This window comes from Euprymna scolopes, chromosome 10 (genome assembly GCF_053919585.1).
Source record: "Euprymna scolopes isolate OS-2025 chromosome 10, ASM5391958v1, whole genome shotgun sequence".
NCBI classification, from domain to species: Eukaryota; Metazoa; Mollusca; class Cephalopoda; order Sepiida; family Sepiolidae; genus Euprymna; species Euprymna scolopes.
The window spans coordinates 143585324-143729502 of record NC_136491.1 but is presented as its reverse complement, the minus strand read 5'-3'; positions in this window follow the sequence as shown (position 1 = coordinate 143729502).

The window sequence follows — 144179 nt, the reverse complement described above, 5'->3', positions numbered from 1 at the left end:
ATAAATATTACTAAATGTTAATTTCAAACCAAACTTCTATTGTTTTGAATGCGTGCGTTGCTTTTTAGAAAATTTTCCTTACGTATTTACTGAAATGTAACATTTTCTTTCAAAATTATGACAACACAAAAAAGAGGTTTATTTTAATACAAAATAGAACTTTTCGTACCTAATAACATATAATTAAGCATTATATTAAAAACAAATATTAATTTCAATGACACTTTTTAAATAATTGGTCTCTCTGACTAAACTACAAATTTTTCGGTATTTTTTAAACATTAACTACAACACCGTTCACATTCGAAATATCGACTTTATACGTTTTCGGGTATGATAACGACGAATATTACAGTTAAATTTAGGGATGATAAGTAGTTTATCAGAAAACATTTGTTATCCAACATAAAATCTAATGGAATCCATTGCAACCCTTTCTTTTTCAACCGAGGAATTAGTAACTGCTTTCGGAATAATCACCCACGATGTCCCCATGTTAAGAACGGTCTACAAAATAAACGCCGCCAATCTTTCCATGTTAAGAACGTCTTTCGGAATAAACACCCCCAACCTCCTCATGTCAAAAATGTCTTTCGGGATAAACACCCCCATCTCCCCATGTTAAAAACAGCTTTCGGAATAAACACCCCCAACCTCTATAGTTTAAAACAGCTTGGAGATTAAACCCCCCGAATAATCCCATGTTAAGAACAGCTTTCATAATAAACACCTTACTTTTAAGTGGCGGGTTAAAACATATTTGCCTTGTTTCTGTTACACGCATGCACATTACTAAATACTCGGTTGTGAAAACAAAATGGTTGCTAAGGATTACATTAGCTTTTACGTTGGATATCATATTTTTTTATATCTAGTAAATGATTTATCAAACCCACATTTTACTGTGATATTCGTTGAAATGTTGTTAGGAAAACAATCATTCAAACATTCAAACAGAATCAATAAATTTTATAAAGTTTATGCTCATCCACCCCGTGCCGGTAGAAGTGCCAAGTGGCAGTTGCCAAGTCATTACAATATTGTAAGTATACTTCTATTTTTTTTTACATAGTGTTCCGAAATTATCCTATAACTACATTATTAATATTTAATTATAGTATTACCATAAGTTATCCCTAGAATGGTAAAAAAGAGAGATAGGTATAACAGAACATTATATTCTGCAATAAGTGGTTTATCTATCAAGCAAAATGCTGCTATCCTTTCTAACCGAACGTTTGATTCGATCCCGAATTCTTGCTTTCCATTTAAAATGAGAGATGAAAATCCTACACTTCTGCAATACTTCGTGGAAACTACGTTTTTGCATTTCAGTTAAGAGTATATTATTATGAGGACACATTTATTTGATGATCACCCTGTAGCACTTTTCTCAAATCATCTCCATTTCATTGGCACTGGTTCAATAACAGTGGATAGAGATCTACAATTGCACAAATTACCTTGTGGCCGGACGGTAAATTCAATTTGTTACTTGATGAGTAAGGTTTTTCCAGATATTGCTCAAAATTTCAATAATGTTGGATGTCTTCGTGAAATAGCAATCTTGGTCCTTAAAAGTTATGTTGGGCATATGACTAATTATAATCTTTTGCAAGAGTTATCAATTCATCGATTGTGCTCTTAATGAAGATCAGGAAATAACATTTCCTGTAGAATTCATTATAACGTCCTAGAATGCCATATCATAACCTGATATTGAAAGAAAGAAGCTCTTGTTAGATTATTAAGAAATCTTTATCCACCTAAACTGCGTAATGTCAAACGGTTAGCAATAAAATCTTTGAAAACTAATGTTCTGAAAGCCATTATAATAACTGGAATTTTTAAGGGTGAAGTTGTGCTAATTCCTCAGATTCCTCTTACTCCTTCTTACTTGCCATTATAGTTCAAACGTTTGCAATTCCCAATAAAATTAGTTTGTCATGTCTATAAATAAAGCTCCGTGTTAAATAAAGTAGTTGGATTTAATCTTCAGGCACCTTGCTTTTCTTATGGCCAATTGTATCTAGATTGCTCACGCATTGAAAGTCCTCAAAACCTCTACATTTACATATCTGTTAAATGTCACACAGAAAATGTTATTTATGTAGAGGCTCTTAAAAATAATGCTGCAGGTACATTTACTAGTGTTTAGATATGCACTGCTGGAAAACTGAATTTTAATTATTTTATTAACAAAAATATTACTTGTGTTATCTTATATATATATTGTACATAAAATAGTAAAAACAAAAGGAGATTTAACAGTTTTCAAATATGCACTATGATATCAGATATTAATTGCAACTAACGAAACCTGTGAAAATTCCACAGCTGACTGTTTCATACCTAATGTATTGATGTTGGCATTCTGTTGATGTTCAATGTCAATAGAGAGACCCTGATATTATTGTAGCATTTTGTTAAAACTGCAAATGTATTTAAAGCTACCGAGGGCGCTCGGCGTAGCTCAGGTCGTAAAATACGCTAAAATATATTCCTATATATTATCATAGAGTCAATTCGATTATTTTATATTATCAAATTGTGATTTCAAAAATAAAAAAAAACATTTATCTATATGGCTTGGGTGTATCAGCTTGAATCGAAACCGTAGCCAAAACTTATGAAGAGAAAGTGTATATATATATATATATATATATATATATATATATATATATATATATATGTATATATATATATGTTTTTATTTGTTTTTGTTAGCGATACTCATTGAAAATAATATATATATATATATATATATATATATATATATATATATAACTTGAGTACCATCAGCTACAATCGAAACCAAAACTAATGAATAATTTTGGTAAAATGATTTATTACAAGAAATGGAAGGCCATAACATTAAAGGACAGCTACTTTGAAAGAAAAATGACGTAAGCGTGACACACAAAATAACGATCACGCTATCGTATTAATATATACATTTTTACATCATATTGTGAAAGAGGAAGGGCTAAAAGATAAAATGTTACATGATAAGGGATGTCCCCTTTTCATGTAAGTATAAAAAAAGAGAGATTTAGTTAAAATGAAAATGAAATAGAATAGACGAAATTCGAACCTCATAATTTGGGTTTAGAAATAGATTACGAGAGAGAATTAGCAAATGGGATGTAAAAAACAAACCATTGTTATGCTTAGAGATAAAATAGTTTTAAGAAAAGAATGTGCATTGTCAATTCTGTTATGAAAATTCAATTGAAGAATGCAACTATAAGATAATTTAATAAACATGTTTTTAACATATTGGAAATATAGGTTACTGGGAATATAGGTTAAAATTCCTTTTGTAAACAAAGGAAAAAGTTTTGGACACGCATTTACAGAAAACGTGAAAGAAGACACATGTTTTTACATGTGTATGACGTCATGGAAAATGGGAAGTTCTCGATATAGTTAGAAACTTTAGAGTTAAGCAGAGAGAAACTGAGAGGGAGTGTGAGAGAGAGCCTGAGGACGAGAGACATCAGTCTGGGTTCGAGAGATGGGAGTCGAACGTCTAGAAGCGAGACAGTCACCTTTGAAACATAGAATGTGAAGCTTTGAATTCTTGAATTGTCATTATATGTCTTGTATATCATGTGTTTTAAAATGTCTTTACATACACAATGTGAACACTAAGACTGTCTGAACACTACCTCCTCACTAACACTTCTAAGTATGAACATTTTATATATATAAATCTCTTCATAACACGAACACAGAACGCAACAACATTCCTCTTAATAAGACTCTAAGACCACTTTTCATGAGTCCTAACAACGAACAATAAATATAACAAATAATAATAATAATAATAATAATAATAATAATAATAATAATAATGAAACCTATAAATAACAAAAAGATTAAACTAGAAAAGAGAATTAGGGCTAGTAGCGAGACCTCTGTAAAATAAACCGCACATACTGCTCCTCCCTCATGGGGAATATAGAAGTTATTATGAATTAATGTTTCTTTTAATCAATAAGATAATTTTGCATGAGGATGGAATATTTAAATATATCAAATACAACCTGGCAACGGCGGGTACTTCAGGTAGTATATATATATATATATATATATATATATATATATATATATATATATATATATGCTTATATATATTTATACATATGATATTTACTTAGTATGCATATAATTTCATTAAATCCCAAAGTAGCGGAGTTATATTTTGGCTGCGAGATTTCAATTCCGCTGGCAAGAACTAACAAGAGTCCCTACCTACAAAAAGGGAGAGACACAACTCACTAGAGACTCGTTTGCCGCAAAGACTAGTAAACTTACTCTTTACGCTACAACCCGCAAGCACACAGTCGAAACGACACACTTAACTCGACGGCTCGCAACGAAACACAATGAACAGCTACAAACTTATTACACCAAAAAATTTTTTTTGTATTTCGCCTGACTTCAGATGCGTCTTTCTCATCAATCTATTGGTATTCTCTTATTTTCTCAACATTTTGATGATTTGCTTATTTATTGATAAATCGAAGACATTCTGGATACACATGGAACATAGGATATTTATTTTATTTAAAAATAATATAATTTTTAGAAAATAAACAAATACCAAAGGAAAGTATTATAAAGGTTAGAATTCTGTGAGTTTGTACATTGCCATCTCTTAAAATATTAATTACTACTCTGAAACTTTGCCATTTGAAAATAATTTGCGAATCTTAACATGCACTTAGATAAGTGTTTCATGAATAGAATAAAAAATTTACAACACACACACATACATACACACACACACACGCACACACACACACACACACGAACACACATATATTATATATGTTATGGATTTTTTAATTATATTTATGAAACAATTATCTGTTATATATACTAGCATGGGTACCCAGCGTTTCCCAGGTGTTTGGAGGTGTGTGTTGAGCAAAAAAAAAAAAAAAAAAAAAAGTGGTAGTAGCATGGCAGGCTCGAACCCGTACTGCGAATGAGGAAATGAACGTAAAAAACGTGACGTCTTTGCTGTTAATACCACCGCCAAACCGAAAGTGACGTAGGTTTAAATTTAGACTAGACAATCGAAAAGAGGGGATAACTTTCGAAAATATCGGCGAAAAAAACGACCGCTCCCTGTTTAAAAGTACCCTGTCGAGGGTGAAGAAATTAATGTTTTAGTCAATAATTCGGTATTTTTCGTTTGAAGGGTCGAGCTTCAAAACAATACTGGTCTTGTGAAAATCCGTCGCTTCTGTCGAAAGTTTTAGAGAGACATGCAAACATACATGCATAGATTAATATATTTTTAGCTCAAATTTTCGACCCAAACCAATTAAAAAGCTTGCCCTATCTCTAAATACCCTTTATGTAAAATTTCAAATGTTTAGACCAGAAATTGTCTGACTAATTTGGTAGAGATCGCAGAGGTAATTTTTTTTTAAACTTTGACCCCTGTTAACGATCCCTTAACATTGATTGTTTTGGAGTCACATCAAGTTATTAAGTTAGATCCATGTCCAAGGAATCTATATCTAAACTATCAAGTGTTTAGACAGAAAACTGTCGGAGGAGTTTGATAGAGTTCTCAAAGGTCAAATCGTTAAACTTTGACCCTTTAACAGCAAAATTTCTGGCCGAAAATCGATTACAAATATTTTTCCAAATCTCAGTATCCTGTATATCAAATTCGAGTCTGTAGACTAAAAATTGACAGAGTTATTGCGTAGGGAAATGTATACAGACACACAGACATACAGACAGACACTTTCACACACACACACACACACACACACACACACACACACACACACATATATATATATATGTACTATCATCTGGATCAAAAGAAAGACTACTTCCTGGAAGTCATAGGCGGAGACGATCTATACTAAATTTAATTATGGTTACAAATAGTCAACAAAAATCAACATTACTTTAAAAAACAGTCTAGATGTTTATGTATAACAAAGTGTAAGTCCCAAGGGCAAAGGTCCATGTTCTGCTAAAGCAGTTAACCTCAAAACGTTTGGGGATTTCCCATCTGGTGTGAATCCAACTGAGATTATTCCGTTACACAAAAACAAGGGACTCCCTTGATCCTATCTTTGTTAGTGCATTTAACATGTGTAGCTTTTAAAATTGTATGGGGGAGTGCTTAACCTCGATTAAACAAGCATACAAGCGTATAGATTTCAATGATAAACACTGAGTTGTGGGTTGGATACTTAAAAAAGTTTTTTGTTATTAGTTTTGACTTGTAGTCAAACATGTGTTTGATAATTGTATATAGTATGAGGGGTTTCTATGTAAATGAGTATTCCAAAAAGAAACAATTTACAATATGGTGAGGTTATATACATAATATATAAAATAAAATAAGTTAGAACTCTCGAAGTCTTGCATACTGTTTCATTTGATAATCCGATATCAGATTTTGTCTAGCCTCTGATTTCCATATATTGTCAATATTTATCTACCAAGAAAAGGAAATTTAAATCGATATTATCGACTACATATTCTATCAGCTGAACTTACAAAGATCCACCAATTATTTTCATTAGATCAAAGATATAAATCATTTTTCAATGAAAACGATGTTTGTGGCAAATAGACTTTTCAACGTATCTTTTTTTATTCATATCACGAATAAGTTTTTCATTTACACACTTAATTTACCGTTTATTGGGAAATGCAACAACCCGTTTATTCATTAGTGTTCCAAATTTGGCCGGCATTGTCAGTCTAAAGTTTAAATATTCTTGATTAGTATATCCAAGTATTAATTTAAAGTTGCCAGACTGTATTTAAGTATTATTGAATTGTATATTTAAGACTATATATAGAAGTTAGCATAAATTGAAAAAGACATAACAAGCAGTATCATAAAACTGATTTGACAATCACTTACGATTGGATCAAAATCGCTGCATTATGAAAATCAGCACAATTACGCTTAATTACGGTTAAAATTACATTGAAATTAGGATGACAAAATCAAGATAAAATATATTTTCAGTGGTGTATTATACTTTTTATTTGCAAGAAAAGCTTAGAGCCAGTCATGCGCAGTTCGCTCTTCATCTGCGTGATTTAGTCCTGGCTGGCTATGGTTAGGATAAAAAAAGAACATATACACGTAAATAAAAAAACAAACAAACAATGAAACAAAAGTAATCAACGAAATTTTTAATAATAGATTTAAGCGAACATTTTTTATTACAGAGAATTTGAATGCCTAGTGAAGAGAACTGAAATACCTACTGGACACAGTTTTCGAGTGTCGAAAGGTTTGTCAGCGCAACCTGACATAAAGACAATTACCCTACAAATAAACTCTTACTAAATATTCAAAATCACATAATATTCGAACTTAAATATAATCCTCTCGATGTGGCTTCCCTACACTGGCCTATAGAAGAATTGGTGAACTTTCCGTAAATGATGTTGCTTATAGTTACAGCACTGATAGATACGCCACCAGACTTGATCAATTCTTGTAATGGAATCACAAGACCCAATAAGACTAAGAGACTATTGTGACCCAACCAGCCCCGGCAAGAAGATATTAACCTAAGAAAGGTGTTGCAGAGAGCTAAATTGGAGCTATGATTGAAAATTACCCCAAAACGGGAGTAAGCGAAAGAGGAATTAGAGCGCTTTTTATTCCAATGGCAGTCAGAAAACAGAGGGGACCCTGCCAGGTGGAAGGGAAGATGGCGGGGCTGCTGAAGTAAGTGCATTTCCTTTGTCAAGGAAAAAGACAAAGTCGAAAATTTGAAACAATATTTTTATGCAAAATGATTATTAGAAGTAGCTAGTTGTTTTGTCTAGCGCAATTTTTGAAACTGGCCCGGCGGGGGGGGGAGTCAAGAACTAAATTCGCCTGGTGCGTGAAACGATATCGATGAGAAGCCATTTGTTACAATATTTTCATAATAGGGTAGTTATTTAATTGCTGTCCACCTCAGTAATATTTGGCACAAGGCCGGAATGTGGGGAGCTAAGCAGGCTCCCTAAAGGAGGTGCACTCCTGCAATTGCAAAAATTGCCAGAGTAACACCATCGGTATTCCCCGTTAGGGGTGCCTCAGGCAACAAGCAATACACTTGCCCCACCAGAAAGCCCGGTGGCAAGGCATGGGAGGGTGGACCTCCTGAGTATTACCCACGCGGTGTACCTCAGTCCGACAGATGCTGGGCCGGTTCTCGGCCCCTCACCTCTTGGGCTGAGTGTCAAGAACGGATCCTCGACGTGTACTACTACCCTATCTCCCTGCAGCCGAAGCCGCCAAGAGACACATCCTATCATGAGACGGTTAATAATGGGATATGATCCCGCACAGTCGGGAAATTCTATTTATAAACGATGCTGCTAGGAACTGACGAATGGAATTAATTCAGAATAAATTCACGTCTGCTACCAACCAATAAGAAAGCAGAATTGCTCCATAAATATTAAACCTTTTTGTAGCTACTTCGCTTATGTTTTCGTCGTGTCAACACGAAAATAATATTCTGCTATGTTGATTCCAACTCGAGAACTGTCTACTGAAAACCAGTTACCTTCAGGACCTGTGTAGAGCAACGAACCATCGGAAACTGTTCTGAAACTAAACATGGTTTACACTTCTAGACCATTGTCAGTGGAAATTTACTGATGTTGGGGAGAGATAGCTAATTATCCAATCAAAACGAAACAGGGTGTGTCGAATTAGGCGATGATTAGCTGATTGGGATGCCCCAACCATCCACATATAATATGTGTTTGCTTTCATTTTATATATATTTGCCTGATTGCTTCTTTGCTATTTCTTATAATATATTTCCCAATAAAAGGGTATAAATGTCCACATCTAAAAAACATATAAATTTACATATCAAAATAAATATTAAAATTTACCAATTCAAAACGATAAAAGTTTACATGTTAAAAAAGATGTACATATCTGTAATGGCTTGCAATAAGCCGCAAAGAAAACAGAACAACGGAATAGATTTTAAACGATGTATTACTGAAACAACAACGTAAAAAGGTTACAAGTGAAAAGAGTAGTAAACGTCACTGAGTAGGCGAGGGTCGCTCTGGTGTTTAAGCCACACCTGGGATCAAACGGACTATGGTTTATATAATGGATAGAACAGTCCATTTGGAGGGCGATTCCCCCACAACACCCCCTCCCAAGCTGATTTCCGCGGTTGTGAAAATCAGTATTTCGTCCTTTGGGGACAGACCACCAAGGGGTCTGTGTGCTTCCTCTTTCTGCCGGAGCGTCTCGGTTCTGACATCCCTTTTGGAGGATCTATGTCAAAACAGTCATACAGTTTCAATCGCCTCACTGCCGTCCTGTGGTGGTTCTTCTTGATCCTCGTAGAAGAGTTTCCTGATTTGATTCAGGTGCCTCTTATGTTGTAACTTTGGGCCCTGAATATTGTATGTAACATGGCCGATTCTTCGTAAGATCGTGCCCTGTTCCCAAAAAGAAACGTTATTTCTAAAATATCTAAAATACACGTTATCTCCGCTGCTAAACCGTTTCGCTGGCATTGTAGAGATTCTGTTGTGTACTATGTGTTTGGGTAGCAGTTTATCAAATACGGATTTTATTTTCCGTCCAAACATGATTTCTGCTGGGGATCCCGCATCTGGTTTGTTCGAATTTCTCCTGATTCTGTAAACCTGCAGAAATTGCTGAAGGGCCTTTTCTGTTGGTGTACCGGACGCCTTTTTCAATGCCCTTTTAAGCGTATCGACGAAGCGTTCGGCCTGGCCGTTGCTTCTGGAGTGGTACTGGGGTATCGTAACACGCTTGACTTGATACGTCTCGCAGAATTCTCTGAACTCTGTCGAGGTGAACTGTGTAGCGTTGTCCCTAACCTAACAGTCTACAACCCCAAACCGAGCAAACAATTCCAATAAAAATTTGTGGTTGTTGCCGTGGTCGTTTTTTTTTTACATCTTAGTACCTTTGGCCATTTAGAGTAAGAGTCAACTACTATCAGGTAGTAAAAGTCCTCCACAGGTCCCGCATAATCGATGTGGATCCTCGACCATGGTTGTTCAGCCTTAGGCCAAGGTTTACATGTTATCAGTGCTGCTTTTGCAGCCAAAGCACAGCCCTTACATCTGTTCACCATGTCGGTAATATCTTGGTCCATAACTGGCCAATAAAAAAAACTTCTCATTAGGCTTTTCTTTTTATTTATTCCTGGATGCCCCATGTGAAAATCCCCGAGAATTCTTTTTTGAAGGGTTTAGGGGATGACAACTCTTTCATCGTATACCAGTATTTCGTCGCAACCAGAAAAAAATGTCTGAACTGGTGTCAGCCAGTGCTAATTTCTGCTTCGTGGTTTGAATAGAATTGTCATTTAGGCATTCCGACTTAATTTCCTGAAGTGTGACCGGCAGTTCGCGGATAATATTGTTTATCATAGTTTTTACATTACTATTAATACGTAATGCCGCGATTACTGAATCTTCAAGAGGTTCGATTTTGGCAGGAATCAGTCTCGATAGACATTCTGCATGGGCTAGTTGTTTTGAGGGGAGAAATTAAATTGTAAAATTATAATTCAGCAGAATAGTTCCAATTCTTAATAGTCGGTTCGCAGTGAATGTTAGAAGTCCTTTTTTCTTTTTATCCAAAAATGGATATCAACGGCTTATGGTCGGTTTGTAGAAAAAAATGTCTTCCGTACAAGAACCGGTGGAATTTTGAAATTACAAATATAATTCCTATGGCCTCTTTCTCGATCTGAGAATTATTTTTTTCCGCTGGCAAGAGAGTCCATGATGCGAAAGCAATAGGCTGTTTCGAGTCATCCGGCATTTGATGTAGCATGCACGCCCCGACGCCATATTGACTAGCGTCGCTAGCTACTATTATGTCCAACTGCGAGTTACAATGCGCTAGGAATAGTTTTGAAGTCAGGATTCTTTTTATTTCTTGGAATGATGTCTGGCAATCTTCTGTCCACTCCCAAGCCATATCCTTTTTCAAAAATTCATTAAGTGGTGCGCACAATTTGTGCATATTAAGGATGAATCCCTGGTAATAATTTGCCAAACCTAAAAAAACTCTGCAATTGAGTTATGTTTGTTGGTGCCGGCATTTCTTTAATAGCGGTCTCTCTATTTGGGTCTGGGCGTGTGCCATCTTTATCGATTATTTGACCCAGGTATTTAATTGTTTGTAAAAAAGCTCGCATTTATCTGCTTTGATCTAACATCCATAATCATGTATTTCACTGAAGACGTTATTCATGTTCCTCCATGCTTTTGCTTGCTATGATAATGTCATCAAGATATGCGATTGCGGTGTCCAAGCCGGACAGCATAGTATCCATTACTTGCCGGAATATTGCGGGTGCCACCTTGCTACCAAACGCGAGTCTTTCGTATCTGTACAACCCCCGATGAGTGTTAATACAGAGGAGGTTAGCGCTTTTGTCGTTTACTGGAATCTGTAGGTAAGCGTCGCTTATGTCGATCTTAGAAAAAATCTTGCCGCTATTTAATTTCGTGAACACTTCTTCTGGCCTAGGTAATGGATAGTGAAAATCTTCTAAGGACCCGTTGAGTCCGGTCGTGAAGTCGGCGCAAACGCGAATTTCCCCGGACCTTTTCTTTACGTAAACTGCCGGGGCAGCCTACTCACTATATTCAATTTTAGCCAGTGTACAAATGCTTTCTAATCTGTCTAGTTCCTGATTTATCTTGTTCAGGGAAGCGAACGAGACATTACGTTTCTTTTTAAACACCGATTGTGTGCCAGGTTTCAACTTCAAATCTGCGGCCATTTTTGTACATCTCCCCAGGCCAGGAGTAAATACGTGTGTGAATTCTTTTTTAAAACAAGTTACAAGTTTCCCCGTTTCTGCTGTGCGTGTATCTATTTTCTTGCAGAATGTGGATATACGAAGATCCCAGAGACGAAACTCCTCTATGCTGTCAGAACCGAACAGGTTCTCACTATCTTTTAGCACATACAATCTTAGTTTTTTTTTGTTTTCCCCCGTAAAGTGATGTTTGTAATTAATTCATCTTCAAAATGAATTTTTGTACCATTAACGGCCGTCGCCGTTCTGTTAGTTTTTAACATAATCTGCTTTCGTAATATTTCCCACATTTTGCGATTTATTATTGAAAGATCCGATCCACTGTCTAATTGGAATTTAATAGCCGTGCCGAAAATGTTAACCGTTGCATATTCGCGTAGATTTTCATCTACGACGTCCTTAGTTCTGGTTTGATGTACACGGCTTCTATTCTGAGCTTTCCTAAAGGGCGAACTTTTATGACCGATCTTATTGCATGATTGATATCTTTTTGTTAAAAATGGGCAATCCCTTACCCAATGTAGTCCACCACATCTTAAACAAGCGCTCGGTGCTTTTAGTTTTTCTGAGTTTCGGTGGTTAGTGTCTGTGTGCCATTTCGACGGTTTTTTTCTTGGTTACTTTTTTATATTCGCGATGCCTGCTTCGATATTTATTACATCTGTTTTTATAATTTCTACTTTTTGACAATCCTCAGTCAATTTTTGAAGTGTTAAGTTCGGCTCATTTTCTAATTTTGTTTTGCCTGATTTCCGCATCTTTTCCCGAGGTTAACCCTTGCGCTAACACAAGACATGTAAAATTGTCTGCTGTTAGTTCAGACAACTTAAAATCATCACAGTGTTTTTCACTACAGCTGCGTAGGTGACAAAATCGTCATTATCGTCTTTTATCACATTCAAACATCTCCAACGCTTATGGAAAAAAGACGTTTTCCGCGAGAAAAGTTCTGTTAACAAATTTACCGTCTCATTGAATGATAAATCTGCTGTTTACCGAGGCAAGATGTAATCCACGAATTTATCATGCTCAGCCGTTTCCAATTTTTGTAGTAGAAGTCTGGTTTTCTTTTGATCAGACCAGTTGCTGTAGTCAATATTAAAAAAAAATCTTCATAACGCCGAAAATACGCTGCGAATGATTTTTCCTCTTCCTCGTATTTAAAATTGTCATTCGCGGTCCATATTGTATTCTGAGAAAATGCTGAATTGCTTTCCGCGTTCGCATTATTCTTAACAATTTCTGTACGCAATTCGTCTGTTCGTAATTGACGTTCGGCTAACTGTTTTTTAACTTCCTTTTGCTGTTCCTCGGTTCGTATTTGACATTCTGCTGACTGTTTTTGAAATTCCTTTTGCTGTTCTCTCGAATCGTGCCTGACGCTTTGCGGCATCGGTGTGCAACTTGGTCAAATGTTCCCACGCCACTTTCAATTCGTCCATTTTGCTTTGTCAGCATTAGCAATTTCAAAACGTTTGCTGAATTTTACAAAACCGTTTTATTCTTTCTTATTTCTTCCTCCAGACAATAAAACGAAGAGAAAAAAACATAAATATATAAAAAGTTCATTGAATAAAGAAAAAAAATCAAGTGTATATTTTTCTTCAGAAAAAAAACAACGCCCGATTTTAGCAGCGAAAACAACAAGTGACGAATTATTTTTTCTAAAAGTATGAAAATTTACCTTTTTAAGTCGCGACGTACCTTTTTCTTTTTTCAAAAGTACAGCGCTATCTTTCAAAGTCGTGACGAACTTTTTTCTTTTCAACTCTTTTTTTCCGTAATGATCTGCGTTTTTTTTTAGTTACCGTGAAACTTTCAGTTGCAAGTGTTAGGTTAGACACTTCCTTAGGCTTGATAACATTTGAGTCCGACTTCGTTAGTATTTTTAGAATACTATTTCAACGCGAGTATTTTGTTCAATGTCGTTACTGATTTCGATTTTAGTATGCTCCTTGAATCCAATACCGTCAGTGTTTAGTTTTTTAGAATACTGTTTTTAAACGTGAGTACGTTCTCCGAATCCAATGGAGCTCTGTTCCGTCTGCCTGCTTCCCTCCGGACTACAACTTGGATGTCTTCAAGTCTAATGTTAACAAATTCCTAATGAACCGCCCCCTTAAGTAAACACTCCATCAAATCTCCACACTAACGTAATGTACTTGCAATAACCCTTATCCCTGAGTGGCTTCCGGGCCTTGATAAGTGGTGATCTCTGTGTAAAAAAAAAAAAAATGTCGCCAATGTACGTTCTCCGAATCCAATGTTGGCTTGCAATATACCATAAAGAACACAGAACAACGGAATAGCGTTTAAACAATGTATTACTGTACCAACAACGTAAAAAGGTTACCACTGAAAAGAGTAGTAAACGTCACCGAGCAGGCGAGGGTCGCTCTGGTGTTTAATCCACACCTGGGATCAAAAGGTCTATGGTTCATATAATGGATAGAACAGTTCATTTGGAGGGCGATTCCCCCACAACAATATCTTAACATGCTAGAAATGTACGCATTTAAAGAAAATAAAAAATACATATTAAAAAAAAGAAATCCAAAAATTAAAAAAAAATATATTCAAATATCTAAAGAAAAAACAAATTTAAATATCTAAGGAAAATACAAATTCACATATCTATGAAATACAAATTTACATATTTAAAGAAAATAGAAATTAAAATATTTAAATAAAATATGAATTTACTTATCCAAAGAAAATATAAATTTAAATATCTAATGAAAATATAAGTTTAAATATCTAAATAAAATAGAAATTTACATATTTAAAGAAAACAGAAATTAAAATATCTAAATAAAATATAAATTTAGATATCTAAATAAAATATAAAATTACATATCTAAATAAAAAAATTAAATATCTAAATAACATATAAATTTAGATATCTAATGGCAATATAAATTCACATATCTAAAGAAGATATAAATTTACATATCTAAATAAATTATGAATTTTCATATATAAAGAAAATGGAAATTCACATGTCTTAAGAATTTATGAATTTAACCTAAATGGCAAATAAACTTTATGAAGAAAACCAAATATTGTCTTAATTTGTCTAGTATCAAAGTAAAGTGACGTTTTTATTTGACCCATTTAAAAGCGATAAAATTATATCAAAACAGAGGGAAATGAATAACGAAAATAAATGTAATAAAATGTAAACTTTGATCGTACTCAACAGGTTAGCTATAAAAATATACCATAAAATCTTAATACCTGCCTTATAATTTCCTGCGGGAATGAAACAGGTGCATCTTAAGTGCGATAAATTCACTTATAATAATACTTTATATATATATATATATATATATATATATATATATATATATGTACACTCTCTTACTTTCTCTCATTCTCTCTCTCTCTCTCTCTCTCTCTCTATATATATATATATATATATATATTTATCATACCATTTAGATAAGTATTAACATTAATATACCTACATTCTACTGTTTTATGCTGATGCAATGATCAGTGTAGAGGCCAAATTACACTGTGCAACAACAAAAAAGTATAGGAAATCGATGACCATTTCCATATTCACAATGACATTGAAAGTCAACTTCTGTCCTTGATTTTGTCAAATTAGGTACAGTTCTGTTTTTAAATATCACTTTTGAGAATGTTGAGAGAATTTTAGTGATGTGAGGGAAGAACCTAGCTACAGATTCCATCATGATATTTAAATGATGGAGAAAGGTTTTACAGGAAAATGGTACCCTGGCATGTTGGCAGATTACTGAGTGAATATAAAACGGAGGATAACACCCAACACCATAGGTTAGAGGACATATCGGACAGATGTAGTTTAAGCTGGTAATTTTGTTTATTTTCCATTCATAACTAAGAATGATGAAATATGGTTTATAGTACATGAAAACGGTGACTAATTTAGAGAAATGAAGGTCAGAGTTACTATCAGATTACTTTTCTTACACCGAAACAAGTCTTATGTGGCATGCACAATTTTTAGCCTGAAACTTGTTAGATAGTTTTATTGTTATTTGTCAGGCAATTCAAACCCAGTCACAAAGCAACCCTGGGTTTCGTAGGCTAGCGTCTTTTCATCAGGCCTACAGAACCTACCACATAAATAGAAGAACATAATGCTTTCATATTGATATTTTCTTTTATAATCTTTATTAATAAGGCTCTCTTCTACAAATCTGACACATATATATGAACGCACATACATACATACATACATACATACATACATACCCACAGACATATATATATATATCCTTATTAGAATTCACCATGCTATTACCATATACATTTTTAAAACATATTACTTAGCTCTAATAAAGTATTGGACACTGTTTAAGTAAATACGGAAACTAAATACATGACATGTTATATCGATACATGAATTGTATATATATATATGTATGTGTATGTGTGTAAATGTGTGTAAATGTGTGTTTATATATATATACATAAGCACACTGTTAAAACAACTAGAAGAACACTTCGAAAAAAACATCCAAACTACACTGAGGAGTATTTTCCTGATAATAAATAGGTAAAAACTAGTCTATCTTGCTCTCCTGGAGTACCTACATGTCTTCTCAAATCTCCTTACATATTTTGAATCTTTGCTGAAAGACTAGGTAAACATTATTGAAACGGTACGTATTAACGTATCATCCTGAAGAGTTGAAATACTTCTGCAACCTCGGAACGTTGAAGTACTGCTTCATGCTATGTACAGAGATGTTAATTAAAGCCAAATAAACAAAAAGAATTTATAGCAGTAGAAATGCAGTCAGTAAAATTAGCCAAAATATATAAGGAGGTAAAATAAGTGTCGGTGTGTTCAACCATTTCTGTTTGGGGAGGGGGCTGTCTCATTAATGAAGCACCTGTTGCTGATTTTAATAACAGCAATACAGAAATAAAACTGATAACTGATGTTGGAAAATGAAACAATAAAAAAATTTTATTGTTGGAATGAAAAAAAAAAAATGTTGTTGGAAAAAAAAACTTTACCGGATATATATAAACAAATATTTGCCGAATTTCTCATTCAACCAGCGGTGTAACGAAGACACAAATATAACATATGATTTTTACCTAGTACTTTGGAAGGATTACAATACACGTTGGATTTCTTTGCTTTCTTCTTACTACAAGGATTTTTCATTTAATGATTTAGCATTCATTCTGGATTTAAATTACAATTTTCTTTTTCTGCCTCAGTGTCCATTTCTCTTATTCTATGTATCTTTAATGCTTTTTTAAAAAATAACTTAAATTTTCTTTAAGGTTCATTGCTTTTAGCAAATAAGGTGCAAACCAATAAAAATATTTGCTAATACATTTGTTTTTTAAAATGTTTTTTTTTTTTAAATAATTATTAGAGCAGGGTTAAGGTTTCGAATGAAGCAGATTTCATTTTTTTCCACCATTTTTTCCGTTTTGGAAATGGCTTCAACCATTTGTTTGATTAAAAATTCGATAATATGCGTAAACGCTTACCTTTTTCTTAAGTGGTCTTATGATTTTGACCAGGACTATATATATATATATATATATATATATATATATATATATATATATATATATATATATGTATATATATATATATACATATATATATATATATATATATATATATATATATATATATATATATATATATATAGAGAGAGAGAGAGAGAGAGAGAGAGAGAGAAGGAGAGAGAAAGATAAAGAGAAAGGAACAAACCGTTATATGTGTTCATCAACGTTTCGTCTTTATTTCGATACTTTCTTCTCGAAATAAAGACGAAACATTGATGAACACATAAAATGATTTGTTCCTCTCTCTCTCTCTCTCTCTATTTTGTCGGAATACTATTTCCATTATTTTCATCATATATATATATATACATATATATATTACATGTGAAATAAATTACATATATATATAAATTATAAATTATATATATTATATATAAATTATTAGAGTGTTGAGCAACATAACGAAACATGAGAAATTCCATCATCATATTCTGATTGTATAATGACAATCACTGAAACTTAGACATACATTCTTATGAAACTGAGTGATGGAGCATTTAAGCGATGGTGATGAGAGACCAGTTGCGCTCGAAAGGCCATGTTGTTCGGTGGATGATATGAGGCTGCCTAAGCATTTGTTTTATTGCGATCTAAAGTTAAGGAAACGTACTTAACATGCCCAAAAGAGGTGCTTCAAGGATTGCATAAAAGGTGATGTTAAAGACTTCAAAATTTTTGTTCAGAACTGGGAAAGTATAGCGAAATGCTAGCCTGAATGAAAAACGGTAGTTAGAGGTGTATGTAAAGCTTTTGAAAGAGAACAAATCGATCATGCTTATTTCAAGAGAAACCTTAGGAAATGCAATGTGTCAATTTTAGTTAGTGTGTTGAACAGTTGGAAACGTGAGGCTTGTGGTCGGATACTCTTCTTATCCACCAAAAAAAAAAAAACTACAAAAAAAACATGCTTTTGTCAGAGAAAGTAGAAAGACGAAGGCAGAAGGGAAACAAGTTTCAACTCTCATCTCATATATGTGGCAGATGGTGTAAATCAACTGCTGACCGGAAATCTTCACGCCACGGACGAGGTTTGGGGGTAACTGCTGATTAACCCAGCAACTGCGGTGAAGATATTTATAAGCATTGAGATGGGTAGCGGCTTTTAAAACGGAACAATTGTCATAGTTTATGTATTGCATATTGCCACTTTAATGTAGGGTGCTATTATCTGGGACACAAATTGCAGGCATATTATGTAGGGAGTTGAGCAGCAATATGCCTGTTTAATTACACTTGAACTTCTTCATAATTATGCATTCAATGGAAGCAGGAATCTGGAAGGAAATACTAATCTATAGCAATTCTAGGGAAGAAACTATTAGAGCAAAAGGCTTTCTGACATCTGGGGATCTCTACTGTGTATCGGTGGTATTTTGCTGCTTGTCGGATTTGTCGGATATATTTGCGCAGAGGAGGTGCAAAAGCTTGTATTTCGTCGGACCACTTACTATTAAAATACTTGTAAAACAGACAAAGGGATGCAACATTTTATCGATGGGATAGAGGTTGAAACCTAGCTGACAGTTCGAGACCTATCTTATTGATGATTTCTTTTAAACCCTGTCTAAGGGTGAGAGACTAGTAGCAGATGTACTAGCTGAAATGTGAAAACAATACTCATATATGCGCGAATGGCGGCCTTATAGAAGTACAGGATACTCCCAGGCGTAAGTAACTGTCAAGCACGGTAGAGTGAGTTCACCTTCTTTCCAGCAATCTTAGCATTACCTTCAGTGTATCTGCTCTAACTAATGTTCCCGGTGAACGTTAGTGTCGAGGAGTTTGAACGAAGTGCTTTCAGATTATGTATTAGCGCTATTAATAGTTGAGAAAGTAATTACTAAAGAAAAAAAGCCTAGGCTTGGCAGCATTGAATATTACCATCCATTTTTGTTAGTATTATGAAAATTAACGTATTGCACGTAAGATACTCATGTTTCATTCCCGCGGGAATTTATCGAGTATAGACTGACATTTTATAGTTCATTTTTTTATGGCTAACCTTTGGATAAGCAATCAGACTTTATATATTATTACGTTTATTTCCTTTACTCAGTGAGTACCATTCACTCTGTTTGAAAAAGATTTTGGCGCTCCCCACTTTTAAATGCGTTAAATAAATAAGATATAACCTTTCTTGGATGTTAAATCAATTCCAACATTTTTGGCGCATATTTAAGACATAAAAATGTTATTTTTTATTCAGTTCATTTTACGTTTTGATTAAATTTATACTTTCTTCAAATATGTAAACGTTAACAGAATATATGTAAAACATGAATACAATTAAATCCAAAGAAAGACATGAAACGCAAATAAATAAACGGATAATTTTCAAAAACGGATTTCTGAAATTTTTTAATCTAAACATCATCATATCGTATATATTTTCAGTTACTATATCTACTAACACACACACACACACACACACACACACACACACACACATATATATATATATTTATAGCTATATATATATATATATTTGTAGTCATGTACATACAGTTCTATTTCGTTGTATCACAACTCATCAGTGCCGCTAGACTAGCACCTCTCCCAGAACCATCGCTTTGACAGTCAGCAGTACTACCGAGCGACCCACAGGAGCGACACCCGTAAATAATCTCACCAAATGTCTATTTTAAACAAACATTTGTCAATCACTTTTAGAGCGATATATATATATATATATATATATATATATATATAAAGTGAACGTGTCTGTCTGTCTGTCTATCTGTCTGTGTGTCTGTGTACATTTCCCTACGCAATAACTCTGTCAACTTTTAGTCTACAGACTCGAAATTACAGGTCGAAAATCAGGGTACTGAGATTTTGGAAAATCGATGTGATCGGTTTTCGACCAGAAATTTTGCTGTTATGGGGTCAAAGTTTAACGATTTTACCTTTGAGAACTCTACCAAAATCCTCCGATAATTTGGGGTTTAAACACTCGAAATTTTATATATATGTTCCTTGGACATGGATCTAACTTAATAACTCGATTTGAACCCAAACCAATAAATTTTAAGCGGTCATAATAGGGGTCGAAGTTAAAAAAATTACCATTATTTTATTTATTATTTTTTATTTTTTGCTCAGCATACACCTCCAAACACCCGGGCAACGCCGGGCACCCATGCTAGTATATATATTTATATATAATGTATATATACAGAGAGAGAGAGAGAGAGAGAGAGAGAGAGAGAAAGAGAGAGAGACAGACAGACAGACAGACAGAGACAGAGACAGACAGAAAGACAGACAGACAGACAAACAGAGAGAAGTCTTTATCGTTTAACTGATTATATAGAAATGTTAACTAATTTATAATCAGAGAAAACAAATGCATTCTATTCTACATGATAAAATCCGTTTACATTATTGTTTAAGGAAAAGATATGACAAAATGCTATCTGTTGTATTGTATTATTTCTTTATTATTTTTAAATTAAACAATCTTTCAATTCGTCACGGACAATCACATAGATTATGAAAAACAGATATAATATTAAATACATTCAATGGCATTTTATAATATGTGTAATTTTATACCAAATTCACTGCTGATCAAGACTAGAAATCTACTGAAGAATAGGCTTAGGTGTTGTTATATGAAACAGCACACCGATGATCGATGATGGTTAAAATTGGATAGGAGTCTATCTCTTTTAAACAACGGCTCATCAGGAACTTGTTTACATTGGACTTGAAAACGACTATGGTATGGTAAACTCGGAAGCATCTATATGGTATTATGTTCCACAGACAAACAGTCATAGTAAACATTTTGCTCATAGACTTTTCGTTTAGTTTTAGGGAAATTTCTGATAATGCTTATAGTTAGGCGAGTTTTTCCATAAATGCCTTATAGAAGGAATATAATTGTTTACATAAAAAATGAGTTATTGATAAACAATTAAATTCAATATTCATAATGAATGTCAAACTAATATCGTTTTATTTTACTTCAGTCGAAATTCTAAGAAGTAAAGTTTTAACACCTTGCTGTAGCTAAAACTTGATCTCTATATTAGTTGCTTCTATTCGAATATTCCGTTAAAGTTCCTTTTCATTTCTTAAACGTTAAGTGAGTAAAAAAGTTAGAAATATTCACACCTATTGTCTAGTTCACTACGTTAAAGTGTATCGTTTTATAGTCTCTTGGTTTTACTTGATTTCATCACAAGAATTCATCTAGTCTGGTGTAGTATCCAGCATAGTGTTGTTTTTGTAAAAATAAATGCCACTGAGATAAGCTGAATCAATCCTCATATATGTAGCCATACCGAGGAGATATTATTTGAGCTTCGACTATAAAGTTAGTTTGAAGATTTAAACAGTTTATTTGTTGAAGGAAAATATCTTCATGCCAGGTTCTCTTCTATAAATACTTGTACCAAGGACAGTATCTTGTAAGCATTCAAGTTCTCTCCAATAGACATTCATGTTCTCTATATCAAAGTACACAAAATGTTCAATAAAATCTATTACTAAACATTTTGTAATAACTTTGTTTTATATCGTTTTAAACAACATTTATACGTTCTTCATTTAATCCTAATCCTTGCCTAACATTAGACTAGACAAAACTAAAAATACACTCGTGAGCAAAAAAAAAAAAAAAAAAAAAAAAAAAAAAAAATGGGCCAAACAAATGTTATACATTTTATTGCACTAAAAGCTATATTGAACAAAGAATAATTGAACACGGAAACTTAAAGCAGACTAATAACGCAGAACAAGACATTTACTTTAATAATTGCTTAGGATGGAATCGCATTCCCTTTTGATTTCTTCATAAGATCAATCCTTTTAGACATGTTCTCAAATTAACTTCTCACATCTAATAAGTTCCCCAACTCCTGCTCCAGTAAAAGTTCCTCATACCATTATCCCTCCATTCCGGTGTTTAACTGTCGTTTTTATGCAACCTGGCGAAAAGCATGCTCCAGTTCCTCGATTGCACCGTTCAGGAGCATCAGGAACATAACTAACAAGAGAAAATCTTCATTCTATCTAACCGGAAAACATTCCTGAACCAGTCTGTATCTTTCTTGCCATAACACGAGAAAAATCTCCTTTTATCATTGATGTTCTTTCTAGATAAAAATGACTTCCTTGCATGCCTTTTAGGGGAAGATCATATTTCTCTCATTCGTCTAGATATTGTATATCAAGAAAGAGAATTTCCAGCCCCTGCTTTAATTCTTTGCTGTGGTCAACATAAGTTTACTTTCGATCCTTCAAAACAGTTAATTTAAGACTGTGGTCGTCCTTCAAAGTGGATGCTCTAGGGCGACCAGATCCATATTTCCCTTTTACCAAGCGTTCGACTTCGAACCTTTGACCAATTCGCTTCACTACAGAAAGAACTGTTTTCACATTTTCTTTTTTTTTATATCAAAAATCTGCTTGTAAGTCATTTTGGACTGCTATAATCCTGCAACTCGGTTTTTTTATATCATCGCCAAGATGCGGTCTTACCATTTTAAAGATTAATTTTTCACTTATTATATACTATAATAATAATGATCTACAAAATAGAAATTTTCAGTAAAAATTAACAAAAATTCAAGGAAAAATATTAAAAAAAATCGATTTCTTCCTTCTCTCACTCTTGGCCCATTTTTTTGCACATGAGTGTAGATCAAAAACAACTGCGCATGACTAGTTCTAATCTTTTCTTATAGATTGGAAGCATAATCTACCACTGAAAATATATTTCATCCTAATTTTAATGTAATTTAAACCGTAATCAATTCACACATAACAGTCTTGAGTTTAAAAACGCAGTAATTTTTCGACTAACGAAATTTCATGAGAGTGCTTTTTATGTAATTTTTTGTTTACGCTGACTTCTATATATCGTCTTGGATATACAATTAAATAATACTTAAAATATAGACTTACAACACAGAAAAAGGTTTGGCCATTAATGAATAAACGGGTTGTTTCACATCCCACAACAAGAAGGCAGAAACCAAAATGAAACAGGAAATGTACAACCATATTTCCGATATTTGATTTCTATCGTAAATCTTTATAAACAGAAATGTACATGGTGTGTTCAAAACCCATCGAAACTAACTGCAGTTATGAAAACATTAATGAGTTTTTCAAGCAAATTTTATTTTAATACAAAAAAGAGCAAACTAAAGAAAGCAACAGCTTGCTCTTCCCACCTAAATAACACACCTTATACTTCCAATCAGAATAAAGGAGGGAAACGCCCAAAAGCATAATTTACAAAAAAAAAAAATACGTATGGTAAAATCACTTGCACTAATAGAACGGTTTTGTGTCTTACTCTATCTTTCTTTAAAAGGTTGATATCAATAATTACACTGAACTTTATGTCTTGAATCTTTATTCTAATTTTGATGAATATCTATTATTCTATATCTATTCCTTTTCACTAATGGTTCGCCATTTATCAAATCCCATAGATCACTCGCGGATAAGTTATTATATGAGTGATTGGGTGACGGTGAGACAACACTATAATGACAGTAGTGATTGGGTAGAATCATTTTTTAAACAATAGCAAGAATTTATTTACAGTGGACTTAAAGACGATCGTGTAGTAGTTAGTTAGGAAGCAGCCTAGCTGTATTGAGTTCCATATTATGTTCACAGAAAGCAATTCTAGGAAAAGAAATTGATTATGGAAATTTAGATTCAGGTAGACACAGGGAAACAGTGATCGTAGTTAAAAGTGCTTTTTCTGTTTACATGGTAGTCACCCTAATTCAGACCCGAATGCCACTCAAGGATAAGGGTTAATGAAAGTACGTACTAACTGAGATAACAGGTTGGTGATCGTTAGTAGTGGAAATTAAGTAAAATTTGATTATTTAAGTGGTGGATCGAAACAATTTGCTTACATTAGACTTGAAGACGATCACGATGTAGTTAGCTGGAAAGCAGCAAGGCCAGCAGAAACAGAGTTCCAAAGATTAGTAGCTCTAGAAAAGAAGCTTTGAGTATGGAATTTGCGTTTAGATTAAGGCACATATAGAGAGTGGGGGAAGTTGGTGATCATGATTGTAATTAGAGAAGTACTTATGAATGTTTTGATGGCTACAATTAAAGTTTTAGCTTAAAAGGTTTTAAGAATCTTGCTTAATTCATGGAATCAAATTCAAATTTTGTTTGTTATATATATTTTACGGTCTTAAGATAAGATATATGCTTATACAATCGCCCGAGTTTTATCCAATCAAATATCTTTCTTCGGTTTTCTTGAGGCTCTTATTCTCAACGATCATTTCGTCTCTCAAATCTTTTGTCGCTACCAACGTAGATTTTGTCACCTTGTTCATTTCACTCATCATGCTTTTGTTTACGATATAACAATTATCAGTTGTTTAGATCTTTGTTAAAACGCTGGCAAGGATTTTTTGACGCAAACTATAATTTAAATACGAGCCCTTTGTGCACGTCTGTATCATACGATGTCTACTGGTAAATGAGGATGATCATTTTTACTTATCATGCGTTCAAATACGATATAACAAGAATTATCAATTTATATCTCTGGTAAAACGTCGACGAGGATATTCTAAGACACAGACTTAAGTTATATGCATTAACGTTTTCTATAATCCAGTTTCTTAATTGCAATTTCGTTTGATGAATCTCCAGACAACTTAATATCAATCTCCTTAGTGTTAGTTTTAGCGATACTTTCATCGGAATACATTAATTGCAATAAAGTGTTCCCCCCATTTACAGATGCATTATCATCCCATATAATGGGAATGGGACGTAGGATGCGGCAGAAATATCTCCCACATTTTGACATGCAATGCCCCCAGTCATGCCCGTAAATTAATTTGTATTGATGGAACTGCATATCAGTGTGTAGAAATATTCTAACTGTTCGAACAGACAATCCCCAAAGATAAAACATGTTTGCGAGCTGAACCTGTAGGTGTCTTAGGAACAAAAGACGCATAGCTTGAATACTGTCTGGCGTTCGAGCGCTTCCGGACCTTCTAGGCGGCTTTCTTTTAAATACCCAACCTGTAGTTTTGAAATTTGCAACTCATAGCTGCATTGATTTTCTTACTGGAACAGCATCATGCCATGCTAACCTGTAATGTACTCGGAAAGCTCTCCATGTTGTAGTTACAGATTTACTATTCTTCAAAAACATTTATACAGTAAAAGCACGACGTGCATTAGTCCAAATCATATTGTTTGATGAAAGTACACAAAAAAAGTGGCAAATTATTAGCTAAATGAAAACATAAATGACACTTGGATAAGTTCATTAGCGACATCATATAGTAAAAATAATAAATAACTGCTAGAATAAAGATTCGAGTGAGTATGTTTTATATTTTTTAGTGGATAATTTCATTATATATTTTTTCGTTTCTGAATGCTTACTATGCGCGTGACTGTGTGTGTGTGTCGTTGTGTGTGTGTGTGTTTCGTTGTGCGTGTGTTTCGTTGTGTGTGTGTGTGTGTTTCGTTGTGCGTGTGTTTCGTTGTGTGTGTGTGTGTGTGTGTGTTGAAATAATATCTCTCTCTATTCTCTGTTGATGTCGATATGTTTGGCTCTGGCTGTTTCAATCAAGCCGTGACTATCTGTTAAACCAAGCTGATTTTTCAGACTGGTTAGTGCTAAGGAAACAGCAAGGCAAACTGCCAATAGGAGATGGCGGGAGGGAGTAATGATGGTAAAAATGATGTTCAGATTGCCAAGTGGTCTCGAGTCAAGTTGGGCGGAAGACCCTCTTTGCTGGATGGCTTTGTTCATTAAGAAGCAAGGGAAATTCGCTCGCAACAATTATTTGACCCGGGCCCAAGAGCTATGGAGAAGAATTTCCGATTCTGCTTACCACAAATTAACTATAAACTTTGCGATAATAAATAATGCATAAGCACGCACACATAAAATACTGGTACAATATTTAAAAAAAATACTTGGGTTTATTTGTATTATTCGAATTCATCGGACTACTGTTCTCATCTTGAATGTTACTTTTACAAGGTTTCGGTCGATGTTACCTCCACCCGTCTTCAGGTGTATCTTGTCAAACTTGGGAATGTTTCTTTCGAGCTCAGGACACATGGTGCAGCGGTTAGAGTTTTTCCCGAGTTCGACAAAGTCGGATATTACATCGACCGAAACGTTGTGAAAGTGACACTCAAGATGAGAACAGTAGTCCGATGAATCCAAATAATACGAATAACCAATCCTCATCTCAAAAATTAAAAAAAACGTAATATTTGTGTTAAATATTTTAAAATTTTGTACTGCTATTTTATTGCTTCAAACCGATCAGGAGGTATTAAAATAAAGACGAAACGTTGATGAACATATACTTTTGGTTTGTTCTATTTTCGTCTCTCTATCATATTGGAATATTATTTCTATAAATTTCATCATGCATATATATATATATATATATATATATATATATATATATATATATATATATATAGTCTAAAGAAGCTTTGAAAAAAAAATTGCAAAAATAAAAATACAAAATGCAGTGTAGATTCCCGGAAGGGAAAAAAAAACTATCTCAGACTAAGCACCTACATAATGCGATTTCTAAAAAGTTTATAATGACCAAAGAGAATTCATTTATATATGGACATAAAAAAAAATAAAGGCCTTAACTAAAATTGTTAAATAAAAATAAACTTAGCATTTGCATAAAACGATTTCGCAAAAGTCTTCAATTTTAAAACAAAATTTAACTATATAAGGATGAAAAAAGAAAAAACCTTAACTAAAATTTTGTAAATAGAAAACAGGGATCATCAGCTGCTTTCCAAGTTTAGTTTTTATTTGCACTCATATTTATATTAAAAGCCTTCCTTTTCTATAAAAAATATTAAAAAAACTTCTTAATATATTCAGTCGTGTTTATGCGAACAACTTCATACACGTAAACATTTGAATATTCCTTTAAAAAAACGAAAGTTCATACTTTATTTATTAATTTCCTGTATTGTGTTATTTGATGATTGGATTCATATAACTATTACGCTCAGTTCTATTCATGAATATGTTTCTACATTGTGCATAATTCCACAGCATTAAGGATGAATAACTTCTAGGATACTTACATGTATTTAGATATATATATATATCTCTATAAAAACGATCTTGCGTGTATGTTTACCGAAATGATCTCTACTTACCTTTAGAAAATTTGATCTACCGACTTTATACTTGATGTATAGCCATAATGCATTGCTCAAAATATACTACATAGAGCAGGTTGTAACCCAAAGGTTGTAGCAATTTAATTAATAAGTCTCTGAAGAAAGCCAGAATCGACATTGGTCAGTTTCTTGATCGGGAGGCGCTTAAAATTTTGAAAAATGCTCAATATCCGTGACAGAGCAGATGCGTATCAACGCAATGTTCTGTCTTTCTGTAAAACTTTGCTAGACGGAAACCATAATTTAAAAGGCTTAATATCCTGGATAGAGAGTGTATTTTTAAAAGCCACGTTGTCTGGGAAAACCAGCATCATTACCTTTTATTGTACTATTTTATACAATAAGAATTACTCGGTGTTAACCAATATGGGAGTGGCATATAGTAATCAAAAGTTCTCACTATCCCACGTATAACATATGTAATCAGACGCAACTACAATTCTTCAATTTGCTTTTGTTTGTGTCAATCGCGCAACACCGGGCATCCCTGCTAGTAATTGATGAATAAACAAATAAACTAAATTAATATTAACTAAAATATAAACAATAACCATCCAGATTTAAAGTGCGCCACATTCGAACACAAGATAAAAGGAACCTATTCCCTCAAAAACGAATAAAGTAAAGGGTGAATAAGCGGTAAAGTTAATCTAAGCCTGATAAACGCGCAGCTATTGGCTTCGATAAATTGGTGCACGAATAACAAAGAATCTGAGCACCACAATTATATATAGAAAACACGACATAACATCGATTCCATGCATTAGCTAAACGAATCCTCATGGAGATAAATCGTGTAAAACCTTGTGTAGTTTATTACTATGTATGTTGTTTTCAAAATTTACTACTTAATTTTCATCTGCGTATTGAGCATGAATTAAGTCAATACTGAGAATAGAGATATAAAAATTGTCCCATCGACGAAATGTTGCATCCCTCTGCCTATTCTACAAGTACTGTAACGGTGAATGCTCCGACGAACTGCAAGCACTTGAACCCCTTCGACGTAAATACCCCCGACAAACCCGACAAGCAGTAAAATTCCACACCTTCACAGTTGAGCTACCTTGATGTAAGAGAGCCTTCTACTCCAGTAGTTTATTTCCCATAACTGATAGACTTTGAAATTCCCTTCCTGGTTCCTGCTTCCCCAACTGACATGCAGAAGTTCAAGTGTAACGTGAACCGACATTTTGCTGCACAATTCCCCACATAGCACCACTGTAGCTTATGTCATTATAGTAGCCCCCTGCAGCAAAGTGGCAATGTGCCTTGTTTGGGAGGAAAATGTAATAGAAAAATTAAAAAAGTAAATACACGAAATAAAATGCTTAGCTCCTCATGCAATACTCTTAATATATCGATTTTTTCATTTGATAAAATACAGAGGATAAAAGTAAAATTAAGGGCATCGATTGACAATATACCAAGACCTAGTAACTATGGATACATTAATAAAGTAATAATAAAAGGCAGAACAACTAATACGGTGAATGCGATTGCGAGTACAAATTCTCCTTAATCAACATGAATAATTAGATACAAAAGAACCTTTCGAATTCAAAAGGCAAAAATGTGCAAAACGAACAGATTAACTTTGAAAATAACATCTTAAATGTAATTAATGATGTAGAGTTCAAACAAAACGAAACCAATGTCTATAAGCAATTACACAATATCGTAATAAACATAAACAACTCGGACAAAATCTTTGAAAAAAATTGATAAACTATAGTTTTTCTATAAGATAAGAAACAAAAATTCTGACAATATCTTTGAAAAATTTGATGAAACTATAGTCTTTTTTTAGTTTTCCATCTTTTGTATGGTCGTTCTTATATCTCGACCGAATTACTGTAAGAATGTTATATAGTCATTTTCGTCCATCTGTTTTTTTGCAAGTACTTTCAACTGATTGATTTCAATCGTAAATTTCAGGGAGACGTAGATGGATTTTGTTATATTGGTTGATAGTGACACTTTGTTTTTATTTATATTTTAGTTCCTGTATTTTAGAATGTGGTATTCAATAACCTCTTGGGAAATGGTACTTTGTTATAATATAAAACACATAAAAACCTCTGACAAAATCTTTGACAAATTTAATAAACAATAGTTTTTTTATAAAATAAGAAACATAGACAACTCTGACAAAATCGTTAACAATTGTAAAACTATAGATTTTATATAAAATAGGAAACATAAAATCCACTGACAAAATCTTTGAAAAAGACGGTAAAACTATTTTTTTATAAAAGAAAAACCTAAACAAAGCAAAAACACTCCGTGCAGTTAAACAATGTTTATCTATCTGAAAAAATGCTGCCTAAATACACAATATTCAAATTGCACAATGAAGTCGCAAAAAAGGAAACATATACTCAGACCTTCAGAGTCTCTCTCGTTAAGCGACAAAGTACCATTTCCCAAGAGGTTATTGAATACCACATTCTAAAATACAGGAACTAAAATATAAATAAAAACAAAGTGTCACTATCAACCAATGTAACAAAATCCATCACCGTCTCCCTGTAATTTACGATTGAAATCAATCAGTTGAAAGTACTTGCAAAAAACAGATGGACGAAAATGACTATATAACATTCTTACGGTAATTCGATCGAGATATTAGAACGACCATACAAAAGATGCAAAATTAAAAAAAGACGATTAATTCAACAATGTCTGTCTAAATGGTACATGCTTTCTAAAAGGACAATATATATATATATATATATATATATTGATTGATTGAGATTGTCGGACTGACTTCCTCATCTTGGTTGTTATTGTCACAACGTTTCGGCCGTTTTGCCCTCCGGCCTTCGTCAGGTATTTTGTATCGAACTGGGGAACTGTTGGTTAGGAGTCTCGAACCCAACCTTTTATTATTATTAGTCACTAGGACAATTCTTAGTTGGTTTTTGTTAATGTTAAACCTATGTTGTTATTCAAGGTGTTCTCTCTCTATCAGAGGTGTCCAAATTGCATTCAGCTCTATGCTTGGTTTGCTCAGTAGGTTGTTATGTCCGAGCATGTGAGCTGTTTCTTTAAGTTTTCTCACTTTCCTGATATGGCCTTAGGTTCAGCTCCCTTAAAGCCCACAATGTGGCTAAGATACGTTGATGACACCTTCATACGCTAAGAATTGTCCTAGTGACATATGGCCGAGTGGTCCTAGACGTTGTATCAAAGTTTACAGTTACCTAAAAGGTGCTGAGTTCAATCCTGAACTAAGGCAGTGAAAAAGTAACATTAAAAACAGAGAATCAGCAACTATGTCCCAAAGCCTAGCTGGAGTCCGAACACGGTACCCTCGTAATAATAATAATAATAATAAAGGGTTGGGTTCGAGACTCCTAACAAACGGTTCCCCAGTTCGATACAAAATACCTGACGAAGGCCGGAGGGCAAAATGGCCGAAACGTTGTGACAATAACAACCAAGATGAGGAATATATATATATATATATATATTGTGTATATATGCAGCATGTTTTCATTCAGACAGATATTTTAAAATAGTGCAGAGTTTTTAAATTGCCTGAGTACGTAACCCTCCAATATATATATATATATATATATATATATATATATATATATATATATATATATATATATATATATATATGCACGTTACATATGTATATCTATATATGTTTTGTAATTTAAATTTATAAATAAAAAAAAACTATAAAGTCTGTACTATTTTATAAGTCACACATTAAAACAACTGTACATTTATTTTAGCCACATTCTTGACACGTAAAAACGTGTTTTTTACACTAGACACACTTCACTATTTCAAGTAATTAAATTTAATTTGAACAGAAGCATATAAAAGCATACAGATGTTAAACGAAACAGCAGTCAAAAACTGCCTAAAACGACTGAGGCAAATCAGTTGAAAGTACTTGCAAGAAAAAGTGACAAATAGACGAAAACGACTGCGAAACTCTCTAATATAAATTCGACTGCGACTAAAGAATGACCACTTAAAAACTGGAAAATTAAAAAACAGATCATTAAGCAAAAACATTTCGTGTTATTTAACATATATATTTCTGAATACACACACACACACACACACACACACATATATATATATATATATATATATATATATATATATATATATAAAGTCACAAAATCTATATATTAGTGGATATAGAATGGTACATTTATTAAATAAGGGTATAAAAACATTTAGTTGGATGATAGAGAGGACTCTTTTTACCAAGGTATTTCCAAGCCTAATGCTTCTCATCAGAAGAGTAGAGAAGATGCTAGATTGCATTATGGGGATGCGGCATCTAGCGAGGGATTCATCAGTAACAAAATAAATCAATAAAATGATATATATTTTTAAGGGGAATTATATCGAAATCTTAGATAAAGAAGAACCGTATTATATAAAGTGTAATTCAAAAAGATGTATAGGGTTTCTATTACAATTTTAAATAATTAGGTAGTTTATGTTTTAAGACTCAAGAGGAGGTGTAGGGGTGGATGGGTGGTAGCTCTATTTTATAGGTATGTAAGATGTCTAGTATCTATGTAGGTTTTTTTTAAAATCGCAGATGCAATTGAGATGACAACAACACTTTGAGACGGTGTATAATTTCAGGAGAAATATTATGATGATGAATTAAGGCGAAAGGGTGTATTCGAAGTAGGATTAAACAAAAGTAACAGTCATTCCAACATTACTTATAATATAACGTGGGATTCATCAGGAATGAAATCAACCAATAAAATTATAGATGATGTTAGGTGGAGTTATATCGAGTTCTTAGATAAAGGAGGAGCTTATTATATAAAGTGTAATACTAAAAGTATTATAGGTTTTCTATAATAATCTTAAATGTAGGTAGTTTATATCTTAAGGCTCAGTTGAAGGTATAAGGTGGATGGGTTTTAGTTCTAGTTTATCGGCAAGATGTATATTATCTATGCGGGGGTATTTTATGGACATATGCAACCGAGACAACAACAGCACTTTGAGACGGTGTATAATTTCAGGAGAAATATTATGATGATGACTTAAGGCGAAAGGTGTATTCTAAGCAGAATTGAACAAAAGTAACGGTTATCACAACATTACTTATAAGAAGACTATAGCGTAGTGTTATAAGGATTTATGAAGGTTGTGGAGTGGATTACACAGAGCGTCGTAAACGAGGGGTTTTATTTAGTGAGGCTTGGGAACGTTCGGAGGTAAGTTATGAGGTGCGTACGGGTGGGTACTTGTAAGGCTATAATAATAAATTTCAAAAGATAACATATATTAAATAATATGCAGTAATAATCCTAGGGTTGTCCTGTTATTAGGTGTAAACGGAGGAGGCTTGAGGTATAAGGCGGAGGAATAAAGATAACGAATCAAAGTTGATAAAGGTGGATAAGAAGACAAAAATAATTAGGATGTCGATAAATGATGTGGTGTGATAACAGAGGAAGTATATACTAATAATATTAAATAGGTAATTAACATTAAGGGATAGAAAAATAAAACCATAAAAAACTATATAAAAATATAAAGATATATATTAAAGGAAACTATATAAAAATATATAAAATACATAAAAAATATTTAAAAAAAAAAAAAAGAAAAGCAAAATAAAATTTAAAAAATAGATAACTAAACCGAAATTTAGTTAATTTGGGGCAAAATTGAAAAACTAGGGTACATGTATACAAAAGTGAGGCACAAAGGTATAATATATATATGGGTTTAGCCAGGAGAGCAGAGAGTTCGGTAAACAATATCTCGGAGGTTAGGAGAATGTCTGCAAATGTCAATATTATAGTCGTAAATTTCCTGGATGCATGGACCACTGACATAAGTTATTTATGAGCAAGCAATATAGAAGCAACACATTACATTTATGCTCGTTTTTGTTTTACGAGAAATGAGTTTTCCCTGTGTGGGGGTTGACTGAAGAGTTATATTAATGGTAGTGAGAAAGATTTGCAAATTCAAAGTGAGAGCTCGTCTTATCAAGAGATATTACGAAGGGAACATTATCTCTGTCCTAAAAAAGATGATGAAAATATTGAGGTTCTGTTAGTTCCAATGTTGGAGTTCATGTTTCTGTGATTTTTATGTATTTTCCTTTAAGCTCCAATGAAATTTGTTTAGCTTTATATTATCCCGCTAAGTCTCTTCTTATAGAATTGAATTTACTCTCTTTTCTTACTCACTAAGCTATATATATATATATATATATATATATATATATATATATATAGCTGTATGTATGTCTGAATCAATATATGCATGTAGGCCCATGTATACGACTGCATGGGTGTATAGGTGTCGAGGTATATGTGTCTGTGTATGTGCGCACCCATGCTTACGCGCACGTACTCAATTTAACACCTTAAGGAAAATTTGGGGTCAGAGGGAGAAACGCGGGTGTATATGCATGCATGTACGCATGTGCGCACGTGCTTACATGCTAATGCGGAGATGTATGTGTACATGTGAGCGTCTTCTTTAAGTTTTGTGTGTGCATATGTACGCATGTGTGTGCTTGCGCGCACGGCCGCAGGCTAACCCTCTCCAAGCACTTAACAACAAATAAAAATCAAATAGATAAGCCGAATCATAGCCCCCCCCGCCTCCCAGCCTAAGCGAATACCCAACAGGTCAAGACATACTTATCAAGAAATCATCTCAGCAACGAGACGCCAACAACCTAAATCTTAGGACTCGAAATTTAATACCCCCTCCTCCTACCCCCACATATCTCCCTCCTCCATCCATGCACCCCTATACCCTCAGCCACACCAGAGATTAACTTCCCAGACCCCCCACAACCACCTAGTCCTTAAACTCCAAAACTAAAACATTACCAACACACCAAGCATCCCCTCCGACCTTTCCCCCTTGTTGCCTTCTTCTCTTTCGGCTTTTCTCGCACCCCTCCTCTGACATCATTCACTCTTTCATTCCACCATAAATGAACATTTCTGTACAAGTCTGAGGAAGCTATCTGACGGTCAAAAAACGGTCGTGTAGCTTAAACAATAATGTAACTAAACAGAAAAATACGGTAATAAAAAATAAAACGTATATATATATATATATATATATATATATATATATATATACACCACCTTTTTGTCAAGTTTATAAGATCCAAATCCTAGCGACTCTTGATCAGAATTTTATAAATAAGAGAATATTCTATAATCCAGTTCATTTTGGAACTTTTTACTGCAATAAAATATTTCGATAAAGATGCAGTCTTTTTCCACTCTCAAGAAATCTTTTTAAATTACAACTATTATAGGTTTCCGAAGACGCTGAAAACTAAAACAATGGTTAAAATTCCAGGATACAGGAAGTTTCCAAGATATGAAAAAAATAGTTTCAGAAAGTTGGGGATCACATTTCAATATAAATTTAACGTAACATGAGCACCCCCTTAATAGTCACCTTTTCTGGGAGATTTGTTATTTTTCAGGGGTGGTGTTTATTGTGTCGTGGTAAACCAACACAAAACTTACGTTAAAAAACTTATTGACTATAGGTTTTGGGTGTACTGAAAACGAATATAGCATTGAAATTTTCGGCAAATAAATATTTTTCAAAAAAATATCCGTGCTTGCGCGTACAACTATGACCACCACGTAACATAAAATACATTGCTTAATACTTGAAAAATACTTATTTGCGTTAAATTTAAATGCGATATACGATTTTAGCATATCTACAGAAAACAATTTTTTAAGGAAGGTTTTGTGTTGGTCTAGCAGAACACAATTACCAAATAAACACTACCCTTAAAAAATAGCAAACGCCACTTCAAAAAGGTGGCTATAAATTGGGTGTTCAATGAAACAAGGTGAAAGCTGAAAGAATACAACGTGGTTCCAGTACATCACAGATCAATTATTATATTTACTAAAAATATCTAGTTAAAAAGTATACCTACCAAAAACATCGAAGTATAGGCTGGCATAAATAACTTAGCTAAATAAAGGAAGCCCTCTCTTTATTTACACTCCATTTTATCCGCTACTTCAGACACCACGTTAGAGTGAAAAATTGTAACTCTCATGGCACCATCTTTATTTAAATCATATAAATAAGCTTGCAAATTTGTTACCAGACTATGTGTACGTATATCTTATTTTTAAATAAATAAAAAAAATAAATAAAAAAACGGAAATAAATGAATAATGAATAAAAGCAAAGAATGAAACGAATGAATAAATACATGGAGCTTATGAATAAAATAGATGGATAAGGGTTAAGGTTTCGAATGAAGCAGATGTCATTTTTTCCGTCATATTTTTCCTTTTGGCAATGGTTTCAACCATTTGTTTGATTAAAAATTCGATAATATGCGTAAACGCTTACTTTCTTAAGTGGTCTTAAGTTATATGTTTTAGATATATCTTTTATATATATATATATATATATATATATATATATATATATATATATATATAAAAGATATATCTAAAACATATAACTTTCATGGGTGTAGGAGATTTATAGATGACCTTATATGTATAAATGATAATGATGAATTCGAAAAAAATAAACATCTTATATATCCAAACGAATTAAAATTGAATTGTGAACATAGAGGACAACAGGCTACATTTCTGGATTTAGATATAAAAATTGAGGATGGGATTTTTCTTTATAAAATATTTGATAAAAGAAACGCTTTCCCCTTTAAAATAGTACGTATGCCTCATAAAGATAGCACCTGCCCTGTTTTATGTTTTATGGAACCATTATGTCAGAGTTTTTGAGAATAGCTCGCGTTACTTTAAAACTAACAGACTTTATACAACCAGTTTCTAGTTTAGTAATAAGGATGATAAAACAAGGTGGGGATAAAAATAAAATATTAAAACAGTTAAATAAAGCATTTGTTTGTTATCCTGATGCTTTTGAATCATTTAAGATAAACCAGACTATATTAATAAAGGAAATCCAAAACTATATTAGCAATGTATAAAATGTATTTATAATTACATATAATAAATTTATATTAATATAAAAAAATGTATATATGTAAAAATATTTTTAACCTTTATATATCTAATTTTGAATGAGAATGTGAATATACTAAATACTTATCATAGTGGGGGTTATAAGTAGTTAAATGGATTACTCCTAATCTTATAAATACAAGACTGATAAATTAAAAAAATTAAAAAAATGTATCCATTTTAAATGTGGAAATTGATGAATCGCACAGATAAGAAATTCATTTTTATAGTATGAAAAGGTTAGTAATTGCAATTAAGAATAGGAAATTGGATCAAATGTTTGAAACATGTCTTCTTCCTAAGATTAAGGGTGGTGGTGTTTGATCAACACTGCTGGGGAGCCATGATGTAATATACTGTTTTGTTTTTAAATCTCCCGAAACAGTGTTTCATGGTAAACAACTGATGATCCCTTGAAAAATAAATTATTGGTATTATAGTAAATTTGAGAGCGAGTTGATGCAGTGATTGCAGGTGATTAAATGACTTACTGACTAGATGGTTTTCTAACGAATGATAAAAAATATTTTTTGTATAGTTTTAAAGGTTAAAAACTTCCAAGACCATATATATATTAAAGCTCAATAAATGCCCTTTCAGAGCATCTATAGTGTAATATAATAGCTTTCAAAATCAGTTCTCATTAGTTGGTATTTTCTTACATTCCAAGAGGAAAATAATTTCAATATTGTTTCGTTTGCAAATAACAAGTCAAGCAAATTATGTTTTCGTTGCACTTTTAGTGGCTTTCTGATCAGATGAATTCCTTAAAAAGCATCTTTATACAAAAAAAAGGACAGAATACATTTTTTGACAACTTAAATGGTTCAAATAATATGCAGACAGATTTTGGTAGTTACTTTTTGCACTCACCCTGACAAGATCACTGTCCTTGTGTGTAATGGTACAATATCGCCGCTAAGTTGTCGACTCTGCCGTAAATTTATTTAACTAAAACTTTGAAAAAATCAACGATTATTTTGTATATCAAAATTATCTAACTGTATTTAAATAACTTAAAATTGAAAACAAAAAACGATTATTTTCTATATTAAAGTTTTGCATCTAACTGTATTTCTATAAATTAAACTTTGGGAAAAAGTGATTTCATCTATATTAAAGTATTGTATATAAATAATTAAAAAGTAAACAAAAATATTTTAGAGCATGCAAATTTCAGTCACTAAATTGTAACACTTAAAAGAAATACACATTTACTCATTATATTGCCGAGACTAAACATTCCAAACCTACTTTTTTATATGAGAGTTTACCGTATACAACGATCTCCGTATCGCTCGAATCCGTACCGCGAAGAAATTATCTGAGTAATTTAGTAGAGACAGCATAGGTCAATTTTTTTTACCCCTTTTATTACCCCTTTACATTTATTGTTCTCGCCGAAAACGGATTACAAAGATTTTCCACAATCCGCATACCCTGTATATCAAATTTCGAATCTGTAGACTTAAAATTGACAGAGTTATTATGTAGGAAAATGTACACAGACAGACAGACACACACACACACACACGCACACACACACACACACACACACGAACACACACTCAAACAGGCAGAAATACACTTTCACTTTTCTATATATCTATAAAAATGAAAGTGTCTTTCTGTGTGTGTGTCTGTGTGTGTACATTTCCCTACGCAATAACTCTGTCAATTCGAAATTTGATATACAGGGTACTGAGATTTAGAAAAATCGATGTGATCGGTTTTCGGCCAGAAGTTTGGCGATTAAGGGCTCAAAGTTCAACGATTTGGCCTTTGAGAACTCTACCAAACTCCTCCAACAATTTGGGTCTAAACACTTGAAATTTTAGATATAGGTTCCATGGACATGGATCTAACTTAATAACTTGATTTGAGCCCAAAACAATAAATTTTAAGGGGTCATAATAGGAGTCAAAGTTAATAAAATTGACCGCTTTTTTTTGCTCAACATACACCTCCAAATACCCGGGTAACGCCAGGCTGCAATGCTAGTATATCTATATATCTATAAAAGTGAAAGTGTATGTCTGTCTGTGTATGTGCATGTCTTTGCACATTTCCCTACATAATAACTCTGTCAATTTTCAGTCACAGACTCGAAATTTGATATATAGGGTACTGAGATTTGTGAAATCATTGTAATCCGTTCTGGTGCAGAAATTTGGCTGTTAAGGGGTCAACGTTCAAGAATTGTACCTTAGAGAAATCTACCAAACTTAACCGCCAATTTGGGGTCTAAACACTTGAAATTTTAGATATAGGTTCCTTGGACATGGATATTACTTAATAACTTGATTTGAGCCCAAAACAATAATTGTTAAGGGGTCGTAATGGGGGTCAAAGTTAAAATAAATTGACCTATACGGTCTCTACCAAATAACTCAGAAATTTCTGGTCTAAACATTTGAAATTTTACATAAAGGGCATTCAGAGATAGGGCAAGCGTTTTAATCAATTTGTGTCGAACATTTGAGCTACCAATGTATAAATTTATGTATGTACGTTTGCATGTCTGCCTAAAACTTTCGACAGTGACGACGAATTTTTACAAGATCAGTATTGTTTTGAAGCTCGACCCTTCAAACGGCAAATATGGAATAATTGGCTAAAAGCTTTCTTCACCCTCAACTAGACACTTTTCATTAGGGAGGGGTCGCTTTTTTCACCGATATTTTCGAAAGTCATCCCTTCTTTTCGATTGTCTAGCCTTAATTTAAACATACGTCACTTCCGGTTTGGCGGTGGTTGTAACAGCAAAGGCGCACCGTTTTTTCCCCATTATTTTCCTTCTTCGCGATACGGGTTCGAACCTGTCATCTTACTACCACATTTTTTGCTCAACCCACACCTCCAAACACCCGGGCAACGTCGCGTACCAATGCTTGTATATATATATATATATATATATATATATATATATATATATATATATATATATATATATATAATCTTTGTTACTGTCTGCCTAGAAGTATATTTAGATATTCGTAATGACCCGTTCATAAGTTTAGGAGACAATCTTGATATAAAAAGGGCTTCTGACACTTTATAAACACATACATATGTGTGTATGCACAAATACATGTGTAGGCATACATACCAATATATATATATATATATATGTAGATATGCATATATATACACAAACATACATGTATACATATGTATGTGTGTGTAGATATGAAATGTCTGTTAGAGAGGGTGTGTTAGTGTGTTTTAATTTAGAAGCAAATGCTTAGGTTATTTCAGAATAACAGAAAAATGCCGTCTTTCATCAATTGTTCAGGCAGACATTTAGGACGTACATATATATATATATATATATATATATATATATATATATATATATATATGTGTGTGTGTGTGTGTGTGTGCATGTGTGTATGCATGTGCACTCTCGTAATGATTATATATATACAGAGAGAGAGAGAGAGAGAGAAAGAGAGAGAAAAAGAGAGAGATTACAATTCAACGTTTCTATATATAGTTCCTATTCGGTAGTTTATATAATTCATGAAAAAAAAGCAGCTCTTCCCTTTATTGGCATTAGATCTATCGCAGAAAAAATATATGATAGTATGTAATACAATGAACACGCATTCATAAACTTTCGCATTTTTCCTTCAAATTGCTGCGAATATACATCTATTTCCGTCAGATTTTATCAAAAACGTCTTACTATTTCCGACTGTGAGTGACAGGGGTTTTGACAATGTCCGGCTATTTCCGTTTTTGGATTCCGGAAATGTCCGACTATTTCCGTGCGTAAAAGGCGGAAATGTCTTATTATTTCATTTCGCTAGCTCGAAGTTATATTCACTTGTTTTTTTTGTCTAATGAATTTTCTTTACTTAAAAATTTTGATTTCTCTTTTGCTCCAAGTTACGCGTAATTGACCCGCAAAATACTGAATTTTTGGATAATCTGAACCACATTTGAAGCTGAATTAATTTATTACTTTATGCACACTCAGATAATATTTAGTGGTTCAACTGAAATAAAATGTGTGATATAGATGCATAGTTAATAAGTTAATGGTAAAATACTAATTTGACTCGTATAGATTTAAAGGATATTATTGCACATAATCTAATCTAATTTTAGAAATGAACATCATCCCGTTGGCGTAATTCGCACTACCTTTGAACTTCACTCTGTACTCTTGGCTTAAAACAACACATCATGTTTCAATATAGCATATGTGCAGAGATCAACGTCTTCAAAAAACGAAAATTCCTGTACTTCAAAGTTCTGTAATACGCATACGATCGGCGAGAACTCAACGACAACTCGGCACTATTTCGGCAGAATTTCGTGGGACCAATTCAGACACAATCATCGCACTTTTTATTTCTTCCAACATTCAGCAACTGAGCTTAGATGTTTGCTCGTTTTTTAAAACATGCAAACACGTAAACGTTTTCAAAACAAGTAATATTCGCACTTATTACAATTTGGCTCTACAGAAACTCAATTTATATGTAATTTAATGGAGTTCGAATATAAATATTAAATTATAAAATATACTGAAGCCCTTCTGATTAATAAAGTTTCGTAAATGCGGCATACTTGTTGGTACACGTTTTAGGTGAAAACAATTACTGTGGGCCCTTTTAGGTGAAAACAATTACTGTGGGCCGTTCCTCTAAAAAAATAATCGTATCATGTCCTATTGATTTTAATGAACACAAACATATATTATATTATAAATAAGTATTACTTTATGAGTTCTAAAATAAGAGCAATAAATATGAAGTTTTCATAAATGATGATAGAAAAGAAATTAAGCTTATTTCGACAGGTCGAATACACGTGTTAAATAGGAAAAAAGTGGGTGTTTACTACTAAGCTCATTCTAAGCTAATTAGTTCGCTATAGAATACTGGCGAATGATCACACATTTTCTGTTTAGCCCCATGTGTTCCAGCATTTTTATGAAACCTAAAGTATCGATGGATGATAAAACTGATAATAGCTAAGACTTTTTCGAAAATAAATAAAAATATACGAAGCTCTCGTAACCATTGCGAAATTTCTTGAACCACCGCTGTGCCACACATCTGTTAGTGTTTCCTGGGCCAAACGCATCATTCATACCACGAGCTCTCTCGGCAGCTTTTCGACCTAGTTTGAACAGGAACAAGAAAATCGTGCGGATTTGAATTTGACCATATTGTCAGAAAAGCCTGCAACAATGAATGAAGAGATCGAGAACGGTAACGAATAATAGGATTTGAGAGGGCGAAAAATGCTCTCGAAATGATATATACCAAAGAATAATTTCAGAAATCATATTTAAAAGTATCATATGTGAGAAAACAATATTGTTTTTGCACCAACGTAATGCACTCTTTATATATATATATATATATATATATATATATATATATGGTAAGTTATCGAAACTATATATGGCAATTAAGCTACACAGAATATTCCGCGTTTCGTTCTCATGAGAATTCGTCAGGCTTATGACAAATTCTCACGAGAATGAAACACGGAATAATCTGTATAGCTTAATTGCCATAAATATTTTATAACTTACTACCTAGCTCTACCTAGCTGTTGAGCACTGTTAAAGTAAATACTGAAAAATTTACGAAAAAAGTATATCTTCGTATATTAATTTATGTGATTAAATAAAGTTATCATATATATATATATATATACATATATATATATATATATATATATATACATATACGAGTGAGTGTTTCTTTTAAGTATGTGTATCAGTAACAAGTTCACCATCAGCCCATTCGACGATCTCGAGACGGGATAATCTAAGCTAATTTGAACGCTACATGGACAAAAACAACGTCTGCAATTAACACCTAATTGTTGGTCTTAATTATTATACTATTATTATCTTTCTAATTACTTGCTAATTCTTCTTTTCTGTTGAAGCGAAAATCTTAGTGGGAAGCTAATATGATTTTGTAGAATGGAGCTTTCTTTTAACGCAGTTTTAAATAGAAAATAAATGTATCCGGACAAGGCTATTTAATTGTTTCATAAATACACGTTATTATTTATAGCCAATCTTTTCGATAATATTTAGTAATGAACTCGTCATATGAACGCAAAAAGAAAAACGAGATTTTGTTTAATAGGCGAATATATATAAACAGTCTGAAAATATTCGTAAAAAGCAATTAAAAACAAATCCTTTATAAATTATCACTAAACGCGTATACACTTCTGGCCCAGTTATTGGGGAAAAGGAATGATAACACATTGTAAGATAACACATTGTCACATAACACATTGTAACATAACAAATTGTAACATGAAATTTTGTTACATAACATGTTGTAACATGCCAAATTGTACCATAATAAAAGGTAAAATAATAAATCGTAACATACCAACTTGTAACATAACAAATCGTAACATAATACAGTGTAACATAATAAATTGTAGTATAACAAATCGTAAAATAATACATTGTTACATAACAAATTGTAACATAACAAATCGTAACACAACACATTGTAACATAACAAATTGTAATATAACAAATCGTAACATAATACATTGTAACATAACAAATCGTTACACAACACATTGTAACATAACAAATTGTAACATAAGAAATTGTAATATAATCCATTGTAACATAACAAATCGTAATATAACAAATTGTAACATACCAACTTGTAGCATAAACAAATTGTAACATAACCCATTGTAACATAACAAATTGTAACATACCAACTTGTAACATAAACAAATTGTAACATAACCCATTATAACATAACAAATTGTAACAGAACGCATCGTTACATAACATATTGTATCATAACACAATGTAACATAACAATTTATAACATAACAAATTGTAACATACAATTGCATACAAAATGACGTCATGGCACAGCCAGATATAGGCTTTAAAAAGGCTCACATTAGCAACGAAAATAAAGTTCAAGATTGTATGAGAGGCGTGGATCTTGCTCGAGAAGACGATCACGTAAGGTAACGAGAGCATAAAGAAATAGACATCAATGTACAACAAAAATGAGTTAAAATATTTCTATCCTCTGTGTACTTTGCGACTGAGGCTACAGCGTGATGGTTCTCGGACAACTTCACAAAATTTCATTTTACGATTTTTTTAAGGGAGTGCAGAAGTTGTGTGAGATGAAGGGATGTGTGGGTTAATTAAGTTATTCTATTGGTGGCTGATCGAGTTGATTTTTCTTGTGATTCAATGTATTATTAAATTGTTTTCTCCTTTAAAATTATTTCTATATAAAATATAGATAAGTCAGTTTTTACAAAGTTTGTTATTGTCAATGTATAATTCATGGTAATGTTTTCCTTCTTTTACTATAGATTAATGAAAGAATATTCTGAGTTGTAGTAGTGCTATTACTATATTTTTTCTTTCAAGTTAATAAAACGATTTGTGAGTGCTGCAGTACAAGGCATGGCCCGTAGAGGCTGTGTGCTAAGGAGATAGCGTTTATGAACTTAGAACGTTCGTCATTTTTTTAAATGTATAAACCAGTGCGCATAGGTTCATTTGAGCATCTTTTACGACAGTGCTTGGAGTTGATAGAAAAGGCATGATCAGAAAGCGGGAAGACAAAAACATGGCAAGAGCGAAAACATCCATGAAAAAAATCACAAAAAAGGAACAAAAAAAAAAACCTGAAAAAGAATTGGAAGTGGGAACATTCTGTAAAAGGTTTTTAGCATTACAAAAACTGAGTGCAACTTTCTATGGTTAGAAAAATAGTTGTCTTTAAAATAGCAGTGTTGATTTTTTAAATAGTAATAAATAAGTAAAATTTGTCGTGTGCCAAAGTGTAACCACGCCATTTTATTTGTATCGATTGTCTATAAGCTCGATAAAAAGTGATGTTGCTAGTCTCAGTCTTTTCTACAAATGTCATGTATTCTTTAGAATTGTCCGATCTATTTCCTGCTAACTTTCATCGGGCTCGTTTAACTCTTTTGTCTATAAATCCCAATTAGTTTGCTATTATAATGCTTCAGTGTAATATGGCTTCCTATTCCAGTAGCTTCTTTCCAATGATTGAAAACTTATGGTACTATTTCCTTCTCACTCTTTTCCTTCTACATACAGCCTTAGTCTATTTGAAATTATGAATAATAGGGTTTTCTTATATATATATATATATATATATATATATATATATATATATATATATATATATATAGTCAGGTATTTACATTTCAGAAGCGCTGGCAATGCTGAGCTGCGCGTACTGTAAAATTTTCGTACTGTTCTGCGCAATGTAAACAACTTGCCATCGTAATTGCGGAATCCACGGTATTTGAGGCGTGTCAAATTATTAACAAGGAAGTTTGTTTCGTCAATAAAATGGGTTGTAAAGGTGGTTTATAGTAGTTCTGAAAAGAGTACTATTACAGAACAGCAAGCAACAGGTAAAACTACCCTCGAAATATCGAAAATGATAGGAAGGTACCAGCAAACTCTGAAGAACTTTGTCAAGGACCCTACAAAGGACCGTAAGAGAGCTAATAAAGGCAAATCTAGAGTTCTTTCATTCCGTTCTCAACTCCAAATTAAACGTGAAGTTGTTAAGAACCCTACGCAGACAAGTCGAGAAGAGGCAAAGTCTGTTATATCTGTGACAAAACCTCCATTAAAGCAACATCGCATACAAAACCGATCGAAATGGCTAGATGACAACATGAAAACGGATTTTTAAGTTTTGTTCACGGATGAAGTGCACATCACACTTGATAGCCCAGAGGTTGTGAAAAAGATGGGTCCTACGTGGATGACATCGTCATCAGCGTTTAAGGCGCCTACAAGGAGGTAGTGGGATAATGATTTTGGCTGAGATTATCGAAGGTACTTTAGTTGGCCCATGGAGAGTCCCAGAAGGCATAAAAAAAGAAGTACTCGTAAAAATGACGTCAAATGCTTACATAGCTTTTCTGAAGGAGCACTTCGAACCATGGCTGAATAAACAAAGGTTGACGTCTGAAGAACCATTATTCTTATGCACGATAATGTTCCCTCGCATGCAGCAAACAAAAGCAAAGAGTATTTGCAACAACTGGGGTTCTCTGGGCTTCGGAAGATAGAGTGGCCTGCGAATTGACCAGATTTGAACTCAATTGAGAACCTTTGGAGTATCATGAAGCAACGCCTCTATGCAAGTGGACACCAATTTAAGAGCAAAGATCAGTTGTGAGATGCTCTCCAAGAGATATAGCGAGGAATAACTGTTGACGAAATCACAATTTTGACAAATTCTGTGGATCATCGTATTTTACAACTTATTCATAAAAAAGAATCACATATCCCGTACTAATTATGTCAATGTAGAAATTGTTATGTAGTTATTGTATTCTAAACATTTTTCGTAGTTCATTTAATGTTTGAAAATTATTTCAATAAACAAGTTATGGGTGTATTGCGTTTTTTCTAAATCTCGTTAATAACTTGGCACACTGAAATCAACAGATATTCCTATCTTCTGCCATAATTTCACTAATACTACTTAAATACTTTTATTTTATGACTAGAGTACTTGAATAATATTGTAAGCACTTTCTCAAAGTTTCATGGATTTTTATTCATTCGTTCCTTAAATATTAAAAAAATCGTTAATAATTTGATACACAGTATATATATATATATATATATATATGTATATGTGTGTATGTATGTATGTATGTATGTTTTTGAAATAGTGATGATAAGTAAAATTTGTCACCTGTCGAAATGTAACCACGCATTTTTTGGAGAGTCAGTAAAAGTCAGTACTACTTTGATTTTCTCTGCTCGTAGTCAGAACAACTTACACAACGGCTGACTATCTATGTGTGCCTAATAAGAATCAGCAGTCAAATTATATATATTTCCATACTTTTGTTATAGAAAAATATGCCCTCTAAATTATCCTATTATATTTTTAATCAGAAAAAAATTTAGTCAGCCCATATATCACACGAAATCTGATTTTACCCCAAAAAGTTGAAAAAAATAGTTATCTATCCTTTTTGACCGCTTACATGACCGGAAGTGGCTGCTCCTTTTACGTTAAATTAATATAAGAAAGTGACACCAACATTATAATACCGAACATTATTTTTAAAAAATATTATTATTTGCGGTTACTTTCTGTGACTGCTTATATGTAATCGCCTAAAAATGTAGAATTTTATTTGTAAGGATTTCATAAATACGATGAAGTATGCCAGTAATTTCTAAATGTTAAACCGAGGCTTATCAAGGCAAACTGCTCCTCGAGGGTAAAAAGTATTAGATCTCAATTTCGACTGTGAGAGGATTCCAGCCACACTCAAAAGAACATTTTAGGTTGACTAAAACAAAAAAATATTTTCTGTCTGAAAAGATGTCCCCTTCTCTGAGAAAGATATAAAAAAATGAAATGTAATATCAGAACTTTGCTCCTCGTCAAAATACGATGCATTTTACGTTGATTCATGAAAAATATAATGGAAGGATTGAAAATGAGAAATGGAATTAGAAAATGCATGGAACTCACACAGCTTATACGCTTTGTCATTGCTTAAAGGAATATATATCTTACAGTTTGGAACTATTTATCTCTTCGTTAATCCGCCATATTATTGATGTTTCCCCCAAATGTTAGATAATTTATAAAAAGATACAAGATTATAACAAACAAAGAAAACAAGTTTATCGGCAAACAAATAGATATTTATAGTAAGTTTATAAGCGGTTTTGTGAATGGCTATCAGTTTTGCGACAGTTTACAACAGTAAAGGACAGTTTACGGACCGTCTTTTGTTTGCGACTGTTGAGAATTATTTACAGTTTAGCACAGTTGCGAGCTTGATTTAGTAAAATGCAGCTTGTGGCTTACAGCAGATAGAGATGAGTATACGTCAACTGGCGAGAAGCCAGATTGCAACTGATATTTGAATAATAGAGTTTGTGTCTTCTTTTTGTGTGTTTTTTTAAATTTATTATACTTGTGAACTCGTGCGCCCCCATCCGTCTCTCGGCAACCGCCAATGAGAGAGATGACGACACAGCAGAATTGAAGACGAAGGAGAAGGAGATTACGGGAAAAATTACGCCAAGTAGGGATTGGACATATGGTTGCACAGATATTTCATAGGCTCCAAAATTTCTCAAAAGTATTGCACTATATTTTATACGGATTATCTTTAAGATAATAAGCATGCTATAGGGGCACACTTGTCAATTCTTCAACGATAATTTATATTTTCTTCCGTTCTACACTAGTGAGCAATTATTCCCATCACCACAAACGTAAAATGTAACCTGGCGTAGCCGTTACTCTTACACTGCGGCGTTCAAACCTAACTAGGGCTCCCACGCCGTCCGTCACCGTCGCAAAGGAACAAACAAATAATAATAAATAATTACAGTTCTGATTTTTTTAGATGAGTGTTGATTGTTTGTATTACTTGTTTTTATCGAACTATTGTCCTTATCTTGACTGTTATTTGTGCAACGTTTCGGTCGATGTAGCCTTCGACCTTTGCCAGGCATGTTACTCGCCAGCTTGGTACTGGTTCCGTTAATGATTTCGTTTTCTTAGAGTTGTTTTTGTTTTTTGTTCACTGGTTTCGTATGTGTGAAAATAATTTGGTTGAAAAAGTGGGGCAACACAAATAAATAAATCCGACATAGCAATTTTAAAGTGAAAATGTAATGCATTTAATCGTGCTTCTTCACAAACCAACACACTTCGTTATATTTCCAAAATTCTTTCGCACACACACACGTGCTTTTTAAAACCTTTCCTCGCCATTTCATGCGGCTCCAGCCAGCGCTTTTTCGCTACTGACTTTCACACGACCATCTTGCCCGAGACACATTTTGTTTCTCTGCGGACCATGTGGAGTATTTTTCTCTCCTTTTCCTGTGATGCAAGCTCGCGCACACTTGCTAATTTACATGCGTGCTTAAACGGCTGCTAATATTTTCGCTAGCTAGCTATTCTTTGGCTGCTGGAGCAGATTTTTTTACACGCGCCTACACGTGCTTTTTTACAAGAGTACTCATAATGAGTTCGTGTTTATTCACATTACTGGTTACCGTGAGAATTCTATTCAAATTACGAAGAGTAAAAGAGGAACCTGCCACTTCTTCTACTAGAGAAACTAATCTACTAATGCTAATCATGGTAGCAGAAGAAATTGGGCTGACGTGGCAAACTCGATGCTTAGAAAAAAACACACATTTTAAGTTGGTCTAATCATAGCCAAATTTTCTATAGCAATCAAACAAGCAATCTATGTGTCGGTCATGACTGCTGAGTCGGAAAGATTTCGCTCTTCGTCCACCAGATCGATACGAAATTATCCCATCTGCAAGGAACACGGCGTTTATCATGTTGCTATTTACGCAACAATATTTACCCTGTAAACTTAGTGAATCCCATCTGCCGAAATCAACTGTTACGCGGATTGCTACTCGTGGCTCTAAAATAGAAGTTACAGATATAGCGGTAAACCTTTTATATTTGAACTGGTCTCTTTGATTAGCTCGTTAATTCTGTTAGCTTCGGCTACAACACTTGAAGCAAATGGTAACATCAATCGTCGCTCTGCGCATGGCTTTCCATTTATAGCCGATTTGGCGTACGCGTGTTTATGGCGCTGTGCGTTTTAATGTCATTTTCAGCCATTTTACGTCAAGAGCGTTTACGCTTTAAGTTTAAAAGAAACAACGAAAAAAGAAAAAGAATTACATCTTCGTATCTTTGTCTTGAAGGCTTTTATTGTATACATTTGCGGAACAGTTTGTGTTTAGATTCCAGTACAAGAGAGGTTCTGTTCTTTTTTTATTTTGTTGGTTAGTTTATGGTTGCGGTGTATATAAGCTTCCAATGTTTACGATTCAGCGTCTGGAGTTTGTATTTATAGAAAGAACTTTTGAGGATGCAATGCGATTAGAAGCGTGCCGCAAATAGATTACAATTGCACCATTGCTTTTTTTAAATAGACTAAGTAACCTCCCTAGGTTTGCCCGTATACTAAACATGTTATACGTTCCCTTTATTATTTTTAAGGCAGCTCTAATATAAAGATAGATTTAAAAAATATTTATTTTATATAAATATATTTTTGTCCATTAGTCACATTTATTAAACTCAGTAAGTGATCTTCTGTACTTTTTCAAATGGCAAATATTATATTAATACTAAATGATAAATTTCCAGCAGATCCATAATCGGCAATCGTAGTTGATGTTCTGGCAGCTGAGCTATTTGGTCTTTCTTATAAACTTTTTACTATTAGGAAAATAAACAAATATTTTACTTGCTTGAAATTTATCACAAATACAGGGTGACCGAAAAGTCCCAGGACACTATACATGTATTTTTAATAAAACACAGTATTTTTAATTAGAATATTTATTCATATTTAACAGCATTAAAATATTAAAAATAGAGTGTCCTGGGACTTTTCGGCCACCCTGTATATTTCAAAGGTGTGTTGTTTTGTTTCTTTTTTTCTTTTCTTCTACCTTGCAATGTTGTAAATTTGAAGAAATAAGTCTATTTGTAAAGAACTGAGCGTTGTTTCTAGCGGCTCTTTACAAACAGAATTCTTTCTCAAAATTTACAACATGGCAAGGAAAAAGAAAAAGGAAAAAACACACTGAAGATGGAGTATATTTCTGAAATATATTTGTTATAAATTTCCAACAATTAAAATATTTGTTTATTTTCCTAATATTACGTTGTGATTTGGCTTTCAAGCGCACTTGATGCGTATTTTATTTTATTCAAATTAAAACAACGTTTCTATATGAACTCTCATTCTTGACGTAATAATCTTATTTTTGTTGTGACGTCAGAAATGTATGATTTAAGTTGTGTTTAAAAGCATAGATTGAAACAGAAGTGATAACTGAAATAAGTAAATGAATTACTTTGATTAAACATTACCAATAAATCTTAAAATTATTTTTAAAGTAAAAAAAAATTATTTTGTGTTTACTACGTATTAGCGTTAAGTCTAATATTTAATATAAACTATAATTTGAATTCGTAGAGTGAATTATTTTTTTTATTTAAATTCCGGATTTGTAAAATCCTGCCTTTGTAAGGCTTCAATGTTTATCGTACCCTCAGGGTATTATCTGTTTATGAGAGTTGTTAATTTGTCTGGAACATAGGTATGATAAGTCATATTTCGCCATTGAAATGGAACAAGTAAAACAATTTACATAACCTAAAATTCATATTTGTTCTTTATTTGTACTTATTTAGTCATTCAAGCTGGAGCTGTTGAATCGATATCATCCTGGGAATTGCCACGCCCTGAACGAATGCTGACCGGGTCGAGTGTCCACCACAGCGGCAGGGAGATAACGGTTGGTCAATGGTTAAGGGTACGGACTGATATCTTTGGTGTCCCAACTTCGAATCCAGTTCGTTCCACAATACCCACTTTTACTTAGGAGGTTTGTAACCTTCACCTGGCGCCTCTCGTAAGTATCAGATATCCTTGTAGAGAGAATTATAAACAGAAAGATATCGGAGAAACGAACGCCAACAAAATCATCATCAAGTATGATGCTGAACAACAACAACCAATGAAGCAGTAGACACAAGGCATAGTCAATCGCGGTTCGAGCGGTGAACTGCATAGAGGCGAAGGCTCATGGGCAGCTTGGTATCATTTTGGACTATACCGATGAACCAGGTTTTCAGCTGACTTCTAAATACTTTTTCTTACACTTAAAAGAGTCTGGTCCAATAACTTTGTCGATTAAATAATCTGAGTGACAATAGAGACCGTGAGCGAACCAGCAAAGATTCTCTGGCGGAGAGATTGCTACAAACGGTTTTGAAGATTAAATCAGGAAGAACAGCAACATAATTATCAGGAGCAAATCTGGCAGTAAGATACAAACAAAAAAGGTCAACGTTATCCTTAGTAGATGGAATAACATGAACACTATTAAAAAAAGAGAATAGTAGATTGGTCACTATTAAGAACACTATTGTACATTCGCAAAAAATAACGCAATTCAAACTCTTGAGATGGGATGGACTCACGAATCCTTTGCGAATAACTGGACGTAACCTGAGAGATCGCCCCTTTGCAGGTATTACCTGATCTTCTGTAAGATTGTCTAGACGCCTCAAAATCATCCCGACGATACTGACTAAAATAATAATTTCAACGGACAATAGAAGAAACACAACTAGATGAAAAGCAGGGTTGGTTAGAAACTCTCGATGAGGAATGAATCTGTCAGTTCCAACAAGGATCACTCAGTAACTCTCTTAGCAGCATTTGGAAACATAACACAACTAGGACTCTATGAAGAGTCGAATAGAACAGCTGCGATATCCATCACAATTATCTTTCCAGTAGTTAAACGTCTTCTTATATAGGAACGATTAAGAGAAGAAAAATCAACCTCAAACAACAGTGTGATCAGAAAAGAACCCAGTAAATGTGAATAAGAACTAGAACATCAGTTAAAAACAGAAGTGAAAAAAAGATTACGTAAGGAAGCTTGATGAAAAGTCATTATCAGAAATTCGCATGGCCAACTCGACATTCCTTATTCATAAGAACATTTTATTTATAATAATAATTTCTAGATTAAATAACTAACAACTTCTAAAATAAATATATATCTTTTATTAGTAGTCACGAAAACTGTTGGGACAATTTATCAGAATTGGAATCAGGAAGCGGAAACATCGGAACTTTTTGGGAATGTTTGAATCGGAAAAAATGAGCTAAATTCTCGATTTCAAAAACGATTCATTCAATAAAAAAAAGTATTATTATATCGATTTTACTAATGATAGAATGATTAATTTTTTATTTTAAATTATCATCAACACTAAACTGTAATTATGATAATAGCGAATTTAGGTGAAATAGCTCTTGGAAATACTTTGCACAGGTAAAAATTGTACGAGTGAATAAATATGACACAATAGCACAAGTAAAAATACGGATAAAAATATCAGAATGGGTTTATCAAAATATTGCATAAAATACACAAAGTAAACTATTACGAAGTGAGCCCTCTACGAGTGGCGAACGGATGTTTATTTAAATAGACATTCGGACAGTTTAATTGCGGCCACCGATTCCGTAGTCAAGTGGTAGAACTGCCGACTGTCATCACGACGGTTCTAGGTTCGATCCTCGGCTTGGGATAGGTGTTAGTCTAGCGGCACTGATGAGTTGTGAAACAACGAAACAGGTCTGTATGTCGATGACTAAAATATATTTTATATTATATATATATATGATTGAAACGTCTTGTCAGACGAGTACCACTCCCTCAGAAACTTAAAGTCCATGAACCCAAAAATGACTTTTTTTAGTCCTACTAATGAATTTACACGTTCAAGCAAGCATGATACTGAAGACGGTCATTGAGATCAATTATTACATGCTTTCAGCATTTCAAGCCTCCACGCGTCACAACTTTCACATCGCCACAGGATCATTTTTATAGACAAATGCCTGAGGGAGTATCTATACACAGATGATGTTACAGAGTCTTTGCTTTGTATGACAGCTAAGTCTCTCTCTCGGTCCAAAATGTTGAGATCCAGCAACAAGCAAGAGCAAGATAGCTAACAACAAGTTAAACTGCAGGCCAGCTTAATGCGGGTACTGGTCTCCCGCTTTATGGTTTTGTAAATCAGAGATTTGCTTCTAGAAATGTTTCCTTTACCACGGCTTACGAGATGCCTCTCTACCCCAACACACACATACATACACTCAAACACACACGGTTCTAGTTGGTCATTGACCCCGAAAAAGGGTTCATTCGCCCTTTGGAAGGTCTTGTTTTTAATCCTTCAGGGAGACTAGCCACCCTCCTCACCAAACAAGTCTGCTGGGGGAACCAGTTTAGTTGCCGGTGATCCGACCATGAGGCAGGTATTACTGGGTTACATGGTACCAGTAGCATATGACATGACCTGACACTATATATATATATATATATATATATATATATATATATATATATATATATATATATATCATATCTACATTTAAAAGTAGACGAGAACTCCTCCCCCACAGATACAAAACAATGGATTTCTACATTTAGAAATTATGCGAAGTTATAATCAGAATCGGAATCGGGAATTGTATCGGAATCGGAGAATATATTGGGATCGTCTCATTGCTTTTATATTATCTAAGATTATTTACAGCTACAAACGCTTCGATTTCAATGTGGCCAGAAAAAAAATCATTGAAACGAATGATTCAAGCGAGAACATTCCTTATCAATTTGTTATTCCTATCACCAACATTCAACAAGGTCAGATCATAGCTTTTTTCTTACTTTTTAAAAAATCTTCCTGAGTTGTTTGTATGGTCTGGGGACATCTGGTTTTAATTGAATGAAATAAACAACGGAGTGAGATTTACTTATCTTTTCTCTGTAGACAAACCTCTCACAAAATTTAAATATACAATTGAAAATTCCCTTCGATTCTAATCTATGATCACAATTAAGCCAACAAATAACTCTACCACATAGGAGCATACTGAAATGAAAGTAATTTTTAAGGCTAGATTTCTTTATATTTCATAAAAATAAGATTAATAAATTATTGAGGAAGACATGTAAACAATATTAGTAATGGTATTTTGCAGTTGTAAAATAATGGAAAACGAATTTTTCTTTATTAGCATCATGTTCCTTTTTATTATCTTTTTTGTTCTTTGTTTTCCTCTTTAGCATAACTTTCTTCATCATTTTTAACTACCAAAGTGTCATCATCATCATCATCATCATCATCATCATCATCATCATCATCATCATCTTTTTCTTAATTACATTCAGTCTTTTTCGCCATCTTCTTTAGCATCTTGTTCATCATTATCTTCTACAGTATCTTCTCATGATTTTATTATACTCTAATATATAAACGGCTATATGTCTGTCTGTCCGTATCTATATTATATCAAACTCTATCTCCCCCGAAATTAAAAGTCGCAGAGTTGCGCTAGGGTTTTTTACGGGCCGTAATTTTGTGGGTCTTTAGCCGGTTAAAATAGTTTTTAAAGAGTCACAAATGGGTCAAAATTTTTAAAACGTCATGAAGATAATGAGCATAATGATCGGCCATCGGATGTTGACAACGATTAATTAAAAGTCTTACTCTTCGAGAACTTCCTTCAGAATTAGATGCAACATATACAACAATTTCCAACTACTTAAGAGAGATTGGAAAGATAAAACCTTGATAAATGGGTACCCCATGAATTTACATACAGGCTAAAGAAACGCCATTATGAAGTGTGATCTACCCTGCTTTTACGCAACAGGAACGGTTCGTTTCTCAACTGGATTGTTACTAATAATGAAAATTGTTCTTGTTTAAGACAACCGGCGACGCTCAGCTCAGTGGTTAGACGCCGACAGAGTTCCTCGAAACTTCCTGAAGCCAGAATTGCACAAAATGGTCATTCTAACTGTCTCATCATTACAGTTTTTTTTTAATTCACGCGAAACCATTACGGCGAAGAAGTACTGTGACTAATAGATGAAATGCATCAGAAACTTCGACACAGTATTAGTCAACAGAAAAAGCCCAATTCTGTTCAACGACAATGCATGCTAAACCGATCCTGCAGAATTTGAACGGATTGTGTTAGGAAACTCTTCATCATTCACCTTACTCTCCAAATATTTTACTCACAGACTACAACTGTTTCAAGCATCTCGACAACTTTCTGTGTTAGAAATGCTTCAAAAACCCAAGCGATATAAAAAAACGCCTTTAGCGACTCCATCTTCACCAGAACTAAAGATGGTTATGTTACTGGCATAAATACACTTATTTTGCGTTGGTAAAAATGTGTTCATTCTGATGGTGTTTATTTCGATCAATAAATGTTTTCTTGGGGCAGAGATATGTTAATCTGAATTTAAAAGTTAAAACTCGTAAGAACTTTCTTGTCAAATTGATAGAATGCAGTAAAAAAAATTTTTAAACAATTTTAATTCGCACATGTGTTAGTCGGACTAATATCTAATTTCCGTCAGATTTTTACAATTTTGAACAATATTATAACATTGAATTTGAAAAATATATTTCTTAAGAAACAAGTAAGTTGTTGAGAAAATGCTACAAATTCCAATAAAATGGATGCTTTTCCGATTTAAGGAAATTCCACAAGTACATTGGCATGTTAACAAGAATTAGTTTACTAATCAGCCCCTAATATTATATTCGGGATCATTGATAAAGATTGCCGCTATTTTGTTCAATAATTTTTCTCTTTCTCCGTTCTTCAATTCTATATCTATTTGTGCATATATCACTCGTTCTGTCTTCAAGGTTTGTTAATACTTTATATGCTGCCCCAGAATATACGTCATGATGGAAATGATACAACTTTGGGATCACTTCTGGTAATCTTATTTTCCTATGTATAATATCGAGAAAGTAGTTAGCATACAACAGATATATCTTGCCCCATCTCTCTACCTCTCTCCCAACTGTGTCTTCTTGCTTGTATATAATGTTAGATATTTACCGAGAAACATCGAAAGTTGACGACTATTATGATTATTGAAGTAACAAATTGTGTCCGCTAAAATATGCGGAATAATACAAATATTTAGAATAAATATTTATTAACATTAATTAAGCAATGTTATGGCATGTAAAAACATCAGGTAATTATCTTAGCGGCATATACTAATTAGGTCAATATGAGTGGGAGATGTTCTTTTAGAGATACGTGGAAATTAGAGAAAATAGTCAATCGGAGTCGTATGACAGAGAGAGGTATATATATATATATAAAGAGAGAGAGAGAGAGAGACAAAGAGAGAGATAATTGACAGATCGTGATGACCTCAAGTAGAGGGTGTCAGAAATGACGATAATCAGAATCAGCGTGCAACTTTCGAAGAGAGGGAAACACTGTGGAATAAAAATTTGCCGAAAATAAAATTCGAGGATCTGCCGTCCTTGTGGAGAATTTCCATTGCGGATTTCCATCAGGATAGACTAGATATTTTTCCTGATTAGCAGCTGTTGAAACCCCAAATAAACATTATTCCTCCTTTGTGTTGTAATGGTATTCATGCATATCCTTATCCCATTATGAGTTGTAATTAAATGTAGATACACAGAGAGCGAACTTTAGAAAGATTATCACACGTATATACACTCGCATGTAATCATACACCAGACAGTTATAGATACACTAGACGATAATCGAAACACATACATAAATACACGATTCACATCCCTTATGTTATAGAAATCCTCTGATACTACTACTACTACTACTGCTACTACTACTACTACTGTTATACTACTAAGGTTAATAATAAAATTACCATGTCCACACCAAAAATATTTGCAATTCCACTCAAATTAGACATCAGTCTCGGCTGATATCACACAAAATAGTTATGAAGGGTAAAGCAGGTATGAAACGGAAGAGTTCGGAGACGACTGTGACCTAAGAAGGCCTTTGTTATCAACTCTGGTACATTTCATTTTCATGTGTATAATATCGACAAATAATTTGTATAGATCTTATTACTATTGTCCTCGCTATCTACCTCTGAAATTTGTCTTTGTTCTGGCCTCTATCCTTCCTCCGACTCTCTTTTCTTGCAAGTATATACTACTACTACTACTACTACTACTACTACTACTACTACTACTACTACTACTAAAACTGCGCGCCCTCTTCCCAAATTGTCTCCTCCCCAAAACCGAGATACATCTCTGCTGATGAAGCGTAAAGGAGTTGTGAAAGATCGTGGAGGAGGAGGAGGAGGAGATGAGGCCTTCCATGCAAGTGTGAAGAGAGAAATGGCGCATTAGTAAGGCTTATTGCCACCCGAGTACCAAAGAATAATAATGGTCTTTGCCATCGAGAAGCCAATAGCAACAGTTGTTTCGATAACGCAAAATCTTATTCAACGGTGACTAAAATAGACGGAGATTACTGTACATCTGGGGGGACATATTGACACTCAGGTTCCAGGAAACATCGCTGGTTATTATCATAGAGTAATATCTGATAATGACCTGTGTGAGAACTCCTAGTGAATATAACGATAATAGAGAAAGCGCTGAAATCTTTGGGAGGCATATTGCCACTTAATCCCTAAATACATCTAACGGTGGTTATTAGCAAGACATCAATAGTAAACGGTTGTGATTTGCAACTGTTACCGGAAAAAGTGAAATAATTTTGGAAATTTCTGGAAACTTGCCACTGGAACTCCATGGAAGACTGCTTGTTATTACCAGGGAGTAATCACTGATGATGAGCTATGTGATAACTACTTGAAAATCAATGATGATAAAATATATACTAGTGGGATATCTATGTCATATATTTCAGTACGGACTATTAAATCTCTGTTTAACAATATCTGTTAAAAATTAGTCATTCCCAGCCTGCATGTATTTTCTCTCTCGTTCTTTACTTGGTGTCTGTAAATCCTTTCCATGCATCCTTGGCGTCCCATTTTTTGTAGAAAACGATAAATATGATCTCCATAAGATAGTTTTGAAAGATTACCTGAGATCATTTCATATCCCTATGTATAATAGCTACAGATGAGCTTATTATTACTTCATGAGAGTATTGTTAAACATAGAGGGTTGCCTTTTTACTGTTGTTCTTGGCCTTCTGGACGGGATCAAAAGGGTAACCATGATAAAAGATGCTGGCCGAGAAAGAAATCTTTAAAAATTTCCAATAGAGACGAGATGGATCAATCAACTTTCGCCCTTCTTTTTAAGTTGGCTCTGGGCCTAAATTTTTTGTTCATTTCCGAATTGTATTATTTTTTTCCTGTGAATAAAAAAATAATATCTCAATATTAGGATCAAAGTGTAGTATCTGTTCTGCAGATGCTGCACATAAGTTAATTGGTCCTTGGTCAATGTAGGGAAACCCTTCATACTGAGACAATTACTATTTTTTGGATACTGCCAGAGTTCCTCCTTTTTACTCTTGTTTTAGGGGAGCTGGTTTAACTCCACATTAAAAACGACCTTGTGTCACATTTGCTTTCGTGGGGAAGCAAATAAATACATAAACATTCGAACTTTAATGGGGAAAAATCTAGATAGTCCTGAATGAGGCGCGCTGCATTAGAGAAAAAAAATTCTAGGACTGCGAGGAAAAAAAGATACTATATTTTGATAACAGTATGGCTTTACGTAGACCTAGGTTATAAACCCTCATGGTTTACCTTCTCTCTTTAAGAATAGGATAGTTTATTGCTTGTCATATGAGGGACTTTTATCGTGGAAGGCAAACAAGAGTTGCTCTAACATTTTCATAGGCAAGTTTGCATTTCTTCTTGTACGCTAGATTTTTAATTTGTATTTTCTGATTTCGTGTTACATCATCCGCAGTGGATGGAAGGGGAGGCTAGCACAAAACATTAACAGACAGACGAGCACAGCTCTCTTTTATTACTATGGATCGGTTTTATGTTACGTTTGATAGTATTTCCGTACGTAGGTGTATGTTGTTTTTCTTGCCCGAGAAATGTGTTCAAGTGTGTTTGTATCGGTAATCTGTGCGTGTTTTTTAACGGTTTCTGAAAGAAGATCGGTGTGCATATTGAAGCGTTTATGTTTATACACGTCTAAGCAAACTTTGACTTTACGTTACTCTTTATTGTTGCAATTGGTTTTCAATTTAAACTTGGGAACGTGCCTCTTCTTTAGCTATTAAAGAGTTCTGCCGTGCTTAACGCTTGTAACTCCTCCCTCGTCGTTATAAACCCGTGCGTTCGGCTATGAAAGTATTCCGGTTCACTCACGATGTCTAGACACAACTAATGTATGTTGTTCAAATTAATTTTTTTTTAATCCAGGATTCGCTATGCGTACATCTTCAAGGCAGTTAACTACTTCCCTCCATTTTGAGAACTGGCGTTATATGATCTTCTTGCCAACCAGCTTAATTAATTCGCCCACGCCGGGAGCCATCTTTGAGTTTTTTTTTTCTGTAAACATTTATGTTTGACTATATACTCTACCAAAAGCAGAGAAAAAATAAATAAATAAAAAAAGAAACCGGAACATTTGCTCACACACGAATAAAAACATCTGTTTCAAAAGCGCGTTACACAAACTAATCATAGAATTTCTATTCTAGGTCTCAGCCTCTCTTTATGGATTTGGCTCCCTTCCTCGCTCTCACCTCTGTGGCCTGTGCCTGTCTGCTTTTTTCTGTTTACCAGTATAATAATATCAATAATATTAATAATATTAATAATATTAATAATAATAATAATAATATTAATAATAATAATAATATTAATAATAATATTAATAATATTAATAATAATATTAATAATAATAATAATAATAATAATAATATTAATAATATAATTAATAATAATAATAATAATAATAATATTAATAATAATAATAATATTAATAATATTAATAATAATAATAATAATAATAATATTAATAATATTAATAATAATAATATTAATAATAATAATAATAATAATATTAATAATAATATTAATAATAATAATAATAATATTAATAATAATAATAATATTAATAATAATATTAATAATATTAATAATAATATTAATAATAATAATAATAATATTAATAATAATATTAATAATAATAATAATAATAATATTAATAATAATATTAATAATAATATTAATAATATTAATAATAATATTAATAATAATAATAACAACAACAACAACAACAGCAACAATAATAATAATAATAATAATAATAATAATAATAATACTAATAATAATAAATGTCCTGTCAAATTGTTAATTTTGCCGTCCCATCAGTCCGCAGAGTGACGATCAAGAACACCGAGAAACGGAGCAAATACAGGGAACTTACCAGAGAGCTCAAATGGTTTTGGAAAATAAAGAAAGTCAAAATAACACGGCTAATAGTAGGAGCACTAGGAACAATACCGAAAAACTTTGAAAAAAAGAATGGAAGATATTGGAATAAGATGGCTGGCCGAGAAGATACAACGGATAACAATAATGAGAACTACATGAATATTAAGGAAAACCTTTGAGACTAACAACGTGAACCACAGGCACAAACTGGTCTTACAGAAACGGTTACAGAGATAACATAACATGGAATCATGAAAACTGAAACAGTATATTTGTAATTTTGTCTGTGTGTGTGTGTGTGTGTTTGTCACCATAAACTGGCACTACACCAAATAAGTGAGGAAAATAAAAGAGAATTGAAAGACAGAGAAGATAAAGCACTATCCAGACCTCCGCTGATTGAGTGCAAAGAGGATTGGAAACTTGGGCAGACGGATTGACACCCAAATTTCAGTGTAAATCCATGGTTGCTGCAAACGAGAAATCAATGGTAAGCGTTGTCTCTCAGCTTCCAGGGAACATCACAGGTTTTTTTTAAAGGAGAACTCTTTGATTACCTCTGTTAAAGCTCCTTGTGAGCCAATAATAATAATAATAATAATAATAATAATAATAATAATAATAATAAGAAGAAGAAGAAGAAGAAGAAGAAGAAATCGTAGATTTCTTTGTTCCACAAGACTACAGGGTTAGTACCAAGGAAATTATGGAACAGAATAAATTAATAAAGCTGAAAGATACATGGATGGTGAAGAAAGTCAAGGTAAAATTAATAAGCATTAGGAAAATATTCGCAAAACTTTGACGCAAGAATACGAGAAATTGGAATCAGAAAAATAAAAATAATGAAAACGACTGAAATGTTAACGAAACGAATGTGTACATTTATACACATGATAAATTGGTAAAGAGATAAAACAGAAAGAAACTTACTAACGAAGAATCAATGATAAACTGCTGTTGCTATAACCAAATTAATTTGCAAATGTTATCAAAAGAGGTGAAGAGTACTGTAAATCTAGGGAGACTTGTCGCCACTCAGATTCCAGGGAAAACCACAGATTGTTGTCAAAGAGGATTTTTTTATGATGACCTGTGTGAAATCTCCTAGTTAGATAATAAAAATAATGACAATAATATTAATAAAAACAATGAGTAGGAGTAAGAAATGTGTAATAGTTGTGGAAGGAATATCGAACATGAAGACAGTTGATATCATACCAATAATTGTAAGAACACTAGAAAATGTCCCCCAAAATCAGGGAAAAGATCTAGGCGAAATTGAAACGAAAGAGAGATAAATAACAAGTGAAATATTAAAGAAAATCCTTGAATGCAGAAACAAACATGTATACTCAACAAACGCTTATCAACTACTGTAAAATTATATATAGGGCTAATCTCAGAGTACCTGCCAATACGAAGAATTCCAAATCTGGCACTCACTCACCGCTGCGAAGTAAAAAAAAAATATATGCATAAAATAACATAGGTGGTGGCAACAACCTCAGCTATAACTACAGAAAACGATTGTGATGACGCAAGGAGGATGAAAAAAAAGCAGTAGCGATATTATTAACTGGACTTGCATTGAATATAATGCAGAGAATACTGGAATATCTGTGAGAAGTTTATTGACACTTAAGTTCCAATGACAACCAATCGTCGTTGCTAGTAATAAATTAATACTAAACGGCTGTTGCGATAAAGCAACATAATTTGCAACTCTTATCAGTAGACACGGAGATTATATGAAATCTGCTGATATTTTATGCCAGTAAAACACCAGAAAACAACATTGGTTATTGTTATTAGGCAATCACTGACGATGGCTTATATGAAAACTTTTAGCACTTAATGATGATGATGATGATGATGATGATGATGATGATTAATAAACACTCAAATTCCCGTAACACTATTTGTTATTACTCGTGTGCAAACCCCTACTAAAACAACGAGAAATTTTTTTTTTATGAAAATAATGTTAAAATTTAAAGTTCAACACTTTTAACACAAGTTGAATTTAAAACTGAATAATTTAGTTTGAGATATCATTTTCCTTTATTTACTATTTGTTAAATAAATTATTGAAATGAATAAAGTAAGAGATGGTTAAAAAGGGATAGGAAAATCGAAAGGAAATGATTAAAAACGTATTTGTTTCTGTAGTATTTTATATATACGCACGACGCTATAGCTGACTTTTACTGTTATTCGTTTCTTTTTTGTCCTTAACTATCCATCCCTAATTATATGTATATAATTTATATTAGCAGAGCAATGTCGAAAGTGTGCTGGTCGACGATTGTCATGATAGTTATTAATATTTTAAAAATAGAATGTCAGAAAGAAGGTTATCATAGCGAAATAAATTTATTTATGTTAAAATGTTTTAATATAAAAAAATGTAAGTAGAACATGAACAAAATACATGACGAAGATAGATAATTCGATTTATGTTTGCAGTTACGTAGAGTTAATGATATAACACGAGCGCTTGAAAGACACGTATCAGTTAGTGAAAAGTTATGAGTCAGAGGAAGTGGACTCAGTCTGAGCCGGAGGAGAAAGACCGCCGGAGAGAGCAATAGCTTTGAGTTAAGGAAACTGTCGATAGTAAAAGTCTAAGACCAGCGTTGCAGCTTTCCAACTGGGGAAATATCTAAAGCTACTATAAATACCACCAAGACTACTAGTCGTACAACTCTTCGTTTCCAGCTTTTCCGAGTATTCATCAAATAAAGATCAACTCAAGATGAACCAGGTTTGTTTTCCCATTGGCCAATGTAAAACTCCAGAGACAATTATTTGTCATTTTATTTTATAATTTTCATTTGTTATATTAAACAATGATTAGATGATAAATAGTCACATTCGTATGTTGACGATCAGATATATCGAACTATACGTAAAAAAAAAAAAAGATTTATATACACGTCTATGAATTACTGTGTCAAATATATACAATCTCATACAATCTTACCACTGGAAGACCCACGTATATATATATATATATATATATATATATATATATATATATATATATATATAGACAAACCCAGCACTACGTAACAATAGTTCACGTTGAATCCCAGCGCTATGAATTTTATTAAAACTGCGTCTGGGTTGTTTAATGTAACAACACAGGAAACATATCGCATTAGAATAATTAAAGCGTTGGGACTAGGAAGAAAGATTCAAGTGTCATAATTAGCACGTATATCCTCTCCGGCCTATATTGAAGTGCTGTCAACATATTGGGAATAGTCGCATATGTTAAGATACGAAAATGTCACAGATAATATGCAGGTAAGTAAATCACCAAATTCCAATTAGAAAAATAACATGGACTGAATATATATACAAGGGTCGTTCCAAAAGTAAAGTCTCTTTTTGATGACTAAAGAAACTAAAACGTTGAAAAGCTATCAAGACGGAAATTATACCATTAAAAGTGATGAACAATGCCTCAGTTCTAGAAGTACGGAGTATCTTTGTCACTCACACTTCTGTCGGCAATTTGAAATCGACAAACTTATCCAATAACTGTGCTGACATCAACTGCATCGTCTTCGTTAACGTTCAACAGACGCCGGAGAATGTTGTTAGGTTCAATATTTTCTGCAAGGAGGATTTCAATGCCACGAAAAAAATCCTCTCCTTTTCTCTCTTACTTTCCCTCTCTATCCTGCTCTAACCAAGACTGCCGTCCTGTTCTACAAATCCCAAATCCTCAACATGAAATATCTCCAGAACAAAAATCGAATAAACCTAGAACCCCATCTTCCAACGTATACCGCTACTACCATGTATCCTATCCCAACATCATGGGTCTTCTAGAGGTTGAAACCCAGTTACAAGAGAGGAAACCGGACATATTCTTTCTAAGCAAAAATGGAATAGGGCCGACTATTTCTCTAGATGCGATCATAATTAACGGATACTCACACTTAACATCTAAAATCTAACCCCCAAGATCGCCATGGGTATGGAATATGTGCCTACATTAAAGATGTGACCGGGATATCTTACTAGAAGATCCTAATTCACCTTATATGTGCATCAGGGTTGCACTTGCTACACTACTGCATTTATATTTGCCCTCTATCGCCCCCGCAAAAGCGGAGTTACTATCTTTAAGAGTATATCTGAGAAAATAGACCACATCCTGTCTGCACAGCCCTCGGCAAACAGTCACATCTGTGCTGACTTCAATGTCCATAACGTGGAATGGCAAATAAGACAGATGATGAAGGGATGGTCTGTCATGATTTGTGCCATTGCCTATGACCTCACTCAGATTGTTCGCGAACCCACCCGTGTGCCCGATACTACGGGTAAGTATGGAAGCCTTCTTGACCGTTTTCACTAAACTTCCCCTCAGCTATGTTCATGTTCCGTTCTATCCTCTCTAGGGTCCTCCGACGTTCACAGGAAACATTAGTTGGAACAATTACATCGAGGGCATTGCCAGGGCCGCTGCAAGGAAGGTGGGCTCTCTCTACCGTGCTAGAAAACTTCTAACACCCGAAAGTATCCTGTACTTCTATAAGGCCACTATTCAGCCCTGTATGGAATATTTGCTGTCATTTTGGGCCGGTGCATCGGCTACTAGTCTCTCGCTCCTTGACAGGGTTCAAAAGAGAGTCGCAAATCTGATAGGCCCTAATCTGGCATCTAAACTTCAGCCTCTGTCCCATCGTCGAAACGTTGCATCCCTCTGCCTGTTCTACAAGTATTATAATGGTGAATGCTCTGAAGAACTGCAAGCACTTGTGCCGCCCCCACGACGTGAACACCCTCGACAGACCCGACAAGCTGCAAAATCCCACCCCACACTGTAGAGATCCCTAGATGTAAAAGATCTTTCTACTCCAGTAGTTTCTTCCCCAGAACAGCTAGACTTTGGAATTCCCATTCCAGGTCACTGCCTTCCCCAACTGTACTGACATGCAAAAGATTCAAGTGCAACGTGAACCAACATCTCGCTGCCCTAATCCCTTACATAGTACCCCAGTAGATGTTTCCCCTGATAGTAGCCCCCTACACCAAAGTGGCAATGTGCCTTGTTTGGGGTGAAAATGTAATAAAAAAAATTCTGTTGTATCAGTTAAGTATAAAATAAACTGTAATAAGTCCCCAAACTGTACCCTCCACCGTAATGTATACCGATGCTCCATGGCTGACTGGGATAGCTTCCGTACATTCATATCTGATCTACCTCTGAATGTGTCCTCTATAGTATCAAACCTGACCGAATGGGTTAATTGTAGGCATAGATTGATCATACACTCCAAAAAATTCCAACAAAAACCTAACAGCCAGCCATGGTTCACCCCAGAATGTGCTGCTGCAATCGCGCACAGAAAATCACTTTTTCCATAGCTACCAAACGTAATAGATGCATCGAGACTAAATCTGCTTTCAGGAACGCCAGCAACCACTGTAAAAGAGTAATAAAAAAATGTAAGAGAGCTATATGCTCAGTCCGTTAAATCCAAAGTTGTTGAGCAGCGGCTTGGTTCCCACCAGTTTTGGCAAATAACAAATAGGATCCTGAACAGAAGTGTGCGTTCTATCCCAACCATTATCAATGGACCTGAGGTCATCTCGTCAGCATCAGATAAGACCAAACTATTTGCCAAGAGCTTTCCAGCAAATCCTACCCTCTGCGACGAAGACCATCAATTCCCCGTATTTCCTCCTATAACACACAACACGCTAGTTCACATACAAATATCTGTGCGTGAGGTCGCTAAGCTAATCAGGAACCTTGATTCCAGTAAAGCAACTGGCGCTGACGACATCCCAATTATAGTGTAAAAAAAGCTTCAACCAGAACTTGCTCCCATACTTACGAACTGTTTAAGCGTTGCCTTAAGGAGAAGTGCTTTCTAACACTCTGGAAAAACTCATCAGTATGCCATGTATTTAAGAATTCAGGTGATAAGTTATGCCCTTCTTAGCACAGACCAATAAACTCCTGTGTGTCATGAGTAAGTTGCTGGAATCCATATTAAATAGAGAAGTAGTCAACCACCCTAGCAGAAATAACCTTCTTAGTGACACGCAATATGGTTTCCGTTCTGCAATATTTACCGCAGATGGGCTAACGGTTATATCTCATAGGATTAGCGAATCTCTTGAAAAAGGCTTCCTTTCTAGGGCAATTGCTCTTAGCATATCAAAGGCATTCGACAAGGAAGGGCATAAAGGCCTACTTCACAAGATTTCCAGCTACGGTATAACAAATGTTTTCTCAATCATTAAATCATTTCTCTCTGATAAGCTCATAAGAGTAGTGGTCGATGGGCAAACATCAGAGGCCCACAGTATTAATGCTGGATTCCTCAGGGGTCATTCACACTCTCTTCTTGATCTTCATCAATGATCTCCCAAAACACATACTTAAATCATTCATTGACCTCTATGCTGATGATACCATCATCTATGGCAACACACCAAAGGCTGTAAATAACAAAGTTCTCTCTGATTCTCTTTTCTCTGATCTCAAGCGCGTGGTACAGTGGGGGAAGATGTGGCTGGTTACCTTTAGTGCATCTAAAACCAAACTCCTATCTTCATCATCATCAACGCTCTGATCTCTATTTGGCATCAGTTGAAATGGATGGCTCTCATCTAGGGGAGGCTCCATGTTCTGACAAGCTTCTGGGCTTGACTTTTACTCCTGATCTTAAATGGAACACGAACATCAAGTCTGTTGCCAAGGTCGCTGGAAAGATGGTGGGATCCTTCTACCGCTCCAGAAGATATCTCATTTCTGATGCAATTCTCTATCTATATAAAAGCCAAGTACGTCCAAGGATGGTATACTGCTGTCACATCTGGGCAGGGCTTCTAAAAACAGCCTATCCTGCCTTGACAGAGTACAAAATAGCCTTCGTGGCTTAGTGGGGGATGCCCTTTTCTCTTCCCTGCAGCCTCTCTCTCACAGAAGAGACTTTGCGAGCCTATCTTTGTTTTATCGTTATTTCCATGGCAGGTGCTCGTCTGAGCTCCAATACCTCGTCCCCCCTCGCCAATCTTTCACAATAAACACCCGTCTAGCTTAAACCACTGTCAATAATTTTCCCCACTCTTTATCTGTGCCTAAATCAAAACGTAGATTCCATGAACAAAGCTTATTTCTTAAAACTGCACGCCTGTGGAACTTTCTACTGCTTGCCTGTTTCCCTCCTGACTTCAACATGAATGTCTTCAAGTCCAACATAAACAAATTCCTGATGACCCCCCTTAGTAATGACACTTTATCAAATCTCCAATACCAATGAATACCGCAACACTATCCCATTGATTACTGTATACAAAATAACCCTTATCCCCGAGTGGCTTCTGGGCCTTGATAAGTGGTGACCCCATGTAAAAAAAAACCCGCTTCTGACGCCCTACTATTACAAGGATTGTTTTATTAGAGTCACACGCCCTCAATATCTGAAACAAAGAGTGTTTTTGCTCTCTCCCACTCCAAAAACAGACACTAGGGTCGGAAAGTGATTGAGCAGTCGGTGCCTCATGGAAGGAGCACTCTGACCTGCAAAAAGTGCCTAAGCAGATTCGTCAGTATTCCCCGATAAGGACGGCTTAGGCGATTAGCAATAAATTACCTTTTCTCAAAGGGAAAAGACTAGGTCTAGCAGGATAGACTCCCCCCCAAGAATTGTACAGAACTAAACTCTCGCCACACAACCAACAGGGACAGGATCATTTCAGGAATGGTCCAATCTTTGTTCAGTTTTGGGACCGAAAATAAGAATCCCAAGCTGAAACAAATAGATGTACATTTCATGTCATGAATGATAAGTTTAGTTATTATAAACATACAATTGTCAATCACTTCTCAATTATTCAGGCGTTATAACAAAACAGAAGGCATAAATTCTGGAAAGTCCCTTGTAAGTAGAGAACAAAAGCTATTTAGAACTAATTGACGCATTTGAGTTGGTGATTGAATACTATTACACACACAAAACAAGAAAAAATAACTGTTTATATCAGATAAAATGCTTACAGGAAAACTTTATCGTAACCGGAAAAATTAAATCAAGAAGTGCAACTGAAGACACGTTATAAAGTTTACAATACATAAATTAATAGAAATAGAATACACGTGATTTAACAGAACATAAGTAAAAATCATCACTAACATAACACCAGAAAATGCGTAAACAAAGACTATGAGGCAATTCGGGTGTATAGAGGAAGACGCAACTGACCAAATAGGTTATGAACGAAGACAAATGGAACTTGTAACCATATGACCAATCAAATTGTGCCACGTTCTGCTAGTAACCAATTAGAAACTGGAATTGCCCATAAATATACTAGATATTTTAAAATTTCTGTATATGTACATGAGAACGACATTTGCTCTTTGTCTGCAAACTTTTAAAGTTCAAGACTCATACAGATCAATTACTCGCCAAATACTATTTTTGGTGACCAACACTTATGCACATTAGCAACCCATCGGAAACCTTCTGAAATTTAATATGGCTTTTAATTCCAAAACAGACTTCGCTATATTTTTCAGCAGATAATATTGCAGCACAAAAAACGGCTTATTTTATTCAGCGTCAAATGAATAATTAAAGATTCAATACAAAGCAACAACTAACAAAGATTGAATGAGAAGCCAGATTGGAAATCAAGATCAACAAATTCAAGAAAGAAGCTATAACTGAGAATAAAGTCAAATCGACAAAAAAGTTCCTGCATATAACAAAAAAGTAAATGAATAAAAAATCATGTGAACTAAACAAATATCTACTAGCATATGATGGAAAACTGAGAAAGCACAAGTAAAAATACGAATATTACAAACAAAATAGAATATTTGAAAACGATGAATAAGTTTAACTAAGTAAACCAACACATTTGTCACCGATTTTACAACCGTAGACTACCACGCAACTGACAGAAAATATTGGTAAAAGACAAATGTGTGTATACGGCTCGCTATAGATAGCCCCAAGAATATGGAAATTGTATAATGCTACGAAAATATCGAGGGCAGAATTCGCCAAGCCAGTATTATTAAATGCTTCACTGTGTATATATATATATTAGAGAAATTATCAGTTATGTGAGGAAAGCAATGGAAATATGGAAGCGCGTCTTGTCTGCGGAAGCATAATGCCTTAAAGAAATGATTAAAAAATATTTTCTACTGTCTGAAAGTTTCGGTATCAGCTAAAAATTCAACAGCAAATCATGTTATTGCTTTTTCTCTTTCTCTTTGTAAACTCAATTATCTGCAAATACAAAAATACAATTTTCCGTATAAAAAGAAATCAAAGCAAAGACAATGAAATAATATTTAAGGATATAAAAAGCTTGAAACATAAAAAGGTTTATCCCAAACTACCCCAAAACCAGTATATATCCCACACTACCAGACTCTGCATTAAATAATCCAAAAATCCTGTATATATCGTAAAACGAAAGAATCAAATGTAAAATAGCAGACACATGTCTTAAAACTGCATAAAAATATGCAGAAGCAACCTCATATATATGGATGACTCGAGGCTATTAGCCAGAAACATAAACGAATAATACGAGAATCTCCAGACGAAAATTCAAATAGAAATGAGTACTGTAAAAAAAGGCGAAACAGCAGAGGTAATCGAACTGTCAGGAAATGCGAGCAATTGACAGATATTATGTTTATAAAACATCTAGTAATTCTGAAAACAGACGCTGCTTAATGAGAAAAATTACTAAGATCTGAATAAAATATTTCAGCAAACAGGAAAACTCTTAAAAACCTAATTACACAGTAGAAACAATTAACTAGGAACCGATTACAATCATCAATGCATTACATACGACGATTTCTTATGTAAAAAGGATGAAAAGAGAGTAAATGGCTTACAAATATAAAAAAACATGTAAATATGACGCGATAAATACACTAAAATAATGCACAACACAAATTATAGAAAGACTGATCATTGCCGAAAAAACACTGAAATGAAACAAAAGGAACAACATAATTGTATAAAAACAATTGAAACTGTAATAAAAAATGCAATAAAAGAGTAAATTGGTAAGAAACGTAGAGAATTCATAGAACTAACGAAACAAACATCGAACGAAAGACAATTTAATAATAAAACGGAATACTTACTCTAAGCTGTACAAAGAAAACGGAAGAGAGAACTAACTATATAAAAGCCAAAATAGACAAAACTCTTAAAAACAGTAAATACAAAATTTGTGGACCAACGTACTAAACAATTAATCACACCATTAACGAATACAGCAAACTGTAACTACACCAACATCGAAAATTCAAAACATGTATGCATATGACATAACACACACAAAAACCAAAGGCAGCATTTGAAAACAACTCACATAAAACAACTCTGGGATAATGAAAAGAAAATAAATAAAGCAGCCGTTTAAAAGTCAGAAATACTGAGTATGAAAATAGTTACAATAAAATAAAATAGCTCTGAAATAATAGAATCTGCTATCTCAGCATCTCAAAGAGTGTAAATAAAAAAAAAACCAAATACATGGACTTTTTTTTTAGATAATATTAAGCACTAATGATGTTACTGATTTAATAATAATTGTATAAATTATACTGCTCATTATGGGTACCGTTATTAGCATCTGATTTGTACATTACATTAGACGCGAAAAACTATTTATCAATGACTATTTTTAATTTCCGTATTATATGAATTGGTATTATTATCATCATTATTATTTTAGCCGAACTTTCACAACTACTATTATTGTTATAATAACATAACTTATTATTATTGGCTCACATGGAGCTTTCACACAAGTCAACAAACGATCTGATTGGAGACCTGTGGTGTTCTCTGGAAGCTTAGTGATAACAAGTCTCCCTAGACGTCCAGCTCTCTCCTCCTCCTTCGATAACATTTGCAAATAAATTTGCATCATCGCAATAGCTTTTACCATTGATTTCTCGCTCCCTAAGACCCCAGTTCTCTTCGCACTTGTCCAGCGGAGGTCTGGCCAATGCTCTCTTCTCGGTCTCTCCATCCTCCTTGACCCTTCTCGGCTCTTTGGTATCATTTTTCTATTGGGGGAACGGTGGTGAAACAATGGAGGGGATGCATGATGGGGGTGTAGAACATGTAGATATGCAGCTTCGGTGTTCTTCATCCCCTGTCACGCTTATTCGTTATATTGTCTTGTGGTATTCTCATATTTTAGCCGTTTTCATTATCGTTAGGCGTTGTATTTTTGCAGCTATTCCTCTGACTCCATTTTCTGCCATTCTTTTTTTCTAGGTTTTTCGGAATTGTTCCTAGTGCTCCTACTATTATCGGTACCATTTTGATTTTCTTCATCATCCAAATCCCTTTTAACTCTTTGGATATTTCTGTGTATTTGCTCCGTTTCTCCTTTTCTTTCATACTCACCCTGTGGTCAGCTAGGAAACGAAGTCTACGATTTGACAGGATTTCTCTTTATCGTTATTTATTACGAAATCTGGTCTTCTTGCTTGGATGGGTTTGTCCGTCTGTATGTCCATGCCCCATAGGATTTTGTGGTTCTCGTTTTCGAGTGCTATTGATTATTATTATTATTATTATTATTATTATTATTATTATTATTATTATTATTATTATTATTATTATTTTAATATTTATATAATTCATTTGTTCAGCGTTGCTTGCATATTTTAATCTGTTGATATGTTATATGTTAAAGCTAAGCACCTTTTAATATTATTCATTATTGAACTAACCAAAAAGAAACTGAAGGTTTTTTTTGTTTCAAATCTGCTATAAAAATAAGGGCTTGTTTGGATTTTGAGAAGTGTGTTTCATTTTGAATTCACATAGACTTGCTGTATTTTCAAATCAGGCATCTAACAGAGGTTGAAGTTTGATACGATCAAGTTAAACTTGATATTTTCAAAACGACGGATAACTCGATATACGAAAGCTCACAACAAATGTTCCTGTTTGTTTTAGAATCGAGCACGTTTTGTTTTTGCTAATAAGAGATAATGCATTATATATATATATATATATATTTGTACACATGCACACACACATATATATATAATTTAATTAATTTATTTATCAATACATATAATATTATAATGTTATATAATAATAAACTCTTCATATATTTTAGTATTTATTTTAGCATTGCTTAACACGTAATAGTAGTAGTAATATTTGTGGTAATATAAAAATATGTCTATCGCAAGTACATATTTCATTCCACAGGAAAAATGTATTTAGCCTGATGAATAATTGCGGAAGTAAAATATGGACGCCTCCATATATATATATATATATATATATATATATATATATATATATATATATATATATATACGAGAAGCGGGTCCTTATGTTGTCCGGGATTGAATGAAATTCAACAAATGCTCCATATTTCCAATACTTTTATTGTCATCGATATAAGTAAAATAGATAATTTTTTTAGCAGATTGATTGCCTGCTCTAGTCAGAGTTCCAGTACAATGACACGTATTGAAACTTGACATGATTCTCTGCAGTGATTTAGTCCACAATACACTGTAGTTTAGATTCAAATGTATAGAAACTACTGTTGATTTTATATATTTTTTTCATTAAAGTTTAAAATACAAAGATCAAGCATCATGGTTCAATTATGCTCTAAACAGAGAAATTCATCTTTAAGGCGGCCCTTTGTTATCAAAGAACTTACTGTTGATTTAATATATCGCGCCTTTCTGTTTGTGCGGTGATAAAACTTCTCAAACGCACCTGTGATGTTAAGCTGTATACGGTTGTTAAATTTAGTAAAACTGGGACAGCTTCTTCTTTAAGACTTTACTTTATTATACGGTTTTTACTCTTTCGATTTTGCTTATAGTATTTTTTAGCCTATCCTTCGACAGAAAACATCATCTATAAGAATGAGACATGTCGCGCACTTAAAAGTAAAAGAAAATCGGAAAGTCATAAAAATACAGATATATAAAAATGAGGTATGGCTAACCATATATGGAGGAAAAAGAACAGAAATTCCCTTAAGCTTGATTCTGGAATATTATCTTCTCTTTATACATAAGCTAAACTAATACGACCTTATGAAAAACCTTCATAGAAACATGATTAATCTTGCATGATTTCGAATCACAGGATTATGTTGATTTTAAAATTTAGAGCAACCCTTCATTAATTTTTAATGCCTTTTAAATGGTGTGTAGTTCAATTAAATGAACATCCTTTTACATAAATAACTTAAATCTTGGAAACAGGATATTTATAAAATGTTAAGTTGTTAGGCGTCAAATGTCTAAGAATTTACAAAACGTTTCCCGCTAAACATATTTAACTTGTGATATTAATTATTTAAATGTAAGCTATTGTCAAAGTACACTAAGTTATACTACACACGTCCACCATTTCAAGGTAAGAGGAATCAATGTTTATTGAAACACAGTCGTGTAATCTTAACAGTCTTGCATTCTTTAAAAATTAACGATGTTAGTATTAATAAAACTAGTTATGCTATTTTGAGAACCGACCACTTTCTGATCTACAGGATGACCCAAAACAAACGGGCCCCAACTATAATTAGACCCCCGTTTCTTAGTGTTTTGTTCGAATGAAATGAAACTTTGGTCATAACTAGTTTATTATATTCAAAACATCACATCAAAGCACAAGGGCATTTGGCCTTTTTTTCTCTGTTCTGCAGCATATGTTCTAGATGGCCTCCATTTAGCTTTTGCTATTTTCGGGGTCACCCTGTATTTCCTGCTACCGTTTTAACAGTTCGTTTCACTCGTTGGTCAAGCAATCTGCGTTGGTTTGCTGTTTTGATACCTCGTTTTAATATTGCTTCCTATTCAAGTAGTTTCCTTCCAAGAGTTGAATTATTTTTGAGCTCTTTTTGTGCTGATTGTTTTCCTCTACCTATGATGATGTTATTTTCCAGATGAGTGTAAGTGAGCACTTACTGCCTTAGCGATAATCATATTTTAGATCCTTACATAAAATGGCTTCATAAAAATCTTCAAGATTTTGAGCCCCTGCTTATGCGGGTGTCGTCAGTTATGGTTATAACAAAAAGTAAAAAGACTTAAAGAAAGAAATCATTGAAAAATGTTACCAAATGAAGAAGAAAACGCTATAGAAAAACTGTTTAAATATAACTTACAAAGTATGCGATTATTTCGCTTCTAAGTTCATAATTTGCAGAGGTCCCGAATACGCATGCGTCAAAATATCTATTTTATGACTCATTTCCCTGAGAAGATAAGCAAGCGTATGAAGGCTAAATGGGGTGAATGAGGACGGCATTTTTCCCTCTAAATTTTGGTAAAAGCAAACGGCAACATTTCGGTAAAGACATTTACTTAATTCTAACAAGAGAGTCGATTTGTACAAATGATTAAGTATGTCAAATTTCGTTTCAACAAAAATATGTATTACTGGTAGGGCGCCCGACTTTGCCCAACCTTAAAATACGCTAAAATATGATATTTTAATTCATATAGATTTCATCTTTATTATTATAAAGCCAAATTCCCTATTCATTATTATATTGTACCCAATATACAGTAGTGATTTCAAAAGTAGAAAATTATGGCTTGGGTTCTATCAGCAAGAATCGAAAGCTCTAGCCTTAAGTGTTACTGTTTGAACTACGGTCAGACCGATAAGAAATAATAAAAAATGAACCGTCTGTAAGGTATGAGTATATATTTGCGTATGTGTACAACACAATTTCACGTTCCAATTTTGCCACTTTAGCAGCTATATTTCCGGTTAAAGCCCATAAAAAACAATCAACATATAATATAATCATTTGATTTGCTTCGCATCGTTCTGCTACCTTGCGTCCCGGCTGAGATGCACTTTGAGAAAATTGGGGACAGAAAGACAGACAAACATACTGAGTTTTACAAACTAGATTTTCTATTTGGTTTAAATGTTTTATATTTTTTCTTTCATCTCGTCGTTCTAACTTTACGAAAAACTTCCAGCCGCAATCCCCAGTTTCAGCCAAACAAAGTACAATACAAATGTATTGAACTTGCGTTTATTTATCCGCTATGAGAAAGCGTATTCCTGTAGAGAGAACTAAACAAAATAGCAGATTTCCGGAAAATCAGTTATGCAAATATAGTGCCAAAAACAACGCTAGATATAAAATATTTTGGAAAGTTCCGAATTTGTTAAGAAGCTTTAAAGTTTTTGAATAAGAAGTTAACAAAAGCGTAGAAAGTTCATTTCAAAGTTCCGCTGTTGGTATGTCTTGTGATGTGTGTGTGTGCGTGAGTTGATCTTTTAGATGGGTGATTTCACTAAATGTATAAAAGAAGGCTTAAAGATATTTCAACGAAAGGCATTTAATCTTCTATGATTGGCTTTGGATAGTCGAGGCGCGTCGTAGATGTCACCTGGTAGAATTCTAAATTTAAGTTCACCATTTTGAGTTTTCTTTTGAATTACGTAATTTCGCATATGATTATTACCGTGTAAACTTGACAAGATTTTTATTGGTTGAAAAATACTTTGATTCTACACGTTTCTGTGAAAACTAACTTTTGAGGTGATAAAAAGGTGGAACAATAAAGGATAGCAATTGCAGCAATTTGATTTTTAGCGTTCGACCGAATGGTATCTGGATGTAAAAACCCGTCACATTCAGCCATGAAATAAGTAAAAGACAAAAAGGAAATGAGTAACCGAACGAACAAAGAAAGAATAGGCGAGGCCTGTATGAATTCGCTAATTTTCTATGTGTTTTCGTCATGCATATCAATTTCTCATCTATCTTTATATATATATATATATATGTATATATATATATATATATATATATATATATATATATATATATATATAGTGCTTATGTACGTTTCTGAAATTTTGAGATCATGTTTGGTTATTTGTATTATTTTAATTCTTAGGACTGTTGTTTTCATTTTCACAACGTTTCAGTTGATGTACTTTCCAATCTTCTTCAGGTATTATCGAACTCGGGAATCTGCACGGCCAATTTAGTGTAGATTTGATTGAAATGTATCTTTCGGTGTGTATACAAATGACATAAACCGAAGCGGATTATCAGCACATCTAAGAACGATAATTTCTTATTATGTTCTTTTCGATTGTGAACTGTATAGATGGAGGGATTGAGTTCACATTGTATAGTAATATTCGAACATCTTCATTAGAAAACCTGACTTCAAGTTCATCTCAGACCCCTGTGAGGTAATCAATGCACAATGGATGCAACAATTCAAAGTGAATTTTGACAAATGCTTGGCTACTGTGTACTTTTTATGTAAATTTCTACATTTCTTTCTCTACGTGGGAATTGAAGCAGGCTTTTTTCTTGCTAAAAAGTTCTATTGAATTGAAAAATGAAATTGCTATTTCATTGCATAAATATGAAGTCAGTATAAGAGAGAAAATAAAATAAAAATAAAAGGATGCAAATAGGCGCGAAGGACAGCATTTTGATGATAAAAAAATTGCGAACGAAAATCAATATGGAATAAAATAAAAAACAAACACATAAATCAACAAAAATAAACATTGCTAACAGGTCGATGACGACAGCCATCTTATTAGAGCTAATTAGTGCTGGACATTGTAGATTATTTTTTATTGTTTCAATGTTGTTATTTTTGTTTCCAAACTGTTTTTTTTTTATCGATGATCTGTGTTGTCCTCATGATTATTTGACGTGTGTCACGTGATGTAGCCCTTAGTTTTGGAATTGTTTGACACGAATTTTTAAGGATGAGATTAGATTGGGTGAAACGAAAATAATTTCGTGAAATATAGGATTCAGGCAGGTTATTTTTTAAATAAAAAACAGAAACAAAGAATTAGTTTACGCTTATGTTATGTAATACCGAAAAACATGGGTTTTTGGCGAGTTGGGCATAACTACCTCTCCTCATTTTTCTTCTTCTTTTCCAACTCCTTCTTCTTTTTCCTCATATTGGTTCCCTGACAAAAGGGAGTGGGACTGTTAATTCTCCCTTTTCCGTTCTCTCCGGTCGTTCGTTCGTTCGTCCGTCCGTACTTATTTCAATAACTAAGCCTTGGAATGTTTTTGAAATTGTGCACAAACATTAAACATGATATGAGTAAAATAGTAACAGAACGGATTTTCTGGGAAAAATCTGGTTGCCCCCCTAGGTGTGCCTTTCGGATTAAAATGGTTAAAATTGAAACTTTTGTGCTTATTAAAAAAATTGATGCTTTAGATTTTATAAAAGTTTCTGAAAAGTTGTAACTGACCGATTTCTATATGATTTTGTTTATCTATACTTCGCGATAACTGTTGAGTATGCTCCAGGGGCTTTTTAGGGCTAATAAAACACTCCATTTTTGGGACTATTTTACCATATTTGTCCAAAATTTTCTGTGTATGTCCATTTAGAAGTTTTGTATGATACTGAACTCAAATTTAAATATGGTATTGTTGGGGCTAAAGGGGGGCAAATTATGGGCTTAATCATTTATTTTCTTGCATGGCGCAGAACTAAAATTTACATATGTTAAGGCCTAAAACTGCACCGTTTGTTCATTTTTACCAGGATTAGACGTGCCCTGGGAACTTTGGGGGCTAAATAGAAGGGGAAAATGCTGAACCTAGTCATTTTTGTGCCTCGTTTACTGTGCATGATTCACTTTTTTATTATTACAATTGCTATCTATTCACTAAAAGTGCTCACTCAGGTTATTATCAGTGATTACTTACTAATAATAATCAGTTATGTTCTTTAAAATTTGAAGGCTAAAAGGTCTCTATATACACTAACGTCCAAAACTAAGGGACAACACTTTAAAACATAATATTTGTTAGAAATAATAACTGTGAAAAGCTGAAATTTTGACAACTGTTAGTCGTTATCATCCATAATAACATACTAAAAGTTGAATCATTTGTGAAGAAGAGCAGAAGAATTATAACAATTATTTATTTATTTTCAAAAAGTAAGGGACAAAATTGAGAAAAACGTTTTGGACGCTACTGTACTTAAAGTACTGTTCAGCTCTTTCGATCAGTATTATAAATAAGTTTGCCTTATTGCAAAAGCCGCTTATCATTGATTGTTTTTCTGACAATGATCACTGGTCTGTTCTGAGATCTGGTTTGTCTATATGCCCTTCTAAGTCCCATGTTCTCTCCCCACTCTTCCATTAGAGGTCTGGTTTGTACCCTCAATCTTTCCTTTTCCATTACAGTTTACTCCCCTCAGTGATTACTTTCTGTTCTATCAGCCGATTCTGATGTATAAAACTCAGAGTTTTTATAAAGATTAGTAGAAGCTATTACGAGTAAATGCGTAAGTTCCCATAACACCATTCCACGTCTTCACTGTATAGTTCAGTCCAACCATGGCTATGATAAACAGCAGTATTAGTAAAAAAAAATGACTCCTTGTATTTTCATCTCATTCAGACGTTGTCATCAAGCTGCCAGTTCTATGTCATGTGCTCAGCGTTTTCTTTATATGAGTAATTATCTTTTCGGCTATCTTGGGCCTTCAGTTATCCATTTTTTAGGAAGTCTGTGTGTAACATAGCGCGTATAGCGTGCGTGTGAGAAGATCAGCTGCAGCCTAGGATAGCTGACTACCGAAAATATTTACAGCATCGTCTTCGCATACATGCAAATTAAGCAAGCGTGCACACGCCGTCGTCACAAGAAGAAGGGGGAAATATTTTTGTTTAATTAGCGAGTTTTTTAAAAGCGTATCTGTGCTTTCGTTTATCGGTATTTTGTAATTTGGATTCAGAAAAATGCCGAATATGGAAATATAGAAAATTGAAGTCCTTTTAATTTTTAAATACATACAAAATAAAACTGTGTGGTAGTCGAATAAAATACTTGACGTGAAGGAAATTCTTCATTTACTCATTATGAGAGAAGGGTGTAGCGGTTGAGTTGACGCTGTGGTAGATGATGAATGCCAACAGAAATTTCAAATTTTTAATTCTTGTAAAACAAATACCGCATTTCCCTCCTTTCAACAGGCTTATTTTCGAAGAAATATGTGCTAATAAGGCTTCTATTGCTAATATTTGCACTATCCAGCTATCCGACGGCTGCTCCTGATTTTCTCACAAGCGCCCATGGGTTCTATGTTATATTAAAATTGAGTCTTAAATCGTACACATCCTCTAGTATTAATATTATGCAATCTGTTTTGATGAAAATTGGAAAAAGTATTCTAGATATAAGATTTAGGATCGTTGTAACTTTATTAAAATTATCATAACAGAGAATACAAAGTTGGGGCTCACTCTGTTATATTTTTAAGCAATATTGTTGCGAATTAATGGATATAAAAGCCACAATAGAAACAAAGAAATATGTAAAAATTGTTAAAAAGAAGAAAGATGGCTTCATATGCATAGTATTTGCTAAGATGTGCCTATTTGTGTGCATGCGTATGTATGCGAGAGATAAATGGAAAGAGATAAAGGGAGAGAGATAAATGGAGAAAGAGATAAATGGAGATAGAGAGAGATGAGGTGATGATGTGAATATAATAAAGAAGTAGAGGAGAGGGAAAACAATAGGACGTGGGGAAGGCGACACAAGAGTTAAACAAATTTCGAAAGATTAAAGACGAAAATGCCAACCGAAGGAGATATCAGCTAAAGTTTAAGGCATTTTGAGGGTTAGGGTTGTTAAAGGGATAAAGAAAATAAACAGAACCTTCTCAAATAGATAAATTTGTTCAAAAACAAAACCACATACAAAATACACACCAAAAAAACGAAAACACACACAAAAAACACATACGCAAAAAACATAGAAAACGTAAAATCCCATAACAAAAAAACAACAACAAAAAAAACAAATAAAAAAACGAAAGAAAACAATTAAGCGAGATGCCTTGCCATCATTTTTGACAGAAGAAAATAAAGTCAAGCTGAAAATCGGGGAAGGAATTCGATTTAATAAACCTGTGCGGCAATTTAATCGACTGCATGGAAGTCCTTTTCAAGTTCATCAAGCAAGCGTCACTGCTCTTTAAACAAGATAACCTTATCAAATATCACTAGCAGGAGGTAAGACATAGTTGCAGAAGAAGATTCACATGTAAATATACTTATGACAAGTAAGCTACAAAAATGTTCATACTTCATTAAAAAAGTAAGCGATAAATTAAAATGAACTTAACTCAATATGTACTTCTCTATAATAAAACTTGAATGTAATTGTATGTAACTGTATGTGCATATGTATAACCATAAAAAGAAAAAAAATCTATTTTTTAACAGAAACAGTTGAAAGGCTACAGAGTTAGGAGTTGTACCATATAAACAAGTGACTTTTTCTACATTGTCACCACGATTATCTATGCACTTTTGCCAGGAATTCAATAATGCATTTCTGCTTCTGACGCATGTCCATGACAGAGATTCCTATCGCAGAGGCCTACACCGTCAAGATTTATAAGAGAGATGAAGAATTCGGATAATGAAGCATAAGTTGATTCATCATAACAAATTAATTTGCCATTCCTTCGTATCCATTCCACCGAAATATGAAAATAGGAGGAATTACTTTTAGAACGGCTCTCGTATATACAAGTAATATATTACTTTTAAAGTGTCCATAAATAAAATAGCAATTACATTCGCGCATTATTCTTTGTTTTATGGACTAAACGTATATATATATATATATATATATATATATATATATATATATATATATATATATATATATATATATATATATAGTAATTTATAAAATATATATGGCGATTAAGCTACATTGAATATTACGCGTTTCATCCACTCTAGGACTCTTCAGGCTTATATTAATTTTATGTGGGTAAATTAAGTAGTTATATATATATATATATATATATATATATATATATATATATATATATATATATATATATATATATATAACACCATATATATTTTTGTTCATGGAGATTTATGAACGTTTTATTCTACATATAAAAAAAACAATCAGTAATAATCAATAATCAGTAATAATTTTATTTCGCTCCAAAAAAAAGTAAACCACTTCGTACCGAAACATTTAAAGGAATGTCGGTCACATATATAAAACTAAACAAAAGCAACTGATCTATTTAGGCATAAAAAGTGAGTTTGATCTGAATATTTCTTCTAATATCAACAATCAATCAATTTTATTGGCAAATATATCGTAATGCGAACAGCCGCATGAAAAATATTGCACCTATATACAATCTGGATTCTTTTTTTTAATTTTTAAAATTTTTTTAAAATTATATTTCCACCCCAAACAAGGCACAGTGCCACTTTGAAGCAGGGGGCTACTATCAGGGACTTTATTAGCGGGGTCATTATGAAGGGAGATGAGTAGAAAGATGTTTGTTAACATTACACTTGAACTTCTGCATATCATTGCAGTTGGGAAAGCAGAACCCCAGAAGGGAGTTCCAAAGACCCGCAGTTCTGGGGAAGAAACTATTGGAGTAAAAGGCTTTCTTGCACCTAGGGATCTCTACTGTAAAGGGATGAGACTTAGTAGCTTGTCGGGTTTGTCGGGGTAGTTACGTCGGGGAGGTACAAGTGTTTGCAGTTCGTCAGAGCATTCACCATTAAAGTATTTGTAGAACAGGCAGAGGGATGCAACATCTCGTCGATAGGACAGAGGCTGAAGCCTAGATGACAGTTCAGGACCTATCAGGTTGGCGACTCTCTTTTGAACCCTGTCCAGGAACGAGAGACAAGCAGCAGATGCACCAGCCCAGATGTGACAACAGTACTCCATACATGGGCAAATGGTTACCTTATAGAGGTATAGGATACTGTCAGGCGTAAGTAGTTTTCTAGCACGGTAGAGGGAGCCAACCTTCCTTGGCAATGCTCTCAATGTATCTATTCCAGTTCATATTCCCTGTAAACGTTAGGCCGAGGAGTTTAAAAGAAGTACTTTCAGGTAATGTGTTCTTGGCCATTGCTATTGGTGGTAGAGAAGGTTTCTTGTAGTTATTGAAGAAAACAAGCTTAGTCTTAGCAGTATTGAATGTGACCAATCATTTTTGTCCCCATTCCACTACGGATTGGAGGTCAGCCTCTAGTGTTTCTGCCATTTCCTTGGATATATGTTCATTTGTTTTCCCCTCATATCTGTTATAGAGAGTGGTGCCATCGGCAAATATACCCATCTCCAAAAACAATTTTATCAGGGAGGTCGTTTATGAATATCAGGAATAATAGAGGTCGAAAGATAGACCCCTGAGGTACCCCCGCATTTATGTCATATTGTTTGGATGTACGACCGTCGAGGACAACTTTGATTTTTCTCTTACTTAAGAAGGATTTAATTACATTATGAATTCTACCAGTGATTCCATATGATCTAATTTTCCTTAGAAGACCATCGTGCCATACCCTGTCAAAGGCCCTAGATATATCAAGGGCCACCGCTCTACCCTCCCCTGTTTTATCCAATGAACGGTATATACGTTCAGAAACTACAGTTAAGATACAGTGCCAACGAACAGAAATGTAGAATCATTTTGTACTTTATGTAATGTTTATTAAAAATCAATATATTGTTTTTAATTACGAGAGTAATTAAAAACAATATATTGATTTTTAATAAACATACTTAAAAAAAGTTGGACACGAAATCAATGTTTATGTGATGATTAGACGATTAGATAACAGACATGAAAATAATCTTAGAAACACATCAGCTTTTGGTACCATACTAATCATTCAATCTAAAATCTGAGCAGGTAACTGGATTCAAAAAAAGTTCAAAGTAGATTGTGCTGTCATATATATTCAATGATCATCTAACTATGCTTTAAAATAAATCGTTGTGTTGTATCAGACAAACGAGACACATGCACCGTTATTTACTGCTAAATTCAATAACTCATATTTAATTGATATTAAAGAAGAACTGCAATTAATAGAATGTATTGTTAATATAGAACTCGCTCCAGACAAAGCATAACGCCACTTGATGTAAAGAGCTAAATAATACTACTCTAAGATCAAAAACTTATTAACTATGATTGTAAAATGGAATAGATTCTGACAGAGAAAACTGTAATCATTTTCTCTTCATCAGAATCATCGTCCATGGAGTATGAGAATTAATGAACAAAATAAGGAAAGCGAACTTTACTTTCTCTTCTCCAAAAATTATAGCGTGGAATCGAATTAGTAAAAAAAATGTAGACTCGAACCAGAAATAAATATTCGACTATAGTTTCTTCTTCTTCTTTACATGTTCATCCTATCTCCATTTTTGTTGTAACTGAAAAATCAATGCATTTAATGATTATATAAAACGTAACTTTATTTAATCTGAAAAAAAAATGCCATTTCAGAGTTTGTCTACGAGATGCTATCAATAAATTTCTAGACTTTTAAGTATATCCAATTTTATTGATAGTACACACATAAACCTCTAGTCTCTTTGTAGTATTATAATTCTAGGTCATCTTACACAAATAATATTAAAGTTACACTCCCAAAATTACCAATACTAATACTTCACTCTAAAATTGGCAAAATGGTTAAAGGTTCGGACTGAAAACATAGCCATACATCAAAACTTGAACCTGAGTTTGTGTGCAACTATTTGGAAAAATAATACAAATTAAACGCAGGTTTAAAAATATTCTAAAAATAGTTAATTTAAAACACTATCAAAATAGCACAGAAACAACCAGTATAGCAGATATAAAAAAGATAAATAATAAAATTTATCAATTCGAAATATTATTACCACATTATGGTGCAATAGATTGAATAAGGTAACTCAACTAGTTTGTAATAGTTGGCAGCTTAGGAGTTCGCATGCACTAAGATGTCAAGGACATAAATTATTTAGATATAAAGAAAGTCAAGCAATTTAAAAAGTGTGAGAAGAGTACGTAAATATGAAAACTGATAATGGCATAATAGAAAGGAAGTAAGCTTTAGGAAAATTAACAAACAGGTCACAAAAAGATATGTGAGGCGATTAAGATGCGTTAACCGATGGAATTAAAGAGATCCATTTCTCTATATCTCCATTTCGGAATGAAGTGTTATTTGCTTATGGAACTACATGTATTCTGTATAAAAGGAAACTGGTGTTCTGTTGTCCATTCAAATCGAAGGGAGGAAATGGCTCTTAAAAGCTTCAGTTTAGATTCATGACTGACAATTTTTTTGAATTAGCAATGAAAACCGCAATGGCGATAAACAATACTAAATATTAATTCAGATATTGAATCTAATGACCAATTAAAGACGAACTAAAATAGTCTTGCGAATGAGCGCCGTGATGCCATGAGAATTGCATAAAAATTCAAGAAAATAAAAATGCAAACAAAAAAGGAAACCTTAGTTCCACGAAAAAAAAAACATGAAATATATAGTTAAAGAGGAAAAAATAAAATGAGTGACTGATTATGAAGGAGGATAAGAAAAAAGAGAAGCTGACAAATGGAATTGTAATTAAAAACAATACATGAATAATATTATCAATCTTGGTTATTTTGAAGATATAAAAGTTAAAAAAAAACTAGATATTAGCGAAAGAAACAAATGAAAAAATGTGTAAACTAAAAACTATATGGAAAGGAATCTATAAATATGCATTTCAACACATGCGTCTGTTATACGCTGTTGCTTAGAGCGTGAATGGAGAGACAGAAAAGTTGATTAGGGCGATGGACGAATACAACGTTTTTATAAAGCATTAGAAGACAAAAGAATGAGAAAGAAAGTAGGAAGTAAGTTGCCAGGGACAACGAGGTACATTAAACCAAAACATAAAATAAAAAAAAAAATGAAGAAAAGGAAAGAATTGGCTGAACAGGTGGACGTTAAAGAAAGAAAGAATGAAAACTAGCGAATAAATCTGAACAAAAACGCACGAATAATTGGAAATGAACTGGGACCAGTACAGAAACTTTAAGAGGAAGGAGATTATCCTATAAACTGTGTATTGTTCATATAATATTAGATTTTAGCAGGATTATGTCTGGTGCTAAAGCAACATTAATTTGCATATTATTCTTATTCACCACTAACAAAACATACTTCAACTTAGATGTAAAGGGGTAATATTTGAGATCCTGTCTACAAATGACTATATGGGAAGTTAAGAAGCAAAATCTCTTCTGCATGTCAGTACAGTTAGGAAAGTAGGGAACAGTGAAGGATTTCCCAAATCTAGAAAGAATCTATTAGAGCAGGAAGCTCTCCAGCATCAAGTTCCCTCAATAGAAAATGAGTTCGATTTTGGTGCTTCACGGATTAATCAGTGCTGTGTACGTCCAGAGGATCACAGATGCTACACGTTCATTGGAGTACGTCTCATTAAAGTACTTGTAAATCAGACACAAGATTTAACATTGCGGAAGTCGGAGCTTAGTTAATAGAAGACCATTGTACAAAAGGAAATAAGCATAGGTAGATGCATGACACTATTGCTTTTCAAGAGACAATAAGTGTTAATTTTCTTAAATTCATCTTATTCCTAACAAATGGTAACGTGCTGACTCGTTTATTTATTTTATTTTCTTCTCTTGTTTTATTTATTTATATATATTTATTGTGTCTTTATTTTTCTTGTTTTGCGAACTTTCTCTTTTCCTAAGATGAAAGTCGTCACCCTCCCCTCAAACGGGCAAAAGGTTGTTGACTTTTCCTATATTCCAAGTAAACTAGCGAGCCAAATGCTCAGGCAAAATAAATTTCTGAATTTATCACGAGGATTTATTTTTTCTACGTTAGAAGATAGAAAGACTTTATTAACCACCCCCTAAAATGAATAAATAAATAGATAAAAATAAATAAAATTAACATGCTTACACGAATGTGCGTTGGGAAGAAGGAAGAATATCCTTCTATAAATAGAAAGATACAAGAATACACAATTTTATGGTAAAGAAATTACCCCCCCCCCACACACACACCTTTTAAAATATGTCATCTAAAACAGAGGATAAGTATTAATTTTCTTAAATTCATTTTAATCCTAACATACTGACTCGTTTATTTATTTTACTTTTTCTCTTGTTTTTTTTTTAAATTTATTTATATATATTTATTGTGTCTTTACTTTTTCTTTTTTTGCGAACATTCTCTTGTCCTAAGTTGAAATTCTTCGCCCCCCTCAAACGGGCAAAACGCTGTTCACTTTTTCTATATCCAAAGTAGACCAGCGATAAAAAAATAATAAATTTCAGAAGTTATCACAAACGGGAATTTATTTTTTCTATATTAGAAGATAGAAGGACTTCATTTAAGTAATATACTTAATATCTACAATATACTATATGCTCGTTTGTATTGAAAATGTGGCTTTCTTGCTATATATATCAAACGACTGAATATACTTTATATTTTAATTATTATTCAATTATATTTGTAACTGAAACATATAGTGATAGTCTCTAAGTCTATTTCTTAATGCATACACAATGCTTTATGTCTGACCTAAAAGACTGTCTTTAACTACGAATTCCGATTCGCTATGTATTAATTGTTTCTCTTATAACGGTACAAACACCCCTGCTGTCTTGCTACATATATCCAATATTTACTCCAAGACGACTGCCATCGTCTAATTTGCATGTTAAATTAAAAACAATAATTATTTTTTCGAAGTAAACTTTACTTGAACTTTACTAAACCTTAAATACTAATGTGTAACTCTACTGTATTCTGTAACTTTAATCCTATCTCCTGAAAACTAACAATTTGCTCTATTCTTCAAACTGCCACTAACACTCATACATTACACACGCCTTTGGAGTGAGGTTTCTAGCTTTCAGCCCTTTACCTTCGCATGATGACCTATTAGAAAATCATTATCACTAAACATCTATACATTTCTACCTCTAAGGCATACATTAGTTCATTCTTATCCAGGTAGATACTTACTAGCCATAGTCTGTACTTAGATTTAAAGCGATCTACATAACATAGCAATATCTGTCTCTTCCTTGGATAAGTTTTCAAGGATTAATACAAATAACGATACTCTGTTATGCAAAATACAACTTCCTTATTCTTAAATGAAAGCTGAAGTTATCTTCCTTCATTCGAAGTAAAAACACACTTAATACTTACAACTTCCATATATTCGCATCTACTGGAAATCTGCCCATATATCTATTTACTTAATTATAAATACGGAATACGCCATAGCTTATAATTTACTTCCAGTTATACCTGTACCGTATTGTACTTCATATCCAAAATGACGTCGATTGTATCTACATTGAATATACATCTTAACCCTTCTGTCATAAAAAATATCCCGAGTTTTTGCACCACATATTTAGTTTAATTCTTAATATCAAGCCATTCTGTAACGCGTTATCCTATTCCTAAGCTAACATGTAAATGAATAAAAAATAATAATAAAAATTATAAATTTAAAGGAAAAATATTAAACCATATTTTAACTCCTTTCCAACAAATATGTTGCAAATATAGTGTCTTCCACTGCATGAACTCTTCCGGTAACAATGAAATAGCAATGTCTCATAATCACATTGAGGAGTGTAACTTTTCAGTAGATATATAAACTCAACAAACTAATCCAGTAACATTAAATACCCATGCAGGGTCACAGAGATACCTGAAATAGGACCCAATCGCGGGGCAAAAGCTCTCGATGTTGATGAACCCGTAGATCATCCGTCTAGGAGAAGGAAAACTCTTAAGCTAAAACTAAGGGGAGGGAGGTCTCTTCAGTCTTGGATGACAACTTCCTAGAGCTGGCGACTCAAACAAATTACCGGTCTGCAAACCTAAACTACTTAAAGAGTAGATAGGCACTGTCTATCGCCCGGCCTCAATATTCCCTTTTTGTGCACTAGTCAGGCGCAGAGGTACTATCATAGGGATTCGACAGAAACACTCACTGGTTAATCTTGTTTCCTGACTAAGGTAACGAACGCCGTTTTCCCCGCTCAAAACTGGGAACTTGAGAGTGCTTGAGTACCATAATGCCAGTGCAATTAGATTAGGTTGACCTTTGTCTGATGGGTTGAGGGTACCGGATAGACAGTCCCTGGCTGCTGTTTCCGACGGGTAGTACAGAGCTGCTGCTCCATCAATAGTTGTACAATATCGGGATGTTTTAAGTGCCATGTCGCGCATGGAGAGGGTCCTACACTCATTCCCAGTGGCATTTCCTGGGGCTACAATCTGTATAGATGAAAGGTCAGCTGCTGGTCTACTTGTGTTGCATGTCTGGTATTCTGCATAACTACTTGGTCAACACCCCTTACCTAAACTGAAACTCCTTAAAATAGCAGTACAATAAAGAATTACGCTTAAACCAGACTTAACTTGCCCCCTCCTTTGAGGCTTGCATTCACGAACATCCGTGAGCTTAAAACTAATTTAGATGATGTTGAAGCCTTTCTTCTGACAAACACCCCGGGTATATTTGCACTAACTAAGACTAACCTACACTCCTCTATCCCTCTAACTACTTAAACATGCTTGGATATCTCCCACTCTGCCGTAAGGATTCTGACAGACCTATGCAGGGACTTGGAGTCTATATTCTAAACACCCTTCCCTTGACTAGAGAAACAAAACTAGAATCGGACGATCAAGCCTTTATGTGCTTTAGACTTAACATGCAACATAACATTAGCTACTTTTACTATCTCTACCGCACTCCCTCGACCAAAGACTGCACCCTAATAAACAAAGTCTCTGACAGTATAGATACAGCAATTTCCCTCGAGACTAGCGTATAATTGCATGTATTTGGTGACTTCAATGTCCACCACAGCAACTGGCTAGGATTCTCTACGTATACAGACGCAGCTGGTAGCACAACACACATATTCTCTATATCTCATTCCCTATCACAGATGGTTACGTAACCAACCCGTTTCCCATACCAGCAAGAACAACATGCATTACTTCTATATCTGTTTCTGATCACAGTCCCCGATGGTTCTGTAACAAATGCTCCTATCCCACTTGGGAATGCTGATCATGCAGGGATAATGGTTGAAATCGCCTTAAACTCTAGAGCCAACACCAAACAGCCATTGCTCAAAACAACGAGATATTATAAAATAGCTGACTGGGAAGCCATCTGGGATCTCGTCAGAGATGCCCCATGGGGAAATATATTTTCTCTTCCTGATTAACAGTGCGCAAATAAAACAACTGAACGGTTCAAAATGGCAATTGAAGCACTTGTTCCCACACGGAAATTTTATAGCAAGACCCACTCTCCCTAATGGTTTACTTCTACGTGTGCAGCTACCATTGCGCAAAGGCAGCATGCGTACCGCAGATTTAACCGACATAAGTCTAGTTCAAACAGACAGAAGTATATAGAAGCCAGAAGTAACTGTAAGAAAGAAATAGCGACAGCTAAAAGAGAATTTACTGAAACCACCAAAAAAAAAAAAAAAAAACCGCATCGAAGCACATAAATTTATAATCCGTGATTACTGGAAAATTTACAACAGTGTAAATAATGGGCAATAAACAATTCCTCAGCTATCCAACAATTATGAGGTTGTTTGCTCCGCAACCGAGAAGGCTAACATGTTTGCCACCCTGCTAACTACCACCTTGCTGAATTTCCTTTGCGGATAGACGCCACACTAGATGATCTAAAAATCACCCCTTCTCAGGTGCATGCCATCATAAAAAATCTTGACACTTCAAAAGCATGTGGACCTGATCTCATCCTGGCTGTGCTATTAAAAAAGTGCTCCGCGAAGTAGCTCCAGATCTCTCCAAACTTTACAACAAATGGCTTAATGAATCTTGATATCCTGACTGATGGAAAACTGCTTCGGTGGAACCAGCTTTCAAGAATTCTCGCGAAAGAAATGACCCATTAAATTATCGCCCCATTAGCCTCCTCCCACTTTTTACCAAAATATTTGAGTCCATAATTAACCAAGCTCTAGTCTATCACCTTACAGATGCTAACCTTCTAACCGACCAACAATATGGATTTAGACAAGCCCGTTTCACAGCAAACATCCTAACTGTAATCTCTGCACGTATATACCATTTACTGGACAAAGTAGTGATTGTAGAGTGATAGCTCTAGATATATCGAAGGCTTTTTACAGGGTATGACATTAAGGTCTTCTCAGGAAAATCAGATCACACCGTATCACTGGATGCATACTTTACATAATTAAACCTTTCTTAGATAAGAGGAATGATCCAGGTTGTCCTCGACGGACATACATTTAAATAATATGATATAAATGCGGCATTGCCTCGGGGGTATATCTTTGTACCTTTATTATTTCTATTTTATTTTTACCTAACTGACAAAATTGTCTCTGAGATAGATATATATGTGGATAAAATCACGCTCTATAACAGACACGACAGGAATACAAATGAACACATATCTAAGGAAATGGTAGAAACACTAGAGGAAGCCATCCAATCTGTAGTGGAATGGTGACAAAAATTGAGAGCATTGCTAGGACCGCTGCGAAGAAGGTAGGGTCGCTCTACCGTGCTAGAAAGCTGCTAACGCCTGAAAGTATCCTGTATCTCTATAAAGCCACCATCTGCACATGTATGGATTATTGTTGTTATATTTGGGCTGATGTAACTGCTACTAATCTCTCGCTTCTAGACAAGGTTACAAAAGAGAGCCGCCAGCCTGATAGATTCTGAACTGTCGTATTAGGTTCAGCCTCTGTCTCATTGACGAAATTTTCTTGTGTTATTTGTACTTCGTGTCAAATAATTAAAATGTTGTATACTTTATAGGTTTATACAGATTTTTGAAAATGTGAATGAATTTTCAATATCAATATCAATATTTTGCATATATATATATATATATATATATATATATATACATATATTATGTATGTGCGCATACATGTTGGCTGTGTATGTATATAAGCAAACATGTGCGCATGTACTACTTACTAAACTCAGGCATCTTTGTTTCTCCGTGTATTAAATGGGAATGAAGGAGATGACCCTTAAAGGGTAAGAGTAATTACTCATTCTTTCAGCATTAAATGATGCGCTATGCATCTTAAAATGCTACTCAAGAGAAACCCCTTTTCGATCAATCCTATTCATAGAGACGAAAGAAAAAGAGCTATTAATGAGTTCTAATAGAAATTGAAAGGATTAAATATGTTCCATCAATTAATTACACGGATCACAATTACCTGAATAACTTTTGTATTTCAGGGAACGGTTATAGAGAGAAACTGTGCATTAAACCAATTAATCAAGTGTAATTAGCTAAATTACTATCAATAATTGCGTCATTTGTGATACTTAAGTAGCGACAGGAAGAGCTTCGACAAGTAACGTTAAAAACTTCGGAAATTTTATCGTATTAATGCAGTCAAATAGAAGCGATAATAATTTGTATTAAATAATTAGCAACAGAACTGGGGGTTTCGAGTTGGAGGAAATGACGCTGCTAACAAAATAACGGTTCTGTGACGTTACATAGTTATGTAAATACGTTAACGTAATGTTAATTCCTTTAAATAAATGGAAGCATGTCCTCGGAATTACCATGAAATATTGAAACATGTTTCGGTTATAACGTTTCATGAGCATTGGATCATAAAATTATTACACATAACATAAGGCAAACACAATTTTGGCAAAGCAATGAAAAATAAGAATTCTAAGACCATGTTTGGAAATTATAGAAAATTTAACGAGCTTTGTAGTTGTGTCGTAGAAATTTCATAACAAATTCAACAGAATCGTTAAATATATTCATCCGGTTTATTAGTTATTAAGTAGTAATTATATATATATATATATATATATATATATATATATATATATATATATATATATATATATATATATTGTTTTTAAAAAGACAAGACATAAAAGAATGGATTGATAGCAACAAATAGTGTATTTTATCGTTACTTACAATGTTTGCAAGACTATTCGGACAAATTCTAATGTCGTTTGAAAATTTTCACAAAAAACAGCCTTTCGTCAGACTTATTGGATTAAAAAACACTTTAACAATGAATCATTATGGAAACCATTTCCAATATAAGGAAAAGATACAAGCGAAAGCACTTTACCTATATTTCATTCTTGCACAGTTTTTTTTTTTAAAGATTTTTATATTTACCTATTTTCTTGTCTCTATTTAAAAAAAAACTACATTTCTCCACCTCTTTCAACTTAGCCAACACTACAGGAGACTCTAATAACAGAAAAATAAGCAAAATAAGGGATAATAATAAGTCAGTATCGGATGAACGTATTTTATAGAGAGAAACTGTAACTGGAGAATACCTGGTAACTGTCCATTGGGTGGCAAATGCTTAACCTCAGAATTAGGGTACAAATGTGGGATTAAGGCTGATAATATTAAGAAGTTATATCTTGGAGCCACAGCGTGCGTTTTTAAGGAAAGATACAGAAACCATGTTGTATCGTTCAAAAGTGAACCGGGGAATGAAACTAATAGAGAACGTGTTAATGATAGAAGGGAGGATGGAACAAGAATTAACATTAGAAATAAAAAGAGGAACACAATTGCATTAGGTGATGGAGTCAGGAAACTTCATGAAAACAAAAAAAGATTTTGAAGTGAAATGGTAGATAAGGGTATTAATTATATACCTGGGAAATCAAAAAGGTGCAATCTGTGTTTACTGGAAGCCTTCTACATAGTGAATTCTAAAGAAGAAATGTTAAATAAAAGGTTGGATGCAAACAGGCATGTCTTCCTAGGAATAGATATTTGCTATCAGGCCTTAAACGTAGCTGAGAGAAAAAACTTCCTGGAAAAAAAGATTCTTGATTGTAAAGGCAATAGGTCAAATTGCTAATAAGTGTGCAAATTGAATGTGATGAAGAATTCAAATTTAGCAAGCAAATTTGGAATCCAAAATTCTACACTAGAAACACATTATTAGAAATAAAACAATGGATTATTAGACAAAAAATCCAGATCTATAATAAGGCTTAACAAAAATTAGCAATATTGTTTACAAAACTGAGAACGGCATTTTAGTTATATTCATTGTGAAATAGTTAATACCGTTTCTAGATCAATCAAATAGCTTAGCAAATATTAACAATATAAATTCAACAGCAAAAAACAAAATTAGTAATTAAAGAATGGGGATTAATTCATACTGTTTATAGATAAGTAAAGATTAAATCCAAAAATCAAAGGAAAAACTCCACTTTCATTGGAGTAAAACGTACATCGAGCTAAAAAATATATTTATTATTAGAATACTTATTTATGTGGTATGTATTATTATTAGATAAGTATTTAAAAATTGAATTCCCGAATTGATATTATTTGAATTAAAGCCACACATAACCTCATAAAATAATAGTTGGATGGCAAACGTAGGTTAAATCTTTGGTAATAAAATCAGTATCATGGTTAAGGGATGCATTACAAAATATTTTGAATAGGTTAGCCTAGATTTAATTGGTTTTGTTTAATTAATAAATAAATCATAAATGCATATTAGAAATTTACTAAACTTGGAACCACCGCAAAAACATTAAAATATCGAACGGCTTGAGTTACCTTCCTTTCAACGTTATGGATACGTATTAGGATTTTGGTAAATTCGACTAAACCTTTAAAATTTCGAACGTGCAGAATCACCTCCCTTTCTACATCTAAAATATCTGATAATCGTAAATCTTAATATGGAGAAACGAAAGAAAATAAAAAATAAAAATAAATCGATATCCTAAATTTGAAATGAAGAATGAGATTGAATTAGGTATAGAGTAATGTTAACATTTCTTTTCTAATTGAATAAGTTTTAAACAAAAACCATTTTCTAATCACCTAAATAGGTTAGCCGATATTTTTGTAAAAACAAAACAAATTCCTGATACGAAACTAAAATAGACTCTCAATAATATAACTTAGTTGAGGATTAGAAAAAATAATTTAATATAACTTAGTTAGGATTAGAAAAAATAATTTAGATTAAATAAAAAAATAAAGAAATTTAATTTAAGGAATCAATGAATAGTATTAGTAAAACATATTAAGTGGACATAGGTAATTAGGGATAACATTGTATGATATTTTGTTTAAAATAAATAAATATATAAATCTTTAGAAAAAAACTTTGCTAGGATGAGATATAAGTAAAGTATTTACGCTTGTTTTCTTTTCCTTATATGGGAAATGGTTTCCATGATGATTCATTGTTAAAGTGTTTTTTTTATTCAATAAGTCTGAAGAAAGGCTGTTTTTATGTGAAATTATTCAAACGACATAATGTTAGAATTTGTCCGAATAGTCTTGTAACAATTGTAACTAATGTTGAAATATCCTATTTGTTGTTATCAATCATTTCCTTGATACCTTGTTTTTTTTTTTTAAAAACATATCAATGCTCAATTATGAAATATAATAATTTTGTAGCTTATAGTTTAAGTGAACTCTTTTTTGCTTGAAACTTATTTGTATACAAACAATTACTGAATTTTCAATTATACAAACCCAGCAAAAATCAGAATACTATGAATAAGATATATATATATATATATATATATATATATATATATATATATATATATATATATGTATATATACAATATATATACATATATATATAACGTTTAGTAATGATAAAGTACTAATTATGCATATATATATATATATATATATATATATATATATATATACGATGCACTAAGTAATGCCCCTGAACCACTTCCAGTTGTGTGATCATGTGCAATGATTTATATATCTACAGGTTATGTCGCAAATTACAGCTCTGAACTAATTGTGGTTTCTATTTTATAGGTGTTTGAACTGAGTCTGGTGTGAAATTGAGCCTGTTGAATGTCGAACAGTGATTCAGGTTTTGTATTTGAGAAGACGCACACCACAGGAGACTTTTGATGAAATGAAAGAAACTGATGATGATCATGCCCCATCATATGGCTTTGTAAAACGCTGGCATCGTGAATTCAAACATAGCCGGAAGTCTGTGGAAACAGCTCTCAGACCTGGTCGCCCCCTTCTGCCATTGATGAGGCATCTGTCCGTCAAGTTGAGGCTGCCATTTTGGAAGATCGGCGCATTACTATTCGCCAAATAGCCCAAGATGTCAAGATTAATACAGTGTATTTGGAAACTATCATTCATGACCATTTTCATATGCATAAGGTGTCTGCCAGATGGATTTCTAGCTTGTTCACACCATTCCAGAAGCGAGAACGCGCCAAGTGCTCGAGGATGAATTTGGAGATGTGCCAAGAAGATGAGTCAAAGTTTTTCAAAAGACCAATTACACAGGATAAAACATGGCTTAATCACTATGATCCAGAGACCAAAGCCCAGTCAATGCAATGGAAGCACTTGGACTCACCACCACCTGCAGCCCTCCGCTGGCAAGGTCATGCTCACAGTCTTCTGGGACCAGAACGGAGTAGTGATGACAGATTTCCTGGTAAAGATTACCACGATTATAGGAGCCTGTTATGCTTCACTTTTGAGGAAATTAAGCGAAGGTATCAAAATCAAGAGGCGGGGTGGGATCAGCAAAGGTACCCTCTTCCTGCAGGGCAACGCTCCGGTCCACAACTCGCATGTCGCCAGCTCAGAAGCACGGCCGTGTGGTTATGAACCCCTTCCCCATCCTCCTTAATCTCCTGACTTTGCACCCTCTGACTTTCATCTCTTCCCAGCCATGAAGTTGTTTTTGAAAGAAAAGCGTTTCCCAGATGATGCAGCCTTGATTTCTGAAGTCACCTCGTGGTTGGGGGACCAACTTTGGGTGTTCTACAAAAACGGTCTCCAGAGCTGCATCAAACGATGGGAGAAATGTATAACTCTGGTTGGTTCCTATGTAGAGAAAGACTAATAACTGTGCCATGTTTCGTTGCTCTAGTTATATGGGAAGTGGGTCAGGGGCATTACTTATTGTACGCCCCTCGTATAAGTCCCGATCTTCGATCGTTCTGTTGTAAAATGAAATTCGTTTTAGCCACGTATGTTTTCGATTCCTACGAGTCATCTTTAGGTAAGTGATACAGCAACAAATTGCGATTAATGAATTAATTGAAAATGTTGATTAAAATCGTATAAAAACCATTAAGCGTACCATCTAACTCATATTTAGTCTTGGAGATAGTCGGTTTGTTCATGCGAATGAGTGGGGCTTTTCATATGGAAAGCGGAAGTTACAGTATAAGATGGCTAAAATAGCAATATTTCTTATTAATATATTACTAAAATAATTTTTTGGGTGTCATGTGTTACTAGATTTTAGTAGATGGAGCTGTTTGTGGAAGGCAAGTGATATGTAAAGTGGCGAAAAATGCAAGTTCTAGTTACGCTGATGTATGGCTTATTTTTGGAGAAACTTTCTCATGTAAAGCCATTTGAAAACATACACGGCGTTACTAGTTTTAAGCAAATTAAGAGAGGTAATTCTGATACGAATTAACTAGTGAATTTGCTCCTCAAGTTTAATCTTAACTAGCTTATAATACATACTCGTTTTTTTAATATAACCATTTTTTAAAATGTTTTTAAATCGTGTAACCACGACGAAAATATAGAACATCTTAATCTTATACCAATAATATACGATGCGATAGCGTTCCCCATAAAAGTAAGATAGCAGCTTGTAAATATTTCAAAGTAGTTAGATTCGTATCCACAACCTTAGTGAACCCCTCGTACATATGACCCAAGTTTTTATTAAAGAGATAATAAATATTAGTTAAACAGAGTAATCAGGTCAACAACTAATAAAGATGAGAATGATAGTCCGAAATAAAAAATAAAAATAATATATAAAATGCTCATCTCAAAAATGAATTCTAATTAAGGAATAATATATATATATACACCAATCGGTACTGACCCGACTATGGAAGATCAGATAATAAATAAACGTGGGTTTATAAGATAAAAGAATCCAACCTTGATCGCCCTTCGGGGCTCGTGGCGCAGTAAATAGAGACGTTGAATCTCTACGATTCTAGATAGACATTGTCTGAAGATAGCGGTTTCAATCCTACGCAAAGCGTGTCAGAGGTTTCCTTGGCCAAAACTTCGTGAAACAACAACAATTACGGATGGCAGTGATTGCTGAGAATGCAGTTAGGAGATTCGAAGTTCCTATCCGTCGCGGTTACCACCTGACGAAGGCCAGAAGAATAGTTGGCCGAAACGTCGTGAAAAGTAACAACCAATAAAAGAGGACAAAACAACAACTAATAAACATGAAAATAATAGTCCGAAATAATAAATAAAATTAATATACACATATATATATATATATCTTTATATATCTTCAATAATAAAAAGCTGAACGTGTGGGTGTGTGTCCGGTCACGAATAGACTCCTATATGGTTGACTATTTAAAACCCTGATTACATATAATGATAGAAGATGTATCGAGACACAGGAATGCGTATGTTTGATCTGACAGAACGGTGGTTCATTAAAATTGTGGGGTCTGCGTTCGCGCCTGGCCCCCAAAGTATGGAAATAAAAAAAATTTAATGAAAAAAAGAACTTTTACAAGGGTTTTTGATATAGATGTATATAAGAATCCTTTGATAAGTATGTTTCAACTTAAATAGGGATGGTATAATAAAATGCGTTCGCGCCTGACCTCCATAGAATGGAAATAGGCACACACTTTAATAAAGACTTTTCAGTTTGAAGAAATATGGTATAATAAAATTAGGGGGTGTTCGTTCGCGCCTGACTTCCATAGAATGGAATTATGTCCCAAAAGTTTAACAAGATTTTTTTTAATATAGATCCACAGAATATTGTGATAAGTGTTTCAGTGTAAACAGGTATGGTATAATAAATTATGGGGTTTATCTATTTTATTTTTACTTTCATCATAGTGTGCTTTGGTTTTGATACCCCCAAATTCGAAGCTATCTCTTTACAACCCTTCCTTTTCATAACATAATACTTTCCTAAATCAGAGTCCATTTTCTGTAGGCTGTATTTGAACTCAGTCAACGACGGGTACTTTTGCTAGTATATATATATATATATATATATATATATATATATATATATATATATATATATTATCATGTAATTAATAGAATTTTCCTAGGTAAATGTAACAGTAAGCTCCACTCCAATAAACGTATTAATGTTTATATTATTCCAACCAAGCAAAAAATAAATAAATAAATAAATAAAAAACGAAGCTCGATACGACAGTTAGAAGTAGAGCTGAATACCATTAGCATAAATAAAAACTGTAAAACAGAAATGTACATGTAGAAATTTATTTTTCGACAGAATATCTCCAATAAGAAAGAGGCGGTGAAATATCCTTATTATTTATGCGGATTTTCAAAGAATGTAATATCATTCTCGTCATAGGATAAAAACTAGTTTGCAGACTATATATATATATATATATATATATATATATATATATATATATATATATATATATATATATATATATATCTAGCGCGGAGTTAGAATCTGCTGGTTTTAGCACTCTCTGAAAGTGCATTTTATGATGGTGGTCATAGAATGTATATTTATGCTTGTAAAGTAATATTTGCATATAATCTTTGTGTAAAATACTTTTTTAGAAATCTTTGTATAAAATTTGTCAAGAGTCATATAAGCAAATAAGAAATTGGGGGAAAAAAGGAAAATTCGAAATGGAACTGGTTGAATCAAATATTGTCCTTTGTAATTATCATTATTTGAAAGATATAGATATCCGTTTTAGTGTTTCAAAAAAACTTGGAACAAGACGCTTGTGAAGACTTGAAGGGAATTAATCCTAACTGGTCTGCATTGTGTAAACTCCAACTCTGTTAAACTTTTAAATTCGAACCAGTATGTATGTATATCTATCTATCTCTATATATCTCTCTCTTTCTCTCTCTCTCTCTCTCTATATATATATATACATATATATATATATATATATATATATATATATATATATATATATATATATATATATATATATATATATAGTCGTGTCCTAATAACAGTCAAGCTACGCTGAAGAGAGGTAGGGCCCCGAAACATGCATGTACGTCGATTACTGTTTTAAAAATAAATAAATAAAAATATAATTGGGTTACGTCCAAAATAAAAAAATCCGATCTTCAAGGTGAAGACGTTAACCTCAATATCGTTAAAAAAAATCAACAACAACAAAAAAAAAATACGTAAATATATAAGCAATAAAAACAAAACAGTAAATCGTTTATAGCATCATAGTTTAATGAATAAGACGCTGGACTGAAATACATAAGGTCCAGGTTTGGAGTCCTAATAACAGTCAAGCTACGCTGAAGAGAGGTAGGACCCCGAAACATGCTTGCACGTCGATTACTGTTTTAATATATATATATATATATATATATATATATATATATATATATATATATATATATATGTCCTGAGTATTTTATATTATTGTTATAAAGGAATCTATAGAAATGGGGAAAAGTATATTTATTTATATATCCCTATGTGCGTTTATATATACAGATGTACGTGTATGAGTGCGTGTTTTGATGTTTCTATGAAAAAGTCTTAAAAGTGCCCAGTAATACATCAACAAATCCGACAAAACAGTAAACCCAAGATGAGGACAAAACCAAACCAAATCTTTGAAAGTTTATTTTTTTATCTTACATGGCGTGTTTGTCGATGCCACGGGGAATCTTTTTTTCTATTTTATTCCCGCTGTCTTTTTTAATTTCCTCACGCAGAAGAGTTCCAGAAATCATAAAACGTGGTTGGGACAAAAACTAGTCGTACCGGTGATGGGAGATAAAAAAGAAAAAGAAAACCAAAACAAGCTTTGTTTTTTTTTCTCGTTTATTCGCGTAAAACCGTTCTTAAATGAATAAAAAAAGAGGATGAGAAATGAAGAATTGCCGATAAGGCTGAAAAGAGATTATTGAAGAGAAAGCTGAACATCAATTTAAAAGCATAAATAGTTCAGAATTAATGGAAAAGCCCATTAATCTTTGTTCTTGTCAATGCCTTTTGTACATTTCTTGTAATCACTATAAGGAACACGTTGCTCACGTTTTCACCGTAATTTTCTTCTTATTTTTTAAAACATTTCACACAATTTCTAAAGAAGGAGACGCGTGACGTCTTCAAACGTAATTTAAAAAGGCCACATTTTAAATAATAAAAGCACAATTAACTTTTATCACCTAATTTGAAATCAGGCAATTACAAAGATAGATGAAGAGAAGATTACGGAGAGACGACGAGAAGAGGATTAAAACCAAGTCACCAACCTAATTGATCTCGTACTAGCAACCAAGCTACAATCTCTGACCCATCGCTAAATATTGCATCTTTTAATCTGTTTTACAAGTATTTCAGGAAAAAATAATCTAACGAACTCAAAGCACGTCTAGTCCCTCGACGTAAATACCCCGAAAACCTTACAAGCAGCAAAATCTCACACCTACATTGTAGAGATCCCTAGATACCGGGAAAAAATTTCAATTCGAGTAGTTTCTTTAACTCAATTTGCTAGACTTTGGAATTTTCTCCCGGGTATTTGCTTCCCTATCTGTACTAACATGTAGAAGTGTAATGTGAACAGCTATCTCGCTGTTCAACTCCCTACATACGATCGCAGTGAATTTAGTCCAAACTAATCATACTATACGTCCATGTGATACTATATCTTGTTTCAGGTGAAATAACAATAACAATAAGAAACTTTAGCTCGTTGCAAGAAAACAATCCCAACTGAATCAAAATAACGATGGAAAGAAAGATGGTGAGTCCAGAATAATAAACGATAGAAAACTCGTCACCCAAAATGTATAAAGCATAAAATATTCATAACAAACACAGTAGAATTAAGTTTCCCAACAACTCGTGTATCTTTAACGTGTGAAAAGTGGTTTATGTTTATTTCAGAATTTGATATCAATAAAAGTTGTCTTATAACCGCCCGGAAAATTGCGTCGGAGATTTTCCAGGTCAGCAGTTAACTTCGATTCAGTTTATGCTGAAAGATATTAAAATACTTACTTTATCACTGACCTTAATTTCGAGTGACAAGCTCCTTTTCCTAGACAATACCCTTTGCAAAATCAATCGCTCTAGTCTTACGAAATTGACATCTGGACGGCCATTTGTATTTTTCGCCTTCTAATAAGCAAGATTTCATTGAAATAAAATATTAAAATGTAATATATTACAAGCAGTTTCTTCATATCAAAAGTAAACAGATCGACGCAGAATTTACCTCTACGGCAGTTGTAAAACATTATTTGTTTTTTAAAATGTTTGTGAGATCTTACAAGTCAAGTAAAAAAGTAAGGTTAAAAACCAATAAGGAAAAAAGAAAAGAAAAAGTGAGAGCAAGCAGGGCAGGGCAAAAAAAACAAAAAAAAACAACAGTCAGACGAAATAAACTTAACAATGAAAAAATTCAACGTAAAAGAAACACAGATAAAATACATAAAAGACGAAATAAATAAATATAGGAGAAAAGAAACATAAGGCAAAAAGAAAGGCAACACCGAAAATAAATGAAACCAAAAGAAAGGCAAATCGAAAAAATAAGGCAAGAAAAAGGAAAGGCAAGACAGAAAAAAGGGCGTGGTCAAAGAAAAAAAAAAACAGAAAGAGAATATGAAATAAATCAAGATAAAGCAAAAAGACAACACAAGAAAAAGAAACACTGAAACCAAGAAAGATCACAAAAAGGTAAATGGAAAGAAATAAAGAAACACGAAAATGCCCCCCCCCAAAAAAACGAATAAATAAATGCGTATTGAAAACAAGAACGAACAGTCAAAAGAAAATTAAAGCGAAGAGATGGAAAGTCAAAATGAAAAACGACGAGACTAAAGAAAAGAAAAGAAAAATAAAGGCCAAACTAAATATAGGTTAACTGACAAAAGAACGTGGCCAATATAAGAACAATATTACGTATATGATTACATGTAATAAAAATTATAGAAACCAAAACAGATTGATAAATGTAAGAGCAAAATAAGTAAAAGAAGGAAGCAAAACAACAAAAATCAAAGAAAAATGAAGGCAGTTGTTCAATAAACTGAACCAGTAACAATAAAGTGAAGCTAATGTTAAAGTATGCGTCGATATTTTCAATAAGTAAGTATATGTGAGTATGAATAGTGAATATATATATATATATATATATATATATATATATAAATATATATATATATATATATATATATATATATATATATATATATATATATATAGTGTCAATCGCTTTATTGCAGATTAGTAAAGTATCAATATTTCACTAAATAGACCTCACAACAAAATGAAAATTATATCATCAACCGGCAGCTTTAAGATTAGTTATTTCCAAAAATGTAATTCAAATATATGCAATATTCACGAAGTTATGGAATTTTATTCTTTATCGAAGAATTTCCATTGTCCGTCGTTTTATTGCAGGTTTCTTAAAATGTGGTTTTAGGGGGAAAAACACTGTCTTATCTTGCGAACTTTACTTTTTATTATATTTTTCTGTCAAAGAATAATAAAAAAACTTATCCTAGGTATAGAGCTCATATAAATTAATTATTTATCGATATACCCACCATTTTTTGAATAACTTAAAATAACCTTTTCCCCGAGAAAGTAAATTCTTGGATCTTAATAGGAGTTATAGCTCTGGCAACATCAACGATGTTTCTCCACAATGCATCCTTTGAAGTAAATTGCTCTCCTCCCTCATAAACTTTTTTTTAATATTGCCCAGATATATTCAATGGGGCTACTGTCTGGAAAACGCGGTGGTGAGGCCATTTGAGTTTCCCCAGCGAATTCCATAGATTCAAGGAAGGATGCAGTCGCCCCAAGCAGAATTGGATGGTACATTGTTATGTATAAAAATCATCTGAAAGCGACGTGACAATGGTAGGTCATCTAGCCATGTCGACAATGATTATCCAAAAAATCCGTGTACACATTGCTGGTAAGCTTTACACCTGACGTTATGAATGGTCCAACCAACTAATCCCCAATGATTCCCGTCCAAAACATGATGCGTCTACCTGCTTGTTGGCGGCGAACTTTGTTACAGGTCTGAGCTCCGTTCAGGTTTCAAACTTTGGTCTATTAATCCGGACCTTCAAGAGTAACATGGGTCTCATCCCTAAAGAGGATATGTTGGAAATGCATTTTCATATAAATCTGTGTCTAAGCCATTCATTTTTCCCTATGTTGTTTGCTCAATGGAGGCATTGGAAGGGGTTGGATGTTCCTTGCAATTTCATTCAACACATTGGGATATTGGAGCGATTTCAGCTTTTGCAAAAACGAAAGCACTGGTGGTGTTTGTGTTTTGGTTGACTTCCCTACGAATTTTCCTAATATCACAATCTAAAAGGTTTCTCCTGATGCCCTTATTTTTCTGGATTTGGTGTTCGGGTTGTTAAATGATGCAGCGAAAATCTTCGGATCATTTTCCAGCTCTGTGACAAAATTTTTGATGGACAATCCTTCTGCGAGTCCAGCAAATATAATTTGCTTTTCGATAACCTTTATTCGCCTGATTTTTTGGCATTGTAAGTGATCTGAAATAAAGCGATGGATAGTAAAATTTCTATAATAAACAAAATGCCACAACTTTGTGAATATGGCATGAATTTGAATAAAATTTTGGGAAATAACTAAATTAAAGTAACCATTTGATAATACAATTTTCATTTTATTGTTACCTATATTTAGGGAAGCATTGATATTTTACGAATCTGCAATAAAGCGATTGACACAGTTTATATATATATATATATATATATATACACTATTCACATATATAAATGTATATATATATATGCATATATATATGTATATATATATATATATATATATATATATATATATATATATATATATGTATATCATTCAAATGCTACCGAGTTTAAAGGATATAGTTAAGTGGCAGTTTTAGTCATTTAGAACTGCTTTACATCTTCATCGCTCAATTATTTTTCGACCAAATGTAAAACATTTATTACAGTTTAGAGATTACCATCCCAACTACATTGTGACCAAAAAGAGTCAATTTTCGTTCAGAAAACTAAAAGTTATTATGAATTTTCCGGTCTTCAAAATCGTAAAAATATGTAAGAAGGTGAGCGACGCTTTTTATAACTTCAGCGACTACTGTTACTACTAATTCGAAAAGAGAATAAACAAGTGAAACAGTAAATGAAAGAATGAAAGGGAGATAATTGCGGGTTATGGAAGTCAGACGAGTGCGTACATTGTTATTACATATGTGATTATGGGGGCAAAAAATAAGACTGAAATTAAACAAAGAACAAGTATATTTATTGAAAGCCTGAACAAATCATGGATTATAATAGAAATATGCGAGCATAAAAAGTAATATGGTTAAGCTTAAACATGGAAAAGTAAAGGATAATTGTATAAACTGGAAAAGAAAAGGAAAAGGTATTCTAGTAAAATATAATAAATTTATAACTTTAAATATTAAAGCATGCAGAATTGATTTGAAAAATTATATTCATTGCATTATATAACTTAATGCTGCAATATTTTAAGTTATAAATTTATTATATTTAATACAATTTTTTTAATTATTTGCTCGAATATCTTGCCGTTTTCTTTTCTAGTTTTAACAAATAGTCCTTTACTTTTCTATGTTTAAGCTTAACCTTATTACCTTTCATGCTCGCATGGTTCTATTAAAATATATATATATATATATATATATATATATTAAGTTAAGTTAAGTAGATATATACAGAGAACAATATATGAAAATCAAGAAAGTAGGGGAATAAATAAATAAAAATAGTATTATTGAAAGAGATTCTTTCTGTGATGCTTATCATCATTGTATAAATAAGCAACAACAACTAAAACAACAACAAAAACAACAATAATTATAATAATAATAATAATAATAATAATAATAATAATAATAATAATTCTATATATTAATTTGCTTGTACGTACGGTGTCACATCATCATCATCGCAAACATTAATTAATGAAACGCGTCATCATCATCGCAAACATTAATTAATATGAATTATCTCCCTTTATTGTTCAATCTATATCAGTTAAAAATCAGTAACCCCTTTTATTTCCCAAAAGTTCCCGAAAAAAAAAATAATAATAACTGTCTATTTATGGTTCCGGATTATTTTAAAGGCAATTATGCATCGTTCCACAGTTTAAATAGTATAGTATTTTACTTACATTTTTAACGATGTCTTCTGTTTATTATTGTAGGAAGGCTTATTATATTTTATTCAGTAATAAATATATTTTTTACATTTAACGCTACGAGTACGTTTTTTTTTTACTGTGCCACTTTATGTTTTTTTATTTACTTTTTATTTACACAACAAAAAAATATGTTTAGAAATACATGTTACACAAGCCAAGAATGACTTTATTAACTAAAAAAAAACTCACATTTCGCAAATACACAGAGTCAAAACATATTTTACGTCTTGTTCTGTTTTGTTTTTGTTTTACGGCATATCAATCCTTTTTCGTGTTATTTAATGCCGAATTGAGTAATTTTGTAACATTTATACAGCTTCACGTTGTTTACATAGTTATTACTTATGTTTTGTTCATTTTATTTAGCTTCTTTTATAGGCATTCATCTTCTAATGCCCACCGGCACAACAATTTTTTTTAATATGAAATAAAACAGTGTTTCATTACTTACGATTTAATTTATTTAAAGAAATATTTATTTCCTATTTAAAGATTTTCAGTATATTTTATTTAACTGAAGAATTTTTCGATTATTTTTATTACATTGTTAGGTGAAGTTTCAGAATAGTTAACCCCCCTCCCCATATTAAGAATGGCTTTCAGCATGATTCTTACAATAGCGGTATCAAAGTTTTTTTTGGTAAATATCCAGATACGCTACTACAGAACACCGACCACTCTAATTTGTTTTTTTATACGTAATTGAGGTCGCTGACAACGAATCTGATAGTCAAACTTGGGGCAAATTTACCGTTTGCATGGTATTAACCCCCGAACCCACGAATAACTTTCCACCATTTTGCAGCTTCCGTTTACGCTACGCGCGTGCGCTGCAGCATGAACGACGGCTTGCTTCACCTAGCAAACTGCCTTCTCACATGGCGTACCAATCAAAAAATTACGGACTGACATTTTTTAATGACTTACAGTTAAAGAAAAGTATAACAAATTGCGACTTTTTTTTTTGTCTCGCGTAGTTTTTAATGTGGTTTACAAAAACATAAGCACCAAACATCTTTATGTTTTTCATTTGTTTCTTGCGGGGGGGGATTCAATTATAGAACTTATGTGGCTTAATAGGTGCTTTTGCAGTTTAGTTAAACGTTTTTCCGTAAGTTACGCACCGACATTTACCAATTAGAACACCATTTAACATTTTCCGAAGATTTTACTGTGTACATTGGGGGCGTGGATGTGATGTTGGGGCGCGCGTTACAGGTAAAAAAAACCCAGATAAATTACCCCCCCCCCACTCCAACTTGGAGTGCTTTCCTTTTCTTGTTTTATTTCTTTTTCAGCTAATTTTAATTTTTCCACCCAAAAAGTGCTATAATGTATTTTTGAAAATTAGAAAATTCTATGTCCTGGAAAAAAAAATCCCCTACCCCAACATAGTTTGCTTGGTGAAGTCGTCATTTATGCTACAACGTGCATGCGCGTAGCATAAACGGAAGCTGCAAAATGGTGGAAATTAGTTCGTGGGTTCAGGGGTAAATACCATGGAAACGGTAAATTTGCCCCAAGTTTGCCTATCAGATTCGTTGTCAGCGACCTCAATTACCTATAAAAAAATAAACAAATTAGAGTGGTCGGTGTTCTGTAGTAGCGTATCTGGATATTTACCGTTTTTCTTTTCTTATTTTAAAACAAATTATAAAAAAAAAGATACAAGACCATTAAATTTCTTTTCATTAAATCGCTATTTAGGTGAATGTTCAAAATAGTTAACCCTTCTCTCCATAACCGTTTTTTTATGCAGTAAAATACTTTGTTTCAATAATTATGGTTTAAATAAATATTTATTCCTTATTTAAAGATTTACAGTATATTTTATTTAACTGAAGAAATATTTATTGTTCATACATATATTTTCCCTTATTTTTTTTTACATTGTTAGGTGAAGTTTCAGAATAGTTAAGCCCCATCCTTATATTAAGAATGGTTTTCAGCATGATTCTTACAATAGTGCTATCAAAGTTTATTGATTTTTCTTATTTAACAAAAATTATAAAAAAGATACAAGAACATTTTAAACATTTTTTTCGATAAATTGTTATTTAGGTGAAGGTTTAGAATAGTCAAACCCTCTCCCCTTATTAAGAATGGCATTTTATTATTTCAGCATGATGCTTACATTTTTCTTAATATAAAAAAAGATACAAGAAAATGTTAAGCTATTTTTTTTAAATTAAAATGTTAGATCAAAGTTCGTAATAACTTACTTTATAGCCAATTAGCCAGCTTACTTAAGTATATAACATTGACAATAAATTTGATAGGTATAACCTACCTCACATCATTTTGATTATACAAAAATCAAAAGTTAACTGTAGTTCGTAAGATTTACAGAAACACTTCATTTTCTATGCATGTAATACACAAGAATCTGAATATTATAACAGATTACAATGTTTTTATGGAAAAAACTTTTGTACAGAAAATTCAAAGTGTTCTATTTATATTATCAGGAAGTTGTGATGCATTAATTGGAATCTATATCAATAATTCGACTTTAAAAATATTTGTGAATTTCCAAATCTTCATTGAATAAAATTCAAAATAAATAGAAAAGTCTATCGCATATGTAAAAGTTGACAGTTGCTTATTTAACTTCATTAAAAGCCATCAAAGTCAACTAAGAGCTGCTCAATATTCTGGCTTAATGGATCATTTAGGAATGAATGAAGATGGTGTACCAGTTATTCTACCAACTACACTTACAGGAAGTCCTAGGAATCTACAACAGCTTTATCAAGATGCAATGGCAGTTTTCTGTGACCTATTCATTACTTACACATGTAATCCAAAATGTCCTGAAATATTAAATAATTTGGGGTCATCAGAACTTGCACAAAATCGATGTCAGCAATGTCACACAGTTTTTAAAATTCACAATCTGACTCCCAAGAACCTGCTGACTGACCACTATTCTCACTCCAAGCAGCTGATCGACGTCCCTGTCACCGCCTCAATCATCACCAGCACTTCCTGACAATATAAACAGCATCAGTTACGATCGCATTGACCTTCAATAAAAGTTTAAACTAAAGTTCTTTGTTTGTTCTACTTGCTTCCATATGTTCATTTTTATAAGGAATTTCTTACTGATGTGTTTTAAAAGATTTTAACTACCGTGGAATTTTCTAGTAATAATAATAATAATAATAATAATAATAATAATAATAATAATAATAATAATAATAATAATAATAATAATTTCAGAAAGAGGAACAGAATTAAAATAATATTCATCTAACTCCAACTAAAACGAAGAATAAAAACAAAGATATAGAAATAGATATAAGAAGATAGTAAGATATAGAGGAAGACATATGAGAGAAAAAGAGAGAGGAAAAGAGAAAGAGAGATGTGTATACGGAAAGACAGTGTAATATGCGAAACAATGAAACACATATAGAGGGAAAGAAAGATAGATAGAGAACGTGAAGGCGAGTTCAAAATTATGGCTTCCAATTTTAACATATAGAAGTTTAAGAACTACTAAGACGGGAGTGCTGCTATTAAAACGAGTGACCTTTTATGTTCCAGAATCCTATTTTTCTCTATAACCCCGACTTTTCTTAATGCACTTTTGTCAGCTATGAATGAGCAGCTTGATGCCAATCAGGTCCAGTTTTTCATGTCTGAGATTTTTGCGTTATTGTCTAAGAAATGCTAACCATATAATGTGTTCTTCAAAGGTCTGAACAAGGGAAGTCTGATAGTACCATATCGGCAATATACAATGGGCGAGGCAGCACTGTTCAGCCGAACATTGTCACACATTCCATGGTCTTCAACTTGTGTGTGGCCTTACGTAGTCGTGTTATAAACTGAATGTTTCCGTTTTATTCAACCTTACACAGATAATCCACTTTCTCAATGTTTCAACGTAACATCAGTTGACAATCCATTTTGTTTCAAAATTTCTAGAAGATAAAAACATTTTACATCCCCTAAAACAGTTCACGGCACTTTGCCGATGTCTGCGTCTACAATTTCTTCTTTGAAGGGGAGAGGGTGACGATTTTCCATCGACTGCCGTTTGGACTTCGACTCGTAGTCGTGACACCAACTCTCGTCACCAATGCACAAAATTGTTGAGCTTTCTTCCTAAATGGGAATCTGTAGGTACCGTTTGCTCAGATCTGTTTTTGAGAATATTTTCCCTCCAATTAGGTTCGTAAAATCTTCCTCCGGGATGGGTAGTGGGTAATGATGATCCTTAATTACCGCCTTCAGGTTGAGAAGTTTGCACAAACTCTTATATCCTTCGATTTGTGTGCAGCCTACTCGTTGTAGTCAACTGTGGTCAAAATTCCTGCTATGACGAGTCTATCAAGTTCTACGTAAGTCTTTTTGTATAGAGGTAAACCGTACGCTACGTTTCTTTTTGAAAACTGGGTTGGCATTATCTTGTAGCTTGCACGACGCCTCCATTATAGTACAGAGACCTAGTTTGTCCAAGGAAAACATTGGGAAACGACTCATTCATGTCTTTCTTTAGTTTTTCAGCTTCGGCTGTAACCTTGTCGACTTTTTTGGAGAAAATCGCTAATGGACGACCCCCAGAGTTTAAATTTTTGAATTCAGTCAGTCCCAAAAATATTATTACTGTTTTTTTAATAAAAATATCTTGAGATTTTGTGTTTTTACCTTCAACGTTACTTCAGTGCTAACCTCACTTTCAAATTTTATTCTATCTCTAGTTATTGAACAAGTAATTTTTTGGTTCTGATCGTCTTCGGTTTCCCTATTTTGCACCAAGTATGGTGGTAGATGATGGACGAATCTGAAGCACTGTCAAGCTGGGTCTAACATCCTTGTCCTCAATTTTTACCGTCACGTACTTCCGTACATTTTCGTGTCCGCTTGAGTCATCGTTGTTTTTACGTAGCTCCTGCGTAGTTCCGTGCTGTACTGTTAGTGGTTGAATGACGAGAAAGATACAGTAAAAATTAAATAAGTATGTATTAACAAAAATACATAACAAAGGTAATTGAACTATTAGTGAACAGCCATGTGCTTTGCGTGTCTGTATCCAACTTTTTCGTAAATCGCTTCTCGCGTTCCAAAAGTAACATTATTGACAGAAGTGACGTCATGGAATATTTCATTATTCCTGGTAATAGGGGTGCATTCCCAATACCTCCCTCACAAGCATTTTGTTCGTAAAAGCTTTTAATACTTCTTCCGTTTAGGATCGATACTTAGTGGATCAGTGACCTTTCTTTCCGAACCAATCGTTTTAGTGCAGGTGCTGTAAAGAGAGTTCGGCATCAAATATATCGAAAATAGTGTCGATCGGTTCTTCCTCCAACAATGGTGTATCGCTAGTGTCATCTGTGCGACATTTTCGTAATTGTTTTTTTTTTTTGTACTCTCTGGTATTATATTATGTATATAAGCTACACCACCATACGAGCTTGCGTCACTTGCTATTATTAGATTCAGGTTTGTATCATAGTATGGGAGAAAAAGATCCGTTGAGAAATCTGTGCAATTTGATTTGTCTTTAAAGTCACATATATAGTATGGGCTTCCCAATTACTGGTGCTGACTTTCGATAGTATTCTTGCCTTTTGTAGCCGGTCCAGTTCCTTATCGATTTTCTCAGTTGCCGCAAACAAGACATTATGTATCGGTTTAAGAACTAGTAGAGCATCTTCCTTCAGTTCGAATCTGGCTTAACCCTTGGTACATCTTCTAAGATCCGATGAGAAAACTTCTGGAAATGTTTCCGTAAACGTCTCCTTCATTCGTGGATAAATTTTCTACTTTATAGCAGAATTTTTTTCATAGGTCCGTCCAACAATTCAAATCGTTCCATCAAATCCGTTTTAAAGACGTTTTCAGATGTCTTATGTACATAAACCTTTACTTTTTGTAGTGCCATTTAACGTCACAGAGAGTGTCAGTTCTCTCTCAAATTTAACTTTATCGCCTGTTACTGCTCGAGCTGACTTCTTCATCTTACGCATGGTTGTTTCCTTCAACCTTTTCCATTTCTGTGGTTGATAATGAACATGTCTGAACTAGAGTCCAACTGTAACTCTACTATCTTATTAAGGATGTTGAGAGTGACGTATTTTCGCCGGTTACCCGCGACTTTTCTTTCGAATCATGTCTGTTGAACCCTTTAGGTTATATTTCTTTTAAAATGCCACACTCATTGCATGCTTTTTTATGGCCTTTTGGCCAATATCAAAGTGTAGTATCTGTTCCGGCAGATACTGCAAGCTGGTCCCCATTTCCTCTTCACTCCTCACATTAAAAATCGGCCTTACGCCTAATTTGCACTATCCAGCTCCCATTTCCCGACTCTCGGGAGCTGGTTCTCATTTCCCTTCCCCTTCCCCCCCCCTCTCTCTCTCCACATGAAAAAACGGCTTTGTGCCTTATTTGCTCAGTGGGGAAGCAAATAAATGCAATACGTTTGCACGACCTTGTAGGCGAATTTGAGTTGGAGATTCGATGACCAAACTTTGGTTGTACCGGTTTTTCTTCTCGTTTGTGTGTTTTTTCCCCATGAGAATAATCCTTTGGTTTGAATCTAGTCCCTAGTACGTATGACACGCCTGATTCTTCGATGTTTTGTGAGTCGTTCTTTCCATTAACTACGCTTTCGCAATATTCTGCAAACTCCTGGAGAGTGAAACCTTGTTCATTTTCAGGTTTAGATAGAATTCGACATCTTATCTCTGCGTTTTTTGCTGAAACAAGACCCTGTGCAAAAATCAAACATTCGTCCGCTGATAATTCAGAAACTCGAAGATGTGACAGTATTTACCGTTGTGTATTTTGGCTAAGTAATTCTGAAATGGAATTTACTCCGAGATATTTAAATTGTTGAATATTTTTTACTTCTAACTTTTGTTGGAAAACATTTTTATGAATTGGGAAAACTGAATTATTACAGATTTTTTGTTTCGTCTCAAGTTGTGAATAACTTTCATTGCGTTTCCCCACTGTGCTTGGAAGTGAACATTTTTATTTATTGAAAGGTTGACATTATTCTGTTTGTTAGCAGTCAAGATTGCCATTTTTGTTGCAGTAAATTTTAAGAACACATTTTCCCCTCCTCTGTTTACACAAAAACGCAAAAGTAAGACTTTCTTTTGCCTTCAAGATTTTTCTTTGCCCAGCTTCAGAAATTATTTTTTGTCATCCGACTGGAAAGTATACCAACATGGAAGACTTTAAGGCTATAATTACTCAATTATTAAAAATGCAGATGGATAACACACAAAAGTTGAAGAAAAGTTTGGAAGCTGAGGAGTTTGAATGAATAATTCTCAGATAGAGTGCTATTTATCATGGATATCGGGGTTGAGAGGTGTTTTGTAATTGTTAGCAATACACAGTTGTAATTTTAAAATGTGGGGTGCATTTCTGACGTACTCTCTCTCTCTCTCTCTCTCTCTCTCTCTCTCTATATATATATATATATATATATATATATGGCTGCCAGAGTTTGGCTAAGTTATATTAACGACAGTCAGCGAAACGTCCTCGACAGTCTTAGACATTTTTAGTAAGAAATGACCTGTCTACCTGAAGCGAGGTTCTGGTTAGTCCAAAACTATCCATCCTCCCAGGTCATTGCCCCCGTCTTTCGGGCGGATAAAAATTATTTCTTCTCCCTTGAGGGTGTTGGTTTGTACTCTACTCAATTTCCGACATTGTGTAACATCTTCCTGTGGTAGGAAGGAAATAAATGCTTACCTATATATTCGCTGCTTTATTTCGGCTAACGTTTATATTGGTGATTTCATCGCTAAACGCCTTGTTTGAATGGACTCATTCTAATGATACTTTGTTTGGTTACTCGGAACGAACTTTGACCATCTTTGCTCTATTTCATACATTCCTGTCAATCAAACCACCAATTTGTCATTAAAGGCGCTGTCCGGCAGCTGATGGCAAATACACGTGCCACTACTTTTCTACTGTTCGCCGAAGTTCAGGAAGTTTTTGTGTATCAGAATTCCCACCGGGTTGAAGGGGAAAATTTGTCAGGAGGTTTGGATTAAATTAGATGCAAGCATCGCAATTCCCTTACCTAAGACCTCGCGGGTTCACTTGTCTTTCATTTAGTTATCATTTTTTTTTTTTTTTTTTAACAAGATTAATATCGCCAAATAAATAAATAAATTTTCCTGCCTACGATCAAGGGACCTCTGCTAATTGACAGTCTGACACGGCTGCCATTTTTGTTTCAAACGAAAGACAATCGATTCTGGCCGGCGAACGTGTAGTAAAACAATTGGCGGAGCCTCTGGCAAAGATACAATCTCCGTTTCTTTGATAAGATGCTGCATATTTCCTGTTAGCGATGACGAAAATAAAATGAAACCATAAAACTACGAAGAGATTTGCATTTTTGCGAAGACATTTTTCAAAATTATTTGACCGTTGGGAAAATTTCAGATGACACGATAAAAACGAATGCTTTCAGCTATAAGAAAACAATTTGCGCTGGTTAAACTGAACAAAAAACAAAACAAAACAAAAACAAAACAAACCATATCATTCATTTTTTTTTTATATTTCAATTTCATACAGTAGTTCGATTTTCCATTGATACCTTCGGTTTCACAGAACTACTGAAAACTGAACCACATGCCTACATAGACTAGATGTATCATATTCTTAGCCGATAATTTTATAGTGTAACACACTTTGATACTCTATATCTGTCGAACAACATCAATATAAAGTCTCTTTTTCATGTCTCTTTTTCATGTAAAAGAGTAATACATTTGCTGTAGCGCTGTAGCGGTAAAGGACTGGCCTGCAAAAAATCGCCTGGATAGCCATGTCAATATTCCCAGTAGAGGCGTCTCAGGTGCTTAGCAACCAACTAATCCCTTATTAAGGAAAGAAGACAAAGCCTGGGAGAGTGAACCCTCTAGAACTACACATTACTATAGACACAGCTCAGTTTACAGAGAACAAGTCATCTCAACAATGGCCTAGATTCTTACATTAGGTTCCGCGATATCTATGTATCTATAAAAGTGAACGTGTCTGTGTATCTGTGTGTCTGTGTATGTACATTTCCCAACGCAATAACTCTGTCAATTTTAAGTCTACACATTCGGAATTGATATGCAGGGTACTGAGATTTGGGGAAATCTTTGTAATCCGTTTTCGACCAGAAATTTGGCTCTTAAGAGGTCAAAGTTCAACGATTTGACCTTTGACATCTCTACCGAACTCCTGCACTAATTTTGGGTCTAAACACTTGAAATTTTAGATATAGGTTTCTTTGACATGGCTCTAACGTAATGACTTTCTTTGAGCTACAAACAATAAATGTAAAGGCGTCATAATAGGGGTCAATGTTTAAAAAAATGGCTGCTTCTTTTTTTTTTGGCTTAACATACACCTCCAAACACCCGGGAAACGCCGGGCTGAAATGCTAGTATATATATATATATACATATATATATATATATATATATATATATATATATATATGGTATGACATCAGTAGAAGACGTCATAGAAGACTATGTCATATATGACGTCAGCAGATATATAATATATCATGTCATAACAGATGACATCATAAAAGACGTAGCATACACGTTCCCACCAGCCAACGAAGGGTATATAGAGTTGGTGTATTTATAAAGCATATTACAGATTACTAATTTATTAAAAATATTAACAAAATATTTTATAGATATAAAAGTAAAACTAAAGACTAGTCTTAATCTGATCAACTAATAACGTCCGTTCAATCTCATAACGGAAGGAAAGTTGGGATTACAAAAATGTGTTTACTTTCAAGTAATGTTGAATGACTACTAATAAAAAATTAAACATGAGCTTAAAAAACATTTGATTTGAATGAAATATAATAGATAAAATTAAAAAAAAAATAAATACTGGGTAAATGTGTAGCTTAGCGGCGTACATTTTTTAAAGGCAAAAAAAAACCTATTTATTTTTATATAAAACATATTAATAATAATAACACCAGAAAAAATATGTTTGTCTTTTTCATCATTTTTATTAGATTAACTTGATTGAGGTCGTGGTATTGCTTTAAAAATCTAGCCTTTCTAAGGTTTGGCAGATTGACTTTTTAAGGCCAATTTTAGCCTTTTTTACGCTATTTCATTACAAAAAAGTATGGTGACCAAAAACATAGTTCACGAACAAGCGTAAACAGGCCATATTTTGCCTTTAAAAAGCCAATCTGTCACACCTGTAAAAGCCAAATTTAAAAAGCAACATGGCGGTCTCGAATGTCGCACAAATTTAAATAAAATCATGGAAAAAAAGAAAATGAATTTTTTCGCGGTTTTATTTCAGCCTTTGGGTCTAATAATATGTTTTATACAAAAATAAATAGTTTTTATAAAATTTAGACTGTTAAATACTTTACGCCGCTAAATTTACCAAATATTCAATATACAGGGTGAGTCACTGGAAACAGATGTTTTTAGAACATCCGTTAAGAAGTTGTTTTGTCAATCGTTGTGTTTAAAAGATACACAAAACTTTGGTGTTGACACTACTCTTTTTTTCTTAAAGACATCCGTTTTCCGTGACTCGCCCTATATTATATAAAAAGTGGTATCTCTGTGTCTGAATGTTTGTATGTTTGTATGTTCGTATGCCAGTATATAGGTATGTCCAGTTAAAAGTCTAAAATTACTTACCAGACACCCACAACTTCTTATATTCTTGATTAGCGTTGCCTCGGATGTATAGTATCTAAATATTAGAAAAATATTTGAATTAAAGAGGGCTAACTATAGTAAATGAATTACGTAATTATTATTATTATTATTATTATTATTATTATTACGATTCTTAAAACAAGACAAAAATGAGTTCGGTTGAGCTGAAATAGACGGTTAAAGGAGAAGGGCGGAATAATAGGGGAACGGGAAATAGAGAAAGATCAACAGATGGCCAGACAGATATATATATATATATATATATATATATATATATATATACTCATCCACATACAGTACTGTTTCGCTGCTTCACAGCTCATCAGTGCGGCTAGACAGGCAACTGCCTCAAGCCAGGATTGAAACCCAACCGTTTGTACGGCAGTCAAGGCTCCTAACCATTACGCTATTGGCGGCTGTTTGAACGAGTAGTGAGTTTAACGATGTTGTGATATCGTCCGAAATACCTCCGCTCGATTTGTTTACACAAAGAGCGTCGCTTATATGCTAATGTATATATATATATATATATATATATATATATATATATATATATATATATATATATATATATATATATATATATATAGAGAGAGAGAGAGAGAGAGAGAGAGAGATATTTGAATATAAATATGTTGCGCAGACTATTTAATTTCTATTTAGAATTCTGTCGCCGCGAGCAACGCCGGGTAACTTTTTTAGTGAAATATATATGAACAGAAAATATATAAATAGAAAAATAAGGCTACTGTGATTATAACTGATTAAACACCCTTGTTTGGCATCGGGTTGTAACGATTTTTTTTTTCGTATGAATTAGGGTATGTCGAGAAAAAGTAGCGCTACTGGCAACTGGAAATGCAACCATACATTATCTATCGTATATATTTAAGCGGTTGACACAACTACATAAAATATTTTTCAAATATTTAAATTTTGTTGAGTAAACATTATGATCGAAGGAGATTATATATTCCTATTAAGGCACGAAATCTAAAACTGTAATATACTAGCTGGCATCCCGTCGTTGCCCAGTCGGATAATACGCTTAGATATTTTAATTTATGTAGATTGCGTATGTATAATAGAATCAATCCTTTATTGATTATTATTTTTTCGAAGAATAATTTTCCCGGATGACATATTCTCAAAAAAATAAAATAATAAAAAAATAATAATGATAATGTCGTTCATCAACTTCTGCCTGTGTTTGTTTACAATATCACGTCAGCTGATATTTGGGGGTGACAATCTTAAAATAACCTTTATTCTCTTATAAAAGGAAAGCAAGAGGTTTTACAGGGGAATATTTTACGTTTCACCGACCAAGGTTACACCGGTGTAATGTAAAATATCGCACTGTATAAATTCTTTTTTATCTACAAGAGAAGATAAACTAATTTTAAGATCGAAGTTTTTCGATTTTCGATACTTATCCGATGATATTTTTGGAAAAAAACATATCTAAGAACACTGCCAGAGATATAGATTACCTTTGTGTGAAATTTGTAAAAGATAAGCTCAGCTGTTTCGGATCCTATAAGGAAGGAACTCAAACACAAAGTGACTTTTATGTAAAAGTAGAGATGGAGATATAGATCGAGGTTAAACCGCGAAACTATTCCCTAGTTTGAAACAGTGGTTAAACGTGATACGGCATACATAAAAAAAGATAAATTAATATGTATAACATAATCGATTAATAAACTTACTTTTTAATATCAAAACACTTTTAAATCACATTAACATTAAATGATAAAGGTAATTTAATTAAAATAACTAATGAAATTCATCGAAACGTTAACAACAACATTAATAAATGATATTTTCCTATGCATTTACTCTGACAAAGTATTAATTAGAAATAGTTGCTGTTTTCTTCTCTTAATCATTCATCCAGTTCATGTGAACTAAACCATACTATTGTTGGCTTAATTTCTCCGATATATTTTTGGTTGAAATTCTTACTAAAAAGACATTAGGGGCCACGTCAAATGTATCGGGTACTTTAGGGAGAGACCATATAAACATTTTAAGAGAAGTTTCTGTGTAATGAATCGGATACGAATTTAGCACACTCACGTTGTCAGTCTGTGCCGTAAACCACTTAGCACTCTAAATTTTCATTATTATCTGCCCCCCCCCAAAAAAAACAAGATGCGTAATTAAATTAAAAGCTAAGTATCTTTAAAAGAAAACATTCAAGTAAGTCTGTGTATATTTAAATGTATGTATAAAATTTTGAAACTGAAACTTAATTGTATCTATTTACAATGTCTCCCCACGGGACAGAGTTAGACACCAGGGTCGTTTTTTAATGTTGAGAAAAGGTACAGAAATAAAAAAAAATGTCTTAGTCGTGAAGGACTGCTCCTTCACCGAAAGAGAACAAGAAATGGAAGTGCAGCATCTGAAGAACAGATACTACACTTTTATCTTGGGCACATTGTAGCTCAGTCCTTTAATGCACATAAACCCACCTTTATACAGCAAATACAAAATATTTAAATAGCTTTCTTGTTTGCGAGGAAATACGGAAATGCATTGCTTTTAGTTTTTGATGTAAAACACATTTTGATATCAATAAAAAAACTATTAATAGCGAATAAACTATTTCTAACAAAAAAGAAAAAAATGGACGCTAATATGCGCAATTGAAAGTGATTATTTATTTTGTAATGTTGAGCAGATTGTATTTGTACTTACTGCTACCTTTTCTCCTGGACCTAAGTCATTATTGAAAAATGTGTCCATTATAAACATCCGTTGAAGCGGAATCATTATTTATTGAAGGAAATTGCATAAAATTACGTTTGTAAAAAGATGTATGAGTTCCCCCTCCCCCCCAAAAAAAATCTGAGGAATTTTAATCAAACATAGATTATGTTAGATATGTGTATATGTATATGTATGAAACTAATCATGAGTCGCATCTTCCGCTTAGTGCGGATTTTGAACCCACGTGACTTATATTTCGCCATTTCTTCCGATCCAGAACAAGTTGGTCGATGAACACCCAACTGTTTTCCATTGCTTCCAACGTAACGAATGTACTGAGACTAAAGCCACTTTCAGAACTGCCAGCGACCACTGAAAAAGAGTAATGAAGAACGCGAAAGAGTTGTATGTTCAGTCCGTCAAGTCCAAAGTGGCTGAACAGCGGCTTGGTTCCCATCATTTTTGGCAAATAGAAAACAGGATCCTGAACAGAAGCGTGTGCTCTATCACAACTATCATCAATAGACCTTAGGCAATCTCGTCAGCTTCAGACAAAGCCAAACTCGTTGCCAAGAAATTTGCGGCTAATTCTAGCCTATGCGACCTAGGCCGCCCCTATTCCCTCCTGTATCAAAAAACACGCTATACGACATACACATATCTGTGCGTGATGTTGCCAAGTTAATCAATACCTTAATTTCAGTAAAACACCTTGTTCTGAATGCATTCCAATAAAAATTCTTAAAAAGCTTCAATCAGAACTAGCTCTCAGACTGACGAAACTGTTTAAGGAGAATTGCTTTCCAACACCATGGAAAATCTCATCACTATGCTCGTATTTAAGAATTAAGGTGACCGGTCATCTCCCGCTCAGTACAAACCAATACATCTATGCGTCACGAGTAAGTTAATGGAATATGTGTTAAACAGAGAAGTAATCGACCACCTCAGCAAAACAAAAACAAAAAAAAACCCAAAAACCTTCTTAGTGACACACAATATGGTTTCCGTTCTGCTAGATCTACAACAGATGTGCTTACAGTTATAACTCAAATCATTAGCGAATCTCTAAACGGAGGCTTCCTTTCTATGGTAGTTGCTCTTGGCATATCAAAGGCCTTTGATAGTGCATGGCACAAAGCTCTACTTCACAAGATCGTCAGCTATAGTTTAGCTAGAAATGCCTTTTCAATTATTAAAACATTTTTCTCTGATAGGTTCATAAGTGGTTGATGGGCAGAAAAAGAAGCTAATAGCATTAATTCTAGAGTCCCCCAGGTGTCCATCCTAAGTCCAACTCTCTTCCTGACCTACATCAATGATCTTCCAAATCAAATCCTTAGATCATTCGTAGACATTTATGCTGATAACACTGCCAGTTATAATAGCACATCAAAGGTCGTAAACAACCAAGTTTTCTCTGGTTCTCCGTTCTCTTATCTTGAGCATGTGGTACAATCGGGAAAAAGTGGCCGGTTACTTTTAATGAATAAAAAACCAAGCTTAAATCTTTACATCATTAACGTTTTCTTATGTTATTTTGACAATTCTGATTCACCATGTAAGATTAATTGAAAACAAGTTCAATATTTTGTGTAACGTCGTAAACCTTTTTTTTTTGTTGTAAATGTCTTTACATTTAACGGATCCAATACGTTGTAGACTCTTTTCCCAAGGAAACAGAAGAAAAGTTACTTGATACATCTTTTTTAACAAAAGTCTATATTATATTATCTTATCTTATATTATATTATATCAATATATATTCCAACAACTCATTTTTCTGAATATTCACATGGCTCATTTTTAATTCTCTGGCCACGTTCCACTTTTCGCCTCAGCTCTGACGCCACCTATGCGTCTAAAACACGTGCTTCTCTTTTTTGCTCTAAACATTACTTCCCGGAACACCGACCACACATTCTTTTGTTGCTGCTGTGAAGTCACTTCGCGCAGCCGGCTTAATCATTGACATATATTTATATGGCTACCGCTACTTTAAGCGTCAGCAGCACCGTTAAATTTTATACATAAGAATGAATAATTATGTTGGAAATATTCTAATTCATGTTCATTTTTGTATCAATATATTTATTTTTTTGAATTGTTAAGTAATAATATGATCGTTGTAAAGACGTAATAAACGTGTCTTCCACCCATAATCACATTCAACATGTAAATATATCTCATGCTAGATCTTTCTCTTGACCAAACAATAAAATCCTAATGAAATCCACCGAGCCGATTAATTTGCTTTATTATAATGAATGCCGAATCAGAGTTTCACACCAACATTATGCCGTTTGGCCTGCTTTTTGGTCAAATATGCAACAAATATCGGCTGTCAATTGGACCTAAGCCAAGAGCAGGGTCCACATCAAACTAGGTTCTCTTCATTTGAAATTCATCCGGTGATGTATCTTTGCATGATTACACGAGAAGGCATTAATAATTGTATACTAGTGTAAATTCAACTTTCAAAGCCAGCCAAAAGCCAATCCTTACAGTCAGCAGAGTAAAGTGCATTTCTCTGCTATTATAAACCACTAAAATATACGTACGTGCCCTATATATATATATATATATATATATATATATATATATACACACACACACACATATATATATATATATATATATATATATATATATATATATATATATATATATATATATATGTGTGTGTGTACTAGTATTTCAGTTCGACGTTTCCCGGGCGTTTGGATGTGTATGTTGAGCAAAAAAAAAAAAAAAAAGTGGTAGTAGGAAGGCAGGCTCGAACCCTTACCGCGAAGGAGGAAAATGACGGGGGTGAAAAACCTGACGTCATTGCTGTTAGGACCACTGCGAAACCGGACGTGGGTAGGTTTAAATTAAGGCTAGACAATCGAAAGGAGAGGATGACGTTAAAAATATCCGCAAAAAAAGCGAACCCTCTGTAGAAAAGTGTCCAGTTGAAGGTGAAGATATTACTGTTTTTAGGTAATTTTTCGATATTTATCGTCTGAAAAATCGAAATTCAAAACGATTCTGATCTTGGGAAAATCCGTCGCCTTTGTCGAAAGATTTAGACAGACATGCAAACATACATACATTTATATATTGGTAACTAAAAATTTTCGACCCAAACCAATTAAAAAGCTTGCCCTATATCTAAATACCCTTTATGTAAAATTTCATGTGTTTAGACCAGAAATTGTCTGAGTAATTTGGTAGAAACTGCAGAGGTAACATTTTGTTTAACCTTGACCCTTATTATGCCCCCTTAAAGTTTATTATTTTAAAGTTATTAAGTTAGACCCATTTCCAAGGAACCTATATCTAAAATTTCAAGTGTTTAGACTAAAAATTGTCGGGGGAGTTGGTAGAGTTCTCAAAGGTTAAATCGTTGAACTTTGACCTCTTAACAGCCGAGTTAAAAAAGATTTTCCCAAATCTCAGTACCCTGTATATCAAATTTCGACAGAGTTATTGCGTAGGGAAATGTACACAGACACACAGACACACACACACACACACAGAAAGACAGACACGTTCACTTTTATAGATATATAGATATGTGTGTGTTTATGTGTGTGTGTACCTATAAAGTTGAGTTTTTTCTCGTTCGGACATTGATATTAAAAGCCTACATTTTCTATTTAAAATTAAAACGAACTTCTTAATATACTTCGTCATGGATATGCAGTGACTACACAAATATTAACTAATTTTCATATTTCTTTGTAAAAACGAGTGTTAATTGATTACGTCTTCATTTTTATGGTTTTTATATAAATGATTTGTTTTATTTCAATATTACATTGAATTCTGAATAATTCACATAATTTAGGACAAAAAATCCTAACACACAAAATTTTTTATATGCACACACATACACCCCCCCACATATATATATATGTATATATATATATATATATATATATATATATATATATATATATATATATATATATATATAGAATATTGTTGGTGTGTGCGAAATATTCTATCAAACAGCTCTGAATATTTCGTCTACAAAATTGAAATATAGTATATAGGTTATTTTGCCTGCCAAAATTACTGGAAGATTTTCCAAAATTAAAAAAAAGAAGCTTTTATAACTATATGGCAATAGCTCAAACAGTAGCGACGATGCCTGAAGCGCTAAATGTTTCCTTTTCGATGCCACCGAAATTATCTTTTAACTTTTGAAAGCATTAACTATATATATATATATATATATATACACATATATATATATATACATATATATATATAGCAGAACTGGTAAATAGTGAAAATTTGAAGAAGGTGCTAAATGCTATTGCAGAGCAAATATATATATTTTATTTTATTACCGTCTTATCTGTTTAGTTACACGTGTTTCCGCTACCTAATCGTATCAACGATCCAGTAACTTCGTCCGACTGGGACAGAAGTGTTCACCTTTTCTATAATAATGGTAATAATCCAAGTTTTTTTTAAGGTATAATGCTCAACTGAATAGGAGCCAAATTTAACAGAACTGTTAAATAGTGAAAATTTGAAGAAGGTGCTCAATACTATTGCAGCGCAAATATATATATTTTATTTTATTACCGTTTTATCTGCTAAGCTACACATATTTCCGCTACCGAATCGTATCAACGATCTGGTAACTTCGCCAGATTTCTGTCACAGTTTGACGAAGTTACTAGATCGTTGATACGATTCGGTAGCGGAAATATGTGTAACCAAAACGATAAAACGGTAATATATATATATATATATATATATATATATATTGTTTTCAGTAAATCAAGACAACAAAGATCGGATGAAGAGTAACAAGGAGTGTACTTTCATTGTACGTTACACTTTTTTCGCGACCATTCGGACAATTTCAAACTTCATATCCTTTGAAAATATTCACAAGAAAAGTCTCTCTTAAGACGTTGTGAAAAACACTCTTTAATGAACAATATGGAATACATTTTCCTTTAAGGAAAACTATGTGATAAAAAAAAATTACCGTTATTTCTTTCTTCAGAGTTTTTTTTTTCTGGTTTCCGGAAAACGGGAAAAAACTGAAACACTTGTCTGACTAAAAACACTATCAATAATTTCACCTACTTTTTATCTATGCCTAAACCTAAACGTAGATTACATTAACAAAGCTTCCTTCTTAGAACTGCACCCCTGTGGAACTCTCTTCCGTTTGCCTGTTTTCCAGCTGACTACAATATAGTCGTCTTCAAGTTCAAGTCTTACATAAACACGTTCTTGAGCCGTTCCCCTTAAATAGTCTAATATACCAAATCTACACAACTAATACTTACTATATTTTCCCATTAACTACTCCCCATTATTTAACCCTTATCCTCGAGAATTATCTGGGCCTTGATATTCGGTTATTATTTGTAAAGAAAAAAATTAAATTGGGGGCGCTGGAAAATGTTAAGCGCCCCCAACATAAGCCTAGGAAAAGGTTCAGGGACTGTACAAAAAACAATTTGAAAGTCCTGTAAAACTCTGTCTCTCTCTCTCTCTCTCTCCCTCTCTCTCTCTATATATATATATATATATATATATATGTATATATATATATATATATATATATATGACTACTTCATTTAATCACATAAATTAATATACAAAATATAATTTATGCAAAAATTAACAGTACTCAATACATAGGTAGAGCTAGGTAGTAAGTTATAAAAATATATATGTCGATTAAGCTACATGGAAGAGTCGGAGTTTCATTCTCGTGAGAATTCTCACGAGAATGAAACGTGGAATATTCTGTGTAGCTTAATTGCCATATATATATATATATCAAAGCTTCTTTCTTAGATCTGCACGCCTGTGGAATTGTCTTCCGTTTTCCTGCTTTCCAGCTGTCTATAATATGGTTGTCTTCAAGTCCAACGTGAACAAGTTTCTGATGAGCCGTTCCACTTAAGTTAACAAATTTACCGAACTTCCATTTCCATTGATTACTATATTGTCCTTTTGACTACTCTACACTATTTAACCCTTATCCTTGAGTGGCGGATCGGCCCTGATAAGTGGTGACGCCTATGTAATATATATATATATATATATATATATATATATAGTTTTTGATGAGCCGTTCCATATAAGTTAAAAAATTTACCGAAATTCCATTACTACCGATTACTATATTGTCCAATTTCTACTGTACACACTTTAAACCTTATCTTCGAATGGCCTCTTGGCCTTGATAAGTGATGAATCCTATGTAAAAAAAGGTTGTATCGCGAAAGAAATTATATATGTGTTTATTTTGAAAGATTTATTTAAGAAGCGCTTCTTTATTTTTCTATTGGAACTGTATGCAGAGGAAAAATCAATATTACATTATTATATAGAATATATAAGATACATATAATATATCTATAAAATAGAATTTTACGAGATATGATTTGAAAGTATCATAAACTAATTCATCTAGAAAAAGTGCGTATCTGTGCCGTTTTTATAACATCTAATCAGCATTTTTACTATAAGACTATTTGAATTTACATTAAACCCGGCAATTAAAAAGTCCACATCTCCACTGAAGTTTTTAGAATTATATTTTATTTTAATTAATGAAAATGAATCGGATATGTATATTTGCTGTCGTTGGCGAAATCGGTGAAGCAAATATAATCCCGCCTCTTGACCATATTATTTTAAAACACGTTCATTTCAAGAATATATCCTACCGTTTCTCCTTGAAATGAAAATCTTACTATGAAAAATGTTTGTACCTATTCAACTAGGAAATGCTATGAATTGGATAATGAACTTAACATCCGACGCAAAATATTATGTATGAACGTTTAATGAATGCTTTTATTTAACTTTTTGATAAAAAAAAGTTTAATTTGTTTTTCGATTGCTCCTATTTCAATTATATTGAAAGAGAAATGACAAAACTATTGTAAAGTAAGCGAAACATGCATTGTATCCTTTCTTTGTGTAGTAAACATTCATATTTTATATGATCCTAGCTTGGGTGTTCGGCGTTGCCCAGGTGTTTGGAGGTGTGTGTTAAACAAATAAACGTGGTAGTAGGCAGGCAGGCAGACTCGAACCCGTACCGCAAAAGATGAAAAGAAGTGGACAAAATCGTCAAATCGGAAGTGACGAATGTTTAAATTAAGGCTAGTCAATCGAAAAGAGGGGATGAATTTCGAAAATATCGGCGATAAAAAGCGGACCCGTCCTGTAGATATGTACGCAGTTGAGGGCAAATGAATTAATGTTTTTAGCTAATTTTTCGATATTTTTTGTTCGATACTGATCTTGTGAAAATCCGTCGCCTCAGTCGAAAGTTTTGGGCACACATACATACATACATACATACATACGGACATACATACATATATGATGATTGCAACGTCTTGTCAGACGAGAGCCACTCCTTCAGTCACTAAAAGTCCGTGTGCCCGAATATGACTTTTTAGCCCTCAAGCAGACATGACACTGAAAACGCTCACTGATTTGTATGAGACTAACAGTAGCGGAACCTGTATTATCGTGGGCTTTCATGTGATTAACAAAACCTTCCTTCGACAACAGAGCCCGATCACACACCTTACAGATCCAGAGATCTCCATGGTTGGGCGGCAAGGTTTGGCATTTCCTACATGCTCTCTTAAGCTTCTCTCGGTCTATTTTGGCTGCTTCATAGTGTTCTGCACTCCTGTATATCAGTGTCATCCACTGCTTGCAATCATACGCTAGGGACTCCCAACTGTCAACAGGAATATGAAAGCTCATCAGACTCTCCTTGATGCTATCACGAAAACGTTTTTTGGGCTTGTGCTCGGGTCTTTTTCAAGAAAGAGCTCACCATAGAACAATTGTTTTGGGAGACGATAGTCTTCAAACCGGATGAGATGACCCGCCCAACGCAACTGGTTCTTAATAACAATGGTAGCAATACTGGTTGTTTTGGCCTTTTTTACGACATATGTATCAGGGACAAAGCTATACCACTTTAAACCAAGAATGTGTCTAAGGCAGTGCTGATGGAACCTCTCGAGCAATTCTATATGTGTCCGGTACAAGGTCCAAGTTTCAGATGCGTAGAGTAGGGATGGTACTACACATGCTTGATATACTGCAATTTTAGTTGTCAGAGTCAGATCACAGTCAGACCAGACTCTATCTTGTAGCCTTCCAAAAGCATTAGATGCCTTGCTGATTCTCTGTCTTATTTCCGCATTAAGAGTGCCATCATTTGATAAGGCACTCCCAAGGTGGACAAAATTTTTCCGACTTCAAGGCGCTTTCCACAGACGAAGATATCAGGTTCCACATACAGATCATTGGGAGCGGGAGTGTACATGACTTTAGTTTTCTAAATACTAACTGTCAGTCTGGAGCAGGTACAAGCATTTGTAAAAAGGTCCATCACTAGTTGCATATCTACTGGGTAGTGTGTTACCAGGTCAGCATCATCAGGATACAACAGTTTCCTAACAAGTCCATCACTAACAAGTGTTTTGGCTTGGAATTTTCTGAGGTTGAACACCTTTCCAGTCGTTCGGAATCTAATATAAACACCCATATCACAATCGTGGAAACCATACCAGAGCACAGCAGTCAAATAGAGCGAAAACAATGTTGGTGCAGCTATATCACCCTGCTTCACACCATTATCAATGGGGAATTCTTCCGAAAGCTGACCATTGAAGTTGACGCGACCTTTCATACTATGATGAAGTTGCTTAACTTGTCTGTAAAAGCCGGTGTACAGCCAAATTTTTCCAGCACTTTCCAGAGAGCCTCACGGTTGACTGTGTCAAATGCCTTGGTTAAGTCCACAAACACCTGGCAAAGAGGCATACGCTGTTCAATACATTTTTCCAAGAGCTGTCTAGCAGAAAACACCATATCCACAGTTCCTCGCCCACCTCTAAAACCAGACTGGGATTCCGGAAGGATATTAGGACATACATACTTTTCCAATCGGTTTAGCAAGAGCCGCGCAAATACCTTTCCAACTGCACTCAGCAGCGAGATACCTCGATAATTTCCACAATCCGATCTTGTACCCTTTCCTTTGTACAACATAACCAAGATGGCATCTACCCAATCTTGGGCAACCGGGTCACCCTGCCATACTGACAGTATCAAAGAGTGGACCACACAATGTACATTGCCACCACCATGTATCAGCAGCTCAACAGGGATGCCATCCAGCCCAGGGGCTTTGTTCGAGTTTATCTGTTTTATGCAGTCAACTGTTTCCACAAGAGTCGGTTCAACATCAAGTTCCGGACAAAAGGAACATTGAGGGATACTTTCTATTGCAGCAACATCAACATTGGATGGGTTATGAAAAAGATCATGAAAGTGTTCATGCCATCGATGCTTAATTTCGTCTGAGGTTTTCAGCAAGGTTTTCCCGTCCTTCGCCAGGAGTGGTTTAGTTGAACAGGATTTCGGACCATAAGCCTGATGAAGCAAAGTGTAGAATGTCTTGACATCTCTATGATCGTAGGCAGTCTGTATCTCCCTGGAGAGATTAGACCACCATTTGTTTTTTATTTGGCGCACACAACACTGAACCTCACTCCGAACAGAAGAAAAGTGAGCAGCGAGCGCTGGCTCGTTCAGAGGTGAAGAGTTGAGAAGTTTCAAATAAGCTTTCCGCTTTCTATCAATTTGAGGCTTAATTTGATCGAAATTATCAGCAAACCAATCTCTATGTCTGGGAACCTTCAATCCAAGAACTTCAACACCTTTTTGGTATATTGTATCTCTTACTGTCTCCCAGTCACAATCTAAGAAATCCACCTGGTTGAAAGCAGATTTCAAGGAACTTCGTACGACTGGATCCTTCAATTTGGAAACATCAATACGTTTAGGCACTTTGACACCATTGAAACGGCTTTTTTTTGCGAACTGTAATTCTCAGTTTAGCTCTGACCATTAAATGATCAGTACCACAGTCAGCACCACGCATTACTCTAACTTTGCAAAAATTTCCAAAATCACCACGTCTACACAGTATGTAATCAAGCAAATGGCCATGTTTATATTGGGGATGGAACCAGGTCTCCTTGTGTTTCTGGTGGGAAAAAATGTTGGTGATAACAAGATTTAGTTAACTGCAGAGATGGAGAAGTAGCATACCATTTGAATTGACTCTACCAATGCCATATGGACCCAATGGAGACCAAGTCTCATTGTCTGATCCAACCCGTGCATTGAAGTCACCAAGAACCACCAAACTCTCAGCGCTTGGCAAACCGGTGATAACAGATCTAAGCATATGATAAAAGGACGTAATATTGTCTTCAGGCGAAGTAAGAGTCGGCGCATAGACAGAAAGAACATTCGTATAACGACCAGCAGCAATGGGCATTCTCAATGTCATTGCACGGTCATTCATGGCTACTGGCTGTTCGATCTTGTCAATTAAGGAGTTCTTAACTGCAAAACCAACACCAGCCTCGCGCCTCTCCTTTTCAGCTCTACTAGACCAGAAGATCGTGTAGCCCGACTCACGCTCAACCAGTTGATCCTCACCTGCGAAACGTGTCTCAGAGAGTGCAACAATGTCTATATTGTATCTTTGCAATTCCTTAGTCAAAATTGCAGTCTTCCGTTCTAGTCTTTTGCCATTGTCAATAAGTGTTCTCACATTCCAGCAACAGAGCTGGAGTGGGTGTCGTTTAGCATAATATCTTCTGTTCCTGTTTATATGGACAGCCATCGCCAATGGGACTTTTCTTTCTTTCTTTTTTTTTTTTTGACAAATGTCTGAGGAAGTATCTGTACAAAGATGTTATTCCAGAGATTTAGCTTTGTACGACAGCTAGTCTCTCTCTCGGTTCAAAATGTTGATATCCAGCAACAAGCAGAAGCAAGATAGCCAGCAACAAATCAAACTGCAGACCAGCTTAATGCGGGTACTGGTCTTCCGCTTTGTTTTTTTAGATCAGAAATTTGCTTCTCCTTCACTATGGCTTTCTGGAGCCCTCTCCACCCCAGATAAAAGAAATCCAACGCATCGCTAAAATATATCTCCCCCGTTTAAGGAATATACTGTCTTTCTATTAACCCCATGTAAAATGTTTTTGACTCCTAATGGGGGTAGTTATTTATTTACCCCCCACCTCGGCAAAATGTGGCACAAGGCCGGAAAGTGGGGATTCAACAGGCTCCCCTAAAAGAGGGGCACTCCTGCAATTGTAAAAAATGCTTGAGTAACCCCATAGGCATTACCCGGTAGGGGCGCCCCAGACAGTAAGCAATGAACTTACTCCACTGGAAAGCCCAGTGGCAAGGCCTGGGAGGGTGGACCTCCTAGGTATTACCCAGGCGGCGTACCTCAGTCCAACAGGTGCTGAGCCCGTTCCCGGCCCCTCATCTGTTAGGCTGAGTGTCAAGTGACGAATCCTTTACGAGTACTACTACCCTGTCTCCCTGCAGCCAAAGCCGCTAGGAGACCTTCCTCATCAAACAAACTAATGGGAGTATGAGACGAATGGATTCGTCAATCATTTTTTAACCAACGGCTGTGCTAAACAACTAATCAAAACGTCCAAAAATTATTATAAAACTTGTCGAATTTGGGATTAAATCAGTTCGCCGTTTACTACGTCACGAACCGCATTTAATTCTTGGTCGCCATTTTGGTTACTGATCTGAACTACGCCGCCATCATGGTTACTGATCTGAACTACGCCGCCATCTTTGTTCAACACAATATCTCAGAACTTAAGCGGTTAACTACGCCACGGACCGCTTTTGATTCTTAGCCGCCATCTTGGTTACTGATCTGAACTACGCCGCCATCTTTGTTCAACACAATTTCTCAAATCTTAACACCCCACATGAGAAAAAAACGTGTTATCTTCATTTGAACAGGATCTAATATAATTGTGATGCAGTTCTCTTGACAAATACCCACTGCTTAGTAGATATTCTTATGATTCCTTCGATTTTCAAAGTTTTTCAACAACAAAGCTGTTGCCGCTATTGCTAACCTTGATACCTTAAACTTTTGTTCGTACTACATCGTTTCGTTCGTAACACCGCATGCTTATTTAAACGACATATCAAAGACGTCACTAATAATTTTGAAGTCTTTATTGTCTCTTCTAACTAGACCACAGTGGTTCATCATTAGTTGTTGTGTACATCTCCATCCGAGATGCAAGCCGGAGATCTTTGAAGCTTTCTTGTTAGTACGAACAAAGGAATTCATCAACTACATACATGATTAATAATTTACTTGTGGCCACCAAGGAAAATACGACATCATTTTAAATCGTATTGCAACTTTCAGAGACACGTAATTGAATTTTATTGGAAACCAGCTTCGACGCTAGCACAGCAGGGACTAAAACTTGCTCATAAGGAAGGCAGCTTGCGCCTCGTTTTATATAACAAAAACATTGGGAAAATTACAAGAAGATATTTGATGAAGAACCTATTTATTGAAGTAAAGAATAAAATCTAAAACATAATAGTATGCTTATATATATATATATATATAGTTTTTATATTTTTATATTATCTATAATTCATATATATTTATATTATATATATTTATATTATATATATTTATATTATATATATTTATATCATATAATATATATCAATATATATGTAGATCGATTGATAGATAGATATGCAGATCGATAGATAGATAGATATCAGAATAGTGAGATGAATTGGATAACAGATTATGTAATATTGTGGTATCAAGTCTTACAAAATATTTTTGGAAGGTAATATTTTTATATAAGACAATCCCAGCCAAATAAGAATTGCTCGATATACTAGATGGAGCAAAATAAAATGTATAGTTTTTTGTATTTCAATTTCATTAAGCAAAATATACTTTTCAAAACAAAAAATATATTGTCTGAACAAAGAATACAATACAAAGTAATTTGCTTCATTCATTGATTTTCGATGCAGGCTCATCTCAGAGAAAAGGTCATTAGCAAAATATTTAATCCATATTTATGTGCTTAATCGCAAAATGATATTAAAACAAAGAAGCCCATTACATCAAAGTGGCACAGTGCTTTTTGGGAGGTGAAATTGAAATTAAAAAAAAAATAAAACTAGGGATGAAAATAAATAACGATTAGACACACACACACACACATATATATATATAAATGTGTGTGCGTGTGTGTGGTATGTTTATTTATACAAACATTTATAGCTACGTATGTTCATACATGTTTCTGTAGCGATCACTAGTCAGAAATCATCACATAATCAGGCTAGCAAATTTCAAGTCAATACAAACACGTTCTGGTTATCCAATGATAAAGAAACAGAAGTCCAATGGATCTACATTTAGGAAATAAAAAATGTACAACCATAATATATATATATATATATATATATATATATATATATATATATATATATATATATATATATGTATATGTGTGTGTGTGTGTGTGTAAATATAAATGTGCATGTGTTTGCGTGTGTTCTTTGTATATAACAGCTTTCTCCTATTTTTCTGCATCATTCTTACTGATGTTTTCACGGTTTCAATATAATAATAAAAAAGAAACAAATATTTTGCGGCCGAATCCCTCTGTAAATCATTATGTGCTTTTCTCTATCTATATTGATAAATTGCCCGCTTCCTCATTTCTTAATGCTGACCTAAATACGCATTTGACTTAATTTGCTTATTTGGCCTAATAAACATGTCTTTAAAGGTTATTTAATAAATATTGAAGGCTATTTAATAAATTTAATATTGAGTAGCAATTTTTTCTTTCATTCAAAATTGCTGATTATTTATCGATTGATCTGATCGTTGTTGGCTTCAGGATATGATTATTTTAGCATATACAACATAAGGCGATTTGATCCACACGGAATTTGATCAAGTAAGTTTTTTTAACGGCGCTTTCTGTAGTTTCTGATTCCTAGAAAGAAAAAAAGTAAACTAAGAGAAATTTGGGACGCAATTATTTTACTAAAGATCAGTTAATCAAGAATCAAGAAAAAAACTGAGAGAGAAAATACAAATTGTGTTCCTTTCTTTGCTCTAATTTATCCCAAACATGACGCTATGCCTGTTGAACGTAAGATGCTACTATTCGAAACCATATCTATAGGGACACTATGATGGGAATTGAGCAGCGATATGTCTGGTCACATTAAATTTATTAGGGTGAAATAGATTTAAAATGATGTATTTTCAAATAATTTTTCGTTATAATACCTTTACTATTTTATAACGCGCATATTCTCTCTATCTAATCGTTTATATTATAATCGATTAAAAACAATTATGTCTTCTTTTCAGAACGTAGAATACATGATTGAAAAAAGCAAATTCACGCCATTTTTTATTTCAATTCAAGCTAGGCCGAAAAAATGTTGAAACAGCTCGCGATATCAGCGAAGTGTTTTGCCCAGGAACAACTACTGAACGCGCAGCGTAATGGTGGTTTAAGAAATTTCGTGGAGGCGACGACAGTCTTAAATATATTGAGCGTAATGATCGGCTATTGTATATGTTCACTTATCAATTAGGAGTTTTAGTCGAAGCTAATCGACGCATAATTGTTCAAGAACTCGCTCTTGAATTCGAAATAACGTATACGACGATATCCAACTACCCGAGAAAGATTGGAAAAACCAGAAAATTTCATAAATGTATCCCTCACGAATTAACCGAAAACCGAAAAAAAAATGCAACAAGACCAAACTGTTTCTTGACCGGGTTGTGACTTGCAATGAAAAGTGTGGTGACGCTCAGCTCACTCGTTAGATGCAGACGAGCTTCACGACATTTCCCGAAGCCAGATGTGCACCAGCAGAAAGTCATAACGAGTGTTTGTTGGTCTGCGACCGGCCTTATCTATTACAGTTTGTTTAATGCAAACAAAACCTTCGTGCCGATCAACTACTGACAAGTAGGTGAAATGCATAAAAAACTTCGACAACAACACCAAGCATTAGTCAACAGAAAAAGACCAATTCTCCTCCACGACAATATCCTACCGAACTTTGCTAAACCGACCCCGCAGAAAGTGATCCGAATTGAGCTATGAGACTCTGCCTCATCTGCCATACTTTCTTTATTTTTACAAATATTGCAAGAATCATAATAATGGACTATTATAATTTTATCATAATAATCGTCTATTTTAGTAGTTTCCGGTGTTTTCCGGTAAACTAATAACATAACAGTCAGCGCAGCCATAGAAGATGAGGACCTAGAGAGAATACACATTTCTAGAAGTTAGAGAGAATAAACTATTAGATTAGAAAGCCTAACAGCATCTCGGAATCTCTACGCTGTTGAGTAAGGATGTTACTGCTTGTCGGGTTATTCGTTGTGTTCAGTGCGAGGGAGCACAAGTGCTGCGAGATTGTAAGAGAACACCTTGTAAATAGGCACAGGGATGCAACATTGCAGCGATGGGGTAGGGATTAATATTTGCTCGACAGCATGGAACCTATTTAGTATATAATAATACAGAAAAAAGAGCGTAGAAACATAAACGTGATGCAAAAACCATAAAAGAATTTTCTTTCAGAAGAACAAATACAAAATCAATATAAACTAATAAAGAATACAAATAAAATGAGAAAAACAGAAAAACAGTAAAAAAAAAAAAACTAAAAAAACAAGCGTATATGGATTAACGAAATGCCCGAGGAAAGAGATAAATTATTCTCATATTTTGCTGAAAATAAAAGAAAACTAAATACAAATTACTTTCGCTGCATGTTGTCCCAGATAAAACGAGAATTCGGTGGAACTGGACACAAATAAATTAAACTGGTTCGTATATAAATAAAGAGCAAATTAGGTTACTCAAAAGAAAACATTATTAATCAGATCTATGACGTCTGTTATTAGTTGTAAACCACGATGAGACACAGAACAGGCCTAGAGTTAGGAACGTATAGGTGAAATCAACCAATGTTTACATGTTCATATACACACTTCATATATATATATATATATATATATATATATATATGTGTGTGTGTGTGTGTGTGTATGCACTAGTTCTGGGTCGTTAATTCATACGCATTTAATTTATATATATATATATATATATATACTAGTTCTGGGTCGTAATATATTTTAATTCATACACATTTAATATTTATTAGTACAGAGTCAATAAACTATTGATTATTTTACAGTACTATTTTATAGTACTGATTTCAAAATTTTATAAAATCACTTCAGCTAGAATCAAAACTCCTTTTCGTGTAGCTATCGAAGGATCGGCAAGAAAGATTTGTTATTAAACGCCTTGAATAAATAAATTGGATTTGGGCATACATAAAAAGTATAAAGAAGTAAAATTATGTTGGCAAGTTGAAATGAACAATTTACGGTTAAACTTGCCGATGTATGCCTGTAAACGTTATTTATTCATCCAAAAATACTTTTACTCGTTATAAACTATATTTGTTTTATAATTTACTATAATCTATTTATTAGAGTGTTATTGGTGCAGGAGTTTAAAGTTTATCGGTTAAATACGAGGTGGATTCAATAAGTTTCCCGCCTTTTTTCGTATAGCCACTTTTATTGATAGTCCACCCCGAAGTAATTTCCTCCGGCTTCAATGCACTTGTTTTGCTGTTCCAACAGATTTTTTAAGTCTCCATCGATGTCATTCTGTGCGAGTGTGTCAATCACCCTCGTCCCAGCGTTTTTCATCTCCTCAATTGTCTCATAACGACAACCTATAAGGTTCTCCTTGAGCTTACGGAATAACGAAAAGTCACAGAGAACAATGCGTGGACTATAGGAATGATGAGGTGCTGTCACGATGCCTATTTTGGTCAGTTACAAGGATCTTTTCCTGAATTCCGTTAAAACATTAACTTAATATTCCTTGTTAGCTGCTTGTCTAGATCCAGTGCATGGTGATATGCCCGTACTGTCCAAAAAGTTTCACCATAAGATTCTGGGTAGATTTGCGTTGTATGACCTTTATGAACCTGGGAAAGCCGGTATGCTTCCATTAGGAACCCTGTCCCTTAGTTTCTGGTCATAGCAGTAGAGTTAGCTTTCATCACAGGTCACCAGATCATCAAGATCTGCAGGATCTGAATTGATCAGCTTGACCATCTCCCCGATGTCATGACGACGCTTTTCTTTCTGATCTTCTATGAGCACCTGTTATATCGTGGGATGCGTTAGATCAATATAACATAAGATATCTTACCGCAGGGAGTCAAGCCTTCACGTGGGTATGTTTGCAGTTCATGAGGAAGAACGTAATACTTATGAAAGAATAAAACACAACTCGCTGTTATATAACAGTATACGTTTATTATGAAGACACGCCCACACACGTAACTACAATTCAAACGTAATAGATGAAAGTTAGAAGTCCAAATATGATAATTGGAACGAACGGGAATGATGTTCATTCCGCCATTTTCAAAGACACTCCTTTTTCCCTCCACTGTCTCTAAATGTTGTCCCTTCTTTCCTGAGTTTTAAAAGGGCTCTTTTAAAAGTGTCCTCCAGACGTTCAACCTAACAGTTCGACTGTGGATGAAATGAGGGTGTGCGAATGTGGTTGATACCATTTTGTTGGCTGAAAGTAGAAAACTTGGCTGAGCTAAAAGCGATGTCGTTGTCAGAGAGCAAATTCTCAGGAATGTTAAATCTGCTGAAAATATTCTGAAGTTTGGAAATTGTTACCTCAGAAATAATGTGGTTCATTTGGAATATCTCGGGACATTTGCTTTAGACATCTACAACAACGAGAAAGAATTGTCCATTTGTAGGCCCTGCAAAATCTATGTGGAGACGTGACCAGGGGAATCTTAGAGAGGCCTTTAAGAAAGTGTAGATTTTCGAGGGGATTTGGGATGTTGCACTAAAATTAATACCACTCTCAAATTGAAAGCAGATAGCAAACCAATATTTAGACCCAAATGCCCTGTCTCTTATGCAGCTTTGAACATAGTCGAAAAGGACCTGGATCGACTTAGAGAAGCTGAAGTAATAGAACCAACAAACAACTCCAGATAGGCAGCTCCTATTGTTGTGGTCCGAAAAGCAAAGGGCAACGTTGTATATCGTTCTTGCCAAGTGTCCTCACGTCCAGATTGCTTTTGGAAATTCAGCAGGTGTGTAACCATTCATTTGAACCTGAAATCATAAACAGTTTATTAATCATAAAAATTAACAACAGTTTACTGAATTTTCAAGATTCTACAACAATTGTAAATGCCTGTAAAAAATGTCTGGAAACTTATTGAAAGCACTTCGTATTTCCTCACGGACACAAGGACACATATCATCTCATACATATATATATATATATATATATATATATATATACATATATATATATATATATATATAAGAAGTAAATTTATAATTTCAATTGATAAATTAAAATAGATTTGTTAATTTAAAGTATATAAATAATGATATGACAATCCCAACCAGATAGAAAAGGCTCAATACCCAAGATGAAATAATAGCATATATATATATATATATATATATATATATATATATATATATATATATATATATGCACCCGATCATATATATATATATATATATATATATATATATATACACCCGATCATAGATTCTAGGATCCTGGGTTCGAGCCTCGGTGTATTCAGCCACGTCGATGAGCTGAAGATACAGCAAAACTCGTATCTGCGGATAACTATTTTATATACTAATATTCGAAGTACATAAATAAAACCAATAACAGTATTTATCTTGTGGAACTCTTGAATTTTTATCGATCTCGGGAATCCACCCAGAATTTCGAATGAAACTCTTTATTTAATTCCTGGTCAGCAACGATCTGCGATGCAGTGGTTAAAATACGTGTACAATTTCCGTTGTAAAAGTGACATTCTTCTGAAGGTTGAAGGTACAATCGTCCGTGTAAGCGACCGAAAATACAATTGCAAATTACTTGGGATTTTCATCTAGTCATGAACAGAACGAAAAAAATATAGCTGACTAGCGAAAACATTAGCAGCAGCAACTGTCTTAGTTCATATCCAAATAAAGCAAGTGTCCACGCGCTTATGTTAAGGGCAGAAGAATGTTAGAAAAGGGAAAATAAAAGAGGACAGCACGTGTTCTAACAAAGGAGGTGATTGGACAGCGAGAAAGCAAATGAGCCGCGTGATCGAAAAAGCGGAATGACGAGACATGTGCGTGAAAAGATTTCCACAAGCTTGTTCAACGTATGAGTGATAGTTTGAAACAATGAAGTGCGTTTTCGGAAATTACTGGAATAAATGTTTTTTATATTCACCTAGAAAAAGTGCTGATTATTATTATTTTTTTTATTTCCTGCCTTCGTTGTTTGTTTCTGCGACGGCACCAGACAACGTGGTTGAAATGTAACGACACGGTTAAAGTGTGACGGTCACGTTACCCATCGACAGAAACGTTTTGAAAATAAAACTCAAGATAAGAACAGTAGGCCGAAGAATCCAAATGATACGAAAATCATTTTAAATTAATTCTAGAATGTTTATTGATTCTCTTAGTCTCATTTGAATTTGTTTCTAATTTAAAATATCTCCAGGAAAAGATAAATAATAACATAAGTTCGAACTATTGCAAAAAAAAAAAAAAATAAAAACGAAAGTAAAAATAAAAACAAAACAAACAAACAAATCAGAAAAGCGAAATTAATTATCTGAATGAAATTTTATTTCAGATGTTTTTTCTCAATTAAGTGGATGTAAAATACTTTGAAACACTTGAAAAATCCAATAAAATCGACGCAAATCTTTATTAAAACGCCTCAGGCAATAGACACATAATTGCAGTCAACCTTTTAAAGTTGTTATCGTCCCTCCCTTTAGATGTTACATGCTGCCCCACACCCTACTCCAGAGCAATTTAACGCATGGAACAAATTACGGACGAATAAAGATATAGGATTGGCCCAAAACGTTTTATTCAAATACATCTTGAGGCGGAAATACGCACACTCAACTTTAGAGATTGAAAGTTCAGTCTTCAGTAATGGCAATACTAAGGATACTAATGCGAAATAATTCAAGATTTTACTCTGAGTATGGGTGACGGAACCCCAGCGTGCTAATTACGTGGATTAAATACATGGTTCCTTTCACAATTCCATACAAGTTCGTCGGGTACATTTGAACAAAGTCGACAGTTACATCGGCGGAAACGCTTTGAGAATGACACTCAGAATGAGAACAATAGTCCAAAGAATTCAAATAGTATTTTGTTCTTTTCCGATGTTGACTGATTTTTGTGTGTTTCTGTTGTTCTGACATATTTACGAACATTCAATTAAAACCATACTTTATATTCTACACGGTTACCACTATTGTCACTTACGTCTTTATTACGAAAAACTAGACTAGTGCTCATGAGTTATATAAGAATATTTCAATTATATTTCTTAATGTGGATATTAAATAAATTCAATATTATTTCGATTTTTTCCATTCTAATAGAAAACAATAAGAATTAAAGATAACTAACTTGATTCTCTAAATTGCTCTAACCACGTACTCACATCTGCGGCTTTTCTCTATCTACAGAAATCTTCTTTCATATTCTGTTGTCATATTTAGAATGCTCAATTTTTCCCCATTTGATGAGTCTTGTTAACGTGTAGAAAGTTCACCTTTTCTTTTCGGCAACCCCTCTCTTACAAATTTGATGTTGCAAGCCGGAGCCTTTTTACAAATGTTATTCTTCTTTATTATCTGATCTATTCTCAGCATCCTTTGTGTCAGCCTGTTTAACCAGTTGGTCTTGTGGTTTCAACTATTTCGCTGATTTGATACAGAATTAAAATACAGCTTTATAATCTAGTATTTTTTTCAAGAACTGCATACTTGTAGAACTCATCCCGGTTACTGGTACTCTTATATGAATATTCTTTGTGTTTTATTAGAGGTAGACATAAAACAACTCCTGTCTTTGAAGTAATCATCTTTCGTTCTTTTTTAGTTCCATACATCAAGTGGCATAACGTTTTGTTGTAAGCAATTTCCATAAAACACGTGTGCTATTAAATCCAATCTAAATTACTCATCTATGTATATTGCCCATTGACACTTTTTCCAAAAGATAGAAATTTGAGGTAGAATTTCCCGCTCAGTTTGTTACACTATGAAACAGTAAATATTTCATTTTTATATTAAGGATATGATGGGTTCGTTTTTCTAGATGCAGACATCATATCTCTTTAACTTTTTATCTGTCCGTCTGTTTGGTTTTCAACCTCACTCGATTTGCTTTCAAACTGTACCATTTGTCGTTGCCATTTTTTTTTAATAGTTACACCATTCTATGATTTTTATTGATAAACAAAAAAATAAGTTAGGGTAGTTTTTTGTTTATATCCATTAGAGGCGTTGAGTGAAAGTTGAAAATATAATAAGGTACGTATTGAACACGTTTGGAGCCAAATAACTGCAACGCGAATTTTTTTATAACATAAACGAATGTTTATTTCTTTAGAAACATATTTCGGAGATATACGCCTTTGTCAATCTATATGTTTTTTCTTCTTTTTCTTCGCAATTATTTGGCTCCAAACGTGTTCAATACGTATCTTATTTTATTTTCAAAAAATAACTTATATTTTCTTACTGCAAATGTCCACACGTTACACGTATATTTACTTCTCTACTAGATCAACACACAATCATTTTATGACTCGTTCGCACTCTCAGATAAATTTTATTTTAATTAAAACATTAGCACGTGATTGAAAGTAATAATTGTGATATTCTTATCTGCAGGGATTGTGACGATCAACTGGCATATTCTGAATACAGGGTTACTAATAAGTAACTAAGAGAAGAGTGAGGGATTTTTAATTGAATAGATTATTTCTATTTGATAATATTTCAAACGAATTGCAACATAACATGAGGAGCATAATGAATATTTGTTAGCAATAACAAAATTAAAAACAAATTCATTTAATAAAATAACATCTTTTAAAAACGTTCCCATATTCAATATGTTAGCAACTTATTCAAGTGTCTATAAGAAAAAAAAGTTAACACCAATGAACTTGAAACGTGCAGAAATTGAAAAGGAACATTAACAGTGAAGTCGCGGAATCAAATAATAATTGAGTGATCGTTCAATCCGTGGTGGATAATGGTTTAGGAAACAGCACAAATTTGTGACGATAAAAATTGAAAACCATTTAATAGGTGTTAGTTTTCATAAAAAAAAAACATCCTTTTAATTTTTTGTAAACAAATCCCCACCGTATTCGTCATATTAGATTAAAATTCCATTAAGGTATCAATTTCAGTTTATTTGTAGGATTTTAGAATTTATAATATACGCTCGATATCCCATTTGAACAGTCAAGTACATCAGGATTTCATTAAATTTAATCCATATTCATTAGTCAAGCAAGCAAGATTAACTGTATTTTCTTTTTTAGGACCTTCCATGCTTCAATGTCAAATGTGAGAAAATTTCTAGAATCAAGATGATGTATTGGAAAATCGAAATAAGGATTTAAGACAAAGTCTGATAGCATTATATCTTTATTTTAATCTTTGTATATGACTTTGTTCAAGATACTCACATTACGATTTTTTTTTCTAATATGTCTCTCCCACTCTATCCCTTTGCCTGTCTCTAAGTATATATATATATATATATATATATATATATATATATATATATATATATATATATATATATATATATATATTACAACCCCGGTATACGGCATTAAAAATTAGTAATGCAATACAGTACAGAATAAAATACACATTTATATAATCAGATAACATTATAACTAACACCATAAGTCTGGGGCAAATACCGTAACCGAGGACTGGAGAAAAACATCGTATTTCTCTTGACAAAGGCTTCCTTTCTAGGGCAATTGCTCTCGACATATCAAAGGCCTTCGACAAGGTATGGCATAAGGGTCTACTTCACAAGATTTCCAGCTACGGTATAACTGGAAATGTTTTCTCAATCATTAAATCATTTCTCTCCGATAGGCTCATAAGAGTAGTGGTAGATGGACAAAAATCGGAGGCCTGCAATATAAATGCTGGAGTCCCTCAGGGGTCAATCCTGGGCCCAACTCTCTTCCTGATCTACATCAATGACCTCCCTAAACACATACTTAAATCATTCGTTGACATCTATGCTGATGACACGACCATCTACGGCAACACATCAAACGCTGTAAATGACAAAGTTCTCTCTGATTCTCTCTCCTCTGATCTCGAGTGCGTGGTTCAGTGGGGGAAGAGGTGGCTGGTTACCTTTAATGCATCCAAAACCAAACTCCTATCCTTACATCATCAACGCTCTGATCCCCATCTGGCATCAATTGAAATGGATGGCTCTCGTCTGGGGGAGGCCCCGTGTTTTGACAAGCTTCTGGGTTTGACCTTTACTCCTGATCTGAAATGGAACACGTACATCAAGTTTGTTGCCAAGGTCGCTGGAAAGATGGTGGGATCCTTCTACCGCTCCAGAAGATATCTCACTACGGATGCAATTCTCTATCTATATAAAAGCCAAGTACGTCCAAGGATGGAATACTGTTGCCATATCTGGGCAGGAGCTGCTAAAAACAGCCTATCCTGCCTTGACAGAGTACAAAATAGACTTCGTGGCTTAGTGGGGGATGCCCTTTTCTCTACCCTGCAACATCTCTCCCACAGAAGAGACGTTGCGAGCCTGTCATTGTTTTATCGTTATTTCCATGGCAGATGCTCGTCTGAACTCCAATCTCTGGTCCCCCCTCGCCAATCTTTCACGAAAAACACCCGTCTAGCTGAATCCACTGTGAAAAATTTCCCCCACTCTATATCTGTGCCTAAATCAAAACGCAGATTCCATGAACAAAGCTTCTTTGTTAGAACTGCACGCCTGTGGAACTCTGTTCCGTCTGCCTGTTTCCCTCCGGACTACAACTTGGATGTCTTCAAGTCCAATGTTAACAAATTCCTAATGAACCGCCCCCTTAAGTAAACATTTCAGCAAATCTCCTCACTTACATAATGTACTTGCAATAACCCTTATCCCTGAGTGGCTTCCGGGCCTTGATAAGTGGTGATCACTGTGTAAAAAAAAAAAAAAAAAAAAAAAATTTCACATCGTAACCTGAAGAACGATATCTTATGGGCATCCAATGTTCTAATATATATATATATATGTATGTATATATATATATATATATATATATATATATATATCTTTTCTACAATTATATAAATACAACTTTGTATGTGTGTGCGTGTGTGTGAGTGAGTTCCTTATAGACTCCGAAACGGCTGAACAGATTTTACTTTAAAATTTACAGAACTTTAGTGTAAAAACTGGATGTGATCTTAGTTAAGTTTTGTTTTTGAATACCCGATAATTGCCGATAATCGATAATCGAAACTATTATTTTTATTTATCTATCATCGGTAAAGCCATCTTTTTTCGTGTCGTCGCTTAACAACAATGATTGAACAACGGACCATTAAAATTCTTCTGTGGGTAAATTGATAGCGTGATTTAAAAAAAAAAAATTGCATGATGTAGCCTGTGAGTTAAAACCCCGCACGTAAATTTCTTAATGTTTTTTTTTTGTTTGTTAACTGAAAAAGAAGTTTATATAAAATAATTGTATAAAAGAAACAGTAGGTTCTCTAGAGTGCAATGTAAAAGAACATATATTTTGGACTAAGCTACTGCATGAAGGCATCTGAAGCTTTGTACCGGTAGATTTCAAGGATTTCGATGGCAATAAAAATATAGGAGTATGAAATATTCGTTGATCATCATTCAATACCGGGCAATGTCGAGTCTTCCTGCTAGTATATATATATAGAAGGGATAGATAACATATCAAAAAAAAATGAATATACTAATACGTTTATTTTCTATTATATGTACTACACAGTGATTTTAATCTCTTAAACCGGGGCATTTCGAAAACAATATTCTCTATTCACAGGAAACTATAACATATTAGCTTTTTAAAAGGCATATTACCACTTAGAAGTTAAGGGCTGCTATTAGAGATCTAGTCTACACGGGCC